The sequence below is a fragment of the Callospermophilus lateralis genome, chromosome 7, assembly GCF_048772815.1.
Source record: "Callospermophilus lateralis isolate mCalLat2 chromosome 7, mCalLat2.hap1, whole genome shotgun sequence".
In the NCBI taxonomy this organism is placed as follows: Eukaryota; Metazoa; Chordata; class Mammalia; order Rodentia; family Sciuridae; genus Callospermophilus; species Callospermophilus lateralis.
Genome location: NC_135311.1, coordinates 130,168,655 through 130,311,735, shown reverse-complemented (window position 1 = coordinate 130,311,735; position 143,081 = coordinate 130,168,655). Strand labels below are relative to the sequence as shown.

The window sequence follows — 143,081 nt, the reverse complement described above, 5'->3', positions numbered from 1 at the left end:
TGAGTGGAGAGTGGAAGTGGGGGAGTCAGTACGTGGACACGTGGAGACAGAGGGCTGCCAGTAGAGGGCATGCAAAGGTCCCAGGGTGGGTCACATGGAGCCTGTGAGAGGAAAGGCAGAGCCCAGTGCAGCTGGAGGGAAGGGGGGCAGAGCTACCATGGACAGGGGCAGGAGGTGGACACTGTCACTGTGGGTCACGTGGGGAGCCAAGGCAGGGTGCCAGCAGAGGAGTTCCAGTCAGCTCTCTGGCTGCTGGGAGGAGGACAGGCCCAGGACAGGAGACGGAAGAGCAAGTAGAAGCTACTAGCATCAGCTAAGCCAGAGGCGAGGTCCAGGGTGGTAGCCACAGAGGTCATGAGAAGTGGCCAGGTTCTGAGAATCTAATCTGTTTACCTAAAAAAAAAAAAAAGCAATATTAATTTTATTCTAAATATAGTATTAAAGTCAATGCTCTGTAGCATCATTTACATTATTTTTCCAGTTAGAAAAGACTCATTCATACAGGATCCGTTACACTCTGCCCCCGAAATGAAACACTTATTTTTTTTTTTAAGGCAAAACTTGGAAAATAGAGAGGAGATTGAAATGGGAAGGAAAACCATCCATAATCCTTTCAGTCAGAAATAACCGTGGGTAATATTTTGGCAAGTATTATTTTATCCTTAGAGATTAAATTTATGTTGCACATTACTTTCTTGCCAATAGGCACACATGCGTATTTTTAACATTTGTAATCCTAGCAAACACAGTTTTATATTCTCTTTCCAAATTTCAGCAGTCTTTGTAATCATTTTAAGATTGAGTAATATTTCAACATGTTGATGTCCTGTAATTATTCAACTATTTCCCTTTTCTGGAACATCTATGTGTTTCCATTTTTTTTAACCACAGAAATCAATGCTAAAATTCTTATTTGTGTAGCTTTTCACATCTTTTGAATTATTTCTTCAGCACCAATGCCCAGGAATAGGATCAGTAGGCCTAATTATATGGAAAATGTTAAGGATTTTGCTTTGCTTTTCAAAGGGCTATAGAGAGAAGCACATGAATTTTGCCACAGCATCTTCCATTTGAGGCTACTGCTATTTTATAATTTTCCTTAAAATTTTGCTCATCAAAAATGGCAGGACTGGGGTCGTGGCTCAGAGGTAGAATGGTTGCCTAGTATGTGTGAGGCACTGGGTTCAATTCTCAGCACCACATAAAAAAATAATTAAAGATATTGTGTTCATTTACAGCTAAAAATGTTTTTTTTTAATGGAAACTAAACTTTTTAAAAAATGTGCATGGCATTGATTACTATTAAATATCACCATGTCTTTCAATACATTTTTTAAGGCTAAAATGAAAAACTAAAGGTACCACTTCTTTATGGTCATGACCAAGGCCAAAGAAGGAAGGGACTATGGGAGTCTGAGAGAGAAATTCCTTTGTTCTTACTATCCATCTTTATGTGAAGCAGTACACTTTCCAAAATATATATGGTGTTGAACTACTGGCATACTGGATTTGAATGAATCACATCTTATTTACATACCTTATTTACATACATGTTCTTTGCACCAACAAGCTAAACGTGTGCATTTGTCAGGCGTGGAACATGATGGTAAATACAACTGGTCTCTGCTCTCAAGGGACTTTCAATCTAGTGAATAAAAAATTGGCACAGAGGGTAAGTAAGTAGTCTTGACAATGTTCCAAAACCAAGCACAAAGTGACAGAAAACATTCTTACTTATCTACAATGAAGTCTCCGGCAGATGTCTGAATGCTCACAAGAGCTTGGTCCAAGCCACTGGCATTCAGTCTGAGGACAAGGACCAGGGCCACTAAGTCACTGTCCTCTACTGCTTTCAAATTTGAATGTTAAAAAAGAGTCTAGAGGAAATGTGGGAGGCAGACGAGGGCAAAGGCCAATCAGGAAGCAGAAACCAGTCCATTCCGCAGAGCCTTTGCCCCCAGGACCACTCCCACTGGAAAGGGCCATTGAGGAGTCATTCCCGCCACTTGCTGAAAATGCTTTTGCACTTGGTCCCAGCTGATTAAATATTTTGCACTGCTCCACTCACTCCCCACCAGGGTGGCCAGCCAAGGTAGCTGGTACCGACCTGTATGAATTCCTCAGCCCCATCCTCCAAGAAGCCCAAGATCGAGTCATAGACACCAGGCCAACAGGGAGCAAGTCAACGTTCATGTTCATGGTCAATCCAAGATGCTGCCCCTTCATTCTCAGGCAGGGGCTGGACGGCCAGTGTGTAAGGTGGGCTGAGCCTGGGGGAGTCAGACCAGCGCCGGCAAATCTCTGCTCGGGTGGTTTCTGCAGGTGGGGATGGGGAAGCCTTGACTCGGCGTAGCCAAAAACACCTCCCAGAGGCTTCTAATTCAAGACTGTGTCTAATAGGCAAAAGTCAACTAGAGAATTTTTAAAGGGGGCCTCCGCATCCAAAAGACTCTGGAATTTTTTTAAAAGATCTTTCCCAGATCTGAATTAAAATCTTGGAGGTAGACCCTGGGAATCACTCTCAGAAACTCCCCAGAGAATCCTAAGGATCAGCCAGGCTAAGAACCTCTGAGCTGGACGAGGTCATGTCCAGGTTCTCTGGATCTCACCAGGTCAGAGCAGGGATGGCTGCCAGAGCTGCCTGGGCCTTATGGTCTTGGAGCTTGGCTGGCGCCCCCCCCCTCCACTACTCCCAATTGCCAGGACCCCTTCTTAGGTTCAGCTTCAGCCGGGGGCTTCCCGGGCACATCCACCCTCCCCTGGGTTACCCCAGCTGTTTATCACCCCCAGGGTTTTATAAAAGACACCCTCCTCAGTGGAGTAGCAAACACATAGGATTCAGAACCTAAAGTCCTGGGTGGGCCATGATATCTCCAAACCTCCATCTTCCTTTCCAGAAAGAACACAATTGCTTCCCACAGGGCTGTTGTGAAGCATCAGCTGAACCGTGTTTGGTGGATGTTTTGACACCTGTAAAAATATGTACAAATGCTAATTTTAATTTTAGTAACTACCTATCTTACATTGTTGTCATTTCTCTCCTCACTTGTCCCACAGACTTTGCCAAGCACCTGCTTCATTCCAGGCATCGAGGGGACAGAAATGAAGACATGCTTGCTGCCCTCTAGCTCCCCACCCAGCTTGGGCGCAAAGGCCCATGGGAAACTGTAATCTTTACCATGAGATTAGCACAACTGTCCATCTTCCTTGCTGATCCATCTCCAGTGCCTCAAACCACACCTGACACCTAATAGGGGTTCAGTAAGGGGGAGGGGGAGGAGAGGATAAATGGGAAGGGTACAACAGAAGCACAGATCAAAGATGGGGGACACAAAGTAACATGGGAGCTCAAAGGACAGGAGAGAACCAGTCAGAAGAAAGAGCCATGACTGAGGACCTGGGCATAGCTGGCCTCTTTGTTCATTGTGAGGCCCTTCAGTGCCAGCCTATGACGAAATCTGCAGTGGCCTTCTGGTGCCTAGGAATGGGCTCTGCATACAGTAGTGCCAACCTCCCCCAAATGGAACTGTTGAAGATCCTACTTTATAAAAACCAAACCAAACCAAACAACCGCAGCTCAGCTCAGCATCATGAACACAAAACTGAAGTCATTCAGGGCAGCCAAGCCCTTCAGCCAGTTCACAGTGACGTGGTTCTCAATGATGCCATCCCCAAAGAACCAGGCATGAGTTCAAAGCTCTTGGCCATGCTCTGGGTCGACCTGGCAAGCACAGATGAGTTCAGCCATCTGCCGCAGTCTTTATCCACGTGTTTCAAAGCAGGTCTCTTACTGCCCTAATAAGGAGAATCTATTCTTTGCAGTAAGGAGCCGCACAGACAGGTACAGGTAGGTAGGTTCCTGTCCTCTAAGTCATTTTCACAAGAACAGAAGCCCGGTGTGCCTGTGAGACGACCACTTCAGTAAGCAGTGAGTCATGGGGCCCTGGCTCCAGGCCCTTTCAGGGACACATTTCTGACCTGAGCTCAGGGACTAGGCCTGGGGCTGAACTGCAACCCTGCAGACGCTGGGGAAGTCCATTTTGGAGGTCCCGCTGTGAGCTCTGCTCTTGGATCTATTTAAGAAGAGCAATGAAGCCTTGTGAGCTGGTGTTCTCCATGTGGCTATTACAGTCTTCACAAGGCGGGGCAGTCTCTCAGGACCCTTTCAATGTCGTAATTCCACTCCCCACCAGAGGCTGAGTCTCCATGGCCTGTAACTGGAGATTTTGCTAAATGCAAGCACTACTGCAAAAACGGGGAACATGAACAGGTTTTTTTTTTTTTTTTCCTCAAAATGCACAAATCTGAGGTTCAGCGATCGCCTTAGAGCCTCTGACACGGCCAGCTACCCCGCCTGCATGGGACTAGGTTCTTGTACCTTTTCCACCTGGGGCCAGGTGGGCAAGCAGGGCTCACAGACGGCCCAGTTCCAGCATCTGTGACATTTGGGAAACAGACCTTCCTTTATTTAATGCTTTTCCTGTGCCCAAATTAATGCTACGTCAGAACAGGGTGGTTGAACAAGTGGGCGTGAGGTTGCTGTACGAGTCAAATGACATTTTCTCGGCTTGCAGGAGATCACAGAATTAGGAAATGCGTATTCAAAATTCTGCTTGTTATACCAGCTTGTCTACCACTCTCCTGCTTCTCTCCTTCTCTACCCATTAACCTGCCTTTACTTTGCTTATTTTTAATCATTACCTGAATTTTTAAATTTATAGATGTATTTGTTTATCAGCTGTTCCCCAGTTCCAACATGAGGTCCACGAGAGCAGGAATCTTGCAGTCTGTACCCCTGGCACCCAGTGCCTGGCTGTAAACTTGCCTTGATTAAATAAAGGAATGTCCCATGGACTCAGGAGATACCCAAGTGCAATGGGATTTGGCCTCTTGAAAATGGCAGCCTGAAGGTACGTTATCTAAGAGGAAGTGGAATCCCCAGTTTCCTGGAAGTACCTTCTCTAAGCCAGGGCTATGGACTTGACCTCAACAGCCTGAGCCACACAGTTATCCAAGCTACCAGTATGAAATGCTCTTTAGGTCGTGTTGGGGTGGTTAAGTGGTTAAGTGCGTGTGCCCAGGGGCCAGACCAGCAGAGCTTCATGCCAGTTTTCCCACCTACTGCCCAGGCTACCCAGGGCAAGGTCTTTCACCTGCTTGTGTCTTAGCTCCCCATGTTTAAAATGAGGGCCATGTATTTACCCCGCAGTGCTGTGAGAATCAAACAGGTGAATGTGCAGGAAGCACTCAGGATTCAGGGGGCCCCTGGTCACTCCATGGTGCCAAGCGCTCAGCCACCGCTCACCAGCCCATCTACCTCACCCTCAGGACTGCATGCGTAGAAACACCTCTGCAGACAGGAGCTGGCCCACAGACAGAAAGGAAGGTCTATGACGTGTCCTTGGGGACTGCTTTAGGAAGCAGTGGGAAGAAGAGGAAGCGGGGCTCGGGTTTGCCCAAGGCCTCACTCCTCTCTGCTGCCGGTGTCTCTGGGCCACAGAGGCCCTGCACTGTCATGAGGTGAAGGTCCCCACAAGACTTCTTAATGGCCACCTGTGGCAACTTGCTTCTATGGAAACTGGGGTTTATTTCTAGCTGAAAGGGATAGGAGACGGGAACTAGCAGGTTCAGGGCAGCTGCTAGGAACTCCACAGCTGGAGGCTCATTTGATCTTCAGGTTTTTCTTCAAGGCAAACATCGCCCCTCCATTTTACAGATGAGGAAATGGAGAGTCAGAGAGGAAAAGTGACTTTGCCAAGGTCACACAGCTGCCAGCAGAGGTCTGGGATGCACACCCAGAGCCTCCAGGGCCAAGCCCTACTCAGTGACTGCAACACAGGACAGGTGGCAAAGCACCAGGGGGGGCTTTGTAGAAGGGGGAGGGGGGCAGCTGCCACTCAGTGAGACAAACTTGGAAACACTTGGCTGCCACCTCTAGGTGAGAGACCCACTAAAGCTCCGAGGCCATTCCAGTTCTGGGCCTGGTGTTCTCCATGTGGTTATTACAGATAATGAGACAATGTAGTGGTGTTAGCGTCTCTTAATCACCATTTTCATGTCTAGGCAGCTTTCTGGTGTAGATATTCACACTAAAAGTAGCTGAAACAGCACATGGCAAGCCAGGAAGACTGTGTCCAAGGTCAGGCCCAGCATCACCCAGGCCCTACAGCAGCCACGGCAGGAGGCGAGGGCCCTGGGCAGCTCTTCACCAGGAGGCAAGCCGGCCTCCACCAGGCTAGAGGCACCTGCTCACAAAGGAGCATATGAAGCTGGAGAAATGTCAACAACCTACTGGCCCTAGGGTCCTGCTCAGAACTGGGGCACAAAAGAGCCCCAAGAGATAACATATGATGGGGACAGAAATTCCCCAAGTCCTCCCTCCTGCCCACTGGACCAGTTTTTATTTCTTAGGTCACATAAACACATAAATTATTTTGCCTAATTCAAGCCCGAACATTGCTGGAAATCCTAGCCTTCCCTACATACATACATTACAAACATTAAATGTCACTTATGCGTCAGGTTCCACCCTGGGCCACAGGGATGGATTCACACCTGCCTGAGGAGCTCCCTGTTTGTACAGGAGACAAAGTACTTTGGCCAGTACATGAAAGAGCCTAGCAGGTTTTAGCAGGAAGCCATGCAGAGGGGATCACTCTGAAGCCAAGTCCTAAATGATGAAACAGGAGTTTGCCAAGCAAAGAGGGCAGAGAGGGCCACTCAGGAGAGGCCTGCCCGGCTGGTGAGTGCGAGTCCAGAGTGGTGGGACTTGTCCTCCCTGGAGAGTGTTAGATGTGATTACCGTGGGACCTGAAGGCACGCTAAGGGGTGTGTGTGGGTGTGTGAGTGTGTGTGTGGACTTGACCCTGGAGACAAAGGAGAGCCAGCAGAGGTTTTTAAATGGGGGTGTGTCATGGTCCAAATCAGGAGCTGGCCTTAAAAAGGCCTTTCTAGAGGTCATGTGAGGGTAAGTGAGGGGACACCACCTGGACAGGGAGACGGGGATGGAGGGTCAAATCTGAAGCTGTTATAGAACGTACAGCATGGCCTTGCTCCGAGGCACTAGGCAATGAACGAGGTTCTTTATAAAGCACAGCCAGAGCTTCTGCTGCCTTAGAACAACCCATCCAGCAGGGACACATGGGGGCTGCGGCTGCAACCCTAAGGGTACAAGTTCTTGTCCCCTGACCATCCGTGTGCAGCCTTGGGCTTCCTCTGACCTGTCGCAGAGTCAGGATGGCCTGTGCAGGACAAGCTCCAGAACAGAAGGAACCTTCTGCAGTGACCAGAGGGCAATGGCTCTCCCTGACCTCTGCCACTATTTCCCCACTACAAAAAGGGACACATCTCTGACCCCAATAATGTTATGTAACACAGGACGCAAATACCCAAACCCTTGCTGTGCACCAGGCACATGGGTTTGTGATTTCTGTGGGTTCCCTTGTGTTTATTCTTCTAGAACCCTATGGTGGGTTCTAGAAGAATAAACACAAGCCCTCAGGATAGAAGGGTCCTTGCAGGAAAGGGAGAAATAGCGTATAACTCCTGAACCCTGAAATCACCCACAGCTGCTCCTTGGCAGAAGGCCATGTACACAGACCCCCTCCTTCCTCACTGTCCTCCACAGTCCCACAGAATCAAGGTTGTTTTGTGTTTTTTTTAAGGTCTTTGGTAAATGCTCTTTGACTATCAAAATGCCTTTTGAATATTTACCATGCTTAAGGAAAAGTTCTTCATTAATTGATGAGGTGGCCTTTCTTTGAGGATTTTCATATCTACCCAACCGGGGAAATGATTCTAACATGTAATGAGGTGGTCTGTGGCTTTTACAGGGTGCTCATTAGTCACACTTCTCAATTCCTAGTCTAAAAAAGACATTAGACTCCTACAGGCACACAATGAATTCCTTCACCCCTAGCATTTACCCCTCCATAATGAGTCCTGGAGAAGGCCCTGCATTTACCGAATGGAACAATATGGGCGGGTGGGGGGGACAGTGTGAGCTTCGGCTAGTCCCACTGGTCAGAAATGAATCGAAGCAGGATTCTCCGGTATTCACTTAGGAAGATCACTCAGCTGGCAGAGGGAGGCAAGACCAGAAGGCTCCTAGACAACAGCCTTTGCAAATTTTCTCATGGACCATTTTAAGAAACGTCCAAGGGCTCACTGTGAGCAGGTGTTTCTCATGGATGGAGGTTTGTGTTGCTAAGTTGAGGAGGACAGTTCTTTGTTCTTTTTATGAAAAAATCAGCAGAAAGTCTCACCATCAGTAGGGCCATATGCCAGAGAGCTTCCCCATGAGCAGGGCCTGAGACAGGAAGGATCTGGGGGTTCAGCCAACACTCCCATATTATCCAGAGGCCAAAATGTGTCAGCAAGGGAAACTGCCTTTGGGCAGAGATGTACTGGGGTGCGGATCAGAGCACCGAGTGTCTGAAGGACTTCCAAATGGTAACCCGCATCCTGGGGAGCCCTGGATATTTAGGAGACACAGTTTCCTCTTGTAGAATCAGAGTCAGGAACCACATAGCAAAATGCCTGTCAGGGTTCTGTGGCTCTGGTCTCTTAAGGAAAGTAGCCTCTACCAAGTTTCACAGTCACAGAAGCTCCACATTTTCTTAGAACACGGTTGGCAACTAGACCCCAGAAACACATTTTCATTAGTACAACTGCCCTGTCAGACAGGGCTTTGTCAGAAAACAATCCAGACATGCTGTGGTGGGGGAGAGACCCCAGCCTCAGGGCCTTTGCTCCAGCCCTGGCTATCCTGGGCACACTCAGCAAATGCAAGCCCCAAGCCTCTGTTTCCTTATCCACAAAGCACAGACATTAACTAACCTGCCTGCCTACTTCCCAAAACCTTTCCGAAGAGCAAAGGAAGAGTAAATGTGGGAGCCTGCAGGAGCCTGCCCCATGCCAAGTGAGGAGACTGATGGTCACAGTGGCTCTCACCAAACTGAGCCTCCACATATGAGCACCTACGGGCTTTTGGGCTCAGTTTCCCAACGAACCACTTCTGACCCCCAGATCTTCTCTTTGGTCAAACTCCTGACAGAGTAGTGTGTAACGCCTAGATGTTGATCTTAATTTCCAATACCCCAGAAACCTGTCTACAACTGGTAAAATCTTTACAAGGACCATAGCATCGTTGCTGAAAAGGGTGCTCTCAGGAAAAAATAAGCAAACAAAAAAGAATCTACCAGACCTGTGCCAAAAAATATTGTGTCCTCAAAACATAGAGTACAATGTGGGTACACTACCTAGAACCCAGGCCCAGCCTCTGAGGCAGATGATAAAGCTAGTCCCTTTATCATCAACCAGAAGGTCAAAGTTAGAAGGGCCTGAACTTTTTTTTTTTTTTTTTTTTTTTTTTTGAGGGTAAATGGAAGCCAAAACCAGCTGTCTCAGAAAGCAAGGGGGGTTGCAGGGCAACCAGGTGGTCATCTGCCCAAATATAGAAAGAAAACCTTTACCTAGATTCTCTTTCCAGAAGGGATTCACATTTTGCACTTGCAAAACTATTTCCTGGCTGAGAGCTGACCTACATCGCTGTCCCTGCCCACACTGGTAATTGTCTACCACGGGGTGCCTGTTCTTTGGCCACCATCCTTTTGCTGGTTTTTCAGCCTGTTAATTGGTTTCCAGTGGTTCTGTTGCACCAACTGTACTGAAACCCTCCCTGTGATCTGTCCACTGCTTTCTTGAGCATGCTCAAGGGAACAGATGCCCCCAAAGGCAGCTCAGTGACCCTAAAGAAGCATTCCACCCATAAAAACCACTTGGAAGAAAGGGTCAATTAACTGTTCTTGAAAACTGTTAGTGACCGCACGGAAATGGAGAGGGAAGGCACACAGGTAATAAGGAAGACAGGTGAGTCAGGCTGACAGAGAGCGCTCTGCCTTCTTTCTTTCTTAAGACCAAGGAATAATCAAAGCTGAAAAGAATCCTGAGGGCGGAGAGGGGAACTGGCTGGAATGTTCCACATAAGGAGGAGCAGGGAGCTCTACCCTCCTGGATGAAAAGCCCAGGATTGCGCTCTAAATGGATAGTCGCAGCTCTGTGTGCTCACAGGTGACCAAGTCCAATCTTTTCACTGAAGGGATGAGCAGATTGGATCAGAGAGGGAGCCGAGACTTTGCCGTTTGGTAGAAGCATCTAGGTGAGCTCTTAGACTTCCTGACTCCCCAGCCAAAGTTATTTCCACTCATTACATGAATGCCATGGAGGCTCCCTCTGGAGCTGCGCACGAGAAGGAATTTTTATCGATTTTAGCCACACCTATATCCTGAGCACCTTGGAAAGTGACTGGCCACAGAAAGAACTCAATAAATACCTTCTGGAAGACTAAAAGCCACATTTAGCTTCCCTTTCCCCTCGAGGGGTCGTGGGCCTGAGGTACATTCCCGTGGTTTCAGGGCTTTGCCTGTAGGTGTTGAGCAGGGGCTCTCTCTACATGCTGACCGCAGCCTGGGTGTCACAGGTGGGAGGGAGGCTGATAAGATGATCTGGGAGGCTGCTTGTCACAGTGAAGATTGTCAACATAAAGGTGGGGGAAAGAAGGACATGGGAATCTGGGACTTGTTCAAAGGTCTTGAAACAAGAAGAATTTGGTGGGGAAAGAAGAAAAGCCAGATCCTGTGGAGCAAATACAGGGCTAACAACGTCAAGATCAAGGCCAGGCCAGCAAAGGAGGTAGGTGCTCTGGCAGGTGCGACTGGACAGGGACAGCACAGTTCAGGACACAGAAGAACAAGCTGAGGGCCCTACCAGAAAGGAGAGAAAAAGGCTTGTCACAGACTTCTGATGAATGATCACAGAGATTTCAGGGCACGCTGGCTTTGATGACACACTGCTGGATCTCACTGATGCGTTTGGTGCCTGGTCTCTGGTTAGATGTGCACCCCAATTATAACCGCGTTCCTGTTGGGATATGTGGTCTGCAGAATGAAGATGTTCCTCACAACTCCTTTTCCAGGATGTGTTGGGCTGGAAAGCATGCTTGTCTGCGCATCTGCATCTCAACGGACTCCCAGACGCTGCATCCAAGCCTGGTTCCAAACAAGCATGCTGGAGGAGAATGAATTTTGGGGCGCAGGCCAGCAACCATGGAGAGGTGAAAGGAGCAGGTGAAAGGGAAGTTGGCTGGGGCCGGCTTTCTGGCCGGGGGCTGCCTGGCAGCAGGCTTTGTTGTTTGGAGAACAGAGAGAACATTCTGCTTGGGGCAAACCAGGCCGAGGAGATGCTACACTATGACTCAGCCCTGGGCATTAAAGGTTTTGTCCAGTGTTGGCCAGTTTGGGACATTGCAGTCCACAAAGTCCCTGAGTCAGATTCTCTAGATTAGAAAAACAAGGGACATAAAACTTCTCTGAACTCTAATTAGCTTTCTGAAAAATGAAATCAAAGGAGTGAGTTGGAAGGTCACAGCCCGCCCTTGCACTCACACCCACGGCTTTAGGCTCTGCAAGCCATCCTGTGTTGAAAGAAGGATGGGCTGTCTGTCCTTCCTGCTGGGACACAGGCCAGGAGTCAAGGGAAGGGCCAGCCTCCGAAGGAAGAGGATGCTGTCGTAGGATCGCCACGGGAAACCAGGCTAAGATTCGCCCCAAGAACAGCCGTATGTTTCACGTCAACGTTTTGGATTTTATTTTGAAGGAATGAGCTAGGCAATGGCTTTAACCTTTCTCTCCACCCCTCCAGCTGACACTGAATAATGCAGTGTGATTTCCCCCTTCGCAATCCTGGGTAATAGTCTACTCGGAGCTCATGTCTTTTAGCCATATTTTGGCTGAAAGGCTTGAGAGCCACGCAGATCCTCATGGAAGTCTAGTAAAATCAAGGCCACAGAGTATCTAGAGAGTGGAAAACAGGGTGCTGGCCCCCCACCCCTTGTTTGGGATCTGGGAAGATATGCACTTGCAGAACAGGAGCTCAGAGTTGCAGGGGTTTCTAAGAGGGAGAGGAGGTAGGGCCGAGACCAGAGGCTCAAATTTTGCTGAGCTGGGGAGAGGTCCAGGAGAGGCTGGCTGGCATCCCACAAGCTCTTTCCCTCCTCCACCCTCATGCACCCTCTGTGGCACCTCCTGCTCCCCACCCCAGCATCCTTCCTACGGGCTTATCTTCTGCTGAGTTTCAGGACTGGAAGGAGGGGGTCCTATGCCCATGACCATGGCCTTCTGTAGGCCAGTAGAGACTGACAACTCTTCTTCAGGCTCCAGTGCCAGAATATGTCCTCCTCCACTTCTGCTGAGGTCCGAAATGCCATGCAACTGAAATTAGAAACTTTTTCACCTTCCGCTTTCCTTACATACCTCAAATGCTGAATCAAGGTTCAGCTCATGGGACTCTGTAGCATCAGAACTGCCACTGGCTGGCTATGTGACATTCAGGAAATCCATTTCCTTCTCTGGATTTGCTTGGGTGTTGAATGAGGACAGTTGATGCAGTCCATTTCAATGGTTCTCCATTAATTTAAAAAAAAAAAAAAAAAGAGCAATGATGGGCTTTTTCTTCTTCCCACTAGATGGCGCTGTGCCCCCAACTGCAGCAGGCAGTGCCGGAGCAGTGCAGGGCTGTGTCCATGGCTGCAGTGTAAGCAGGAAGGCTTCTGCTCACCCAGGGCCAGGCTGGGACGGTGCAGCTGGGCTCTGGAGATCGAATCATGGCAGAACAGGAAATGGTCAGGAGCTCAATTTTATTTTAAAAGAGCAAGATTGGGCAGGCAGACCCTTGATCCTAAACAACAGTATCACCTGTTTCCACATGGCTACTCTGTCACCAGAACAAGAGCCCAGAGGGTTCTGGTCCTGAGTGGGCTGATTCTCCACGTTCAGTTCTACATCCCACAAGGTCAGCCTCACAGAGTCAAAGGCTCTGAAGCAACACCAGAGCCCTCGGCTGCAGGATCTCTGCCACACATCCCCGAGGGGTAGCAAGGCAGGCCCGTCTGTGACCGTCACCTTTCCTCATCTCAATGTCAAAGTTGTTTAATTCAACAAGACGGATATAGCTTCTACAGTCTCAAAGTTTGTTTTTTTTTTTTTTTTTAAGAAAAGGCCAAATAGTTCAACAAATGTTCCAGAAAAAAACAGGTTCTAAAATGTAGTCAGTAAGCCCTTTTTCAAGTATTTGAGATAATATAGTATTGACTTAAAATGCTTATAGTCTTTTGTGGGGGAAAAGATACAGAATAAAATGCATCTACCCAAAGCTGTTAAATGTTGTATATAGGTGGATAAATATTAGAGGGTGAATAACAAAGAGAAATTGTTTAGTTTGTGGCATTTGTGTAACTATGGATGATTTGTTCCTTCTTAGAGTGTTTTCAGTTTTGCTCGGATGTTTGCAAGATATCAATAGCAAGTCTATAATGGCCAGGACATACTGACTTCTCAAAGCCTTCCTGTATTTTCCTAAAAATGTGTTTCTGCTTTAAAAGCCTTTCCTAAATGCTGAAAGTTCCATGAGTTCTTGAGTTATTTTAAAGTTTCCCTTTCTGAACCTCACCACTGATGTTCTTCCAATTGATTTTTAAGTACAATGTTTTAGCTATATCAGAATATTTTTTCTTCTCTCTTTAAGTTGGAGGCAAAACAATATTTAAAAACATTTCATAAAGAATTAATCTATAGCCAGGCATGGTGGCCCACACCTGTAATCCCAGGAGGCTGAGGCAGGTGGATCATGAGTTCAAAGCCAGCCTCAGCAACTTAGTGAGGCACTTAGCAAAACTCAGAGAGACCCTATTTCTAATAAAATTTATATTAAAAAGGGGAAGGATGGGATGTGGCTCAGTGGTTAAGCACCCCTGGGTTCAATCACCAGTACCAAGAAAAAAAAAAAAGAATTAATCTTTAACCTCACCACTATAAAATAGTCACATTCGCCCTGCATGTGCCTATCTGGATGCTGGCTCTGTAGGTATTTTTATAGAGTTGTAATCATAGAGTGCGTGTTATCTTATAGAAGACTTCTTTTTGTTAAAGACCCTCCAACATTTTATCCAATATCTAGTTGACATACTTCAAATGCCAAAAGTGTCAATACCTCATCCAAAGAACCTGCAGAATGACATTTAATTAAAAGTTAAAATGGTACTGGGGAATTACATTACTTAACACAAGCTACTTAGTTTTCAGGAACCAAGTAAGTACCTGTGGATTTTGACTGGTACTAATGAACTCTGAGGCACCCACACGTATGATTCAGCAATCCTCAGCTTCTCTGGACTCCTCTGTGCTCCTCTGGGCAGCTCTGTCTAGCCCTTTCGAAGTTCTGCCTCACAGAGCTTCTCATTTACCTGCGTGTGGTGGGGCTGGGCAGCATCTCCTTAACTTTCTACCCTGGCCCATTGCTGAGCACAGCACCCTGCTCACACTGGGTGGTTTAATGAATGAGAGATTCCCAGGAGTGCATCTTCTGTCAGAGATGGCAGGAACTGGGCTCCTTGGGATGGGGTTGTGGCTCAGTGCTACAGGCCTGCCTAGTACATACAAGGCCCTGGATTTGATCCCCAGCACCACACAAAAAGAAAGAGAAAAAATGTTGAAAAAGAAAGAAAAAGAAAAAGAAAAAAAGAAGAAACCATACTTATTGAAAGAAGGTAAGAAATAAAAAGGCACCATCCCCCAATTCCCAGTGTTAAGGAAGAAGGCAGTGTTTGACCAGAACCAAGAGTTGGCCCTCCATCTCCTACCGGGCAAGAAGAAATGGCACTTACCACCGAAATCACACAGGTTTGTGCACACCATTAATTGCCCTGTCCTTCCACCATCTCAATGATATCCTTCACTGGTCCACGCACATTTAGAGAATCCCCAACAGCTCCTCTTCCCAGGGTGGTGCTGCGTGTTTGCTCACCCACGCGCCAGGCAGCCTCCAGCTGTCAAGCCTGGAGCAGGAGTGATATCAATTCACTCAGGGCAGGAGAGAGACAGGGAGTCACTTTCAGACCAAACGTATTTGGGGCTAGACAAAGAGGTTCAGAAACCACTTTACAGCACAGTAGTTTTGCTTTAACTACCTACTGAACAAGTCAAGATCAGGGCTGATGTTTGATTAAAACAAATACAAAATAAACTACTGTTGCATCCTTGTATTCTGCTCAGAAAAGCCTTGCAGATACCAGTAATGAGACATGGCAGGCCAGTAATTAAAATGTAGGCTTTCCTTTCATGCCAGCACAGGGTAAGAATGGGCAAGACTTGCTAAAATACTTCTGTGTGATGGTAATTACTCGATATTTCTCTACAAGGTTATATTAAAGCATTCCATGCAACTCTAGATGCCAGGACAAAAGAAATACCTTTTAATAAAGCTTGGTGACATCAACATCTATTTATACGCTGCCTTGACTCAGAAAGGATTAGAGGTAGACAACGACGACAAGAAGAGTGGAAATAGCTTCCATTTGTGTATGACTATTACATGCCCAGACACTGCACAGCAGGTGTTTTATTTACATTGTCTATAATTTTACAGAAGTCCCTCCAAGAGAGATTATTAGGGAGGCAACAGGTATAGAAGCTGAAAACTTAGGCCCTAGAGCCAGACTGTTTGGCTTCACTCCTGGCTTTGTTACTGACTAGCCATGAGATGTGGGCAAAAACCCGGCCTCTCTGTGGCTCAGTTTACCATCTGTATAATGGACATATTTGTAATGACTTCAAAAAGTTGGGGAATTGTTAGAGTCTGTAAACAAGTCAGGATGGCGCCTGGCATTTTGCCAGAGAAATGTTAGGGTCTGTAAACAAGTCTGGATGGCGCCTGGCAAAATGCCAGGGGGAGTGGTTTGTGAAGTAACAAAATTGAGCCATTAAGTGTGGAGATTCCTTATTGGTTGACTGATGTATCTAGTTTATGCTAATTAAGATAAGCTGTGTAAAATGTATAAATACCTCTGTTGTCCTACAATAAACGGCTCCCACTCCTGCTGTATCAATCTACACAAGTTGTTTGTCATACACACACACACACACACACACACACACACCGGTTATTTTGCTGCAGCCGGACTGCGGCAGGGAATAAATGGGACCATCCATGTAAAATGTTGAGAATGGTGCCTAGCACATAGGAATGGCTCGGTTAAGGTCATAGGGTGGCAGAGACACTTGGGGATCACCTAGTGGCCCATGTACGCTCCTAAACTTCCAATCCCCTTGAAGCTAGGCAAAGCCATATGACTGGTTGGAGTCAATGAAATATTAACAGAGGTGACATGTCATTTCTGGACACAAAATTTAAGAGCCAGTGTATGACCCTTTTAACACTCCCTTCCTTGCCTCATTTTAACCCTAGATGCCACATGTTGAGAGAGTGGCAACACTAGAGAGAAGACACCTGCACTCCAAAGTCCCCAGATGCAGGAAGGCCCAAATGATGCACATCAGATTTTTTTAAGGGGAAAAAAAAACCAATTTTTGACTAGTGCAGCTGCTATTATATCATTCTTATTACCTTATTTTAACAGTTGGAGGAGCAAGCAGCTAAAGGGAGACCTTCCATTCAACCTGCCCAGTTATCTGTTTACTCTAAACAGAGCATCACCACATTAATCATTGCTTGTCCCTTTTTTTTAAAAACAATCCCTGCACACTCTTTCAGTGCTATGAAAAAGAAAGAAAAAGTTCAGCCTCCATTAATCACTGATAAAAATATCAGAGATACTGACTGTTGGGGACTCTGTGTATTTACATAGAAATGAGACTGTTGCCATCTGGAAGAAGCACATGAGAAAACTTGGAGGGAGAGAAGATTAGAATTCTTCTATCTTCTTAAGGGGTGTAGACCCTGAAAATTGAGTTATCACAGGTAGGCTGGGATGCGAAAGACACCAAGGTGCATAGAAAAACCAGGAAATGGGGTTGAGGATTCACACAAGAGGGCCTACAATGTGACTGTCCCAGGGAGTGAGAAGGTCCATGGATCAGTCAGGGAATTCAGCAAGCAGGGAGTCCCTTGGCTGTGAACAGCCTTTCACCTACCCTGCCTCCTCCGGTCCAATGTGTGATAGTTCAGGGTCTCCTTCCCCTTCTCTAAGATCCTCTGAAGGAATAATGTTCTATGTTAAACCAAAAATCTCTAGACCATCCTCCACCCTAACAAGGCATGGAGTGTGCGTTTCAACAGCAGGCCAGCTCCCTGTTCACCTGAGTTTCCTCTTGGAAAGGCAGTGGACTCCACACCATTTCCAAGGTTCCTGATGGCTCTCAGTGAATGAGGAATGGGAGCACCATGTCCTTACCTGGACCCCGATGTCACAGCCTAAACACATCACAGAGACAAAATGCAGTGCTCATTCTGTGCCCCCTCCTTTTTAATCCATAACATCGTTACAATGCCTGCTGCCGACCACACAGGGACAGTATGCAAATGAGCTCAGGTGCTATAAAATGCTGCAGAAACCTCCCACAACATGTTATATAAGAGCTAAACATTAATATCCAACAGCCGCCACTCAAGGCCCATTTCTAATTTGAAGGTTCTATCACTATCAACATCCCGGAACCTACGAGATTTTGTCTGTGCGTTTGTTAAATAACTTTTACCTAAATTTAAGTAATTTATGTGTTCTGTGAAAAATTAGAAAACATGGGGAAATATAAAGCATAAAATAAAAATCACAGTCCCACGCCCAAGCGACAACTTGGGTACAATAATCAGCTTAGTAATTTTCCTTTCATCTTTTCCTCTGTATATCTTTTTTGCTCTGAGTCAAGAACAAGCTCAACACATGGTTTGATGCCCTACTTTAACATCACATTAAGAACATTTTCCCACATCTTCTACTCCAAAATACAGTTTTTAGTGGCTCTATAAAACGCCTATCTTATGGGGTACTCTGATCTGAACCACATCCTCATTGCTGGACACTGTAAGCATTTCCCAAGTTTTCTTCTTATGGGAAAGGCTGAGCTTAATTTCCTCAGCTTTTTGGTGTTCCTGATTATTTCCTTAGACTATCATGTGCAATGACATGTACCAAAACAAAAACTTAAATTCTGCAAATTCTCAGTTCTGCACAAGAGATAAAAAGAATCAGTCATGGTAGCTGGTATTGCCAATGGCCTAACTCAAGAAGCACAGCGCCTGCAGGGAAGGCCTGGAAATAGAAAAGTAACAGCTTCCAGTATAAAGATATAAAGAAAGAAAAACTCTTAAGGTTGCTCTTAAACCAGGGTTAAAACACTGTTATGTGCCACCACTTAACCAGAAGGCCATTTAATCAAGACCAGACATTAGTTTAAAAAGTGTAATATTGCTATTCAAGAAAAGAAATCTGACCACCCACACCCTCCTGTAATTCAAAAGGCTCTCTAAAAAGCACACATTGCCTACAGACACAGGCTGACAGACACAAAGAGCTTTGAAGTTTAACCTTTCTGTGTCCTCCCTCTGAAAGCAGAGCTCTGGGGACACTCAGCTCTCCCCAAACAGTTGCCAAGGATACCCTGAGTAGCTACGGAATAGAGACTAGATTTGTCCAAGAATCACCATTAGTTAAGCATTTTTTTTTCTTTTTATTTTGACAAGTTAGTACATATTTTTCAAACACAAAATACATAAAGCAATCGAGGCTTCATTCTTTGGATGTGTTCATCTATAAGTAAGTACTTTCCCCCAAGAATCTATTTTTCAAAGAGACCTTCCCATCAATAAGCATCACAATAGCAATACTGACAACCATCATAATTAGAGCAACACACCATTTATTTGCACCAGACACCCGGTGCTGTGAAGATGGTGGAGAGATGCACCAATCATAACACTCTGGATGTGCTACCAGGTTTAAAATCAGCAAAACGGTAACGTTCTCACCTAAAAGTCATTGGTTTATTAACAACAGATGTTTATTAGGAAACTGCCTAGGCTGAGCGTTCTGCAGGGGGGCTTGATAGACACTTTCACTAGTCCTCACAACTGCCCTAAGAAAGAAGCATCGTGGTAGCCCCATTTCACACAGCAGGAAACTGAGGCTCACAGAGGTTAGGAGACAGACCAAGAGTGGGGCTTTGAATGCAGGCTCAAGTGCCTAGCTTGCTTTTCCACCTCCTCAACAAAGTTGGTAGGAGATGACAGTTCTTGGTCCAAAGCCGAGGGCCAAGATAGCAGAAGAAAAACTCCAAGAGGAAACCGAGGCTGATGCTTGGGAAATGGCAAGTGGAAGGCAGAAGCGAGTGGAGAGACGCGTGGCCCTTCAGCCTGTTCCTTTTATATCAAGGGTCACTGCACTGCAATCCTGAATGCGAAAGAGGAGTGTGTGGGCCTGTACTCGGGAGGACGGCTCTTCAGAAACCCTCTCCAACCACTCCTCAGAAAAAGACCCGCTGTTCTGTTGCCAGGGAAGAGGCCAGTTTTACTCCCCCAAGGAATTTCCTAACCCTTCTCTGCACAGAGAAAGCCCCAGAAGCCTTTATGCTGGAACTGCACGTGGGCCAGAGCCTGTAAGAGGTGAAAAACAAGCACTTCTACTAGGAAATGGGAGCAATGGCCTTTCAAAGGTGAGAATCAGAAGTTAAGGAGCCAGCACCGTGACAGGTGGTGAGGACAAGGAGGAGAGAGAGTCACACTCCTACTTATGAAAAGCAACTCCAAAGAAAGTAGCTTTGCGCAGTGGGTCTGGTGGGTGATGCTGAGATGGCACCATTTAAGCCAGCGAGAGCCACCTACGGCTTACAGGGAGGGAGGTTTCTCGCACATTTGCATATTTACTCAGGGCTGAGAATGCTTCTTTTGGGTTTCTGAGCCCTGAAGACCCATCCTGAGAAAACTGGACCGGAAGTCCAGGTCCTAGAACCAGTTCTGCCAGCAAGGAGCAGGAGGGCACCCTCACTCCCGGGCACAGGAAGGAAGGACAAGAGGCCACTGGAGGTCTTTTCCAGTTTAACTCGATGTGATTTGATTCAACTCAGCCACCACTGTGGACACATACACAGTGCCAGGCGCTATCCTGGCTGAGATTTAAAAGTCTAGATCCTGCCCTCAGAAACTCAAAGTTCAGCAGGGGGAAGGGTGTGTAAACAGATGGTCCCAGTAGTTAGTGTGACCAGTGCATGTTTAAGGAGACAAGCAGCCTCGGGGAGGCGTGATCAGTGTAGAACTGTGGGCGTAGAACGGTTCATGAAATAAATGTCCAAGCTGGAGATGGAAGGATCCTGAAGCACTAACTGGTGCAGGATGGGGCACAGGTGTCTTAAGTAGCTCCCAGATGCTTTCCAACCTCCAACACCAAGGCGCTTTGGTTGGTTTGTGGGGCAACATGTGAAGCAGCCTTAGAGCAGAGCCTGTGACCATCCAGCAGGCCAAGTGGGCTTCCTCTAGGGCAGGGCTGTTCCCGTGTCCTTCCCAGAGCCTGGGTTCAGAGGTGAGAGTGGGGCGGAGGCAGAGCAGAAGGTCAAGCAAGAGGGCTCCATCTCAGCCTCCACCCTTCCAGGTGTCACCTGCAGAAGGCTTTATTTTCAGAGGGGTTGTCGCTACACGTTTTTGAAAGCCACATGGTCGGTGCTAAGTGCTTATCCACTCACAGCCATCTCTTAGCTCACAAAACCTTGACTATAAGAAACATCTATGTGTCTGCTCTTGTCTCTGGCAGCAGCTTCTTGGTCTCCTAGTCTACTCCTGATTCATCATCTTCTAAAAGACCATTATATGCTGGATGCTTCGGGGGTCTGCTTGGGTTTGAGCTGCTGCTCAGTCTCCCCTCTGTCTAAGGGGAGTTTCTGGAGCCCTAGGTTTACAGCCCACCTGTTTGGCCAGGAACCCCATCTCTGCAGCTCTATGGGGCTCTATATCCAGCCATCCCACAGCCCTCTGTGACATCACTAATTGATTCCTCAAATTCAATATGGCCAAGACTTCAACTCCTCATTGCCCATCCCCAGCTCAATTCTCCTCTCTCCACCACTGCTACGCACAGGAAATGGTCTCACCATAAACTTGGTTGCTCAAGTCACACCTTTAGAAACTACTCCTGACTCCTCCTCCTTCCTGGCTCCAACACTCCATCAGCCACCAGTTCCCTCTCTCCTGACCTATTTTTATCTTCTACAGCTCTCTTGAGCCACCCACCTCTCCATTCCCACCATTGGGAGACCCTCTTGGATGATCCCAACCTCCCACGCAGACTCCTAAAAACCTCTCCACACAGCTGCTGGGATATTTCAAGAACACAAATCTGATCATAAAAAATCCTCTGCTTAAATCTTTTAATGGCTTCCTATTCCCTTAGGATCCAAAATCCTTCAAGTGGCTTGAAAGCTGTGAGTGACTGGGCACCTCTCCAGCCTCAATCATGAAACCCTTCCCTCCTTGCTGCTCCAAAACGCAGGACTTTTCTTAGTTTCTAGAACAATACATGCTGTCTTCCTCCTGCTCATGTCCCGTGCACCAGGCCTGCTGTGCCTCCCTTGCCCAGGCACCTCTTCTTTGACCTTTATTCTCAGTGTGGACTTACTCCTCAGGAAGTCTGCAGGGTCCATGTGGGACACGCCTGCAGGCCCAGGACTGATCCTCCGTAGCCCTGGCACACTGGATTATTTACAATTTCTTGTTCAGTATCTGTCTTCCAAAGAGTCAAGCTTTCTCCCCCGCCCTACCACCCATGCTCAGCACAGAGCCCAGCACACACAGAGGTGTGCCGAATGCATTTTTTAAGTATTGAGGCTGCTTCTATACACTTGCGCCACTTCCTGGCACCTGCATGCCTCCCCTGCCCTCAGGTCCCAGCTACCTTGTCTGCCTGTTCTTCCTTTCCCTTGTCTCAGTTTTCTTCCCATCACCAGGCCCTGCTCTTCTATCTGCAGGTGGGCAAGGTGACCAAAGCCTAGAGCGCAAGCAACCTCATGTCCTGCTGAGCGATGTCTACTATGTCAGAATACACTACTATTGTAATTTCTGCAAAAATAATAATCAAAACTTAGAGTTCTATGTCTAGAGTCCAGCATTCAGGTTAGAAAAAAAAGCTGGGGAGGGGATATTATTTCAAATATCTGTTTGGTTTCAATGGTCACTGTTACATTTTCAGATAGATAAATATATACACACTATGGGAGATGTACTGGTCAAATAATTCAGCTTAGTCGGGATTTATAGCTATTATCTCAGAAGCTCAGGGCTCAGGAAGGGGGATCACTGGGCAGCACAATCCCCTTACAAGGGTAAGCTGCATATGCATCAGGCACAAAGAAAGACAAACCTTGCTTTCCAAAGTACGAAGGCGTCCCTCTTGCTGCAGTGCAGCCTCTTGCTGGCACAGGCAATGTGACCAACGTGAACGACAGAGTTTGATTTGTTCAGCAAAGCCTATTTCAAAGCAATTAAAAAGATCGTGTCATCTCCTGTCCAAGGCACAAATAAAAGGCCCCGGATGCTTTCTCCTTTTAAAATTGATCCAGGCTGCCAGCTACTTCATTAGCAAGCTGATTAGGTTCTAATTAGCACCCTAATTAAGTGCTTCTAAATCAGAACCTGAGAAGGGTGTGAACTGGGATGGAAGGATAGGGGCAAAATGGCCAGGTCCACTTGCAAGACATTTCCATGGGTTTCTTCACTGCAGGCAGGATCCAGACTTTATTCCTGCAGGTGGGTTTCCATAGGAAAGAAATCCTATCAACATTTTATTTCTGAAGCAAACGATTCAGCCCCTTACTTAGAAAGTCTGGGCAGAAAAGTACAAAGAATTGCTTGCTTAAGAACAACACTGGAGAATATTTGACAGGTAGGAATAAAAAGAGAAAGCAAAATTGATGCTTTGGGCTCTATCTGTCCTCAGATGTACTCTAGAATGACTTTCTTTGACCTTATGAAACCCTGGGACTCCAGGCAACTAAGAAGAATCTTGGAAAGGTTCCTCAAATCTGAGGTTCATGGAAACCCAGCATCATCTCTTCAAACAACGATGAGACCAACACAGGTCCTACCCCACACTCCACTTTAAAAGTGCCTCATTTTTTATATGTTTATTGAGGTGGTGGTTGTTGTTTATCAGCGACATGTTACTTTCAACTGCCAATATGAACAGTTGCAACCGCACAGCTGAGAAGACTGGGATTACAGCCAGTCAGAGACCCACAAAAGTCCAACACAAAGCCTTGGGGATTTTATCCTTCAAAGCCAAAAGGACCACAATTCAGCTGTTCAGATTTTTTGTTTTTTAATCAAGCATAGAGCAAAGGAAACATCTTCATTTCTTTCCTAAACGCTCTTCTTCAAAACAATTTCTCCTTTTCCTATCTTTGTAGCCATTATAAGAAGGCATCAAATAAGAAGTCATGCGGTGTGGGCTCTTATGAAAGCAAGAATTGTCCATGCCCAGAGATGAAAGGATCGCCCTGGCTGGCAACACAGGGCCTTATCTTAGCACTCAAATCTTATAACCTCGCCCCGCCTCCAGAGTTTTCTAAGCTCACAAGGTTGATTGTAAGTAGGTTCACTTCATGTGGCCACAAAGGATTGAACCATAGATGGTATGGAAAGGAATAGCTAGAACTGAAGTGCTGCAAAAGTTTTCTGAATTAAAAGGATGGGGGTAGGAATTTATCATAAAACTTTCACTGCTTTGACAAGAACAGATCAAGACCATTACTTTGGTATATCTTACTCACAACCGCGTAGCATTGACCATACACACCACGAGGGTAAGGACAGAAATTGAAGTTGATTATAGAGCTATGAAAACTTACTCCTAGACAGGCTAGCTCTTCCAGCAGGGTGGGGTTCACACCAAGGGCCTTGGGCGGCAGCAACCTGAACACAGTCTTAGGAAGGGTCTACGGTTCTATCTGCAAAATGGGGACAGCACTCTATCCTTACAGAGCCTTGGTGACCATTAAAGAGAAACATTTGTCAGGTCCTGAGCACTTGGCAATAACTAATGTTTGCTCCCTCCTCTTCCTTCTCTCTTCACGGTTTTCTGTGGAATCTTTTCCTCTCACAGTCCCATTCCCTCTTCTTCTCCTAAAGCACATTTTTAGAACTGTGGAGCCAGAAACTATTTTCCTTGATTTAGGTGCCAAACAACTGAATCCAAAACAGACATTAGTAGAATTTCTTCCTCCCTCCCTCCTTCCCCCTCCTTTTCTCCCTTCCCTTTCTTTTCCCTCCCTCTCTCCCTCCCTCCCTTCCGTTCTTCCTTCCTCCTTTTCTGGTACTAGGGATTGAACCCAGGATTGCTCTACCACTGAGCTATGTCCCCCGTTCTTTTTAACAATTTTGTTTTGAGTCAGGACCTTGATAAATTGCCCAGGTTGGCCTTGAACTTGCAATTCTGCTAAGCCTCCCACGTAGCTAGAATGCTTTTTTAATAAAAAAAAAAATACATAATAATTGTACTTATTTATGCGGTACAGTGTGATATTTGGATACATGTCTACAATGTATGATGACCAAATTAGGGTAATAAGCATATCCACCACTGAAAACACTTATTTCTTTGGAACAAAATCCTCTTCTAGCTATTTTGAAATACATGGTAAATGATTAACTGTCACCACCCTGCTGTGCTTTGGAACGATAGAATTTACTCCTATTTAACTGTAATTCTGTACCTGCTGGAACTTCTTGGATCTTGATTGTCCCCCAAAGGCACATGTGGTAAAGGGTTGGTTCTCCTCCTGTGGTGCTGTTGGGAGGTGGCACCTTTAGGAGGTGGGGCCTAGTGGGAGGAAGTGAGGACACTGGGGTGTGCCCTAGATGGAGCTACCGGGACTGGCCCCGCCTCTCCTTGCCTTCCTGGCCTGCTTGAGGTGATCAGGCTTCTTCTCCCAAGTGTTCCAGTGTGGTACTCTGTGCTGCAGACAAACAGGACCAAGTGACCATGAACTGAACCCTCTGACACAGGGAGCTCAAGTGAGCCTTTTCCCTTGCTGATCACCTCAGTATTTTGTTACAGTAACGTAAGCTGACTAACACAGTCGCACATAACGTCCATGGATTTTAAGGTTTCCTAGAAATCGTATGATGCTTGTGTAAACAACTGAGATTTAGGGACCTTATCGAAAAGTCTAAAAAACTGAAGAGAACAATCATGTGTCCTCATTATTCTGGGATTTGACGCGGCCTCTTGTCTTAGAACCTCATACAGAAGATTCCCATCTCTCCCCCTCCTCTCGCCTCCTCTGCATCTTCAGCCTTGACAATAGCACAGTTACCAGACAGGCGGGTGCCCTTCCTCAAGGGCATAAGTTGCAAACAAAATAACTAACATGATTCAAAAGCTCTGACAGGCTGACTTTTGGAGCAGCCCAAATGGGGATCGCTGAGGGTATTCATGCAAATTTCGAGTCTGCTGGTCCCCCTCACAGACTGCACTGCGTCACTTAACAAGTACAGGGCTCACTGAAGGGGGAGAGCATGGAGGAAGAAAGGCGGCGGGAGAGGAGAGGGACAGAAGGGGAAGTGTGTTTACAGTTATAGGAAGGAGAGGGGAAGGAGTCAGTCAAGCTGAGGAAGGATGTTGAGAAAAGTAGGTGAGCCAGGACTGTGGGATTCCAAGGAAACCCAAAAAACTGGGAATGGAGAAGCGGGTGTTCAGCAGTCCCCGCTCCTACTGATGCCCGATGCTGCTGCCTGTCACTGTGTACCAGGCTCTAGCCTAAGGCCACGACCTGAGTTATCTCCATTGTCACAGCTTATGATACTATTATTATGCTCATGTTACAGATAAGGAAGCTGAGCTCCACAGGTTAATCTGCAAGTCCCCGGAGCTACAAGCAATGGAGTGTGGGACTCTAATCTAGGCTATGTGGCTTCTGGACCATTCTTTCCCAGCTCCTAGTAGCAGGAGGCAGGCTTGTGCACCAAACTCAGGGACACCAGGATATATGTGGAGATGGCACCAAGGCCGGACTCTCTGTGACACGGATCCTGAGACAGATTTGCCAGAGTTTACCAGTGTGCACTAGCCCACTCCTGTGGCAGAGGGAGGGGAAGGAGAAAATGAGCTGAGATGGAGTCATGATGGGAGCCTGGGCTGAGGCTGGAGCCTGGAGCTGCTTAGCCCTGTGGTCACGTCCCACTGAGTCAAGAGGGTCAGCGAAGGAGACTTGGCTGAAAGCGGTCAGCTACCAGCACTCCCCGAGGGAAGAATGTGGGCTTCAGTTCTCTTTCCCCATCTTGCCCAGATTCTTACTGGCCTCCACCCATATCTTCAAGGAAGTATCATTTTGGGGGGGAGGGGGCTGCAAGGAGAAGGAAGATATAAGGCAGCATGTATGTACCTGACTGAAGATGGGGAGGGAAAGAAAAACACAGCAATGTTGTCAGGGACTCAGGTCTTCACTCCCTGCTCAGGTCTTCAGTCAATCCTGAAAGTGATGGCTGGCACCTTCCCACTTGTCACATTACAAAACCAGGGTGTGCAGAGGGAAGTATCGCCCTTTGTTTGCCATGCTAAGGAACCTCATGGAGTAACTAGGATTTGAGTTTGGGCTCTTTTTCTGGAACTCCAGTGTCTGAGACATTCTGTGTCTCCCTAGGGGCAACATTCTCCAGCAATGACTTCAGCATGCTTGGGACAGCCTCAGGTCCATCCTCTTAGACCCCCACTCTCCATGGCAAGCCAGCCAGTAGCACTTCAAGCAGGGAGACAGCTGCACCCACTGCCAGAGCCCAGCTGCCAGAGCTGCAGGGGGCACTTGGCAGCCACCTGTTAGGAGTCCCTCCTGCCCCTTCTAGGCACTTAGGTCACCATCCCCTCCCCAAGGATGTCTGGGTTTTTTGTGGGGGGTGTACCAGGGATTTAACTCAGGGTCACTCAGCCATTGAGCCCCATCCCATCCCTATTCTGTATTTTATTTAGAGACAGGGTCTCACTGAGTCGCTTAGGGCCTTGTCGTTGCTGAGGCTGGCTTTGAACTCACAATACTCCTTTCTCAGCCTCCTGAGCTGCTGGGATTACAGGCATGTGCCATTGCACCCAGCAGGATGTCATTTTTTCAGGCTCCGAGGCTTCTCAGTCACTCAGTGAGGTCAATGGCCAATGGACTTGTAACAGAGCACTCAAGCCAACGCACCTGTGCTCCTAGATAGCTTCCCCCTCCATCATCAGACCTTTTGAGGTTTGACACATTTCTCGTGTTTCCTTCAAAAAGATCTCAATTCTAACTCTATCTTTTCCACTTATTTGACTGTGACCTTGGGTGAGTTACATCTCTCTCTGAGCCCACCTATGAAATGGGCTAACAATTCCAGGCCAGCTGTTGCATGGTGGCATTTCCCTCAGCAGGAAATAAAGACCTGTGGAATCAGGTGGCAGACAGACAGGGCACTCACTGCAGAAGTAAGGATGTTGTTCCTTTCCCAGTTTCTCCAGCTATTCCAGTAAGGCAAGAGGAAGCATCTGTTGGTTTTAATGCCCAGGGCCCGACACCTGGTCAATGTCCCTCATTAACTGCTCACGCCACTCGGGTCAGCGTATCACCAGCTGAAACATGGCAACGTGACTTTACTTGTGTTCATTTTCCTGGGTATTTTCTTCATGTGGTCAATGATACTGGCTCAGAACACCAATGTCTAAATTTGGATGAAGCACCATTCAGAAGATTCGAGAACTCATGCCAAGTGCCTTGCACATACCAACTGTATAGTAGTACTCAAGAGACATGATTTTTTTTTTTTATTAATAGCCTCAGAGTTTAATTGCACAGCTCCTCGCCACAGTACCCAAGGGCTCCAATTTCTGTCTTGTGGGGCTCTGGCACTAACAGAGTCTTTACTACTAAAGGAGGAGAGAATGAAAAGGAAATAGATTTCAAAAGATTTGAATTGTCAGCCCCATTCCACCACTTACTAGTTGTGTAACCTTGGATAAGTCAAGCAGTCTGGTCAAGTTCAAAGTCACTGTGGTAGTAGTTACCTTTATTAGGCATTTATTATATGGCAAGGAGCCATGTAAAAGGTCTGCTTACATCTCACAACCCTGTGGAGGGGGTATTATTATCCTCATTATACAGTTGGGAAATAAAACTCAGGTCACTTAAGGTATCTCAGATCACAGAGTGGGGAATGGCAGCATTAACATTCAAATCCAGATCTTTCTGACTCCATGCCTACTTCCCAGAGTTGATATGAGAATTGAAAATAGAGAGGCGGAGCCTTCCTTCCTCATGACAGGTATGTGATAAATGGCTGTTCCTCGGTAAGTTTAGAACACTCTTGGCAGAGGCATCAAGGGGATATTATTTTTTTAAACTGGACTCAAGAGCTACACAGGGGAGAAAAAGGAACCCCTGCTGCTTTGGGGGAGTGAAGACAAGGAACACCCAGCTCCCAGCACTTACAAGACCAGAACTTGTACTCGCCTGGTGAACTGCCTGCAAGCGAAGACAGCTAATGGATGAGCACAGGCGGGTGAACAAGGGCACATCAGCTGCTGCCAACCACGTTTGCACTTTAAATGCTCAAGGCTGACAAGAGAGCGCCGTGGGGAAGATTACCCACCTCCAATCCAGAACAGAGGCCCCCTTGCAAAGCACAGTTGCATAGTAGTGTTGAGGAGCAGAAAAGGCTGCCTCAGAGCCCCACGTCCCAAGAGCACAAAAAACACAACTGTGAAGGAGAACTGAGAGTGGGGCAGCTCACTCTGCTGAGGAGGGGGTATTATTATCCTCACCATAAGAGCACCCCAGAAGCACAGCAGTTCCCTGATCCAAATGAAAATGAAGGTTCGAACTGCTGATCCCCCGTTTCAGGCACTTGTATTGTGCAATCAATTACAGCATCATTATAGGGTTAAACACTTGAGATTTTGTTTTAATCATTAAAAAATGCTTTAAAAACCTCCATATGCTAGTAATGACTTTCCAATTTTCTTGGAAACTAAACTCAGAGAGGAAGGAAGAACTTGTTTGGCTTGGGGAAGCACCTGGCTGTCATGGACAGGGAGCAAAGTGCTTCCCTCTGCTTTGCTAGGAAGGTAGGAGTATCTTCATGGGAACAGGACAGGAGGAAGAATGACAGGACCCAAGGCTCTGTATTGGAGAAACACGGAAAAGGCAATCCCACATAAGCATTCATGAAATGGCTCCCTTAATTTTCAAGGGCATGAGCTGATAAATGTTGATTGTACTGGCTTGTGTGTGTATTATGCAAATGAACCCAAAGGGGACAGATAATGCTTCAGGGTCACCACCTGTTATATTCTAGTACCTTGCATTTTGAAAGGGGTTAAGCATGGCTGACTTAGTCCTTAAAATACCTGAGTGGGAGTCAATAGTGTTCAACACCATTATTTCAGATCTGACTCACTGTAGGCCACATTAATTTCCTATTTACAGAAGCCACTCTCCAGCACATGATAGATCCCATTCATTCAATTTACCACCTACAGATCTGTCAGATGTTACTGATGTCCAGAGCTCTGCAAATACTAGCCTTCCCACAGACTTGAAAAAGCTGCGCTCTTTCAATTATGACCTTAAGATGGTAGCATTTGATGTTTGTCTCAATCACATGAAATTAATAGACAGGTCATGATTTGTTTATAACACTTAAAAGTGCTGGAGGTATAAAAGAAAGAAGTAGGGGGAGAAGGGAGAGAGAAAAAGAAAACAAAAAGAAACTATCAAAGTAGGTCAGTTCATCAGATGACAATCTCACCCCATGACGTGCCTCACCAGCCAAACTCCCCTCTCAGCCAAGGCCAAAACAAAACAATTCATCACCTTCACTCAAAAACACGCATTTAGGGGCTGGAGTGTGGTGCAGTAGAACAGTGCTCCTATCAGGCATAAGGCCCTGGGTTCCATCTCTGGTACTATAAAAAGCAAAAAGCAAAAACTATGTGTTCATGCCTTGTGGGTGCTCAGGGATTTTCAGAAGCTCAATGACCCAGCCAGCCCTCAAGAAATGACACTAGAAGATAGAAAATGGTCTAGAGCCTGCATTTCCTTCAGATATAAGACCAGAAATGACTATAGACAAAAGGGAAATAAAACATTATATACATTCCTTTCTTTTATTCCCATATCCACACCCTGCTTCCCTGTAATGTAAGAGTGGAGACTCCATGGTTCTCTTGTCCAGCCAGCACTTATTTAAAAATTCAACAAAGCTATATTGTAGCACTTTTGTATTAATGTACCTCTTGGTACTGTTACAGAATGAAGTTTTCTTTTTATTTGACAAGATCACATTTAGAGGATACAAGATAAATTGAAGACAATATTTATACATCTGCCAGGGGCCGTCTGTCACTTTAATAAGACAGCTACAGTATCCTATGATTTCCCCTCCCCCTTTTTCTCTTCCTTTATTGTTCTTGTGAGAGCATTTGTGCAATAAACAAAACCCAGAAAGGTAAAAAAGAATCTGGTCCTTTTTAAACCCATTTTTATCATATAAATGAAAAAAGGGACAGATTAGCAAGCCTGAGAAGTCAGCACCTTTGCCCCCACAGACACACTGCAGCAGCAGATAGGAAGACAAAGCCATAAGGGCCTTTTTCCTCAATGGCAAACAGGACTGATTTAGAGACAAAAAGATGGGAGCCTAGCCTCCTAGACACCTCTGATCATCTTAATTCCATCTTCTCCTTCTGATTTATCTCCACACAAGTGATTCAGCAGATCGATGGGGCCCTCTGGCAAGCAGAGCACCGTAAGAGGGGATTTGATGGTTGCAAAGAACCCAGAGGCACAGTTCAATCCTCCCAGGTCACTGCAGGATGCAGACAAGGCCCCGCAGTAGTGCGCTGAGTTCAAATGACTCTATACATTGCCAGGACATCTTCCTTTCTGTCATGGACACTTGTTGCTTCAGGGCTCAGCCTCTGAGTGCTCTGATTCCAGTAACTATCCTGTCTTAGTTTGGAAATTCACTCCTCCCCTGCTCTTATTCAATGTTGTTTGGTTGGAGCTGACCCAACCCTGAGCTAGGGAAGGAGGGATTGTGAATTTAAAGTAGACCTAAGCCACTGGGCACGCATTTCTTCTGGTAACCAATACTGTTCCTGAGATGTGCACTTTAGCCAAGCCAGGCTGTTCCAGCCACCCAGACTCAATTCCAAGACTGTTACTGCAGTTGCTGGGAAAGCTGATGACTTCTTTTTCCCTAGATCTATTATGAAATATGTGATCCAGGAGCTGCTACAACTATTCTGTCACCATGAGGGGAAAGTCTACCCAAAGGATGCAAAACAGAAAGAGAAAGAAGCTAGTCACATCATGTGAGATGTTAGATCAAGCCATGCCTGAAGTTGGATCTACCCCTGGACTTCCCAGTTAGGCCTATTTAGAATAGGTTTCTTTCTTGCTGGCAACTGAGTCTAATAGATGTTTCTCATACCACTGATTTGCAAATGTCACCACTCATCCTCAAAAACTATCAATGGTTTTCTACTATCAAAATTCAGAGTCAAAATTCTAAAGTCAAAATTCCTTAGCTTTGCACCCATTTCATCCACAAAATGGCATCAATTTATATCCCCACCTTTATTTTGAATTGCTATCTTAAATGAAACTCTTCTGTCAAACTGACACACTCTTTCTCTAAGATGTAACTCAAGTCTCACCGACCCCTGCCCCAGGGACTTCACCCTTCTCTGAATTTTCGTAGCTCTCACTGCATTCAGCTTTTCCTTGAGAGCTGCCATAAAGCATCCTTACTGCATTCATCCTGTAACCATGTTTTCATGGGAGAGGCCTCAAGGTGTTTACCCACTAATGGATGAAACAATGACCAGATATTTATGCAGAGTACTGTATAGTTATAAATAAGGTAAGCGGTGCAAAAAAATTTAAAGGTCAGGGTTTCATAAAAAGGCAGAAGGGACCCTATCTAAAGGATGAGGGGCAGGGAAGATCTCCCTGAAAAAGTGACTATACAGGCATAAAGAAAAAGGCAGTATGACAGGAAGAGGCAATCAGGTACGGAATGGTGGGTTAGAGGTTAGCATACACTGTCAGAGGGCTGGGAGATGGCCCTAAACCTTAATTCTACCAGCAAGGGCACTGGAGGATTTTCAGAAGGGAAGTGACCTGATCAGCTTTGTACTTTAAAAGATCGCTCATTTCCATGTGGAAAATGGATGAGCAGAGTGACTTGGGAGATATCTGTTACAGTGATACAGATGACAGAATCTGGTGGCTTCAACTTTGATGTTATCAGTGGAGATGGAGAATTAGGTGGTTTCAGTTATAATTTGAAGGCAGGAGCTGTTTGACTTAGTGATTCACTGGACGTGGATGGGGAAATTAGAGAGGGGTGACTACAGTGATTCCAGCCACTCCATGATGGGCAGAGCGAGTTTGGAAAAGGAGACTTGTTTCAAATAGGTTAAATTTTAAGAGGTTGCAAAGTAAGTGCATTTATTCCAGACAGACATATGGGTTTAAAGTTGAGAGGGAAAGTCTAGCCTCCAGTAAAAACTTGGGAGTCTCTATGTATAGAGGGTATTTAAAGTCATGAATTGGTTGATTTAATCAAGGACAATATAAAGCAAATGGACAACCTGGGACCTGCTCCCAAGAACTCCAATTCTAAGAGATTTACTTGTTGGGATAGAGGCAACACAGATAAAAGAAATCCCTAGCTTCCCAGACAGACTTGAACTTCTGGAGAAGAGGAAACCTGCATAGTTTATTTCTTCAAAAAAAGGAAAAAAAAAACCAGCACTTTGACCTTACCAGGTGTTAAATAAATATTTGTGAATGACACCCAAAAGTGGGCAGAGCATTGGGCTGGGAATCAGAAGATCTGAATTTTTAAATTTTATGATTCTTGGTAAAGAGGAACACTTTTAATCTATATTAGTGATTTAACAGAATATGACAAGTCTTCATCCCTTCAACTAGTATTAAATAGCTTAAAGGCACAAATGCTGGATAAGACTGGGAAAGGAAAACATAAAGAGGCAGAGGGACAAAGAAAAAGGTGATTCCCAACTTCTTTAGCTTATTGAATTCTCACTACATGCCTGTGAGTAACAACCTACAAAAAGATAGGTTTTATATTTGATAGCTTAAGAAACAGACCTTCAAAGTTTCAGCTTCACAGTCAATATGCTGTGGGACCAAATCTGTTTACCTTTCATATCTGAGTTTTTACAACTACTGCACCGATCCTTCAATCCTCACTCAACAACTCACAACCTGGTAATGAAAATTAACCAACCATGCTGAATGACTCATGATTGAAGGCCAAGATAAGAGCTGCTGACTGTGGATGCTAAAGAAAGACACAATCAGTATAACACAGGTGGTCAGGAAGCTCTGGAGGCCCAGTTGGACCTTAAAATAAGGACAAGAGAGTTTAAGAGTTGAGAATGCATGTTCATAGGGGCAGGGCAGCAAATTCCAAAGCCATGACACCATCAAGAGAAGCAAAATTAAGCCTTAGAAATTCTCCTTCTGCATGCCTCATGCAGGTCCTTTGAAAATGTTCCCAGAGTCAGGTGGCTTTTCTATGATGATGGACATTGAAGCAAGCACAGGTAAAGCATTTGAGTTCTTTCTTATGATAACTAAGGATCTGGGAAAGCATGTAACTTGGGATCTAAATTTGGTGTTCACGGAAAGACATGATGCCAATCATAAGTAAAATACAGCCATCCATAGTTTAATAAAATAAAGGAGTTTTCTGTAGAAATCTTTGTGCTAATTTAACTTTACTGCTATCTTATACTCTCCCCTTATACTCTGAGGTCTTTGAGGAAAGGGAACTTACATAGTCATTTTCTCATGATTCAAAAGCTTGACATAGTGCCCTGTCCATGTTAGTTATTGCATAAATGTGTTTTAAACTATTAGGAAATAAATATCATATATACTAACAAATAGAACAATGATCCTTGTGAATGAAAAGAGGGGGTAATGAGGCTGCCAAGGTGATTTCCCCCTCTTTCCTATTACTAGGTTTTTTATCAATCAAAGGGGGAAGAAGGGAAGCGGTGCCAAATGTTCCATTTTCAACAGCAACAATTTCCAATATCCCAAATTAATTAGTAAATGGAAATACTTTCCAACCTGCCAGAGAACTACACCTAGAGCAGCTACAAATTACCAGCTTACTTCAGTTCTTTTGAAGGGGGTCCTAACGATATACTGCATAGTAAGGGTATTCTCATAGTCCTCTATTTGCACTGAGCCAATTCTATTCTCAACTCTCCCGGTGACTAATTGGATCCTTTTGCAAGAAATCTGGCCAGGGAGAGCGAGATGGGATGTCCTGAGGCCAGGAAACTGCAAAGCTTGACCTCCTTCTTGATAAAAACCAACCACAATTACATAAGGCTTAGAACTTGCATTTATAACATGCTTAAAAGCATGCCAAGGGCTTTTTCTTTCATCATCTCATTTGATTTCCCCACAAATAATCTTGTGAATAAGAAGCACTTAGCACAGAGCCTGTTAAGGGTGCAGTTAATATTCAATGAATGAACAAAGGCCGAGCAGGACTTTCACAGATGAGAAACTCTCATTTCACAGATGAGAAACTCAGGCTCGGAGAAGTAAATCTCAGCGGGCTCCAGGGCTCCCAGAGCGCCGGGCTCGGCTGGTCCATCTGAAGGCGCGCGCGGGCCCGGATGGTTCTGCGGGCCGGCGCCCTGCCTGGCTGCTGAGGCCCCTTCGCGGTTCGCCTCTTCCAGGCTCGCTCTCGATGCACCCTTCTCACCACCCAAGTCCTCCGTGCGCCGTGGGACCCCCCGTGGCGGCCACCTCCCCGGTCATCTCGGCGGTCACACCCGGGGTGGGGAAAGGCCTCTGATTACAGCTGCCCCCGAGCTAGTTTCGGCTGGCGCAGACTCGGGTCCGGCACTTATTCGAGCACCACGCCTGCGCAGGAGTCTTTTCCATTTCTGTCCGGGCGGAAACCCACGCGTTAGATTTCGGTTCCGGGGCCTCTAGGAAGGAACCTGCGCCTTTGTATCTGGGTCTCTGTCCGCGAGGCTGAGCGGGACCGGCCTTTCTGGCTAACCTCGCGAGGATGAGCAACTTCCATAAAGATAGACCTTAGGTTATCATCCCAAACTGCTTGTTAGAAAAAAGAAGTTAACTCTCCAACAAAATGGTAGCACTTGGAAAGGTAGGTTAAGAACCAAATTACATGGATTCAAATCTGCCACTTACTACCTAGATGAGTAGTAATTTGAGCCTTAGTTTCTCATCTGTTAATGGGAACTTTAAATGTGTTCATAGATGTAAATTACCTATACTAGAACAGTGTCTGGCACATAATGTAAATGCAAAGTTCTATTGGCCCAAATATATTATGGAACAAACATGGTAACAATGCTAACCTTGAAATATGATTTAAAAAAAAAAAAAACAACTGTTAACATATGGTTACAAGATTTGCCTCCCCTGTTCTCCTAACTACCAAGAAGTCTTCTCTCCTTTGCCTGAGTATTTCACCCGCTCTCTGTAATGGTTAAGCGTATGTATGTGCGCAGTTGCGCGTCAGATCTGCTAAACATTAAAGACGCTCTTTATATAAGATGGCATTTGTTTTAGTAATAATATGGAAGCAAGAGAGAAAGGGAAGAAAATACATCACCAGATCAGCAAAACCTGAAGTCATGTAGCTGAGGAGTCCTGGGGCAGCTTTTCAAGGTCTGGGACTGGGAAGTCCCCGGCAGACCATCCTCTCCACAGGCGAGACTCCAAATCTTATGCTCAGTGGGGCTCCTTAAATACAAGTTATAACAAAGAAAGCTCCATTCTAACAATGTGTGTGACCTAGTGATCCCCTCAAGGACACCTCATCCTCCCAAGGGACTGGCCAGATCCCTGATGGTCTTGAAATAGTGAATGCCTCTGAGTTCTTGTGAGTGAGCCAAACCACTGAGAATTCAGCATTCTTTAGATGCTCCATCAAGGGTAAGCAGATCACACACAGCAGGCACATGAACAGAAAAGATCTTTAACATATTTTCCTTAGCCCTTTACTTTCCTAATTTGCTAAAAGGCATTTTTCCAAAGCAGACTTGTGTCCCAGGTTGTACCTACATGTAAAAGAAAGCCTATAATTTTGATGTGTTGAGAAACAAAGTGCAGTTGTCACTTATTGGCAAATGAGGGCTCTTACTTTACTTTATACACATTTTTTCAATTAACTAAAAACTTAACTTTCATTTCTGAGTCTGTGATCTTACTCTCCACAATGCCTATAGTAGATTGCAAAAATAAAATAAAACCACCAAAAAAAAAATCATTCCTGTATGAATTCCTCTTTGCAATATGTGTTTTTGTTGCATTTCCTGTTCATAGATGGAGTCTGTTTATTTACCCACTTGAATCTGGGCTGACCTGGTGACATGCTTTGACAAATAGGATACAACAAAACTCCATTATGGATCCTAAGCCTAGAACTCAAAGGCCTTGTAACTTCCACTGTCTTTCTTTCCTGCACCCAGGGCAGCCACTATCCTGATTTGCTCAGGCCTGAGGAGTTTCCCAGGATTTGGAACTTCCACTTCTAAAATTAGGATAGTTTTAGACAGAGCAGCATCCTCCAGGATGAGAGGTTCCTGGAAGGGAGTGGCCTGGTCAACATCCAGCACCAGCAGCATTTGACTCATCAGCCCCAGTCCAACCATCAGATGATGACAGCCTCATGAATTGATTCAAGGGAGACCAGCAGAGCCATCCAGCTGAGCTTAGCCCAAATTCCTGTCCTATAGAATTGGGAGAAAATTATTTTTTAAAGCCATCTAGTTCAGTACTGGTTCATTACATCACAACAGATAACTGATTCAGTGTGGTAACCCCACAACTACAGGGAATTATGCTAAAAAGAAACTAAGGAATAAGCTCCAACTTTACGAGGACAAGGCCTAGCCCTCCTCCACCACTCATCTAATCCTTTATTCATGTGAAGAATATTTATTGAGCACTTATTGTATACCAGGAACTGTATCATGTGCTTATCCAGGAGTGAATAGGTAAATTAAGGACTCTGTCCTCAATAATCTTGTTCAGTTTGGGATACAGATATAAAAGGAATAATTATAATCATAGGATGCTTTGAAAACGAATGGGGCCAAACTGAAGTGGAAGAGTGTAAAAATAGCAAGGGTTAAAAAAGAAGAAATGGCATTTAAATTTGGTGCTGAAGGAGAAGTTATCCAGGTGACAATTGAGCTGACATGTTTTCCAGGCAGAGGGACCAGCACCTGAGAAGGTCCTGGATCGGGGAGGAGCTCCATGAGGAAGGACAGAGAAGCCAGAGTTCAGAAGCCAGAGGGGAAAGAGGCAGGGGATGAGATTACAGATGCAGGCAGAAGCCAATCCTGCAGAACCCTGTGAACACAGTGGGGCTAAAACGCACCTACCTGGCATCCAGGTAGATCACATCTAGCCCACCTGCCTCCTTGGAAAAGCATCATATGGTACGCCATTGCTGTATGTAAAGATGGATGACCTAGGAGATAGAATGCCCAGATCCATCTCAGCACATGAGTTTATTAACCCAGATTCTTCTAAATGGAAATAATTCATATTCAACTCCATATAAAGCAGGGATGATTGAGCACGAAGTGGTTTCGTTCATGGAGGAGCTTTATACAAGCATGTTACGAGGCTGTGGTATAAGGCACTAGGATGCCTGCGCCCCATGTTTTTGGTCACATATTGTAACCCCACCCACCTGGCTAAGAATCATCAATGATTTCACTCCTCTTATTCAGCCCATGGATTCTCCCCAACCCACCTAAGAAATCTCACTTTCTTACTGAACCAACAGATTATTAATAAACTAGCTTTTGTGTTGGACTTTTTTGAGTTCTTCAGTGTTGACCGTTTCATCCTTTCCTGATGCCCTCATTCAACAAACATTTCCTGCGCATCTACATCTGTGTCAGGCGCAGTCCTAGGCGCTGAGGGTGCCCTCACGAACAAGACAAAGTCCCCGCTCTCTAGCAGGAGAGATAGACCCTAGAAAGTAGTTGTGTAAATATAAACATAAAGGGTGATAAATGCAAAAATTTCAACACGAAAATAGAGAGCGATGGGGCGAAAGAAGGGCCTCCAGTTTCAAACAACGGTGTTATGAGCTAATTATCAAGAAGGGAAATGTGGGAGAAGCGGAGGTGCTGTTCTTTCAGCACGGCTCTCATGAGCTCCCTTCCTTCATCAGCTAGAAACACTGGATGTTTACTGTGCTGTAGGCTCTGCAGGGTGAGAGGAGATAAGACAAATAAATCATTGACCTTTTCCCAAGGGGATTACTATATAGCTGGGAACATCAAAAATGCACCATGCTGTAGCACATTTGTTCATTCTGCTTGGGGCCATGTGGGAGCAGAGAAGCTCTTGTCAGCTCTCCTTCACCGTGCCCCATCACCCTGAGATCTCCTTACGGCCACCTCCGGAGGCTCTTTGATTTCTTCAGCTTCTCAAGTAGTCATGTCCTCCCTGCCTCCGGCCTTTGCTCATTCTGTTCCCTCAGCCTGGAATGCTGCCCAGCTCCTCCTTCTCCAGCCTGACTTAGGATGCCATATCCTTAGGGAATCCTGCCATAGGATGTTCAGGCTGTGAACTAGGCAGCCATATACAATAAGTCTGCACAACAGGTGGCCTCCCAAATCTCAGCCGCCAACACCATAAGCATTTGCTGGCCCAGAGGTGACTGACCATTCGATGTTCGTTTTCTTCCTCCCTTCTCAGCATGTTTCCTTTTTTGCCCTGACCACTAGGAAGCGCTCAGAAAATTACAGAAATGGTCAAAAGATGTATAATCTTCCTCAGAGAGTTTTCTGTCCAAAAGGGGACAGACATCAAATCAATAACTTCCCAACTGAGTAGAGAACTAGAATGTTGGTGGGCTCTGTGAATAAGGAATACAGGCATTAACAAATAATATAACTTAGAAAACTTCAACTGCATGGGGGGAAGATGGCGGGCACAATGATCGCCCCCAAGGATGTCCGTGTGCTAATCCTGGAACCCGTGGCCATGCTATCTCACGTGGCAAAAGAGACGTTGCAGATGGGACCAGGTTAAGGACTGTGAGATGGGAGATGGTCCTGGATCACCTGGGTGGGCCTGATAGGGTCCATGTGAGCAAAAAGAGAACCGTCTCAGTGACAGAGTGTGAGAAGGAACTCGATTGACCATGGTGACTTGGAGGATGGAAGAAGCCGGCCATGAAGGTGGACCCTGGGTGGCCTCTAAAACAGGTGAAGTCAAAGAAATGGCTCCTCCCCCTGCCTGCAGCAGGAATAGGGCCCTGCTGACACCTCAGCCTTAGCCTTAGGGGTCGTGTTTGGGGCTCTGCCCTCCAGAACTGTAAGGTAATAAATTGGTGTTGATTTAAGCCACCAAGTTTGTGGTACTTTATAGCAGGAAATGAAGACAGGCCGTCAGCTCGGTACATTTGTGGAAGAAAGGGAAGGTGGGCGAGGAAGGGGGGCAAGTAAGGGAAGCACGTGAACCGCGGGAGGCCGAGCAGGATGGAGGCTGAGCCCAGTGGAGGCCGTGGTCTCTGGAGCTGGCTGCAAGCTGACAGCCTCTGCTGCTGCTTGTGGGGGAAAAGCCTCTTGTCAGTCAAAATCTGGTGAAGGGCATCTGCTGACTCCGCTTTATTATGAGTCACCTTTAGCCTTCATTTTAAAACACTCAAAATCAAACCCTGCAGACCCCAGGGCTCTTGCAAACATATGGAACTGCGACCCCCACAGACGCAGTGGGAACATTCTAAACGTAGATTAATACTTTCCTATGAACCCGGCTCTGGCACCGTAATCCTCCCTGCCACGCAGCAGACCCGGGGACCTGCCACTGGTGCGGTGGGAGCGCCCAGTCATCTCTGCACACGGAGGCCACGTCCCTGTGCTGAGCAGCCCCCGTGGTTGAAAGGCTAGGCCCGGCTTTGCACCTCAGTCTCTGTCCTTGGTTCTTCTGGTCACCTACCTGGGGAGCAAGGCCGGGAAGGAAGAGAGAAAGGCAAAGTTCAAGTGCAGAGTCGGCTGCTGGGGGATCAAAGCCCTGGAATCTGGTTTCTAAAATTTCTCTCCAGGGAAAACAAACACCCCCCTCCCTCCCTCGGCCTCTCTCGCTGCGGCATTGGGAAGAGCTGCTCTCCAAATAAAAATGGAAACGCCTCTTTGCTTCTTGTTTGCCCTCACTGCCAGGAATGTGCCCCACAAACGGATGTTCAAAAGGCCTCACTCCGTCTCATCTGAGTACCGGCTTTCAAATCCCCAACCTGCCACACAAAGTGGACATCCCAGTTGCTCTTGTCACTGTTTTAGTCAGTTTTTTCATCTCTGTGACCAAAATACCTGAAAAGAAAAACATAAAAGAGAAAAGCGTATTTGGTGCTCATGGTTTCAGAGGTCTCCATCCATAGACGACTGACTCCATTGCTTTGGGCCCAAAGTGAGGCAGAACAACATGGCGGAAGGTTGTAGAGGAGGAAAGTGGCTCAGGACATGGCAATCAAGAAGAAGAGGCAGTTCCCTTCCCCAGCAACAAAATCCCCCAAAGACATGCCCCCTTGGGATCTACCTCCTCCAGCTACTCCCTACCTGCTTACAGTTATCACCCAGTTAATCCACATCGGTGGATTAATCCACTGATTAGGTTAAGGCTCTTATAACCCGATCATTTCACCTCTGAACCTTCTTGCACTGTCTCTCACAGGAGATTTTGGGGGACATCTCATGTCTAAACTATAAGGGCCACTATTGGAATGGCTCTGTTTATTGACTTGTTTGTTTGCGGTCCATCCCTCTCCGGTCCCAGCTCCCCACTTCACTAGGGCAGAGTAAGCCCCTGGGAAGACAGACCTCTCCCCTTGAATGCAGCTGTGCCCTCAGGACTTTCCACATGTCTCATTCCTGCCCAATAACCACATTCCCATTTTTCAGCCACCATCATGTGAGCTGAACTGGGCCCCTCCATCCCCACACACATGTTAAAGTCCTAACCTCCAGTACTTCAGAATGTAACTATTCAGAGATAAGGTCTTTAAAGAGGGGATTAAATTAAAATTATGTTATTAGGGTGGGCCCTAGTCCAATATGACAGGTGTCTTCACAAGAAGAGGAAATTTGGACACAGACAAGTAGAGACAGGAAGACAATATGAAGAGGTAAGGAGAAGCCGGTCATTCACAAGCCAAGGAGAGAGGTCAGGACCAGTTCCTTCCCTACAGCCTTAGAAGGAACTGTCAGCAATTATTTCCCCAAATCTTGGGGTCCCCATCCCTAGGAACAGGACAAGTCATGACACAGGCGAGCAACCAGAGTGACAGGCTTTTATTCAATGGCCAGTGAGTGGAGCAACTGGAGTCTCTTCTCTCAAAGTATGTCCTTCCTTCCCAGTAAGCCAAGGGAATGTAGAGGTTTATGGGATGGGGAGCAGCTGGAAGATGAATGGGCTGATTTGTGATTTTGCCAGGAAAGCACTAGCATTGTCTCCAAAAACTCTATTTGCATAACTGACCCTATTTGGCTAGTTCAGGGAGTTCCCATGGAAATCATAAACTCTCCTGGTGGTAGCAGGTGGGAGTTCACTATGGAGGACAGACAAGATGGCGCCCAAACCAGCTTAGACTGCTTGAGTTCTGCTGAGCTCAGCGTGCAAGCCCTTGGTTGACTATTGCTTTTCCCTGGAGTCCAGAAGTCTCACATCTCTGACTAGAGCCGGCTTCCTCAGGGCATGCGCAGACCCAGCAGGTGGGCTTGATGCAGGAAGAAGGGAGACAGGAGCATCTGGGAAGGGGCTGGTAACAGAACCAACCCTGCAGCCCGACAGCCCGATCTTGGACTTCCAGCTTCCACACCTGTGGGAGAATAAAGTTCTGCTGTCTAACCCTCCCTGCCTGTGGTACTTTAGTAGAGCAGTAAGATGATACAGACAGCCACAAGAAGAACCAGGAACTTAAGAAAGTCCTAGATGGAACTTCTATGACCTAAACATCAGTTAGACACGAGCAAGGATGGGGCAGAAAAAAAAGGGGATGTTCCCTTTTCTGCGCATCTTAAAGAGTCATGTCTGGCACCCCCATAACAAGGGACAGCAAGAGAGAAGCATGACAGGTTTATTTGATCGTAGATTTATACAACCCAGGAGTCTTAGAGGGCAGACCCAAAGATGTGATTCTCCACGCTGATCCTCAGGTTCAGTGACGTGTGGGCAGCCGTGTGGAAATGTGATTGGACAAAAAGGGGGCAGACCAAGGGGGCCCAGCCAGCCAGCCTGTCCCGATCACTCCTGGCCTGTCTGTGCAACACCCCTTCCATCCAGGTGTGGGCAGGACTCTCCTAGAAGGGGCCCTACCACCTACCACCAAGCGTGGTGGGCCTGAGGATTCCTCCGTGGCCAGCTCTCAGACAGAGAGCATGGGAGTTAGAGTATCATCTTTAGGTTTTATGGTTTGCTTAGGGGGAAAGGGGTTCTGATTCCTGCGACCCTTCCACCTTGGGGAAGAGGAATTCTGGTCCCTGTGGCTTTCCTCGGGGAGGAGAGGGGAGGAGACAGAAGGGCAGGAGGGCAGAGAGGAACTTTGCTTCTAGGGTCTTCTCTTGGGGTATCACTTTCTGAGCCCCAACCCAAATAGCCGGCACCCTTACTTTGGATAATCTCAAGCCAGTCTCATAAAAAGACTGTCTGTAAAGACACAGGCAGGGTGTGGGTGTGGGGCAACAGGAGGGAGTGCAGTACCCCAGGACTGGCCACTGTGGGGACCTGTTATACCCTGGGCTGCCAGGGAGAGGGAAGGGAGCAGCCAACAGAAAGAGAGAGAGGGTGGGGGGGCCTGAACCGAGGCTGTGGGCTTCTGAGAAAAGCCGTCCTGCCATGAAGCTGCAGAGAGGAAACAAGGACCTAAATACCCCCTCCCCAGTCCCATCCCTCACAAATGGCAGAACCCACGGATGCACCCCCACCATCCAGCCCTCTGCAGTAGAAGCAGAGTGTGGAGCTGTGGAGGGCTGTACAGAAGATTCCAGCACAACACCCCTTCCCCTTTGTCAAGCGTCCTTTTCTTCTGCTAAACCTGCTTTTCTCTTTGCCCCCCGCCTGCCATTTCTAAAGCGTGTTCTCAACACTGAATGCCGCTCCGACCCCTGAATGAGTCTATATATTGAGCTTTTCCTACGCTTTGTTAATAGCATGTTGCAGGAGGGGAGCACAATCCAGTGCCTGCATCACCTGGAGCTGAGAGGTGGTCCTCCCCGAGGGAGTCTCAGGCAAAATCCTCGTGAGATACTTCAAAAAAGCTATTTATCCAGGTCCAGGACAATTTAGGAATAGAAACAAATACAAAAGCCCACGTTTACTGATCACTTACTAAGTTTCTGATGGTTAAGTGGCTTTGTCCTTCCAAGCAATGGTGGAAGCCATATTATTATCCCTACTTTGCAGGTAAGGAAGGAAAAAGGCTCAGCGGAGTTCCTTGTCCGAGGTCACAGAGCCAGCAAGTAGCAGGGCTGGAATGGGAACTCTGGGCATCTCTCTCCAGTGTCTTTTCCTGCCCACTGTCCCGGATGCTTTCCAAAGATATGAATTGACTCCAGAAAAAACTAATAGAATAGACAAGATAAGCAGCTGAGTGTGATAACAAGGCGACACACGCCACTTTCCGTCTGCCCAGACACTCCAGCTCCCAGGAGTGGTCCCAGGAGGTACTCAACACTACCCTGAAGAGGCTTGTGGGGTTGTTCTCTCCATTTTAAAGACAAGGACCATGATGCTTGGAGGAGTTAAACAGTGTGTCCCAGGTAAGTCACAGGCTCGCAATTCAGTCCCTTAACAGCCTAGCTGTGGCGCTCAATGTCTTCAAGAGAACTGCAGCTACAAAAGCAGCATTTAGGAAACAGGCAGTGAAGGGAGACCGCCCACGTGTAGACAACACAAGCAGAGGTACACTCTCTGCTTTGCACTATATCAAGGGGGTGGTGAGGGTGTGGCAAGAACTGCTCATGGAACTTTCCAGAAAGAATCTGATTTCCCAGTATTCAGAAGACTGCAGGAGATTAGCTCTGACTTGGGATTCTCGACCCAAGCACTACTGACGTGGGGTTGGATCAGTCTGTTGTCATGGGGGGGGGGGTCTGTCCTGGGCACTACTGCAGCCCTGCTGTCTACCCACTGGACTCCTGAGTGACCCACCTGCCCCACTGTACAACCCAAACCTCGCCAATTAGCTCATTTTTGGCCGAGGGCCTCTGTTGAAGCTCAGAATGAGGGTGAAGAGCAAGAAGGAGACTCAAGGCAGACATTCTTCATCTTCTTGGAAGAAGGCAGAAACCAAGAGAGGGACAGCCAGCAGGAAGCCCTTGTGGTTTGATGGCAAGGGCCACTGGCACTGGATGGGCAGGACTCGAACCTGGGATGTCACTTACTGCTGTACAGTGGTGATCAGATCTCATCATCTCGCAGAGTTCTGGTTTCCCAGGCTTCAAGAGGACATAAAATAATACACCTTTCTACAGGCTGTTGGTGTCCACAGGTACGTCCACTGACCCCTCGTGTGGCCAGGGTCAGTCACCCCTTTGCCCCAATTCCTCAGACCAGCAAGGCCTAGATCTGCAGCCAGCCTAGTGACTGCTATCCACCCTCCCGCCCACACTGCACTCCGATGAAGTCCTTTCTCGCCCTCTAAACAGCTGGCCAAGATGAGTCACCACCACAGGAGAGCCGCCACATCCTGGAGAATGAGGAGCACTACAGGCGGGGGGGGGCGGGGAAGCTGGTGGAAAGGAGCAGAGATACAGTGGAGTACAGAACATGTGGGGATGGCAAGTTGTCTGGGGACTTGACAGCCAGCAGAGTGCAGCTATCCAAGAGCAGAAGTTGAGAGATCCACTGAAATCAGATTTTGAAAGGCCAGGATCACAGCGTCTATCCAGTGAACTCCTGCTCATCCTTCAAGACTCACCCCAAAGAAGGGGGAAAAAAGAAAAAGAAACAACATCAAACACCCAGAGTCGGGTGATTCCAAGGCCTATGGCCAACAGCAGTGTGGGGCACCAGCTTCTGAAACACCAGGCCCCTGCTGTTTACGTGGAAATTCCTTGCTATGGTCATTATTCCCAAAGGCCATCCTCTCTGTGACATCTATTCTGCTTCCCTCAGGTGATCCACTCACTCTGTCCACCAGGCAGTGTGCCCAGGACAGGAGAGAGGCCACATATGGTTCATTTTATGCGCTGCAGGCCCAACGCAGAGCCTATATGACAGATGTCGCCAGGGGCCTGCTACCGTCCTTCCAGCTTCCCTTCTAATAGAATCCCAACTGAGTACCGGGCTTAATTAACATACTCACATCCCCAGACTCCCTGGGAGCTCAGATGCCATGTGACCCAGTTTGGACCAATGAGAGGCACATTGAATTCTATAGGGTGGGATTGTAATGAGGCCATAGTTTTTCTAAGACAAGGTCAGACCTGGGGGCTCTTTGCCTTTGGCCCTTCTTGCCCCCCACCCTCACCTCATCTTCCCTCCTAGAACCTTGGACTGCACACCCCGAGTCGGAGTGGTCCTCTGGTGACCTAAGGAGGAAGGACTCACACTGGGGTGGGGGGGAGCTGAGCAGACACCTGGACAGATCCTGATTCACAAGGACCTCCTTGTACAGCGGTGACAACCTCAGGCTTCCTTCCCTAGGCTGTTTTTAAAGGTGGAAAACAATCCTCAATTTGATTTATCTACCGCTCAGGCTCCTGCTCTCTGTAAGTAAATGTAACTCTAAATGCTACGCCTGGCAGTGCCAATGTTCAGGGAGTTCTGATGACCCAGTGGAATGGCCAGGTCCCTGCTGGCTCAGCTCAGGCCACTTGGCCTCCAGTGAGCCAATAAAGACACATAAAATGTGCAGAACTAGGAAAACTTATGCTTTTTATTCTTAGGCTAAAAATTCTTGGGTATTTCCTTTATTCTATTTTTGGGGGGATTGAACCCAGGGGCACTTAAGCACTGAGCCACATCCCCAGCTCTTTTTGTGTTTTATTTAGAGACAGGTCTCACTGATTTACTTAGGGCCTCACTAGGCTGCTGAGACTGGCCTTGAATTTGTGATCCTCCTGCCTCAGCCTCCTGAGTCTCTGGGATTACAAGGTATGCGCCACACTCGGGCCCCACTATTCTTAAGAGCAGAAGTATTCCAGGTCTTTCTCTTTCAGGGATATCTACCCTGTTTTTATTAGAAGAGGCTAATTTTTTGGAGACCATTCCTAACTAATTCATATATATTTGGAGGAAATCTGTCAAGCTGGGGGTATAGGCCTTGATTTGGGGATTGGTAGGCCCAATTGTCTGTCTTTTAAGAAATGCTTGCTGAGCAGCTGGTCTGCCATGCTGTAGGCACTATGCTGAGACCTGGGGACACAGGGATGAAAACAGTCCCTTTGGAGGGGGTTGCTGTCTGTGGGAGAGACTGTGCCTCACCCAACACAAGCACCACGGGGTGCCTGGATATAGGGGAGACAAGTAACAGGTGCAGAATGAGGGGTACTGGCCTGCGCTGGTGTGCAGGGAAGCTTTCAAAAGGAGCTGTCATTTAGGCCGACGAGAGCGGAAGACTTGGCTTCAGATCTCCAACTTGTCACTTTCAAGTGGCTGTCCCCTGGGTCCCCAGTGAGCACCCCTCCACCCCAGCCTCCATTTCCACAATGGAAACATAGGATTCCTAACATATCTCTTTTGTAATTGTGAAGCTTCAGTGAAATAACGTCCACAGGAAGCGCTTCTTAGGGGTGACTCTGCGGGCTCTGCTCCAGACCAAGCCCCCGGCTGCTCTGCACCTGCGCACAGGGGAGGTCCAAGGACGTTGATCTCCACCAGTTCAAACCTGCGAGGATCCAGGATCAGGAAATCATGCACTGGGGAGGCGAAGCAGAGCCTGGGGAGGGTGGGAGATAACTAAGTCCCCAGTGCTGAGCCCCAGCAAGGCCTCCGGCTCCTGGCCTTGGTCCCCTCTGAAGGTCCCCGATTTATCTTAAGGCTTCACTGGAGCTAACCTGGGCCAAGGGATGGGGGGACCATGGAGACCCTCCCCTGTGGCATCCTGGAGAGATCTGAGACATGGGCTGGGAGGGGCCACGCAGAACAAGGGGCCAGCTCCTCAAACTCAGGGTCCCCTCCATAGGGCTCCGGCCACCAGGGCTGTAGGGCATACCCACACACAACAGAGGACCTGTCCATCCACTTCCCATCCTGGACCCTCTGTCCTTTCCTGGGTCAAATAGTAATCAGGTTAAATTAATGATCTGGGCCTTTGCCGCACCTTAGAATCATCTGGGACTTAAAACGCCCACATGTCCAGCTGTTGTGCTCCAAACCAGCTAAATCAGAACCTGGGGGTGGGACCTGGGCACCAGCATGTTGAAACTCCCCAGAAATCCCAACCTGCAGCCACTGTGGGGACCCCGAGCGCTGACCAACCTGGGTTCCGACCATCCGTCCAGCCGGGAGGCCAATGCCACTTCCTAGCTGTATGGCCTCAGAGAAGTGACTCCCTAAACCCCAATAAAAACCTCATTGTTAAAAAAAAAAAAAAAAGAGTGACAGCCATGTGTCCCTCCTCAAGGTGTCACCAGGACAGAAAGGATTGATTCCCAGGATTCCCAGGAACCGCGCAGGCTCCGCCTGGGAGCCGGTGGTGGCCTGGCTGGCTCCTACTGGGATCCTGAAGGAGGCAGAGCGGGAGGAGAAAGAAGGGACTCCGTGCCATGTCCTGGGTCTGGCCCTGCTCCCCACTTGGCCCTGCCTTCCTGTCCATCAGCCGCAGAAGCAGAACAAATGCAAGTCTCATGTCCTGAAGAGCCCAGGGGGCAGGAGAGCATTGATTGGCATTTGAGAATTCACTGGTAGGAAAGACAGTGGATGAACCCAGAGAGTCAATGAGCAGGAGCCTTAGCGTTGCTGTGACCGGCACTGCCCAGCATCTTTAGGGAACTGCTAAAACAAATCTTAGATGTTACCTGGTTCTAACTTCTCATTTAAGCCATGAATACTTCAAGGCACAGAGAGGTTAAAGAATTCACCCAAGGTCACACAGGCTTGCATCAAGCCATGTCTCTAATCCAGGTGTTTGGTTTTTTTTAACTTCAGTCTAGAAGTCATTAAAAAGAAAATAATAACACTGTGTAGCCTTCTCTCAGAGGACAAAAATCCATCAGCATTAGTCAGTCATTTTTACTTTGGCAAGGATGCCTTATCTCTTCCTTCTAAGCAGACACAGTGCCTGCAGCCGAAAGAGCAATCGTGATAATTAATAATAATATTTTGCACTTGGAATTTTCCCCTGGCAGCAGCTGCTCTGAGAGCATCTACTCATTCAGCCACAAATATCAGCCAATCAATCAGTCCTCAGGACCCCGGAGAGATCCAGCTGTCAGCTCCTCACCCTATGCTGGGTCCTGGGCAGGACCCACAGCAGAGGACACGGTGCCAGCGCTCAGAGAGCTTGGGGAGGCAAAAATAAACCCCAGAGAGAAGCTGTCACTAAAAAAAGCACCGGGGCTCGGCAACGTCAGTGTCCACAGTGTGGCAATGACAGTCAGGTGCCACGACATGGGCGCTCGCATTGGGTTAACCAGCCTGTCTCCCTCCCTCGGTGGGCATCCCTGAGGGTGACCAGAATTCATCCAAGAATCATGCCAGGTGGCACCGACTGTGCCTTGAACAGCACTCGAGCAAGGCCACGCGGGGGACACTTGCTGTGTTGCTGTGCTTCTCAGCTCTGCGCCTCGCGCCCCTGTGAGCCAGGGTCCCATGTGGACACAGATGGAACGCTCAGAAGGTTCCAGGGAGGGCGTGACAGAGCCTGTGAGGTGTGGCCAGGGTTAGGGAAGAAGGGTTGGAGAGAGCAGAAGGCTGTTCCCACAAAGGGACAAGACCTTAATGGACTGGGGGAGCGGGCAGCTGGACCCAGGGAAGAGGGAACTGCACAGAGGCTGTTGGCCACAGAGAAAAGCAGCTGCTGGGGGACCTGTAGCCGGGCGGGAGGCCAGAGCAGGAGGCCCAGGCAGGGCCTCCTGCCCTTCCATCTCCTCCTGATTCTTCCAACCCAAAGGCAGAGGCCAAGGACAGCTGAGGGATGGAGTTTGCAGTGGTCAGCCTCCAGGGACTCAGAGCAGGTCAGAGAGCGGCAGATAATGAACCCAGCAAGGGGCAATAGAGGTGGGGAGGGGACAAGCAGATTTACCAAAGTTAAACACAACCAACAATTCAATATGGCGGCACTTCCATGCTATCAGCCCCAGGGTGTTGTGGCATGTGTCATTTAGTCTCCCAACCCCCTATGAGGTAAGGCCATCCCACACCCACACCTTCATCTCTTTCTCCCGATGGACCTTCTGCACAACTCAGTCCTTTCTTGGGTGTTTGATTTTTCAGGGGAGCATAGTACATAGTACACATAGCATAGTACACATGGTTCCCTGTTCTAGAATTTTGTCAATGACCTTGAGTCAAAACTTTAAAGTTTTGAAGATGTTGATCCTTGGACATGAGAAGTAGGTATGAAATTAGGAGAAAATTTACATCCACACCTGAGCAGCCAAAGAGGGGATCCTGAAAACCACTCGTCCATCACATCCCTTTACCCAGAACCCCTGAGAGCTTCCACCTCTCTTCTTCTGGGAAATGGGACCTCCATGGTGGGCTTACTTCCCACCTGCTCAGCAACATAAGAAGTTTCTCTCCCTTGGACTCTGGATTTGGGTGACCTGAAAAGGGTCTTGACCACTGCTCTCACCTCATCGGGGGTTGGGAGACTAAATGACACAATGCCACACAGCACCCAGCATGTCGGGCCACAGCGGGCGCTCAGTACACACTGGCTCTTGTTGCCACCCACTGACTTAACACCTTGGATCAGAGGTCATGACCTAGACCTCAGAGTGGACCTTGGCACTTGCCTTGTGATCATCATGATGCAAGACAGGTGAGCTGTTCCTCGCCCCCAGTGCATGAGGGAAGTGAAGCTTGCAGAAGTTACTGGAGTTGTTCTCGGCCACAGAGTTATAGACCCAGAGCCAGGATTCAACCCCAGGGAATTGGCCTCGGAGCCGGGTTTTCTGCCTCGGTGGTTTTCACATTTTAAGCAGCAGGGCCCCTGGAAGCCCGTACAGCGGATTTGGGGTGGGAGCCAAGAATTGGTATTTCTACCGAGTTTCCAGGTGATGCAGATGCTACTGGCTTGGGGACCAGTCCGAGAAACCCTGCTCTGCACTCTGGGTCTGCCTCCTCTGTGAGCCCTTCTCTGACTTCCTCCGTCTCCTACCAGGGTCTGCAGGGTCCTGCTGAACCAGCCCACAGCCACACCCTCACCTCCTTCTCCAGATGGGTCCCCCAGGTCCTCAGAGCTTCTGCAGGTCAGCTCCCCCGGGCATCACCCCACCCCTTGGACACTACTTCCTCCTCCCTCCCTCCCTTCTCCACCTGGACCCCTTGGGACAGCCTTGGAATAGTTTCTTCCAAGCCTGTCTGTGCTCACGCAAACAAATACAGGTAGCTTTTTTTGTTCAGTATTTTTTTTTTCAGCAAAAATGAATTCATACTATGGAATTATCCTGTTCCTGATCCTTTCTTTCTTCCCATTCTGCCCTTATGGAAGGAATATCTTCCCCACTCCTGATGAGGCCCCGGGCCATGCGACTGTGACTGCTGCATCCTCTCATGCCCTCCCCATGGCGTGTTGGAGCTCCCTGGAGTCCAGGATGAGGACCTGGGTGGTACCAGCCCAGCCCCTTCCCCCAGCCCCCTTGGAGTGAGCTGGCTGCTGGGAGCCAAGTTCTGCTGGGCTCCTCAGTCCTGCTGCGTCCAACGCTGCCTACACCCGGGGGCGAGCCGGCCTATTCTGAGAGCAGCATAAGGCAAGCCACTTCCCTGGGAGAAAGCCACCCTGTCCAATGGCAGCTTTATCTTTAGTGCAGGTGATGTTTGGGGGCTCCATCTGTTGTCCTCTTGTTCTGATTTCAGAAAGTGGGCGGGAAAATAAGGTTACTCTTTATTGGTCCTCTTGACTTGCAGCCCTTGCAATATTTCTCACACCTAAAGACCCGGCTCATCTTAAGCCACTGATTCTGTTAGGATGCTCTTGGCTGCAAATAACAGTTGATCCAACTAAAAGTAGCTTGAACTATAGGGGGCTGTTTTCTCACACAGTAGGATTTCTGGAGGCAGATCTGTAAACCAGACTCCTGATCCCATTAGGTTTCTTCTTGTCCTCGAATTGTGGCCTGGCTCTGGGTCACCTTTCCATCATTACACACACTGTAATGGTAGAAGGGCCCAGAGAAGTTAGACCATAGGGTTCCAATGTCTGCTGTGCTATTTCTTACCTCTGAGTCAGAACTCTCTGACCTTCAGTTTCTTCCTCTGTGAAGTGAGGAGAACAAGATCTTCCTTGTAAGAGTGCAGTGGGTATGGAATTAATCCCAGAACCTAGCACAGTCCTTGACATGTAGAAGAACTCAGTACACTGTATTTCATACCCCATTTTCCCTCCTACAACCTTCTCAGTTAAAGAGAGAAACTTAAATCTTCAACTCTGATGCTTAGAATTATCTCAGGGGCTGAAGTTGTAGCTCAGTGGTACAGCACTCGCCCAGCACGCATCAGGCCTGGGTTTCATCTCTAGCACTACAAAAAAGAAAAGAAAAGAAAAGAAATACCTCCGTTTATGTGTTGATTTTGTGTGCCAGTTATTCTGCACAGGTAGGAAGCCACATTCTTTTCTACGGACTTGAACCTGCTCCCAGTCCCAGCGGGGGCTGCTCCTCTGGAACCAGTTAGCCATTCCCCCACCTATTTACCGTTGTGCCCAGGGATCTGCGTGGGGCTAAAATATTTTGTCCCTAGGTCTAGAATGACGCTTCTTCCTGGGGGCCATCTGCCAACACAGACGGCACAGGCTCCCACAGATACCCTGCATTAATTTGCCATTACAAAGCACGTCCGTCAGAGGGAGTGACTTAAACAACAGAAACTTATTATCTCATCACCCAGGAGGGAAAAGCCCAAGATCCAGGCCTCGTGTCCTCTGAAGGGCCAAGGGGAGGCATCGGTGCCAGGCTTCTCCAGCCTCTGGAAGCTCCCGGCTATGGCCATGTGACTTCAGTCTTCACATGGCCTTTTCCCTCTGCAGGTGTCTTTGTGTCCAAATCCCCCCCTTTTCTAAAGACACCAGTCACCCTGGATCAGGGGCCCAGCTTACCCCAGTATGAGCTCATCTCAACTAATCACATCTACAGTGGCCCTGTTTCTAAACCGGGTCACACCGTGAGGTGCTAGGGGTTAGGACTTGGACATGAATTGGACAGTCCAAGCCATGACGTACCCTGTGCTTAGCAATGGTGTCCCCCAAATACATCTCACTCATTTTTTTAATTTGTTCTGTTTAGATATGCATGGCAGCAGAGTATATTTTGACATGTTACACATACATGGAGGACACCTTATTCTAATTAGGACCCCATCTTTGTGGCTGTACATGATGTGGAGCTGCCCTGGTCGTGTATTCATAGATAAGCAAAGGAAAGTTATGTCTGATTTATTCTACTCTCTTTCCTATACCATCCCCCTCCCTTCTCTTCATCCCCGTTGTCTAATCCAATGTGTGGGGAGCCACTCTGAATGATCACGCCTTCCGGTCCTGAAGCACTGACCAATCACATCTCATGGTGACTTAGGAGGTGTCCCGGCTCGGATAGCAAGGCGGGTCTTGAGTTGTAGGTGTCACCAGCAGGGGCCTATTCCTTTGTAATCCTACCCCTCACCTCATTTGAATGGCTTCTTGCCAATAAAAGGGTTCAGCACGCATCATCACAAGACCCAAAGAAAAAGGTATTCTCTGTGATTATTTCATGCCAGTCCAGGTCACCTGGAGTGACTTCAAGTATTTAGTCATGGGACGACACCAATGAACTTCTATTCTTCCCTCCCCATTCCTTATTGTGTTAGCATCCACATACAGAGAGATTTTGATCTTGGTGGATTGGCTTATCTCATTTAGCATGATAGTCTCCAGTTTCATTAATTTACCAGAAAATGCCATAATTTCATTCTTATGGCTGAGTAATATTTTACTGCGTATATATACCACATTTCCTTTATACATTCATCTGTTGATGAGCACCTACGGTTGGTTCCATAGCTTGGCTATTGTGAATTGAGCTGCTTTAAACATTGATGTGGCTGTGTCACTGTAGTATGATGACTTTAAGTCCTTTGGGTATATATACCGAGGAGTGGGATAGCTGGGTCAAATGGTGGTTCCAATCCAAGTTTTCTGAGGAGTCTCCATATTGCTTTCCATAGTGGTTGCACCTATTTGCAGTCCCACCAGCAATGTAAGAGTGAACCTTTCTCCCCACATCCTTGCCAACATTTATTGTTACTTGTATTCTTGATTACTGCCATTCTGATTGGAGTGAGATGGGATCTCAGTGTAGTTTTAATTTGCATTTCTCTAATTGCTAGGGATGTTGAATAATTTTTTATATATTTGCTGACCATTTGTATTTCTTATGTGAAGTGCCTGTTCAGTTTCTTTGCCCATTATTTATTGGGTTATTTGGGAGGGGGGGGTTGTGTTAAGTTTTTTTAGTTCTTTGTATATCCTGGAGATTAATGCTCTATCTGAGGTGCAGGTGGTAAAAATTTTAACCCCTTCTATAGGCTCTCCTTTCACATTCTCGATTGTTTCCTTGACTGGGAAGAAGCTTTTAGGCTTGATACCATCCCATTTATTGATTCTTGATTTTACTTCTTAGGCTTTGGGAGTCTTGTTGAGGAAGTTGATTCCTAAGCCAACATGATGGAGAGTTGGGCCTACATTTTCTTCTAGTAGGCCAGGATCTCCGGTCTAATGCCTAAGTCCTTGATCCACTTTGAGTGGAGTTTTGTGCAGATTGGAGACAGGGGTTCAATTTCATTCTACTACATATGGATTTCCAGTTTTCCCAGCACCATTTGTTGAAGGGGTTATCTTTTCTTAAATGTATGTCTATGATGCTTTTGTCTAGTGTGTTTATATGGGTTTGTCTCTATGTATTCTATTCTGTACCATTGGTCTTCATGTCCGTTTTGGTGCCAATACCATGCTGTTTTTGTTACTCAGTAGTATAATTTAAGGTCTGGTATTGTGATATCTCCTGATTCACTTTTCTTGCTAAGGATTGGTTTGGCTATTCTGGGTCTGTTGTTTTTTCCACATTAATTTCATGATGGCTTTTTCTATTTCTATGAAGAATGTTATTGGAATTTTAATGGTAATTGCATTAAATCTGCATAGTGCTCTCGACAGTATGGCCATTTTGACAATATTAATTCTGCCTATCCATGAACATGGGAGGTCTTTCAATTTTCTAAGGTCTTCTTCATTTTCATTCTTTAGTATTCTGTAGTTTTCACTGCAGAGGTCTTTCACTCCTTTTGTTAGATTGACTCCCAAGTACTTCCTTTTTGAGGCTATTGCAAATGGGGTAGTTTTTCTAACCTCTCTTTCAGCTGATTCATCATTGTTGTATAGGAACACAATTGATTTATGGGTGTTAATTTTATATCCTGCTACTTTCCTGAATTTGTTAATGAGATTTATAAGTTTTCTGGTTGAGTTTTTGGGTCTTCTAAATATAGAATCTTGTTGTTGGCAAATAGGGATAGTTTGAGCTTTTATTATCCTGTTCATATTCCTTTAATTTCTTTCTTTTGCCTAATTGCTCTGGCTAGAGTTTCAAGGACTCTGTTGAATAGAAGTGGTGAAAGAGAGCATCCTTGTCTTGTTCCAGTTTGTAGAGGGAATTCTTTCCATTTTTTTTTTTCCCATTTAGAATGATGTTGGCCTTGGGTTTGACATACATAGCTTTTACAATGTTGAGGTATATTCCTACTATCCCTAGTTTTTCCAGTGTTTTGAACATGAATGAATGTTTTTTTTTTTTTTTTTTTTAGTTTTTAGTTTTTGGTGGACACAACATCTTTATTTTATTTTTATGTGGTGCTGAGGATCGAACCCAGCACCCCGTGCATGCCAGGCAACTGCACTACCGCTTGAGCCACATCCCCAGCCCCTGAATGTTGTATTTTATCCAATGCTTTTTGTGCATCTTATTGAGAGAATCAAGTGATTCTTGTCTTTAAGTCTATCGATGTTATGAATTATGTTTATTGATTTCCATATGTTGAACCAAACTTGCCTCCCTGCAGCCTGCTCATTTTTATCTCTAGCTCTTGCCCACAGCCTCCCTTGACCAGATGCCCTTTCCCTTACTTCTGTGTCAAACTTCTGTCCATCTGTTAAGGCCCTGCTCACACCACCTACTCTACATTGTCTTCTTTCTACCGTCCACTCAGGCACGCCCCCCTTCCTCCTCTTAGACTCCCCTGTGCTCTCTGACATAGTTGGCCTCCCACTCGACTCTGCAGTCCATGACAGATTCAGTGCAGCACCAGCTGCAGGATCCAGGGTCTCCCTGCTCACGTGTGGTCCACAGACCAGCAGCAGCCACATTTGCTCTGATAGAAATTCAGAACCTCAGGCTCCAGCCCAGACCTGCTGACGCAGAGTAATTCAGTTGAACAAGGTGTTATGTATGTACACTTAAGCACAAAAAGCATTGATCAACACAGGGAACTTATTTGAGCCTCAGTTCCCTAACCTGTAAAGTTGGGGTAGTAACAGTACCTGCCTCAGAGAGGTGTTAGAGAAATATTTGAGAAAAAAAAAATATGTTTGGTGCTTAGTCCAGTACCTGGAGCAGAATAAATACTAAATAATGGCAGCTGTAATCATTGCCAATATTAACATACCCGCTTAAAGAGCAAAGATTAGATTAAATAAGGTAATGCACAAAACCTCTTAGAATAACCCTGCTAAGCACTCCAAAGGTAGTAGCTGTCGTTGTTGCTAATCTTAACTTCCTGCCCCCACTTTTCCAGCCCACCCCACCTTGGGCCAGCACCCTGCTAAAGCCCTCACCAATGTTTGTTGAGTGGGAGGCAATGGCCAAGTTAACAGGCCCACATGGAGAGGGACCCCCAGGCCTCATCAGTCTAACGGCACTCAGGGGTCAGTGCCAGGGCCTCCTTCCAGGTCTCTGGCCCAGCACATACAAACTCAGTGACTTCCTCTCTTATTCATCTCCTGCCGCACCTGTCACAGACAGAGAGGGGGAACGGGATGGGGAGAGCAGTCTAGTGCTGGAACCATCATCCAGGCTGGAGTGTGGCTGTGGGACATAATTTTGGACCATGAGACCCTGAGCTCCTAAGGGACAGGAAGCGACAAACGTGTCAGGACTACGTCCTATGTGCCGGGAATCCTCTTGGACCCTCTTACAGCCTCATCTCATTTACTTCCCACAACAATCCCCAAGAAGCCATTGCTTTTAGCTTCATTTTTCTAGAAGGGGAAACTGAGGCAGGTGAGGATTGAAGAGCCGGTGTGGGATCGCGGGGCTGGCTAGTGACAGGGCTGGGATTTCAGCACGGGTCTTTCTGTATTTCTGAGACTGGCAGCGAAAAGAAGGACATGGACGATCCCTAAAACTTATCTCACCACCCAGCTTTGTTCAGAGTGGAGCAAAGACTAGCATCGAGAAGGTCCACGCCAGCAAGGACCCCAGAAGCCTTCCAGAGCAGCGTGGAAAGAGGCCAAGACTGAGCCCGGAGGAGCCTTGGAGAGGACCCACAGGGGCTCCGGCAGCTCTTCTGCTCCTTCCCATTAACAGACAGTCAGAGGCCCTGGGGGTTAGCAAGGCCTTGCAAAAGGGGCGTGAGGAAAGTGTATTAATAGACACCTCGCTGGGTCTGTGGGCGTCTCACCCTCCCTCGGCCACATGAGCTTACCTGGGCATTACAGCCCCTTCCAACGGCCACTCCAAACCTTCTTGGAAATCAGGTGGGGAACACATTTCTCTTATCACCTCCATTCTATAGAGATGACAATTGAGGAGTGAAGGGACTTCTCAGAAGCCTCAGAGCCAAGTAAAGGAAGAGCCAGGATAGAAACCCAGCCTGCCTGATTCCAAACTGCCGTTCCTGCTATCACCCCACTGGAGAAAGTCTCAGAGGCAAATGGAACACAGATGGAGGCCACCCTCTCTGTCCCCTGTGACTACAGCCCAGCTTGTTTTTGTGGGGTGAAAGACAAAGTTCTACTTCCTGAGGACAACAGGCACAGCCCTTATGGCATCTGGCATCGGGAGGTGGACAAAGTCCAATCTGAAAGGCCCTAGGGTCGGGGAGCTGCCGATACCTACTCACCATCACCTGAGGCAGGATATTCCAGAGATCTCCAACTCAGACCCCAGCAGGCCCAGACCCAGGGGCCCCCACTGCCCTTCCTCCCTGCCCAGCTCACCCGCCATGTCCCTCTTCCAAAGACCCTCCTCCCTGAGCGCCTGCCCAAGATGCATTGGCTTGGTGATCTCCCTACCGGTTGCCAGGTTTCCTATTGCTTAATTAAGTTTTGATCTCCAGTGACTCACTAATAAAATTTGGCCTCATCCTAAAGAATGATGTCCACAAAATTATATCCGCAGTGTGCTTTTTATTCATATTGATATACATAGAAATAAACACACACCTGTTAAAAAGATGTCTAATCAAGTGCTAGTTAAAAGCATCTAACATTCCACCAGGGATATGTGTACCAAATTCCAGGAAAATCGGACCTATATATACTTAAGGACCCCCAGAACCACTTTTGCATGTGAGGTTGTCATGAGTCCACTTGACAAGGAGGCATGTGAGCCTCGGAGATCACCTCCCCCCAAGGGCAGAGTTCCAGGCCAGCGCTCTGCAGGGACTCCCATGGGAGGGGCCAGCATGGCCTTTACTCTGCCGAAGCCCTGTTCCCTTGCACATTTGCATTGTCATACACAGGCCAGCAGTGGCCTCTGGGGCACCTGGAAGTGGACAATTCGTCTTATGCTCGTATAATCAAGACACTTCAGGAGAGAAAGCCAGGCCAGGCCTCTAAGTTGTCTTAAAGAAGCACATTCTAATTCCTTCTGAGGCAAAGTTTCTTCATGCCCCCGTGGCCAACAGTGCTGGGTTGGATTTCTGCAGCCAAGACCCCCATCAAGGGTCCTCGATGACACAGAGCAGGAGTCCACCTGGATTCACTTAAAGGAAAAAGTCATTGGAAAGATGTGGGAAAGCTTCCAGACCAGAGGAAAAGCTGAAACAAACAAATCAGATCTCAGAAGGAGCCAGAAACCAAGATTCCACACAGCTGGAACTCATGGGCCATCTCAGCCAGGACCCTGCAGGTGAACCATGCTGCCTCAGTCACTGTCTTCGTGTGACTCCCCTGAGATCTGAGCTCCAGGCACAGGCTCTGATCTGTGTCTTTCTCCTGGCTGGTGATGGGCAGAACACTGTGATTGACAACCTCACCAATCCTGCCCGTGGCGCAAGAGGGTGTCCACAAAGGAGCATCAGGCTGCGTTATCATCACAAGGAGGGATGAGGCTGGGAGACCAAATCCAGGCACCCAAGGCCACCAGCCTCAGCACCCTCAGTGCACATTTCTCACTCTGGCAGCTTTAGGTTCCTATCAGAGCCGCAAGGTGATGGAGGTCCTGTCATGGATATTCTCCAATAACTGGAGAGCCTAAAGAGGGTAGAGTGTCTTGGCCCACCCGTGGTTCTGCCTTCTGACAGTTATCCAGCACCTTGGTGCTGACAGAGGACCCAGGAGATTTCTGAAGGTCCTGCTCACCCTCCTTGAAGCCTCTGCAATGCTCATTTCAGAGATGGGCACGGAATCCCCCGACCCTGCAGGCCCTTCGGCAAATGCCACTTTGGGCCCCCATCCACCAGGTGATGCCGTCTTTCTCCCTGGCTCCTTGAACCTGGGCTGGCCCTAAGCTGTGCTTTGACTAATAAAATGCAGTGGAAAGAGCATCGTGTGACTTCTCCCCTACAACCCAAAGACCTACAGCTTTCATTTGCTCGCTCGGGCCTGACACTTGAGAAATGCTACATGTTACAGACTGCATTGTGTCCCCGAAAAACTTATGTTGAAACCCTAACCTGGTGTGGCAGTATTTGGTGACAGAGCCTCTAAGGAGCAAGGAACTAACATTAAATGAGATCATTATGGTGGGATCCTATTCCACTGGGACCGTCACCTTCATGAGAAGAGGAAGAGACACCAGGAGAATGAGTGCACAGAGAAGCAGCCATGTGGGGACGGAGAGAAGGAGGCCACTTCGCCATCACCTTGATCTTGGGCTTCCAGTCCCCAGAACTGCAAGAAAATTACCTTCAGTTGTTTAAGCCATCCGGACTGTGCTGTGCTGTTGTTTCAGCTCAGGCAGACTGACACATTAATCAATCTTGAATTGATGGACTATCTCTTGATCGATGGATTAATCCCTTTGATTGGCAGATCAGTCCTCTTCCTCCACCTCCTCACTTTGCACCCTTTTCTTGATGGAATCATCCCAGCACTTAAATGTCACCTATTTGTTAACAACTACAAAATTTATCTTGAATCTATCTCCTTCTCTCCAGCAACACCACTATCACCTTAATTCAAGCCAACCTCGTCTCTTGCTTAGTGTATGAGTCAGCAATTGCCACGATCATGCTGCAAGACAAACACCCCCCAATCCCAGTGACTTGCCACAGCAAGCATTTGTTTTTCTTGCAAAGAGGTTTGTAGGTCATCTGGGACATTTCTTTGGGTTACGGGGCAAGTTCTTTTCTCTAGTTTTCATTGTTCTCTGGGATCCTAGCTCTGGTCCCAGAGGCTATTCTTGTCATGACAGGTGGCAAATGCATGAGTGTTATCAGACAAATTATGCAAGTGCTTCTCCGGCCTCTGCTTGGGTCACATCCAAGTCCTATAAGCTAAGCCTAAAAACCATGGGGTGGAAAAATAATTTCCTCCCATGGAGAGGAGCTATGGCAAGGATCGTGAAGAAGGAAGGAAATGAAGGTGACTAGTACAACCTTCCACACTCAGGCTACTGTGAGGGCCTATTCAATGGGCATCTCGACCAAAGCCACTGCAAGAACCATCTTTATTTTTTCAAGGCTGGGAATGGAACCCAGGGCTTTGCTCGAGCTCAACAAAACCTCTACCACTGAGCTGCTTCCCCCCGCCCACAGCCATCATTTAAAAGAAAAATTCCATCTAGTCACTTTTCTGCTTAAAACCTTTTGGTGGCCTCCCACTGCCCAGAGGAAAATGTCCAGATTCTTATTGTTGCCGGAGAGGTCCTCGTGACCCGGCACCCACATGCCTCCTGCGCCATCCACCCCTTACTCTCCTCCAGCCGCGCTGCCCCCCTTTTAGATCCCTGAACGCATCAGGAGGCCCCGCTGTTCTGGGCCTTCACCCTTCTCCTTCCTTCCCCCGGAAGTCCTTCTCCCCCGGCTGCTTCCTCTCTGGACCTGCAGCTCTCTGCTGAGATGTCTTCTGCTGGAAGACCTTGCCTGCCTGCCTGCCACCTGCTGCCTTGGATCCTCCTCTTACACATTCTCCTCACTTCCTGATGGGAGCTGAGCTGTGTCCCCCACCAAGTCACATAGTGATGTCCTAATGCCCAGGAGCTCAGAATGGGACTGTATTTGGAAACAGGGTCTTACGGAAGTAATTAAGTTAAAATGAGGTCACTAGGGTGAGCCCTAATCCAATATGCCTGGTGTCATTAAAACAAGATTAGGTCACACACACACACACACACACACACACACACTATGCAAAGTCACAGGGAGAAGGTGGCCATCTGCAAGCCATGGAGAGAGGACTCAGAAGAAACCAGTCAGTCAGGTGTGGTGGTACTCACCTGTCATCCAGCTACCCGGGAGGCTGAGACAGCAGGATCACAAGTTCAAGGCCAGCCTTAGTAACTTAGTGAGACCCTGTCTCAAAATAAAAGATAAAAATGGCTGGGGATGTGACTCAGTGGTAAAGCACCCCTGGGTTCAGTCCTCAGTACCAGAAACAACAACAACAACAAAACTCAAAACAAGCAAACACAGAAGAAACTAGCCCTGCTGAGCCCTTGACCTGGGGTCTCTGACCTTCAGAATTGTGAGAACAAATTTCTCCTTTTTAAGCCACCCAGCATGTGGCAAACTGGTCCACTTCATTTCCCTCTTGGCCTGGGTCTCGATGCTAAGCCCATGTCCACTGTGTGATCCCGTGTGTGTCCCTGTGCTTCCCACAAGACTGTGAGCTCTGCAAGGTCCACATCTATTTGCCCTCCCATGGTGCCTTGAACATAGTAGGTATTCAAAAATCACTGGAAAAAATGAGCGAGTGAACAAATGAGACTCTTCCAAGGGGTAAAGAAGGGGGAGGCGGGAGAGCGCAGGACCACAGCTCCCCAAACAACCCCCCCTGAGCAGAGCTGCTCAACTGTGAGACTCGCAATTTGATTTACTCCGCGGTGACATCATAGCCATCACCATGGCAACACCCAGCGATGCCTGTCTGCCAGACAAAGTCTCCTCCATCAGGAAAGGGCAAATGGATGCCCAGGATGGAAAGGAGCCATTTGTGAGGTTCGAGTGGCAGCCTGCCCCCGCCCTTGCAGCCAGGGCCCTGGGAGCTGCTGCTGGCACCCACATGTGCCCCTCTGGGTGCAGCCAGGACTGCCCTCCTGCCATGGAGATTTCTTCACCTTTGAGTCGGGCCAGTCAGCCAAGAGCATGAGATTAGCCTCCAGGCCTGTGTGACTGGTTTGCCTGCAGAATCTGCCCCTCACCCCTCAAAAACCCGAGCACTACACAAAGCTGTTGTCTGTCTGTCCATCCTGTCTCCCTTCCTGCTGTCTCACCTTCCCTCTTATTCTTTCTCTTATTCTCCTTCCAGCTCCTCTCTCTCTCTCTCTCTCTCTCTCTCTCTCTCTCTCCCCCCCCCCTCCCTCCCTCTCGGGTTCTGTCTTAGATGTGGACTATTAACTGGGGTCCAGAAGGGATCTGTCTCCATGGGAAAAGGAGCTAAGTCTCCATCTTTGCCTTTTGGGAGGAGCTCCGCGGTGTGACTCTGGAGCAGGGGCTGCTGGTATCATGAACAACACCTCAGATGCATTTCTGGAAGTGAAAAAGTTCTAAGTGACAGCTGGATACAGTTGAGATGCCACTAGTGCCCCTCCAAGGATGTCGGAGTCAGATGTACTGAGGGTCAATCTGAAAGTCCAGCCGCCATCTTCCCTACGTAAATGGATCCCAGACTCCAAACTTCTAGACACCATCTTCACATAAGCTTCTGTTGCTTCCCCTGGGACCTCTTGGATCCCCACAGGAAAAGGGAGCAGAAATTTACAAGATGTCACAACTTTACATGATGCTGACCTTCACACAGGGCTGCCCAGCCGTAAACCAGCACAGCACCTGACAGTCCATACAGCCTTGCGATCACACCAGCCCCGGACTCCCACCCTCCCACTGTCACTGCCAGTGTCAAATCCTTTGCGAGCCTCAGTTTTTTCATCTGTAAAAGGGGAATATTATCACCTACATTCCAGGGCTGGGTGGGGAGTGGATGTATTGCATATAAGGAACCAGGTCCGCAGGAGGCACAGAATAAACGCCAGCTGTTCCAGTAGTTTCTGTAGGAAGGCAGAGCTTGCCTTTCAGTCACCCCACTGACAGATATGTCAACAGGAAGAGCGAGATGTTGAGAGATGCCTCCTGAGCTGATGGTGGCAGAAGAGCTGTGACAATCTGCCTCTAGAAAAATCTCAGCAAGCTGCCTGGCCCAGGGGAACTCCAACCATGACGATGTGCCCAGAGCCTGCAAGATGTTTCCTAATTGTTGCTGCTCATGAGGGACAAGCAACAGCTGAGCTAATTCTTTTTCCCATCAATTCGCAACATCTGCCCCAGCCCTTACTGGCAGTGGAAAAATAAGGACTTTCTGGGCATGCCTTCAGCCTGTCAACCTTTGACAAGTTACTGGGCCCTTCCAGAAATCAGGCTTTTTGACTGATATCTGCACCGGCATCAACAGCTTTGGGGAACAGAGAGCAGCACTGGCCTGTGGACTTTTTGTTCTCTTTCCCCAGCACATCATGGGAATTGGCATGATTAATCCAATAATTAATGTTATTGGATGGATATATAGATGGATGGTGGATGGGTAGAAGGATGGGTAGATGGGTGACTAGATGGATGGATGGATGAATGGATGAATAGCCGGCTGGCTAGATGGATAGATTAGTGGATGGATGGATAGATGGATGGATGGGGAGTGGGTATATGAATTAATGGATGTTGGATGAATGGATGGATGGATAGATATAATGAACTGAAGTGAAAGTTGCCTCCTTCCTGACAGGGAATCCAGAAACCTGTGAAGACTCTGGGCTGGGAGAGCAGTGGAGTCCAAGCTCTGGGAGAATCTGTGAGGATCACAAAGTGATTGGGCCCTTAATGACCTTGAGATTTCAGGCAAGTCATTGCGTGCATGTGTATAGGGTGTATTTCACAGAAGTAAGTAAGGACTGATGGATTGGGGCCAGCCCGGCCCAGCCTTGCTCCTTATAGAAAGTTTGGACTTTGGTTTCCTCTCCACAGCAAGGGCAGAGCTATGGCACCCTCCTTGTAGGGTCTTGTAACATTTTTGAGATATTACCACCTAAGAAGTTTGCGTAGAGACTGACAGGCTCCCATGTTCAATAAAAAGGGTCATGTGATTTATAACATATAAGCACTCAGGATAAATGTCATTGTCAGGGGCAGAGAGACCTCTAAAAGGAGCAGATGCCAAGGAAGCAGGAAATTTGTCTTTATTTTGTTCCACTATTTCCTTCCTTTCCCATGTGCAAGGAACCCTGGAGGTCAAAGGATACCCCCATTCTAGCCTCAATAAAGGAAAGGCAGAGGCCATATAGGGAGCATGGTAGAGACCCCAACTCTGCCCCCAAACTGCTGCATGACCTTGAGCAAGTCACGTTCCTTCTCTGAGCCTCAGTTTCCCCAGCTGTAAAATGTAAATGACAACATTTTCTTTCCTTGCCAGCCATTACTAGGATAACATGGTTTTCTGAGTTTTCAAGAACCTGGCCTGGGTAGATGCTCCCTCCTGTTCTCTCCCTGGCCTAAGGGGCAGCAACGAAATAACAGAACACACAGATGTAGTCAGCGGGGGCGGGGCAGCCAGGGAGGCCTCTCCTAGCCTGTTCTTGCAGCTGAGCAGAGCACCGCAGGCAGAGGGCAGCCCCTGGGAATCAAAGCCACACTGTGTTCCGGGAGCTGGAGGGAGACGGAAATGGAAGGGATGTGACTACAACAAGAGTCCCACACTCCGTGCAGAGGAAAGGAAGCTAGAACGGTCTGTAACCCACGAGGATTGATGAGAGTGGAGTTTTGAATGGGAATTCTGCCAGCCACCTGGGGGCAGAGGACAGATGGGAAATGGCAGAGGCTAGGAGGCCAGTTAGGGGCCGGTTAGAGCCAGGTGAGAGAGGCCAGGGGGACTGAGTGGGCAGCGGCCGTGGGCAAGGCGGGTGGGCAATGGGTGGAAAACATGTTTTAAGATAGTTACCCAGCACGTCTCCCACCACCTCAGTCTCCCCATAGCCACTCCCTCCAAGTCTTCCTCAGCTGCCACATGGTCATTTCAAACCAGACCTAGTTGAACATCTTTTCAACATTTTCCCTAGTTGAAAGCTTTCTGGTGGCTTCCAATGGCCCTTGAGATAAAAGCCAGATTCCTCACGTGGACGGCAGGCTCCGCAGGGTCTGATCCCCAACCTGCCCCATGCTGTTCCTTGCTCCTGCTGCTCTGGCTACACCAACAGTCCATGCATCCCCACCACAGAGTCTCTGCACATGTCCCCTCTACCAGGAAGCAGCCCCTTGTCCTCTTTCTCTGGTTACTACCCATTCATTCAGATGTCACCTTGAGGAGACTGGCTGGTCTCCTGGGTTAGGTCAAACTCTCTCTTGTGACAGGCGAGCACCATGTAGCTCTCTGAATGTTTGTCAAAGCTGTCATTTTTTTGGTGTGTGTGTGGGGGGGAGGGCGGGTACCGGGGATTGAACTCAGCCACACCCTCAGCCCTATTTTGATTTTATTTAGAGTCAGGGTCTCACTGAGTTGCTTAGCGCCTCACTTTTTGCTTTGGCTGGCTTTGAAACCAAGATCCTCCTATCTCAGCCTCCTGAGCTGCTGGGATTACAGCCATGTGCCACTGCACCTGGCACAGCTGGCTCCCTCCTCTGCGAAGTGTAAGCTCTGGGAGGGTAGCCCTGCATGTCTGGCTCTTTTTCCCAGGGCGGGGAGCATGGTGTGCTCGGGAAGCACCACGTGAATGAACGAGTGAAGCCCTGAGCGTGCGCTCCAGCAGGGCCTGGTATGAGGCACAGGGGAGACACTCAGGCAGGGACTCTCAGGAGCAGAGGGACAGCCCCTCAGGAGAAAGATGTCCTTCTGAACCCTTATACCCCATCCCTGTGGATGCCTCTGTGGTGTCCACAGCATCAGAGCCTCTTGGGGACCAGATCCCCTCAGCCATGTTGCCACCAGCCAGGCGTGACCCGTTGCTTCTCTGGGCCAGGCTGGCTGGGCCCAGCCTCGGGAGGGTTACGGCAGATGCCATGGCACCAGCCCAGCTCCTCGCAGGCCCTGGGCGGCTCTCAGGGGTGCCAAACCAAACTTCTCCATTCTCTGGGGACTGGACCCAGGGTTCAAGTTCAGAGCAACAAAAGCCACTGAGGGAGAAAAACCACCTTCGAATTCCTGGGAATACAATCAATTACCTCTGAGAGTCCAGGGGGCCACAGGTCAATTAGTTTGACATGAAAGCCTATCCACAGGTCCACAGAGACTGTCACCATGGGGCCTGAAGCTCCTCACTGGGGAACAGGGAGTCGCACATGAGCACAGGCCATGCAAGGCTCCCAGCCAGGCAGGAGAGAAGGAGCAGGGAGCTATGGAGACACGCAGGGGTCCTGGGGTCGAGCTGGACTTTGACACCTACTCCACTTCTCTGCCTCCAGGGCCCTCACTTACAAAACGGGGGTCAAAATCAAGACTTACTTGTGGGGCCATTACTAGGGACATCTCCTACCCGGCTGACCACCCAAGTGAGCAGCACCAAAAAGATGTGCTGCGGGACCTTCCACGTGGACACTTCAGTGGGATCAGCAGCCTTTGGGGAGTGACCTGCCAGCATCCTGGTGCTTTTAGAAGACCAGCAACCAAAAGTTGCTACTTGGGGTGTTGGAAAATGTGACTCTCCTGGCCTTGGAGAGGGAGGCTATCTGAAAAGAACTAAACCTCTTAGGCTTGGCACAGTGGGGACGGAGGAAGATTTCCATGTTGACTCTGTGGGTAGGGGAGGGGCAGCCTGGCCCTCAGGTGCTGTGTTGAACCCTTGACCCATCTGCTCTGGCCACTGCAGGATACCCCATGAGGCAGGTGTCACCAGCCCCAATTTACAGAGGAAAAGGTGAGGTCCAGAGAGTTCAGGCAACTTGCCCAAGGTGCATCAGGTCACAAGTTCAAACCTTCTCACCAACGCATCTGATAAGGCTCAGTCATAGCCACCAACCTGGGTGCCATAGGAGGGACCACGGCCAGCCAATAAGTCCCAGTCTTTCCCCTAACCTCTTCCCAACTCAGAAATGCTTCTCGACAAGGAGAAGCATGGCAGGGGAAACGGTGCTGCCCAGGCCCTCAGCTCCTCACCGACATGGGGGGCTCCCTCCAATGCCACAGCAAGGGTTAGAACTGTAGTAAACAGGCACTCCAGGGAACATCTGTGGCAACCAGGAGGAAGGAGATGAAGGGACATGCCTTGGCTCCAAACTCTATCTCCTCCTTTTTGATTGTGAAAAAGTAGATAGCCTAGGCCAGAAACTCCCCCCAGCAGCCAGTTTGAGGTCTTGATTTTGGCCTGTGATCCATGCGCCATTGTGACAGCCCACTCTGTTCACACCTTTCCCCCAGACCTGAGCCCCAGTGCTTTGTGAAGGCCTCTGTCAGATTCTTAGACTGAGCCTGACTCCCTGTTGGAGGATGCAAGATGGGCAGGAAGGCAGAAACAATTTGATTTACCACTGAGAGCAGAGGGTCGTGATGAAAGTGTGCAGCCAGTAGCGAGTGTCACTAGCACAATATTCAAGACCGACAGGCCTCAGCTCCCTACAACCAGGTCAGACCTCAGATGCCCACCGAGCACTTCCTTGAAGTATTTCTGAAGTCTGGGCTTTGGGAGGGATTGTTCTACATGCACATTCAAATAGACCCACGCTAGTGGGCAGCACGGGGCCTGTGGTTTGCCTGCACAGGATGGGGTGCGCCTTCTATGGGTGCTCAAACTACCACCGAGGCCAGGGCACTATCATCTAGTGTTGCCCAAATGAAACCTCAAGATGCCCAAATTACTTCTTTCCCTCTTCTGTTCTCCATGCTGGGGGTCATGCAGGGTGGGGAGAATTTGTTCACATAGTGACTACTTATTGAGCATCTATTATGTGCCAGGCAGGGAGGACCTCTCTGAACAAGTGACAATTATGCTGAGGCCTGAGAGTCATCCTTGCAAAAGGCGAGGGGCAGAGCTTGCCGACTGGAGGCCACAGCGTCATGGAGGCCCTGCAGGTCAGACTTGGAGAACTGAGGAGCCGGGTGTGGCTGGAGCCAGCTGAGGGAGGGGTGGGGGTTGAAGCTGGAGAGGAAGGCCGGGCTGTCCTTCAAGAGCACGGTGAGGAGCAGAGAGATTTATTTGGACTGTCGTGTAATCCCTAAAGTGTTTTAAGCAGAGCAGGAGGTGATTTAATTTATGTTGTTAAAATGTCACTTGGGCGGCTGAGCGATGAGCACACGGGGGCGTGGAGCATGAAAGGAAGCAGAGAGAGAGGGGGCCCTTGAAAGAGGGGGCTGGGGCTGGGGGTCCAGTCCATGAGGGGGCGGGGAGGATGTTGAGACTGGTGGATTGAGAGAGAATTCAGGGGGAGAACCAACCATGCTTGCTTTTAGACCAACCACGGATAACTTGACCTTTTATTATTATAAAAATAATCCACCCTCATCATGTCAATGCCTTTCCCAAGAGCCCAGAGCTGGCCCATGTGTCCATGCTCAGGATGGACCCTGTGCTAACTTCTCCCCCTCGGGTGCAGGGCACCCTTCCCCGGCAGAGGCTGGAACACCCTGTGACTCAGCCTGGAGCAGAGCCCCGCCGGATAAACAGGTACATTCGCACATGCCCCACGCAGCAGAAAACAGGCCTTGCAGATCATTTCTAGGCCCATAGAGGCCAAGAGACCTACTCCAGGTCTCACAGCTACCATGAGTTTTAAAACCGCAAATACAGTTTTATTGCCGTTGGATCGAATGTAGTAATTCCAAGCAGCATTACCTAAGAGCTATCCTCAGAGCGTTTCTTTTAATAAATAGCTAAGAATTTATGCATTCAATAAACACATCAAGTTTCTATTATCCGTTGATGGGCATCAGTTGCTGGTATCCCCCCCGTTTCAACGCAAAGCGCCCAGCCAGTCTCTGCAGTTAGGGAGACGAAACGAGAGAAGGTCCCCAATCCTCACAAAGCTTGAAGACGGGCAGATGGGTGTGAAGGGGGACGGGGAGAGGAAGGGGTCAGAATATCTCCAAACCAAAGGATTGCGATGGAGTCAGAGACGCCACATGCTACAGGAAAGCAAAGCAAATTGTGTGTGAACTCATGGAACGTGTATCTGACACTCAGCACATCATAGATACTTCTCAAGGATTTGAAAATAGTTCTCAGACTCCTTAAGTTTTTTCCTCATCGGCAAACTTTGCCTATTCATTTGGACCACTCACCAATGGAAGGTTCTGTGAGGCTAAGGTAAATGTCAACCCTGGCTCATACAAATAAATGGTCCCTGAGTCCAAAATGGTCACATGACTCTGTTCTGTGTATTCGTTTCTGGGTGGCCTTGCATCCTATAAGCTCTGTGAGGAAGGGGACCACACCCTTGGTCTTTGCCTCTTCTCCCTTGGTCTATAATAATGACTTAGCAAATGCCACCAAGGGCCAGTTTGCAAGGTGCTGGGCAGTGAACAAGACAGGCCTGGTGCCTGCCCCTGGGGAGCCTGCAGCTGGTGTTCAGCCAGCTCTCAGCTCACAGGGGATCCTGATGGAGAATACTAATTACCACACACAGCTCTGTGCCTCCTAAATGGTATCTCCAGCTGGGTGTCCTCTGTGTTCTAACTCATGAGCCAGCTACAAACTCGACCTCAATGTGTGCTTCACCATAAACTCGTTAGGTCCCAAACAGATTTCTAGATTCCCACCAATGCCACCACCCAACCTGGCCATCCCCCTGCCTTACCCATCTCCACAATGGCACCTTCACCCTCCAACTGCACAATCCTATACCCTAGGACGCACCCTTGATTCTTCCCCTACCCTGCCACCCAACCACCTGCTGCTCTCACCACCGCCACCGTCACCATTCCGCCATCTTTTATTTCTGTCAGCACGGTGGTTTCCCCACAGACCTCTCAGCCGATGTCCACTCTATTGTGCTCTCCACACAGTGGCCAGGACGAGCTCATGAAACACAAACAAAGGCTCATGTTTCTCCTTCTTATATGCTTTCAGTGACTGTCCATTGCTCCCCCAGTAAAACTCCAACTCTCCTGGTGACCCACACCCCTCCTCAGCACCTCTCACCTGCCCCTCTCCTCTGTGGACCACTCACTTTGGCCAATCTCGCCGCCTTTGTCTTTGGGGGTCTGCAGAGCCCTTTCCCATCCTTGGGCTTATCGCTCCCTCTGCCTCCTTGGCCCTGTTCTTTGAAGAGCTGGGAGCTGGCTCTCCCACCATCCTTTATCTTTCACCTCCATGTCACCTCCTCTGACTCTCCAACCCAGCGTACCCCCCCAGTGGCTCTGTAGCTTATCACCCAGATGACTCCCTGTAGAGCATTTATCAGACCTCTCACAGTCTCCCCGCTGTGGACTGTCGGGGTCATGATGGTGGAACACTGTCTCACCTGTTGACCACTGTGGCCCAGTGTCCAGGACGGAGGAAACACTCTGATGTTTGTTGAATTAAAACAAACAACAAAATATAACCTTCCGGGGCTATTTTGAGGGTGGCAGGAGTCAGAGTGTCCTGTGCTGGGTACACGGTGGGTCCTAGAGCACTCGAGCTGTGCCCAGAGCTGGCTGAAGTCTTCGAGAACTGAAATGCACATCCTTCCTCTGGGGAAGAAAACGGGGGGGTGAGAGGGCAAGAAGCAGAGGGAAGGGCTCCAACCACACTCGAAAGAATTGATTTTCCTTCTTTCCCTTTTGCAATGTGTCTGTTTTTATGGAGCAGGAAGAGCTCAGGACAAGATGGATCAGCCTCCAAGATCAGCCCTTCTCTGCCCCCCGAGAGGCCCTCCCCTGCCCACTCCCCTTGCTCTCGAGAAGCCACCTGTTCCAAGGCACCTTCGTCTGTCCCGGCCCCGCCTCTTCTTGCCAGGAGAGCTGCATGGGGGACCCTGGCCAGGCCGCGTTCCTGTCCCCAGGAGAGTTTTGAAGTCTGGAGCTGCCACTGCCTATTTGTGCTAAAGCACCATGAAGAGCAGCAGATCACAAATAAGAAACGGGGACCCTGTGGCAGAACAGCCATCTCCCCACAGCACTGACCCCTGAAGCAGCCATCTGCCTGCCCCGGGCAGCCTGCCTCCTGGAGAGAAAGCAAGGTGCAGCCAACAGGGTGCTGAGTTGGAGGCAGAGCCCGCTCAGCCCTTGGGTGTGCCAGGAGCCAGGCCTGGCCCTGCCACAAAGCCAGGAAACCTGAAAGCCAGCACGGCCTTCTTTCCTAAGGCCATTGCGGCTGAAGGTGACAACAGCCCCCTCGGCACATGTCAGGTCCTCAGCCACAACCCTGAGGTGCTACAGTGGCCAGCAAGACACCCAGTGGGAGGGCCACCGGAGCCAGAGGTGAAGCACATGAATTTGGGCAGCACACAGACTGAGCTGCCCTGGACGTGAGAGTTTCTCAGTGACACTGTTTTCACCTGCCAGTATGTGGTGACAACAAAATACACACCGGCTTTCAGCCAGCTTGACTGTGTGTGCATTCTCCACAGCAGTGTGTCTCTTGCTGCCTGGACCCACAGCATGCAGAGCCCCTCACCCACATGCCCCAATCTGGCTTCCTACTTTTCCAGCTGTGCCAGATGCCAATATCCCATCTCCCACTGCGACCTTCTCCAGGGGACAGTAGCTTGCCATGACTTTCTGGGGACACTGAGGTGATAGGGTCCCGTGCTCATTTGTTCAGCAGATATTCATGAAGCCCCCTATGAATCCGAATCAGCACACCTGTCGAAACAGATGTGTGTGTGTTAGATGTGATGGAGTGAGGCCTGGTCATTCATTCTCTCATTCACTTATTCAGCCAATGTTCTTTTAGCTGAGCACCTACTGCATGCCAGGCCTTGTGCAGAGCAGAGGATACTGTGCCCCCCTCTGTCAGGTTATGTAACTGAGGGTGGCCAGGCTTCCTGGAGGAGTTGGTACTGCAGCTGTCCTTTGCAGAACAAGTAGAAAATAACTAGATGGAGGAGAGAAGGGAGTCTTCAGGACCGGGGGTCAGTGTGGATAAACTGCAGAGGTCTGAGTCAACTTTTGATGTGGAGTGAAGAGTCCACTGGGGGATGGACAGGAGTGGTGCAAAAGAAGGGACGGGGCAGATGGCCGCAGGCCTTGGATGCTGTTAACAAACAGCCACTGAAGAATTTAGGGTGGGTTAAAAAGGGGGTTAGCAAATGGGGACAACTGTCACCAGTTACCACAGAGATCTGGGCACAGCTCGGGGGATGGATTAGAATTCATGAGACCAGAGACACCGAGGCCAGGCAGGAAGCTGTTAGGAGGCTAAACAGAGGCCAGGGGATGAAAAGGAAGATGGACAAAAGATATCAGGAAGGGGAGATCTACAAGAGGTGGCATCAGTTAGCTGTCACCAGAAAATGCTGCACTCCAAACCGCTCCAAACCCAGTGACTTAAAACAATAGTCGCTTATTCTGGATCTCTGGGTCCACTGGGCACTGGCTGATCTTGGCTGGCTCTGCTGGGCTGGCTGGGCTGAAGCTGCCTATGCATCTGCTGTTGGCTGGTCTCAGCCAGGTCTGCTCTGAATACCTTACCCTCCTCCTGGGACCAGCGGCCAATCAGGCACAACCTTATGGCAACAGGGCCAGAGGCACAGGAGAACAAGCCCAATCCCGCAAGTGCTTTATCAACCCTGAGTTACACCATGCTCACCAGTACATCGTTAGTTAAGTCACATGGCTGGACCCAAGAAGTGCCAAGTCACCTGGCCAGGGGCATGGATGTGTGTGTGTGTGTGTGTGTGTGTGTGTGTGTGTGTGTGTGTGAGAGAGAGAGAGAGAGAGAGAGAGAGAGAGATATGAATCGGGGACTTTGATACAATTCCCTGCTCTAGATGAGGGTTTGAAACAGGAAAGAAAAAAATTTCATGAGGATTTGGGGGCCAAGAATGTGACATTTACCAGTTCACCTGTCCCCAAAGCCTGACTCTGGCCCATAGACCCTGCAGCCACACTGTGTGGGGCTCCTCTCTGGAACCGAGACTGGGACAGGGGTCCTCAGCTCCGATGCCTGTGCAGCCCTGCTCGGGATGTTCTGGGGAAGAGCCCCCCCAGTCCCCGTGTCCCCTCTAGACCTTCCCTGATCTTGCCACCGGCCCTGGCTGGTTGGGTCCCTGGAGACAGGCCTTTGCTTCTCCCCCAACCTGAGAGGCTTGTTTTCCTGTATGGGCAGAAATAGTCCCTCAACCACCACTTCCGATCCTGCAAACAGAGGGTGAGGGGAAAGAGCTGTGTCTAGGGGAGGGAGCAGGCATCACCTCTGTCCCCCAGGACCCCTGCTTACCCTCTGCGCCCACCTCCTCCACTCTTGCTGCCCCTCCAGACCACCTACCTTGATTCCTCCAACTGCAGAATAAATGGGAAGGAGACTTCATTTCCCCAGAGGGCAACTCTGGGAGGAAAGAAAGAGAAATAGCCTTGCTCGCCCAACTGGGTGACCTGGGGGAACTCACTCGGCTTTGTGGATCTGTTTTCACACCTATGAAACAGTAATTCTGGTCCATTGAGTACTTTTTTTTTTTCAGCAAACACTCTGGGTACTCACTAAGTGTCCTGCTATCTTATGTGCTTTACAAACATTAACTCATTTCATGATCATAGTACTCTTTCAAGGCATCAACATTTTAAAGAGGGGAGCCTGGGATCCAGAGAGGGCAAGCCATTTCCCCAAGGACACACAGTCAGGGTTGGAATCCCAGAAATCCAGCACCAGAGTCTACATTTATCCACCAGATTATGGGGTTGCTTGTTTCCTGTCCCCTGCAGATGTCTACAAACCCAGCTATCTTATCTTCTTGGATTCATGCCTGTCCCATGTCATTTCTCTCCTTTGAATGGGTGTTATGGGTTGAATTTTGTCCCCCTATAATGAGATCTTCAGGTCTTAACCCCTGGTACCTGTGAATGTGGACTTACTTGGAAGGAGGGCCTTTACAGTTCTCTGTTAGACAAGGTCATGCCATGAGGATGGGTCCTGATTAACATCTTCATGACAGAAACGTAGCACAGATTTGGAGACAGACACCCAGGGACACAGGAAAGGAGATACACCTGAAAACAGAGGTGGAAATCGGCGCGATGCATCTCCAAGCCAAGGAATGGCAAGGGTCGCTGGTGAACACCAGCAGACAAGAAGGGACCAGGAGGGACTCTTGGGCAGAACCTTAGAAGGAGCTTTGCCTCCCGATGCCTGTGAGAGAGTAAATGCTCCTCATCTGAGCACCCCACTTGTGGTCATCTGTTATGGCAGCCCCAGGAAATGAGCGTGCTGGGGTAAGAAAATCTCAGAGACTCCAAGAAGAGGCAGCTCTGGAAAACAGCTCGGACCCAGCATCCTACCGTCGCCACCCAGTACCCCTCCCCAGTCCTCTCCACGGTCCTATAGCCACTCAAGCAGGCTGACATGCTGTCCCACACAGTCCTGGTCCTAAAATGCAAACTCTGGGATGGTGGAGGAGAGAGGCCCATCAGTGGACGTGGAGCCTGAATGGAGGGCTGGTTGAGGGTCAGAGATCTTGAACTTCTCAGGGTCTGAGGGTTGGGCTTTGGGAGCTTTGGGGTGGGGGAGGGCTTTTTTAAGAGGCTATGTCTAAAATTCCTGGTCCTTTGCCTCCTGGAGCCTCTGAGCCCACAAGCTGCCCAGGCCTCCCTAGGGTGCATGAGGCCATGCGACAGGCTTGCAAGGGCGCTGGACTTGGAGTCCAACCCACAGGTGATCAGAGTCGAAACCCAGCACTGTCCCTTCTTGGCTGTGATTTCAGGTCAGACGCTGCACCTCTCAGTCTCGGTCCCTGTCCTCTGGACCTATCCCTCACACTGGGCGACAGTATGGTTGAATCAGAACTCAGGTCACGCTCGCAGCAAGACCTCCCAGAGTCCAGAGTCATGAGTCGAAGGAGTCATGGTGGAAGGAGGGCTGCCTCCCCCATGTTCTCCCTGTTGCCACCCCCCCCCACCCCCCGGACTCAGCTCACTTTCCCAAGCTCTAACCTGAGCCTGGTTGGTGGCAAGTCACAGGAAGACCTGCCCGGAAGCCAGCTTTGCCCAGCGCCTTGCTCAGTCCCCTGTGTTTCCACTCCTTCTCTGACAGCGGATTTGCTTCTCCCCGGAAGCTGCTCCCACACCCCGCAGGCCCTCCCTCCAGGCTGCTCTCCAGAGTTCTGCCCCGACTTCCCTCCCAGCTGGCCAGCCCTACAGAACTCAGGGCCTCAGCCCCCCACCCCGTGTTTAATGAAGGTCTGAGGTGCAGGTGGGGTGCGGGTACTTGAAACTGGAGGTAGGAATCCTCAGGTTGGCTCCCTAATGGTGGAATCATTTGTTTGTGAGCTTCTAGCTACGATCACATGTCGTCTGTCACCCCGTGGGGGAGTTCTTGAACCCCATGTACCACCTCTGCTCCTTTCCTGCTAGCATCCACACAGTATCCCTAGTGTACCCTCAGAGTCCACCCTCTAGGAAGAGAAGCCAGAAAAGGGGTGGCTCATCCATCCTGGATATAGCCTGGAATATGGTGAAGGAGGCAGGATAGAGAGGTAGAGTCAGACGGACCAGAGTTGTTGAATCTTGGTTCTTCCACTTGCTGTGTGCCCTTGGATAAGTCACTTCACCCCTCTGAGTTCATTTGTAAAATAAGCAGATCACCTACTTCCTGGTGTTTGGTATAGAACAGTGGGAATGGAATATCTGGCACACAAGGGCCTCAATAAAAGGCGAAAGGAATAGAATGGACCCTGTCTAAGGTTGGAATCAGGTACCTGGGAGTTCAAATCCCTGCTGTGCTATCAAGCAAGCCACTCCCCCTCTCTGAACTGCAATTCTCTGTAAACATGGGATGACACCCTCTTCTTTTTTTGTTTTTGTTTTTAATAATGGTTGAGTGAGATGTGTAAGCAGCGGTCATCATTGGCTCCCTCCTGTACCTCCGAGGCATCTGTCTTCTCAATGTTGAACACTCTTAGACTCCAGATTCAGAATCTGAAGGCACCTGTCTGGCCCTGTGCCTCCAGATGCTCTTGTCCTTGACCATGGAAAGGCCCTGGGCAGCTCCCAGGAACTACCCTTAAACACCTAGACATTTCCCTTTCAACTCTGGCATGACTGGGCAGCGAGCTGGGGTTGGGACTTGAAGGTTTGGCAGGCGTGGCCAAGGAGGACCACCTGCCTGGCTGCATCATGACCTCTGGGGGCGGGAATGGATTGACAGCTTGGCTCAACAATGGACCTGCAGGGGAGCAGGAGGAGCTGGTGGGGGAAGGGGAGGAGGACCCTGAGAGCCCTGGGTGGGGATCACCTGGAGGCAGACCTGCGTGCCTGGGCGGGGCTGCCTGAAGGCCCATATCACAGGCGTGGCCCTGGCCATCCTTCCTATTCACTGGGCAGGAGTTAGCAGGGGCTGCTAAGTGACCTTGGCTTCCTCCTGTGCTCTGAGAGGGGGGAGGGGAGGGGGACAGCACCAGTAGTGTGTGCGCAGGGGGTGATTGTCATGGTTACGCTCTGACAAAACAAATGTCTCTGCTTCCTGCAGGCCACCTCAGCAGCCATCGCAATGTGGGCATTGGTCAGGCCAGCTGGCAGGGCAGCGGCCTGGGCTTGGGCACTGGAGCCTGGCCCCTGGTGGCCCCTCCAGCAGCCCTGGGTGCAGGGAGGCCGCGCGGCTGTGCAGAGAGGAGGCACTTGCCCACACACATGTTGCTTCTGGGGCAAGGTAAGGGGAAGAGGGCTGGGCCCTGGGCTGTCCTGAGCTCCTGAGGATGTGTGTGAGCGTGCAAGGTGCGGAGTTAGTGTGCTTCTGTGTCCAAGTGTGTACACGGTGCGCTCACACCACGGGAGGGGCTGGGATGCTCCAGCTACAAGTGGGAGAAGGCGACCACATGTTGCGCTCCCTCTCTCCCTCTCTTCCTCTCTCTCTCTCTCTCTCTCTCTCTCTCAATCTCTCTCTCTCTTCCCCCTCCTCTCTGTCCCTCTTCCTCTGATTGCTCTGTGAGTCTGTCTGCATCTTCTTCTCCGGGTGTCTCTCTGTCTCTCTCTCCTGTCTCTGCCTCCCTACTCCTCCCTCTCTCAGCCTCCCATCCTGCCACCTGTTTCCATCATCTTCCTGTCCCCATCACCTCCGCTCGGTCCTCTGGGGCCCTGGGGGCGCTCAGGAGCTCTGTGGGCTGCCCACCCCAGCTGCCAGGCTCCTGCCAGCTGCCCTCCGGTGCCGGAGTGACCGTCTCCGAGCCTCTGGCTGAGTGCACACTCCTCTCTGAGCCCCGCATCCCAGGCGCCCGCACGCACGGTAAGGAGGCTGGGCACCGACCGGGGTCCGCGGGCGGTGGGAAGTGGCGGGGGGAGGGGGACTTGGCGCCGGGCGCAGTGTGATGTCTGCTAACCTGGAGCCCCCTGCTTGAAGTCCCGTCATAATGTCCCTGCGGCAGCCCCAACAGTTCCATCCCGGTGCTCCTGCCGGCCCGACGCAGGACCAGGAGCGGGAGGGGGCGGCGGCCAGAACCTTCCCTGCCCTCCTCCTCCACTCTGAGGAGCAATGGCCACCTTCCTGCTCCTCCTGCTCTGGGCCTGCCCCCCCCCTCACCCCCCACCACACTCCGGCCTGTCCCCACGCCACACAAACAACCGCCCTCCCTCCTGACTTAGCGGACAGAGCCCCTCCTCACTTTTTCTGCCAGGACAGGAGCCTGTTTCCTGGGTTCACCTGCCTGAACCCAGCCAGGTCATGGGAACAGGGCAGAGGCCAAAGGGCACGGGTGAGCTGCAGTCTTATCCTGGCCCAGAGCTCAAGGGCACAAGGCTACTGCGTTTGGCAGGGTTGGGAGTGAGAGCGGAACACACGTGTGTGTGCGTGCAGATGTGTTCTTGAGAAGTATATGGGGGCATCTGGGAGTGTCCCTAGAGGATATGTGACATATATGGAGCGGGTGGTAGAGGGCTGAGGTGCATGTATAGACACTTTTGCATGTTTGGGAATGCGTGGGATGCCCGTGACCTACCAACAGGCTTGCAGAGTGTGGGTGTACACATGTGTGTGCATGCGTGTGTTATGTGTGCATTCATGAACACCTGTGCAGAAGATTGTGGGCTGAAACTGACCCCAAGGCTGCCGGGTGAGGCCTGACATGTGACTGCAGTGTCACCCAGCCTTGGCTTGCCTCCACGTCCAGGGAGAGTGCTTTGGCCACTTCTAATCCTGCTCAAGTGATGGTCTAGGGCCCAAGGTGGGGGACATTGTGCCCTTGGGGTGGACCTATAGACCCCACTGCTTTTCTGGTGCAAGAAGGGCCAAGTTCCTGGACTGGGGATGGCTTGGGCTCTGAGCCTCCTCCCCCGCCCTAGCTTCAGGAGCTGAGAAGCTCAGGGGGCTGTGGCCTCACAGAATGTGTGACAACAGCCCAAACCTGGTCCATGTAAAGCCTGTAGAAGGTTCTCCTCCAGCCATCAGCCGCCAGGTGGTTGGTAAAGTTGTCAGGGTTGGGGGGTGAGGGGTGAAAGATAGGGAGGCCTACTAGGATGATGACACAGTGCCCTGCCCAGAGAGACTGGGGTGTCCACTTAGTGCTCCCCAACTAGCCTGACCATCCCTTGAGCCCAGGAACGAACCTCTGGCCCTCCCTGGCCCCTCCCCGCTGCTTCTCCCTGAGCACCTTCCCCGGCGGCGGACCTCTTGCTACCATGAACACTGGCTGAGGTTCTGTGCAGGCTGGATGCTCGGGGAGAGGGGACACGCTGGGGCAGAGGATCCCCGGAAGAGGCTCCCAGGGGCTCAGGGCAGGACCCTGGCCTTGGGCTCTTGCTCAACCCCTCCCTCTGACTCCCTCTACCTCAGCCTCCAGTAACCCCAGGCCTCGCTGGGCTGATTTGGTTTCTCCTGGTCTCATCCCTGCTCCAGGCAGACTGGGAAGGGGATGTGGGCATTGTCAACAGACATCCAGGTGGCTGAGAGCAGCCCAGTGGGGTCAGTGGGCTGAGCATGACTCTGGGTCACCAGGGGTGCCCAGAGCCTCTCATCCCATTGTCTCCCTGTAAGTGAAAGTGACTGTTCATGGAAACCCAGTGGGGACTGTGTCCCTACCCAGAGCTCTCGCCCAGCAGCAGGGCCAACACATGAAACCCTCTGGGTTCTTGGATTTCTTAGGGAGAGGAGATTGAGATCAGGGTGTTCAGTGGCGAGCTGAGAAGTCTTACCGGAGGAGGTGGTGTCAACGTGGAGACTTGGAGGAAACAGTGGATGCACGTGGCCATGGGGATGGACAGAAAGAAGCTGGGCCAGGCTGGGTGTGAGCACAGGCAGAGCGGGGAGGGACAAGAGGTCTTGGTCAGCAGGTGTCCAGCAAGTCAGTTGGAATGAAGAGACAGGCTGGGATGAACACCATGTGGTCACTGGATGCCACTTGATGCCAGGCACTGGGCAGGGTGTGTGGTCTGCCCTAGAGGAGCTTGCAGTCTCGCGTGGGGCAGGACAGATGGGTTTCCAAGCTCATGCCAGCCAGTGCCCATGCAAAGGGCTATTAGATTTGAGATCCAAGAGGTGAGTGCCCAGGCTCTGAGATGGTCTGGGGCACAGAGGCGAGGGCCCCACCAGAGGTTCACATTCACCAACCACCTGCCCGTGCACTGGGGCAGGGCGAGGGTAAACCACCTTGGGAGAGAGCAGAGAGTTGGCAGAGGAGGAAGTCTCAAGACGGACCTTGGAGTCCTGTCTCTTGTCTCTGAGGAAGTGATCAGGAATGCACAACTGGACAGGAACAAGAACCTGGTGTGTCCCCTGCCTTGTGCCTCCCCTTCCCACGGTGTTTACTTTAATCCCCACTCTACAGAAAACTAAGGGGCTCCTGGAGGTTGCCAAGAGCTAGGTTTAAGGGCACAGAGAGAACGGCAGAGCCCTTTCACCAGGTGCTGGAAGGCTCGCCCAGAGTCCCCCCAGCAGGAGCTACAGAGAGGAGTGGAAACAAGAAGCACCTTTGTGGCTCCCCTAGAGGACACAGGAGGGCATTGCAGCTGGGCAAAGCTGAGTGACGCTCAGTCCCAGGGGCTCAGAGGACCCATCAGGGAGGAAGCAAGACTTGAAAGGACACAGCAGGGTAGATAGGCCTGGGGCACAGGGCGAAGGTGGAGGACAACCTCGGCCAGGACAGGGAACTGGAGATCTATCCGGGGGAGGGTGGGGTTGAGCTGCCAGAGTGGGCTGGGGGTGGAGTCCGGCTCCGGTGAAGGCTCCGGGAGGTCCTGAAGCAGGGGGGCCGTCAGCACCCCAGGAAGACAAATCAGCACACCTGAGGAAGTTCAGCTCTTGCAACTTCCCTGGGGCCTGGGGGGTCTAGAGGGACCCCAATCCCATCTCCCATCTGAAAACCCCTTGCTAGAGCCTGGGCTATGAATGACAATACCAAGCTCTTCCTCATTTCCTAATGCCACCCTGGTACCACCAGCCAAGAGGCTCCTTACCTGGGACCACTCTGGAGACAGTGACAGGCACAAGACCAGATCAGGCTCTGGAGCACACGGTCCCAGAAAGGCCTAGAATGGGGCCATGGCTAGGAGCAGCTGCAGGGCAGGGGTAGGTCCACCTGTTCACCCGTGTTCGCATCCTTGCTCGGCCCCCGGGCAGGGGTCTGCCTAGTCCATAGCAGGGCCGCACAGATGGGAGGCGGGAGGTTTTTCAAGTAGCCCCCAGGACAGAAGAACGTTAGTGAACTGGCCACTTATACAAGTGGTTCCTGCATAAATATCTGTTTGCTCAAGGCCAGTGCCACTCATCAGGAGTGTCCATTGCCCTCTCTGTGAATCCAAGTCAAAGAACTGCACGGTGGGACTGAAATCTTGTGAAAGTGGAGGGACTTAATGAGGTCACGCAAAGAGGACATTGGAGGGTCCCTTGGATCCCACTCCATGTCTTAGCTGAATGAACACCTGGCTGCCAGTCAATGAAACAAGAGGAAACTGACTACAGTGAGTTCGCGCTGGGCACTTCCAGCTCTAGGCCGTGATGGGGAAGCATGAAATTAAAAATCTGTCTTGCCAACATATAATTTTGTTCAAAAAAATCATCCCCCCCCCACCCTTCACCCAGTCCATACTCCATTTGTTCTTCGTTCATTGAAAGTCTTTGCCCTTGATTATTATTACAGTCTTATTCTGGTCCCATAGAAGATTCCGTCTTCTTGGTTCTAGTTTCATGTTTTAAAATAAATTCCCAATTGAAAGCTTTTCTTCCCCATTTCCTGTGAAACTGGTTCCTGTCCTGATCCTGGGGCTCTCCCTGGAGTGTCCTTTGCCACTCTAGTTATTGGAGGGAGATGGTGGCAGACTTCCAAGCACTGAGGGTTGACTATTTGCAGTTCATAAAGGAGTGAGTGAGGAGTGGTCCTGGAGACCTTCAGGCCCCTTGCCTCTGCGTTGCCTCCCTCACCTCAGGCCATTCGTTCATTTATTCAACATTTAATGAGCACCTGTCAATTCTCAGGTGCTCTCCTGAGGATGAAATTGTTGGCAAAGTATCCACACGTCCCTGCCTCTGGGCAGCTTGTACTCTAGTGGACCCCTGGCCAACCTCCCTTTGTCCACCTCTTGCCCTCCCAGAATTGTGGCTCCTGCGGCCATCACCTTAGCTCAGAGAACCGAGCCTTCACCACTCCGCCAGCCAAGTTTGATTCTGCTGCGGTGACAATACAGCATCATTCCTGCCTGTGCTGCATGTCCCAGCAGGTCACCCACGTCATCATGTAACCCCATCGCTCTAGATCCAGGCCAACAGAGGCTCCTGGTGATGGTGGGCCTCGTCACTGGGACGTTTCCTGTCACGTTTCCACCCATTTCAGTGGCTGAAGTAAGATACCCGTGAGGCCTTCAAGGGGACAGTGGCATGCAGCTCGCTGTGTGCTCAGAGGAGAATCTGGGAGATCTAGCCAACAGCGTGCTGATGATACGCAGGCCTAATCAAGGGAGGGACATCGAAGCCCTTATCAGAATATTAACAGGAAATAGGAGAGAGAAAAAAAGGTCATCTTGGGTTCTGTCCCTGCCATGATCTCAGCCTCCAGCTCGGGCCACCAGGACTCGGTTCCAGGCAGCAAATCAGAATCCCTTGTGGCCGGCAGACTCGCTCTGCCTCTCCCAAGCCCCAGCTTAGCAAAGCAGCAGATTCGTTTTAACAGAGAAAGTTCCGGCCTAGGAGCTTCGATCCCCTTGCTTCACTTCCCCTCTGGGCCTCAACCTCCTGGTCCTTAAAATGGGGGTGGCATTCTTTATCTGGCCCCTGCTCCTGAGCTCTGAGTCATTCATGGATGAAAGTGCCTCGGTCGTAAGCAGCTTTGTGCGAGGCCTGGGTGCTCCTTGTTCTTGCTTTGTGACGCAGTCGTGGACTTGAAAGCATCAATGGTCAGGGGCTCGGCCCCTCCCATGGCTTTTAACCCAGTTATTTTCAGTTCTTTGAACTCTTGACTGTGCAAAGATACCGTGTTTCTAAGACAGTCCTCACAAGCCTTCTGGGAGGCCTGGCTTGACCATCTTGGTCCCCAGCCCACATCCTCCCCTCAGGACAGAGCCGCCCACGCCCCTGTAAGTCAGCCAGGCCCGCTGCATTCATTGTGTGGTGCTGTGTGGCAGGAGCCACAGCTGTGCCCGTGCCATTCAGTGGCGCAAAGTGGAGCTTGGCCTTAAGCCTAACTCTGCTGGGGCTCTAGGGCCTGAGCAGGTGGCCTCTGCGGCAGCCTTCCTCTCAGCCTACTTGTCCCTGCTTGCTTTAGTCTCTGTTGCTGACCACTTTATACCTGGGCCTCTCTGAGAGGCCTTTTCTCCTGCTCATGTGAATAAGGGGTTAGTGCTGCTAGAGCACCACGGCACATGCAGAGGCACCGGAATGACACTGCCAGCCTTCAACGCCCAGGACATCTTTCTTAAATAAAATGAAAATAAAAGTTTTGCTTATATGGTCCCGAGGAGTCAGTGTGGTACCCACAGGAGCTGCTCAGCCCCTGGCTCCATGACAAAATCTGTCCAAAATATCAGGAGCCTCTCACTCCTGCCGTGCGACGGCGGAGGGCATTCGCATCCTGAAGGCAGCTGCTCGGGGTCTCCCCTTTCTGATTAGCCCTTGGCTGGCTCTGCGCCAGCAGGGGGGCACTGCAACCCTTGTCTGAGGTTTTCCTACAGGACCGTGCGCCGTGACACCTGTTTTGAGGGCCTTTGTGTGCCCACCATGTTTCAGTCACCTCTTTGTTGAGACCATTTCCCAGTGGGGGTTGGCCTCATGGGCTCATTCTGAGGGAGAGCACCCATGTGATGGCCACCTCTGCTGGACGCTCCTACCACCGCACCCCTCTTGCAAGATACAATGGAAGGACAGGAACCAGTGTCAAGGGAAACGCCTCTAGCTCATAGATGTACTGACGGAGTCTTGGCACCTGCACTGGCTGGAGGGAGCAGGCAGCAGATGACATGGTCACGGCCCAGGTTCTGGGGCCAGACTGTTTGTATCCAGATCCTGCCTTTACCAGGAGCTGGCTCTGTGGACGTGAGATTTTCCTAACCTCTCTGAGTCTTGGTTTTCTCCCGTATAAATTGGGGATAATTGGTCCTAAATGATCAGAGCAGTAATTAAATGAGATAATGTTCCTAGCTCTTCAGCACAGTGCCCCTCTGAGGGTAGACAAGGTAGTCAACATGCAGCCCAGTTACCATGGATGAGATGGGGAACAGCCCCTGGCTGCGTTCTCAGGGTCTCTCTCCTACACACCCTTGGACCCTGGGCTGTTGGCTTGGGAGGGTGCAGTGGGTTCATCCTCCAAGTTTACCACCTCTGGTCATTAGGAAAAGATGCCAAGGCCCCACGCACAGCTAGGGAGTCACCCTCTCCCAGTCACTCATTCTGCAAATAAACCTTGAGGGAACAACAGAGCCTGGAGTCTAACAGGCTCAGACTCAGATATCTGAGTCCACTTGTAAGGTATCACACTAAGCCTCAGTTCCCCATCTGCAAAATGGGGGTATTAGTCATATATACTTCATAGGGCCATCCTGAGGGCTGCCTGAACTAATTCATGAAGATTTAGGACAACAACTGGCATATAATAATTGCTTAATATATGTTAGCTGGTTTGAAGGTGGAATTGTTTTGTAGCTGCCCTTAGGGCTTACACTCTCAGGGGTATTAGACAAAGACAAACACTAACCCAGCAACTCACCCATCTCTATGCCCCACTCGCTGTGCTGTGTGCCAGGCCTGAGAGGCAGGGGCACTGCAATATGTGTGACAGCAGGGTCCCAACCTGGAGTCCACATAGATTGGGTGGCAGAGCTGGCAGGCCTGGGGACCTTAATTCCTGTTCAGAGCCCTTTACCACCCACATGGCCTCTCTGTGCCACATGAAGGGACAGCATGTGTAGGGAACAGTCTCACAGCTTGGCACAAACAGATCCGAGGCCTAGAGGGAAGCTAAGGCAATGACCATATTCTTCTGCCAGCACCTGGGCTGGGCCCTGGGGTGCCTGGGTGAAGATGTGAGGCACTCTGGGGAAATGCCAAAAGCCCAGTGTCCAGATACTGTCTAAGAGAGTGGGAGAGGAAGACAGGAGGGCATCCCAAAGAGATGGGACAACAACGCAGCAGCCAGTGGTCACTGAGGACCAGACACAGGGCCCAGCATCCCATGAGCAGCATGTCACCTGCAAGCTCCACAGTCACCTGTCAAAGAAGCCAACTTTTTACCTGCCCATTACCCAGAGGGTGAAACTGAGCTTCAGGGGTATTCCCAGCACTGGAAAAGGAAGAGAAATGCAGGTTCCAGGAGCAGAAATTAGCTCTCCAATCTGCCATTGCCCAACATGGGGGCCTTAGGGGAGGACACAGGGCAAGGGTCACTCTTCAGTTCCCTAGGCACCCCAGCGTGCGAGGTCAGCTCTAGCCACTATTCCAGAATGGCCTCCGCTCCATCACCCCATGAGCTCCCACACAGGCAGGCAGGGACGGGCCAGAGACAGGGACCAGGCTGGAAGCCACAAGGGGACTCCATCAGAGCCTTTCAAGAGGCTGCAGGGTGCTGGCAGCTCAGCAGGTGAGGTCGCCTTTAACAGCCCCTGGAAAGGGGAGTAAACGGAAGCCACAGTGAATGGGTCCCGTTTCCCATCAACCTGTGGGATCATTGCTGAGAGCCCTTCAGTGAGCAGAGGCTCTGGAGCGGAGTGTCAGGGCGCCCACAGGGGACAGCCATCCTTCCCGCTGCCTGCCTGCACCCTTCATGTGCCCTCCCCAGTCTGTAAACCAGAAGCCCTGCCCAAGGCCCTCGTGTGTGGGCCTATTCCTTCCTCCTTAGCAGGTCCCCATGAAGCTCTTAGCTAGAAACCTCCAAAACCAGGGGCAGCTGGGGCCTCGACCTCCTTGGGGCGGACTGGACGTCTGCACTGGCCAGACTCCAAGTCTCCCAAGCAGCGTGGGGACACTCAACACTGAGCAGCCTGACCATTCATTCCTCCAGCCCCACCCCCACTGCAGCCACCTGGGGGAAGGAATCCCACAGGTCGGGGCTGAAATGATGGGATCTCCCCACTTTTAGATTCTTTAAATGAACCTAGAGCTAAAGCTGTCCCACCCCTAATACATTCCATGCCATTCATTTGTCTGCTCATTTATTAACTCAACAAACAGGGCACATGGCGTCCATTCGTTGTGGAGTGTAATGAGTCTGGGGAGGTGGAGCTGTAGAGGTGGGCAGGTGGGAAGCAGAACACAGGCCTGAGGGCAGGGGCCGCGTCCATCTTCCTCCCTGCTTAGCCCAGGCCCTGCATGGTGTCTGGCACGGCGCCGTCGGACCATCCAGACACATCTGCTCACTGCTTGCTCTCGGACACCTGGGTAATGAGGAATGTGACTGGGCTAGTGGGGGGACCATCTATGCCATGCAGGACCCTGAGAAGGTTTCACAGTGGTGGTGGTTGATGGGATTTCCCCCAGGGGAGAGCAGAGTTGGGGGGGGAGGGGGGAGCCCTCCCTCTGTACAAAGCCAGCAGCCTCAGAGGAGGTGGTTTAGAGGAAGAGCAGGAGGTCTTGATGGGCTGAAACGCGGGGTGGGATAAGCGGGTGGCTTGAGGTGTCCAATCATGCATTTGTTACCCACATTGGCGGGATGCGGGCCTGGGGTGGGGAGGTTTAGGAGACCAGAATGTGAGGACCCCAGGATTCTAGAAGTTTAGAACAATCAAACCAGATCCAGAGAAGCACAACTCTGCTCTACTTCATTGGGAGTGTTGGTGTGAGTGTCTGGGTGGGGCCGGGGCTCCCAGTGGGGCTGTGAAATCATGGACTTCCTAGAGAGGTTGGAGACGGGGGCAAGGACAGGACCCCAGCCTGAGGTAAGTGGGTGCTCCACCTGCCCACACCACAGAATTGCATGGTGGGCTCGCAGTCTCTGTCTCACCCACGCCTGGCTGAGCCCACTCGGCCAGGGCACCCCAAATTTTTGGAGCATGATCTGAAGAGATCTGGCCAGGACGAGCGGGGAGAGCCTTCCAAAATGACTTCCAGGTGGAAGGAGCAGAGTCTCCATGTTGCACCTGGGACACAGTAGAATGGAGGTGCAGGGGGCGGCAGATTTCAGCTCTAAGATCAGAGCCAGAGTCCAAAGAGTCACTGAGGTCCACTCTTGGGCTCTGCAGATCTGGAGAAGCTGATTTACTCAAGGCCACTCAATGTGTAAAGAGCACAGTGCAGCAGAAAAGTAGGTCAATTACTCTGGAAGTGGCTATAGTGGACCCTAACCCCAAGCAGAACTCCAGGGAATGGGACCTCGCCACCACCCCAAGCAAGTTTCCAGTCCCTGAAAAGCAAATGCCCCCTGGACCCAACGCCCTTCTCTTTGGCCCCAAGAACCCTGACCCAGGCATCCCCACCCCTGTCACGATGGCTGCGGACAGGCAGGCCCAGGAGCCCTCCCCCTGCTCCTCCCACACGTCTAGCCTCCCTGTGCTCAGCACGGGCTGGGGAGCAGCCTGGGAAGGGAAGGATCGGACTTTGGAGGTAGGACAGGTTCCCATCTGGCATGGCCACCGGACGGCTATGTAACACTGGGTCTGACTTCCTGTAAAATGGGTAGGTGTGAGCACCGGCAATGGGAAGAACCACCACAAGGGCCTGGCAGGTGCCCCTTTAGAGCTCCTCCTCTGGACAGAAGCCTACAGGGAGCTGGGACTTAGGCCTAGAGAGGCGTGACCAGTGCTCTCAGAACCACAGCCCAGCTGGGGGGTACAAGTCACTGTAGACAGTGGTCACAGCCCTTCGAGATGTGGAACATGGCAAACGAGAGCCCACAGCGTGGAAGCCTCAGGAGGGGACATCTAGTGCATAAGGGCACTAGGAGGGCTCCGTGGAGGAGGCAGCTGTAGAAGTGGCCCTGGCGCAACGAGCAGGACTTTGAAAGGCAGAGAAGAGGCAATGCTCACCCCAGGAAAGGCCCCACAGTGGGAGAGAACCTGGCCTATTCAGGGCGGGCCAAGATGGCCAGGGTGTTTGGAGGGAGCTGAACATGCAGGTCGTGGCAGGAAGAGGCACTGGACAGAGAAGGAGACTCGATGGGAGGAACTGGAAGGCCATGCTGGGAGTTTGGCTCGACCTGTTGGACAAAAGCAGTGGAAGCCATTAAGTTCAGGGAGTTGGGGGTGGAGGAGTGTGTGTGTGCGCGTGCGCGTGCATGCCTGTGAGTAGTGTGTGTGCCTAGTGACAGAGGACCAGAAGAGAACAGATAGCCTGGAGGCTGAAGGACCAGTTAGGAGATGACAGGGACGTTCTACAGAAAACAGTGGAGAAACGAGGAGGGAGTGAGGGGAACTTTCAAGAGCAGAAGCTTCAAGGGCGAGGAAAAAGCTTCTTGCCGGGGGCAGCGTGGCCCATGGTCAAGCACATGGACCCTGTGGTCCTTCGTGCTTGGGTTCAGCCCCCTGCCCCATCACTTACTGGCTTTGTGACTGGGGGCAAGTTCCCTTATCTCTGTGAGCCTTGGTGTTTTTATCTATAAAACAGGTAGAACAAGAGGGCCTGCCTCGGACCCATGTTTCAAAATTGTATATACTAAGGTGCTTGGGGTGGGGGCTCCTTCTATTCAGCACACATTTATGGAGCACCTACTAAATGCCTGGCCCTATTCTGTAGGTAGCAGACATAGTAGTGATCAAAGCAAAATAGAAGCCCTGCCCTCACGCAATTATAATCAAGAAGGCTGGGGAGACCCATTCAACAAGATGCACACCCAAAATATGCATAACGTGGGCGGCGATCGGTGGTGAGGGGAAAGGAGCGGATAGGAAATGCTGGGAGACTGCAGTTCAAGGGTGAGTGAGCAGTTGTGAGGAAGGGCAGCCACTGATAGGGCGTGAAGTCCAGGGCATTACAGGGGAAATGAAGTCAAGGGAACTGACGTGCGGGGACCAGGGGCAAATGCCCAGGGAGCAGATGTGCTGTTCCTGCAGCCAAAGGCACTGGGGCTCCCAGAAGGTGTGTCAGGGGGACACAGGACTAAGGATCTTAGCAGGGTCAAGAAGGGCACTCGCCCAACCCCAAGGGGTGACAGGAATGGGCGGCACTTCCTGGAGAAGGGAAGCAGGGACCCGGGCCAGGATGGAGAGAGTCTCAGACAGGCACAGAGTCAGGAGGTCCACTGGCTATGGACAGAGCAGTGGTTGCAGGGGACATGGAGATTTGGCAAGACAATCAATGCCAGGGGCCAGCACGGGGGCCCAGAGGGGCAGAGCATCCCCATGGACTTTACCCTCAGCAGTTCCTCTGACGAGGCCCTGGGCCTGATGGCCAGAGGACTTCTCTCCCTTCACTGGACCAACCAACGGGAACCTCAGAAACCACCACTTCTTGGTGTCATCATCACCAATTCTTAGTGCCAGCGCGATTCAGGGCCCTTGGGATTTGCCAGCGAGAAAATCAGGCCCCAGTCCCTGCCCTGGCGGAGGGCAGGCAGATGAGAAGCAGCAAATATTGATATATCATGCGCTGGCAAGAGGTGTGATGGGAAAAAATGAAGGACAGGAAGGGGTAAGGGAGCAGGCCACGTGGACATCTGGGAAGAGCGTTCCCAGCAGTGGGAACAGCCCGTGCAAATGACCTAAGGCAGAGAAGCATTAGAGAGGCAGCGTCAAGGGGAGGGCAGCAGGAAAGCAGCTCAGTAGGACCCCCGGGGACATGGAGAGCATCAGGGGGACCGAGCCATGGGGTCACATGACTGGATCCTTGCCTCCGGAGGATGGCTCTGTCTGCCCTATTTGAAACAGACTGTAGGGGAACGTTGGGGTGGCAGCTGTGGAGGTGACATGAAGAGGTCAGATTCTGAACCTGCAGCTTTATTTGCTCTCTGTCTCTCACGCCGGTTTCTGTTCTCACACCTGCCGTATTCCCCACGGGGCCCCCAGCACCAAATGTCCTTTAGTGTCCTTGGGAGCAGTGCACATTCATTCATTCATTCATTTCACTTTATGAATATGTATAATATTCCCTTTATGAATATTCATAAATATAAATAACGTGTCAGCCAGAAGGACGCCTGTCATTTGGGAGTCACCGTTTCTAGGCCATCAGAAACCCTTGGTATTTAACAGGGACCCCGGGAACTCCTGCAGGCTGCACAGCCCTCAGGCCCAGATCAGCCCCCGGTTCACCAGAGAAGCACAGGCCAGCACCCCAGGTCATCCTGCTCTTTCTATGGGCCTCAGAGAATATGGAACAGAAGCCAACCAGAGAGCCAAGATGCCCTTCTTAATAATCCTCCCTCCTGCTCTCCAGTCCTCCCGAGGTCACTCTAAGGCCTGGATCTTAAGCCCCCCTTTCTCAGCTTCCTCAGCCCCCTCACCCAGCCCCCTTTCATCCCCTTTGGTCTCCCTCACCTCTCCAGCTGTTTGCCATCCTAAAAGTCAGGGATCTGGGCACACAGGTTGCGTGGCAGACCGCAGGAGGAGCTGGGGAAGGTAACTACATGATGGCGCTGCTCCTGACACCAGGCACCTGTCACCAGACATGGCCCTAGGCCCAGGCTGAGTCTCTCAGTGGCCTGCAGATGTGTGGCTGGCTCCAGGGCAGCCCCTGGAGTATCCTGTGGTCTTGGAGACCCTGGTGGGGAAGGAGCCGGAGGGGAGGACACTTCACATTATTGCTCTGGTCTCCCTCTCCCACAGGGGCAGCCCTGGGTTCTTCCAGGAGAGAATCCTCCAGAAGCACCTGTGTAACCTTCACACACCCCAAACTCACATCCAGAACCGACCACATCTCTCGAGGCCTCACTGTCCCCGTCTACGGGAGAATAACCATAGATGGGAAGGTTTCATGGGGCTGGGATGAGACAGTGTATGTACCTGGCACATTTTCATTATTTAATTAACTCCACCTGCAGCGACTATTTCTTCTCCTACTCTCAAATTTCCTCTTTTGCTAGATTATAAACTCCCTGTGGTTGGGGCTCTGTCTTATCTTTGTACCTCCAGTGGCTAATTCTGGGCCTGTAGCACTTATCAATGCTGGAAGAACTGACGGCAAATATACATGAATGAGGCCCCCCAGGATTTAAAGCTTACTCCTGCCAAGAGCTTGGGACATTTTTAAAGCATGGGCAAGAAGAGAAATCTGACCTTTGTTATTAGACATCTCTCATCCAAGCCCCACTCCCAGTGTGGGAGGACTGGGTTAGACAAGATGCCCCAGGCAAGAACCCCTGAAGGACTGAAGCTTAAGTCCAAGTTCATTGCCCATCTAGGAGCTGACTCCGTGAGGGTGCATTCCCCAATTGGCATTCTGGTCAGCAGTGAACCAAGGCAAGGAGGAGGAGAGAGGGAGGGCGGGTATCAAGGGCTGTGGCTCAGTCAGGAAATGAACTCCGCCATCTTGTTCTGCAGTCGAGGTGCTCTGGTCTCCAGGACAGGAAACTCCTGAGAAGAGACACCGGGGATCCAGCGGCTCCCTCCTGGCTCTCGATCTTCCTCCAGATATCAGCCAGCCTGTCAGCAGATAAGCAGAGCTGAGAGCTGTCTGGGCTGGAGCCACAGGGAGAACACAATTAAAAAGATACTGCTGGGCTGGTGGGGGTTGGGGGGGGCACCTCAGGATTTGTGCAGGACACAAAGAGGACCTAGAGAAAGGGTAAACAGGGCTCATTGAACAGCCTTGCAAATAGATGGGAGCAGGCCACCAGCCCACGGGAACTCGCACACCAGAGAGAGAACCTGACCTGGAACTTGCATTCCAGGAGGCCCTTTGTGCGACTTTGATACATACCCTCACCCCTCAAAGGCTTGTGGTTCCTGGGGCGGCCTCTGGAGTCCAAGAGACCATTGGTACCCTGGCCTGAGAAGCGCTCTGAAGGCCTTCGCATTGGACATATGAAAGCCACCCGCTCCTTCACTCATTCAGTCAGCCCTGAGGATCCAGGGAGAAGCAAAACCAGACGGGATCCGTGCCCACAGGTGTACCACGTGCGCTGTGAAGGCGGGGACAAACGACAACCAAATAACCTCACGGAAAAAAAAAAAAACGGAACCTAAGAAATTGGTAGAAATATACAGCAGGAGAGAAAACTGGCCCTGGGAGAGGGATGCCCAAGGATGCTGGGCACAGGGGTCTCGCCTCCCTGCCGAGGGGACCCCGATCACACTGGAGAACGAGGAGGTTACTAGAGAAAAGTCAGGTGTGGGGAGCCCTCCAGGAAGTAGCAAGCACAGAGCTGGAGAGAGCAGGAATGGAAGCTATCAAGGCCGACCCAGCCCTGGAAACAAGGTTGTGCCGGCCAAGGAGGCAGGCAGGGGTGAGCACGCCAGGCCTGGGCCACCAGGAGGGTCTCCATCTGTTTGAAGAGTTGTGGGTACCATCGGTGGGCAAAGAGGGTGGTGGTCATGCATCCACTATGTGTATTGGAATGTTCCCTCTGGACACTGGGTGGGGAGTGGACTCCAGAGGCAGGGAGCCGATTCAAGAGGCCAGTAGGAGCTGCGGTCTAGGCAGAAATGGTAGTAGCCTGGGACCAGGGTGCTGGTGACGAGAAGGAAAGGTATTGACCAAGGAAGGGCATCTCCAGAGAGAAATCACAGGCCCTGGTGATGGGTTTGGGGGGTGATAAGGAACAGGTGCCCCAGAGGCCTCCCAGGATTTTGGCCTGTGCACCTGGAGGGTCAGAGGCTGCCTTCATTTGGGCGTCTTTGGGAGCGCTCCTCCTGCCCCCACCCCAGCCTAGCTGTCACCTGTTGTGGGCAGCTCCAGTGCAGTCGAGGAGCAGGGACTTGGTGGCATTTTGCAGAGGAAAATCTGAGGCTCAGGGTCATGGGATTCACAAAGGATAAGGTGGGGCTCCCATCGCAGCACAGATCATGGGGTGCTCCAGGTTGGACAGAGGCTATTTAGGCTGACTCTGAAAGAATCCTAGCGGGCCTCAGTTCTCTACCTGTGAAACGCAAGGGAGGAGAATGGCCGCTCCTCCCAGGGGCCATGTAGTTACCCCGGGGCTCACTCCTGGGAGTCCTTGGGGGAAAGGAGAGGTGCTCTGAGCACCCGGGAGTCTGAGACAGGAACACGGGGTTGGGGAGGGGGGGGCCTCTCCAATCTCCTGCCTCTCCTGTCTCCTGCAGGCCCTGGAGGCTGAGTAGCTGGCGGGATGCCTGGCCTGCTGAACCGCCTAACCGGGGCAGCCCTGCCCCTCACCGCATCTGATGTCACCTCCTTCGTCAGTGGTTACGCCCTGGGCCTGACCGCCTCCCTCACCTATGGCAACCTGGAAGTTCAGCCCTTCCAGGGTAAGAACTCCCATTGGGGTGTCCCCAGGGCCACACCCCCCTCCAGACTGAGTCCCTGTCCTGACATTTACTAGATGATTGACATCGGGTGCATCAGGCGACCTCCCTGAGTCCCAGTTTCCTTGTCAATAAAACAGCCTTTCCAGTTCTGCTCTGCAGGCCACACAGATAATCAAAAGAGGGTCCAGATTTGAGCTGAGGAGGTTTAGGCTCAGCCCCCGACAATTGTCCCAGTGCTCTTTGTGTCCCTCACGACACGCTCACTGCACCTGCTCCAGGGAACCTCCCCCAGGAAGAGTCAAGATTCAGCCCAAGCCGGGAGCCTAGTTCTAGGCATGGCTCTGGGTCCTAGGACCTTGGGGAAGCCACGGTCCCCCTCCAACTCAGCATGCTCCCCTCTGCCTGTCCAGGAGCCAGGGGTCGTGGGGAGGGGAATCATCAGCATGGCCAGTTAGGGTGTGGACAGACGCTGGCGTGTCATCGTTCCTTGGAAATCACATGCCTCTCCCTCTGCGGAGGAAGGGCCTGGTGAGTTAGCTAACTGTGGCCAGGATTCCCTCCTTAGTCATGGTGACGGAGCCTCCCAACCACAAACCGAACTCCAGCCCTCACCGAGGTTCTGGAATTATTTCACTGCTGCCCTGGGGACCGAAAGGAATTAGCAGGGAAACTTTCTTCTCAAAAATCCAGGCAAAGCAGATGGCCCTGCTCCTCTATTTGGGGGAATCCAGAAAAGGAGACCTAAAACAAGTCCCCCGCCTTGGGGACCTGGGAGACTAAACAACTGTGAGGCAGCCCCCTGGCTTTCCACGTGCAGTAGGAACAAGGGCCCCCATTTTATGGATGAGGAACCTGAGGCCAGGAGGGACAGCCAGTGAGAGTTTGCACAGGGTTCACCGCGGACACAGCCCTGACTTTCCAGCACTGGAAGGTGGAGGAAGTGAACCCTCCTTAAATGCAACAGGTCTCCTAAACCTGCACCTGCACCTTAACAAGACTCCCAGGTCATTCTCAAAGTTTGAGAAGCACTAAGATGTAAAAATGCAGGACACACAGTTTAGTAAGTAGCGGCTATTTTTTTTGCCACGGCAGTCCTGCGGGTTGGCTTCATCATCCGCATCTTGCAGGCGGGGCCACGAGGCTAAATATCTTTTCTGGGGTCGCTGGCCAGGAAATGGGCAAGGCCTGGATTCAAACCTCCAGGGCCCCAGCCCCAGTGCAGCATGGCAAACTGGTGGCCGAAGACCAAATTCACCACCCAAATGTGTTCCATTAGACTGACTCGACAGGTCACCTACAAATCCAGGTCCACGCTCTTTGAAAATCAGAACTTCTGGCCACACCAGGCTTGCCCGCCTGCACAGTGAGGGTAGTCCAGAGCCAGGCGCAGCTGCCCCTGCCCACACAGGCCGGGCCCCTACTCTCACCCACCAGGCCCCACCCATGGGGCAGGCCGAAGGCTCCCTTTCCAGAGCTGGGGTGTGCAGGGGTGCCGGGTACCCTGCAATGCTGGCCCCACTCCGGCAGGCCTCTTCGTGTACCCTCTGGATGAGTACACCACAGTGATCGGCTTCGAGGCAGTCATTGCTGACCGCATCGTAACGGTACAGATCAAGGACAAAGCCAAGCTGGAGAGTGGTCACTTGGACACCTCCCGCATCAGATCCTCCACTGTCACAGGTAAGGAGACCCGAAGGGCTGTGGCAGGGCCTGGGCCTGGCTGGAGGGTGCCTGGGTCAGAGCCTCGGGCAGATGGCACAGGGCAGGGAGGGCAGGAATCCCCAGATGGCGTCCTGTGTGACCTTGAGCCAATAATTCAGTTCTCTGAACTTCCCACTTCATTGTCCATAAAACAGGTTACTGTTCCTGTTCTCTCCTCCAAAGCAGGGTGGGAATCAAAGGAGGGCAGGGGAAGAAAAGGGGTTTTGAGGCATCTCTGGAGGACGGAAGAGCAAATCATTCCATCTCAGAGGCTTAGAGTGACTCATACCGAGCTCTGACTCTACCCTATTGCTCATGAGGGGTGTGAGCTTAGAAAAGAAATTGTAACTTCATGTATAATTGGAATAAATAATTAAAGCCACCCAGTGCTTCACCAAATCATTTACACCCCAGTAAGTACTCAAAGCTTGGCCATTGATTCTTGCTATTGAGGAAACTGAGCCTCAGATAAAGACAGTGACTGGCTCAAAGTCACACAGCAAGTTAGTGACAGAGCCAGGGCTTGAACCCAGACCAGTCATCATAGGATGGAAGAGATTCTGACCATGGACTCCATGACTGAGGTCAAGACTGAGGGCATCATGATGTTCAAGAATCTTTTAATGAGCACTCATTATGTGCCACGCTCAATGTGCCCTTGAGTTGAGTTCTCATGACCTGGAAGTTGAGACGTGCCCAGGAGTTACCATGATTTGAGACATCCAAAGTGGCTGTACCAAGAAAGGTCTTGGTAACGTTAGAGGAGAGAAAGAGAGGTCAAGGGTGACCAGGGTGGTTCTCATGGAGAGGTTGGTGGATGGGTGAGACTGGCTAAGAAGAGATGAGGGACCAGACCCTTCAGATAAAGGAAATGGTGAGCAACAGCGTGGATCCCAAAGATGGGGCACTTCTGTTTGGTTCTGGGTTGGGGAATAGGATGGGTGGGATGGCAGTGTGACCTTCAGCAAGGTGAAGCGGGAAGTACAGCCCTGGGTCAGTTATTGGCCGAGTAACTTAAACAAATCGCACTTCCACACTGGGCCTCAGTCTTGCCATCAGCAAAATGGGGCTGCTCAAACCTACCACGCAGCGAGCTTAGATTGGATCAGAGCCAGTACACGCACAGCCCCTGACGCCAGCCTGGCACTTAGGGAACATTCTTCCAGAGGGGGTTTCCATCACCCCTCATTCCTGCACACCGGGAAAGGTGGCCTTGGATGAGGATTTGGAGCGGATCCTGTTCGTGGTCAACCTGGGGACCATCGCCCCCTTGGAGAACATCACCATCTTCATCAGCACCTCCTCCGAGCTTCCGACACTGCCCAGCGGGGCTGTGAGGGTCCTTCTGCCTGCCGTCTGCACCCCGACCGTGCCTCAGTTCTGTTCCAAGAGCACCAGCCCCTCCAACCAGCAGGCCCAGGGGTAAGAAGGCCACGCCCAGATCACACCAGTGGGGCGGGGGCAGCAGAGTCCATCAGGTGGACGCAGCAGGGCGCAGGGCGGGGGGACACAGCAGAAGGTGAGACTCTGCCTGTGAATAATTTGCTCCTCACTCTCAGGGCACTTAAGAGTCTCCCTGAAATGTCCCTGGGTTGGTCCCAGCAGAATTGGGATCAGAACTTCCAGGGTTTATTTTTAAACTTGCTTAAGAGGTGTTTTCTGAGCAGCTACTGTGTGCTAGACACTGGGCCGGGTGTTAGGGATAGAGAGGGACCTACACCAACATGATTTCTGCCATTTAGAAACTTGGAGGAAGAGTTCAGCTCATTATGTAAATAATTATTTACACCCTTGAAGACATAATGAATTACGTAATGAGTGCAATGAGGGAGAAGTTCATTGGGCTAAAGGTAGAAAAGAGGGGCCCGACCTGGGTGTTTAAAGACCAAGCCAGGCTTTGCTGAGAGCTGACCATGAGGAGCACAGAGAAGGGTATTCCTTGGCTGGAGAATAGCAGGGGCAGCAAGGACACGGCCCTAGAGAGGAGCTGAAGCCCAGGTGGCTTTTGATGAAACTGCAAGGCCTGAGATGCCCTTGGCCCCGGCAAAGACTTTGCCCTTCCCCCCAAAGCGAGGAACCATTAAAAGGGTTTCCAGTAGGCAAGAGGAGAAAGGCAAGCCCAGGACCCAGACAGTTCTCTGTACTCCCCTGGAGGAGTAGGAGGGGGAAGGAGGGGGTCATGGCCTTGGGCGTCTACAGCAGAGGTCATTTTCTAGGAAAATAAGCACCTCAGGGGAACAAGGAGGACTGGGTGGGGTGGGTGCTAGTTTAATTAGAAGAGAGAAGGATTAAGCAATTCCTGAGGCTGAACTTGAATAAAGGGAGCAAGCCATGGAAATATTCTCAGGGAAGAACATTTGGGACAGAGAGAGCACTAAGTACAAAGGCCCTGAGGTAGCAGCGGAAAGGCCAGTATGGCTACTGCAGAGTGGGAGAGGAAGGGAGAGAAGTCAGCGGGCATAATGGCCAGGTTGAGGATGCCCGGCACACAGAGAATCTGTGGCACAAGCCAGTCTCAAGCAAGGGAATGCCAGCCTACGTGTCATCTGCAATTGGCTATAAGCCTGTGCATGTAAATGGCAGGGACTCCCTGGGGTCAGCTGAGAGGGAGAACAGGGTCTGGGGTGGAGGAAGCCCTTCAGCCCCCTCGGCCAGCAGGGCTGCCTGGGACTCACCGTCTTCTCACGCTGGCCCTGCCTTGCCCTGTGCCCACCCCTGCCACCACCTGCACTTGTTACCTCCCTAGCAAAGACCGGCCTTGCTTTGGCACCCGGACCATGGACTCCTGGAACAGGCTGTGCCTGGCCACTCTCCTGGACACCGAGGCATCCAACCCCATGGAATACGACTTCAATTTCCAGCTAGAGATCCGGGGGCCATGTCTGCTCGCAGGTGAGAGACTTGCTCCGCTGGGATGGGGCCCAAAGGAGCCCCAGAAGGGAGAGGACAAGAGGAACGGGAGGGCAGGAGCCAGCTGGCCCAGACAGGTGACCAGCTGCAGCTCAGAGACAAACCCTTCATAGGACAGCTCTCAGGGCCACCACCTGTCACCCCAAGGCGTCTCCAGGGCAAATGTCCATCAGGGAACAGCATCCTGGATCCTCTCCTGGAGGCCACATACAATGGCCTAGTCACCAGGGCGGAGGTTCCAGGGTCCATCCTGGGTGTGGAACATTCAAAAGCTTCCCAGGTGGTTCTAATGTGCAACCAGGGCCGGAACCTCGGATCTGATGACTCTCTGCCCCTGTGCACGTGGGGTTTCGGAGGACGCTGGGACAAGGTTTCTTGTCATTCTGCTGCAAGATGCAAAAAGCACCCACCCAGTGAGCGTTGAGCTCTTCCTATCAGCTCAGCAGCATGCTGGGTGCTTGGTGCACCGGAAGGGGAAGCAGCTTCTCTGACCGCTACTGGACCCTGTGGCCAGTGTGGGAAAGGCCTTTAGACATCACCTATCTAAGCCCATATTTTACAGATGGGGAAAGTGAGATGGCCCGGCCATGGCCACATGGCAAACCAGGAGCCATCTCTGGCCTGGGTCTCTGTGTCCCCCACTGAGCTTCCATGTATTCTGGGGCTCCTGAGCCTGTTCCCACCCTCTCTGCCTTCCTGTGCCATTCAGGGGTGGAGAGTCCCACACATGAGATCCGCGCGGATGCCGCCCCCTCTGCCCGCTCAGCCAAGAGCATCATCATCACGCTGGCCAACAAGCACACCTTCGACCGCCCCGTGGAGATCCTCATCCACCCCAGCGGTAGGCTGCCCACCCCCCGCCCCCGGGCAGAGCGCTGACCCTGTGGAACCTAGCCAAGGGAAGGTTGGGGGTAGGACCAGCCACTTGGCTCCAGGGACTCTTGGCTCTAGATGGCAGAATTAAGCTGTTCCAGAGGCCTGGGGTCGCGTCTGTCCACTGGGACCTTTGCCACCAGGTCAGCTGATCAGAGGATCTCTGGAACTCTAAGCTTAGTGAGACCCTGATCCCAGCCTCAATCCATCTTGCAAATGGGTCAACTGAGGCCTAGACAAGGGTGGTGAGTCGTTTGTGGCCACCAGGCTGTCCTGCCTTTCAGCTCAGGCGTTCTCCCCAGCCCCACGCGGCTTCAGGCGGCCAAGGAGCTGGAGTCCTGCTCCAAGAAGGATCTGCTCCGGGAAGATCTGGTCCCCTAAACCAAGGCTCTGGCCTTCCCCGCACCCCATACAAGTTCTGAGAGTTGATCCCATCTCTGCAGAGCCCTACATGCCACATGTCCTCATGGAGAAAGGGGACATGACCCTGGGAGAGTTTGACCAGCACTTGAAGGGAAGAACAGATTTCATTAAAGGGACAAAGAAGGACAGCAGTGCGGAGCGGAAGGTGAGCCCCGGCGGCAGGGCTGAGGGGAGGGGTGTTGGCAACAGTCTCCACTGGACCCGTGAGGGACGAACCCCGAGTCTAAGTGAGGGAGGTGAAAGCCCCACATCCCCGGACACACGGTCAGCTGGTGCGGCAAAGCCTGAACAGGAAGCATTTCCTAGTGGGGGCTGGTGGGCCATGGAAGGATGGTGGAAATGGACTTCAGATCAGCCGCCACCCCGTCCATCCTCCTGCTCCTGCCAGGTGGACATCAAGATGCCTAAGCCAGGCAAAACCCACAGTGTGGCAGAAACAGTCTCGGCCTCCAGGCCTCCCCAGCCCTCCAGCTGGGTACCTCCCAGCTCCCTCTCTACCACCCGGGCCTCCCTGTTCCCATCTGCTGTTCCCGTCTTGCTCTTCCTCCCACTTGCTATTACATGAAAGGTAAAGACACAGCTGAGAAACCCGGGGACAGACCCTTCCTTCCCCTCTGCCATCCCCCAACTCATGAAGCTAAAGGTGAAGGGGGCGCTGGCAGGGGGAGGGGGAGAAGCTGGGGGCGTGGGCCCAGCTCTCCCTAATGTGCCCTGCACACGAGCCGCATCCCGAATGCTAAGGTTAAAACCCAGGGCGCTCCCTTCTACTGAACCCTTTCTAGATGAGAAAACTGAGCCTTTGCACCCAAAGGTAACCGGGGAGTTGGAGCTGGGGTCAGAATCTCAGGAGGTAGATTTAGTGACAACGAGGCTAAGGAATTAGATTGAGAGGGAGAAGGGGAGTTGCACGGAAGATGGAAGGAGAACCTCATTGTTATACAGAATACATATATGGTGTTGTAATGAGAAAAAGAAAAAAAAATTGTGTCACATTAGATTGGATAGAGAGAAAGGATGGGAGAGGAGGGGAGGAGTAGGGGGATACGAAGGGCAGCAGAATAGAATAGACAATATGATTGATGTATGTACATTCCATGTATGTATTACATGTCAAAATACATTCTGCTGTCATGTGTGACTAAAAAAAAAATAAAATTTAAATTTAAAAAAAAAGAATTAGATTGAATCATGGGGGACCGTGTAGCTGGACTTAACAACTCCTCTGCCACCTCCCTGTTGGCCTAGCCGGCCCAGGGGGACAGTGAGGAGGGAAGTGACAGCAAAGTGTGGATAGCTTACTGCTCCTGTCGTCCCCATTATTGGAGATGCTGCTGGAAGCACATGCCAGGTGGAGGACAGAGGGACAGCACAGGGACAACGTAGGTGGCTCTATGCCCATCATCTCCTCCCTGTATTTAGAGCCGCCCCAGGAAGCACCTGCCTCCCTCGATGGAGAAGGTGAAGCCCGGCTCTCAGAGCGGGCTGTGGCCATGCCAGGGTTGCCACAGAGCTCTGAGAACTGCAGTGTGTGGGCAAGGGGGCGGGCAATGGGCCCCCCAGGACTGGGGCCCGCTGTCCTGCCTGCCAAATCTTAAATCAATTAGCGCTGGGACTGCCGCAGCAGAGGGGAATTAATTTGCCACCTTGGGTTGGTTATGCAAATGCCCTGAATTCTCCTGGGCTCCAGGGATGACAGGGACCGACCTTGCTAAGAAGTGATGAGTTTATTGTAATTGGATAATGGCAGCTTGAAGAGACTTCAGAGAATCCTGAGCCAAAGCACCCACTCGTCCCTCTGAAAGGCAGAAATCAAGTTCCTGGAGGTGGCTTTGGCAAAGGGGCTCCAAATGGGATGGAGAACAAGATCCCTAGGCATGAAAGAAGTTAGATGGGGGTTCCTGGAGGGCAGATATTACTCAGGAAGTGTGGGAGGGATAAGTTGTCAAAACCATAATTTAGAAAGAAGAGAGCAAATAATACCAAGAGATGCTACGGACAGGAGACAGAGACGCAGAGGTAGAGACTAGCAGTAAAGATGCACATGAAGGTCAGTGGCAGGGACAGAAAAGACCCATGCAGATGCGTTCTCTCATTTATTCATTCAACAAACATTCCATGCCAAACAGATGTCAGGCTCTGTCCTGGGCATTCAGGACAACACTGAAAATGACACATGACACTCTCCTTGTCCTCATGGAACTGATTCTAGAATAGGGAGCTAGATCTGAAGTAACCAGGGAGCAAGATGAGTCTGGGGGAGGGCTGGGACCACGGGAGAAATACAGCAGGATGGAATGATGATGAGCGATTGGTCCTGGGTGTTCTAAAGCAAGGTGTTTAGCAAATGCCTGTCTAAGAAGGTGAATGGTGAATGGCCGCCGTGAGTGGTGTGGACAGAGAGCACCATACTCGCAAAGAACTGGAAGCAGAGTAGATGGGGAGCAGTTTGGAAACCAGAAAGATGGCTAATGTGGCTGGGATGTACGGAGCAGAGCAGGTAGGGAGGAGGTGGACAGTGGGCAGGGGTCAGGCCAGCTAGGGCTTCAGACACCATGGTACCGAGTATGAGGGAAGAAGAGATGACCCTGTCCTGTCCCTGGTGATGGTGATGGAGACAGACGGCACAGGACGAGTTCAGGATGTGTTTTTTGCTGGACCACCCATGATCCTTTGTGAAGAATGAGATGGGGGCTGAGGAAAAGAGAGACAACTTCTAGGTCTCTGATTTGAACAATGGGGTGGGTGATGATAGAAACTGAGAAACAGATATGGAGAGACCTGTGCAGAGACAGAGAGAGAGAGAGAGAGAGAGAGAGAGAGAGAGAGAGAGCACAACAAGTAAGGGTGGGTAGAGAAAATAAGATTCTCTATGGAGTGAGGTGAATGGAGAGTCGGGAAGAGGGTCTACAGCAACATGAGCAAGATGTGACTTCAGGGACAGCTGTGATGACACATTAAAAAAAAATAAAGAGAGATGCCAGGCATGGTGGCACATGCCTGTAATCTCAGCAACTCAGGAGGATGAGGCAGGAGGATGGCAAGTTCAAAGACAGCTTGGGCAATCCAGTGAGACCCTTCTTTATAATAAAAAATAAACTGGGCACATGGGCACACACCTGTAATCCCAGTGTCTCGGGAGGCTGACACAGAAGGATCACAAGTGCAAGGTCAGCCTCAGCAACTTAGCAAGGCCCTAAGCAACTTAGCAAGACCCTGTCTGAGAAAATAAAGTCTCGGGAATGTAGCTCAGTGGGAAAGTATCCCTGGATTCAAACCCCCAGTACTGCAAATAAGAAGAAGGAGGAGGAGGAAGAGGAGGAGGAGGAGGAGGAGGAGGAGGAGGAGGAGGAGCAGATGATGTTCTTCCTTTTATGTTTACGGATCCATGTCCAAAACAGACACTATATTAAGTCCTGAAGACCTGAGAGAGACTAAGGTGCGACCTGCCTTCCAGTAGTATAAAAGCTCAAGGCGAGACAGAGATAAGAGCAAAACCCTTCATTCCTTGTGCAAACTGCCTAGATCTCCAGGACAAATGACAGCATCATAGCAAGGGCAATAGTGACGATCACTCTCTGGCAGGCAGCAGGCTCACAGGTGTGGCATTTAATCCATACCAGCCGTGCAGTATGTCCTCTCGTCCTCATTTCATAGATGAAGAAACTAAGCAAGGAAGTCCACCTGGAGGTGGGGAAAAGTTTTCCAAATGAATGAAATCTGAAGGATAAGTAGGAATTTATCAGCAGGAGAGAATCAGTAAACCAGGAAAACCAAGTTCACAGCCAAGATGAGCCAGAGAGAGGTTCACGAACTGCGTGTAAAACAAAAGAGAAGATCATGCATGCCATGGAGGGGGGCCATCCAGGAGCTACCTCAGTTTATCCTGGCCATCACCCAGAGAAGTGGACGTATTGGCCCCATTTTGCAAATGAGGAGACACCCAAAGGAAGGATTGTCCCAAGATTCCATGTCTAGATTGTGACAGAGCTGGGATTCAAACCCACGACTTGCTGCCTGCAATGACCAAGCTTATGGTTGTAACCAGTGAATGTCTAACGAACAGAGGAGCCGGGGGCAGTCAGCCTGCGAGTCTTTGGTGCAGAGTAGAAGTGGGATCTAGCAGGTGATGGGGGACCAGCAAGGGTCCCTAGGGGTGTCTTGGGACCCCTTGATTGCCCAAGTCAGAGTTGCCCTTTCTCTTCCAGACAGAAATCATCCGGAAACGCCTCCACAAAGACATCCTCCACCACTCGGTCATCATGCTCAACTTCTGCCCTGACCTCCAGTCTATGCAGACCAACCTGAGAAAGACCAACGGGGAGTTCATCTTTCTCATCGACAGGAGCGGCAGCATGAGCAGGACCAACATCTACCGCGTCAAGGTACCTGCTGGGAGGGCCCCGCCCGCCGCCGGCCTGCGCTCTGCTCTACTCCCCTGACCTGGCTCCCTCAGCACTTTCTGTTCTCAGAAGCAACTTATTTTGAAAAGTCATTTTAGACAGAGACAACCAAACTCAATTTGCTCCCAAAATAAAACCCTGAAGTGATATAAGCAGAGGCAGAATTGTTGGTGTACAAGGGATGAAGTCATCAATAGCTGCCCTTGATATTCTGCACACTTTTGTGGTATGCCTGCTCTGTCTCGATCCCCTCACCAAGTCCTGAGAGAGAAGGGGCACAGGGAACAGAGGCCAGAGGCTGACACTGGCTGAGGGCCTGCCCTATGCCAGCGGCAGTGCTTGCCACTTAAGTGAAGCTTGGTGTTTAATCCAGATCCTAATCCTATGAGGTGGGTCCATTTTCCAAATGGAAACACCAATCTTGAGAATCTCAGTCACCCACCCAAGGTCACATGGCTAGTGTGGCCTACTGCCTGACTGTTCCCACCACCTTACATCAGAGACTCACGGGAAACAGCCCTGGTCATGGAGGAGGAATCAGGGAAAAATAATAATAATTGGTTCTTTTTTTTTTTTTTCCCAAATGCCTAATGTGTGCAAAGCCCTTTGCTTGGTCATCAGGAAAATCATCTGAATGCAAACACACAGTCAAGTGAGGGACACAGGCCTGCTAAACAGTCAGATTGCTTGAGAGCTGGGTCTCCCTGCGGAGGAGAGCTCCCCCCAGGGGAGTATGAGAAAGAGTGGTGGGACCCACTCATTGCCCATCCAGAAGCTTCCTCCCCGCAAGAGATTATTCATCTTGATTCTGCTATTATCCAAAGCCCCCTTGTATTTTGACTTCCGCAGGTGTGTGTAGCCCCCTCTGGAGTCACAAACTCCTCAAGGAAAGGGCCAGATCTTTCTTGCCTCTCTCCCCTTGTGGGGCCTAGCTCTGTGTATGCCTAAAATGCTCCCAGTCTGCTTGTGGAGCTGAGTAAGCTATAGTTCAGGAGAATCAAAGATGAGGAACCAAAAGAGAGTGTCACCTGAAATTTCACCCCTCCTGCCCTAGTTCGTCCTTGGAGCAAGCTCTTGTTTCCAGGGCAACAGGCCACGCCAGGAAAGGAGGAGCTCGGCGGAATCGGGGAGGCCAGCTAGCTCCTCAGGCTTGCTGTGCCTGGGCTCTGTCCTGAGGTTTGACAGAGGAATCATAGATGAGACCCAGGGTCCTATCTGTGGCATCTTGACCCTAGGATGCCCGTAGGACTGGTTGGTACCTTCTCACCCCACCCACCTCCAAAGGCAATCATGAGAACCGGGAGCTGTCCGAGGTGCTGGAAGACCGAAGCCACACTCCAGGACCTCACGGCTCTCCATGTTCCATGCCACAGCCATGTGGATGGATAAGACATCCTCAGTTACCTTAGGGCATCACAGGAGAGTAAACCGAAAGCATCCCCTAGGGAGTGATTCATCCCTTTTCCCTCTGTTTACCAGGTAAGGAAACTGAGGACCCAAGAAGCTAAGTGGTTTTCTCAGCATCGCAGGATTCGTGAGGAAGACTGAGACATCTGTATCTTGCCTCAGTGCTCATCTTCTTATGCTGCTGATGGGGAATTATACATGCAAACCCATCTTTAAAAAGGAAAAAAAAAGCTTTCTTCTCTGATTATGTCATTTCTGCTGTGTGGCCTTGTAGAAAGAGCAATGCCTGGGGGCCAGGATCCATGCTGCCACTGAGTTGCTGTGTGGCTCTGGACAAATGGATTCTCAGCTGTAGCTTTCATTTGTCCTTTCCATAACCTGAGAAGGAAGGATTAATTCAGGGAGGGCCCCTGTGTGTCACATGTCCCTCTGCTCCCCTCTCCCAGGAAGACATCAATAATTGATCGTGTCATTTTCTTTTTCTGCTAAGCCTAGACTCAGTCTCTATATCCCCCTCACCCCCGTGTTCCAGGAAGTTACTTTCATTAAATGGAATCAGTTTATAAGTGGAAATCTACTTCCTGAACTAAAGCCCTCTCCAGCCTTTGCTCTCTGACAATAAATTTCCCTGGCTCTCCTTTCAGTTCCTTTCCCTCTTGGAGTCTCCCTTGCTGTTTTCCAGCTCAGCTCACTGAGTCCAAGGTCACCCTTTTGCAAATGGCTTTGCATTGGTGCAATCATGTTCTGCTAAACATGACCCTGTCAGAGAAAGGCTCAGAAAGGGCCACACTCCCTTTCCCCCACTGAGGTTGCCTGAGTCATTCAGTGTGGCCCATTGAGCCAATGTTTCAGGGTGAACTAGGCTTAGGGAGGAGGGAGAGAGTAGAAATCCGAACAGCCAATGCCAAAGGAGAAAGTTCAGCCAATTTAATTTCCTGCAGCTGGTCTCATTCTTCAGCTGCCACTTGCTGCCAAAAACATAGATTTGAAAATTCTAATAGGTGTGAGCAGAGACAATCTGTATGAATCAGCAGAGTCTCCTGCTAGCAGGAATAGACATTAGTGGCTAATGAAAAGAGCAGATCTTGAGTTCTTTTGCTGAGACACAAAATGCATTGGCACAAGCAATGAAGAGGCTGAGGGGACGCCAGTGTTTGCAGAGGGGGATGGGAGAGGGTTCTGGGTCTGCAGAGCCTGGAAGGAGGTGAACATTGACAGAATCCACTGGCAGCTGTCTCTTTTCTGGATTCTGGAGTAAGATGGCTTGTTGCTCTGAGATCCATGGGGTGCCATCCTTAAAGCATGTAAGGGAGAAAGGGAGACCTTCATTCCTGCACTCTGTGCCATGGCAGAACTCACACAAACAGGTCTTCAGAGGTATGTTTTGAAGATCATGGTCATATTCTTGGCTTTGGTGATCCAGTGCAGTTTCTTAACCATTCTGAACCTCGGTTTCCTTATCCGTAAAATGTAGGTATGAATCCTAATATATAACTCATTGGGTTGCTTGTGATGACCATTAGCTGGATCTTTACTTTGCACCACACTAAGTCTCACACCCAAGGTAAAGTTAATAATGGTAATGGTGATATTCACAACCAGATCAGTTGAATTTTGAAGCGTATCACCTCAGCCACTATGCTATAATATACGTTAGAGTGATTAAATTGATTATAACTTGAAGTGCTAATCGAAGTGACTGGTACACAGGAATTGCTTGATGTTTATCATTGCACTTATCATCATCTTCACCTCCACGGCCACCTTTGTCATTAATTTTTCAATATAACTTTACAAGGCCTCCTGGTGCTAGATAGCTCCAGAGATATAGACTCTGCCCTGTGCACAGCCTTTGGAGACAAGGTGACTCATGTTTTGTTTTGTTTTGTTTGTTTGTTTGTTTGTTTATTTTGTACTTGTAGATGAACAGCATGCATTTATTTTGTTTGTTTATGTGTGTTGCTAAGGATCAAACCCAGTGCTGCACACGTGCTAGGCAAGCGCTCTGCCGCTGAGGTACAGCCCCAGCCCCAGCCCCAAGGTGACTCATGTTTGAATCTGGCTGTGCTGTTTACTTACTGGATGTTCACCAACAAGTCACTTGACTTGTCTGGGCCTCAATCTTCTATTCTATAAATTGGGGACAATAATGTGCCCAGCTCCAAGGGCAACTGTGAAGATTAGTGAGGTAATGTACCTAAGTACCTCTTTTGCATTTAACAAATAGGAGCTAAAAAGACTGTCCCTAGGAACTTGTCCCTGGTTCATGATAAGTTAAGTCTGATGCAGAGGCCTTGGATGAGGGCCAGAAGCCATTCCATCCACAGTGTGACCTGGACCAGCCACTTTCTTCCCCTGATGTCTATTTTGCTTTGGCAGAAGGAGTGGGTACTCCCTGTTCTCTCTGCCTCTCCGGGTCACTGAGAGGTGAAATGGAGATGGCCAGCTATTATAGAGTGGCTTTGAGAAGTCAGACCTGCTGCATGGATGAGAAGTTTTATGATGGTGGCTCTAGTCCAGCCTCTGGTCAGAATCAGCAAGTTTTGGGACATGAGCGAGAAGGAGGTGATAGGTGCAAAGGGTGACAGGCTCCGTTGGAGGCAGCTCCGGTGATGGGAATGGCAGTACTGGTGTGTGGTGGCAGAGTGGCCGTAGCCCCTGCCTGAATCCTGAATGCCCCTTTCTCTCCTACCAGGAGGCCATGCTGGTGGCCCTGAAGAGCCTCTTGCCAACCTGCCTCTTCAATGTCATTGGGTTTGGATCCACATTTAAGACCCTCTTCCCTTCCAGCCAGACCTACAATGAGGTAAAGAGGGGGAAGCTGGAGCCAGGAGGACAGTGGGTGGTAGAGAACAGAGGGAAGGAGGGAAAGGGAAGGAGGAGGTAACCCTGCGGCCAGACTCCACCTGCCCACTCACAGACAGCCCAGGCAGGGGCAGAAAACGAAGGAGAAACAATCTTTGCTTAGGCGGTTCCTGACGTCTCAGCCTTCTGACATCTTTCCTCCTCAGAATAAAATAACGCACTGGGCAAAGTACGTGAGTGCACAGAGGTAGAGTCCAGGGAAGGCAGAGAGAGAACATGTCTGTGGCCTGCCACTCCCTGAGGCCTGTCTCATGGGATGATGGGCTGGACAGGAGGAGCCAAAGGGCTGGACAGTGAAGGTGGAGAGTGAACAGTGGCCATGGGGGCTGCAGATGGCCCAAGCTGCCATCTGAAACAGGAGCCCGGCCCGCAGCACATCCAAAATTGCAGCATCTACCCAGAGCTAAGGAAAGGGAGGAGGTGAAGAAGGAAGGAGATGAAGAAGAATGGAAGCATGGAAGGGAGGGAGGGGGGAAAGAAGAAAAGACATATTGGCTACTCTTCTACTAAGAGTAACTTTGAGTTTTGAAAATACGAGGCTAATTTGCATTGATTGTCCCATAATTTTTAAATATCATCAAAAATCAGTCGCTTTCCATCTCCTACGATTCATCTCTCAGATAAAAGAACAGGAGAAAACACCATTAAGAGCCTCATCTCTATCCCCCCAGACCTCGTTCTAGGCATTCACAATCAAGATAGGATTAGGTCCTCCATACAGTTCCATAAGCGACTCTTCCTCTTCTATCATGAACGTATTTTTTTGTGCCAGAAAGTATTAATCTAGCGTAACTTTAAGGCTGCCTGTCATCGCACAGATGCCCTGAGACTTATTTCACAGAACCCTGTTGTCAGCCGTTCATGTTGTTTCCATTTTTTCCGGCTCCCTTGACTCTGTATGGTAGGGTTTGCATGCATGCTCCATGGTTCCCTTGGGAGGAATTTCTAGTGTTGCTTCTTCAAAGCCTCCACACCCACCCTAAGGCTTTGGATACAGGCTGTTGCTAAGAAGCCCCCTCCCAAGCTCGAAGGTTGGGAGAGCATCTTCCTGAGCCGGGGACAGGAGGACTATGTGTCCCGGGGGAATCCACTCTTACTGCAGATATCCACCTTGTGTCCCTAATCCTGGCCAATTGGGTCCCACAGTGTTGGTCCAGAAGGGAGGAAATCTGAAGCCCAGTTGGGGAAACAATCTTCTTTTCAAAGTGTCATAGGGAGTTGGTGCCAGAATCAGGTTCAGTACCCAAGTCTGATGATTCCCAGCCTAGTGTCCCCTCCCCCACAGGGCCTGCTTTCCTCATCAGAAAAGGGAACGTCCTTCATGCTGAGGAATTAGAGGTATAGCATGTCACCTTTCTCAAAGGGGGCTTATGTTTTTAAAGTGGAGCCCAGAAAGGACAACACGAGAGAATACACTACAAACGGTGGTGTTTCAGACATTGGTGGAGGGCGGCTGACAGAAAATAAGTGGCCCCCTCTTCTTCCCGAGGCTGAAACAAAGACCTCATCCTGGAGGTGGCTCAGTCTCCATGCCACACAGTGACCCTGGGGACTGTCTGTCCCTGCCATGGTCCTTCCCTGCAGGAGAGTCTGGCCTTGGCCTGTGATAACATCCAGAGGATGCGGGCTGACATGGGCGGCACCAACATCCTTTCCCCTCTCAAGTGGATCCTCCGGCAGCCGGTGCACCAAGGGCACCCACGACTCCTCTTCCTGATCACGGACGGAGCCGTCAGCAACACGGGGAAGGTGCTGGAGCTGGTGCGAAACCACGCCTTCTCCACCAGGTCAGCCAGGCTGCCAGGGGTGGGGGCCAGACTCAGGAGAAAATGTGCAAAATGCTAGAGGAAGAAGATAGGCCCATGGTCCCACAGGGCTTGACTTCAGGCTTTCAAATTGGCCTTTTCCTCTCAGAAGTTCAGGAGGGTCCAGTTACCCACAACCCTCTGTACGTGAGCCCCAGGGAGCAGCCTAGAAGCAGGTGGCCTTGACTCTGTGCTGACCGCGCAGCATTGATGAGCTGTGTGTGTGTGTGTGTGTGTGTGTGTGTGTGTGTGTGAGAGAGAGAGAGAGAGAGAGAGAGAGAGCGCACTGTGGATGGTCCTTCCTCCTTCTCCCTTGCCTCTGCCCCAAGACAGGACCAGCTCCGAGTTGGCTCTGTCTCTTTCCCCATTAGAGGCAAGGATCCAGAGGGCCTGGCAAGTAGCAGCCTCTCTGTCCCTGTCCCCCAGGTGCTATAGCTTTGGAATTGGACCCAATGTCTGCCACCGTCTGGTGAAAGGCCTGGCATCTGTGTCCAAGGGCAGCTCTGAGTTCCTGATAGAGGGGGAGCGGCTGCAACCAAAGGTAGGTAGAGGGGCCTCCCAGCCTCCTCCGGGGCTGGAATCTCAGAGACCCAGAGAACTCAGTGGGATTTCACCCTAAATCTGAGTTTTGCACCAGGCCACAACACACCCCAGTGGGAGCCACGGAGGCAACTCTTGCAGCAGCCCCAGGACACTAGGTCCCCTGGTCTCCAGCCACTGGATCACACGCTCCATCCGCTGGCCAGACAGGATTGAGGCTCCTGAAGGAGCCGCCACCTTTATAGATTTGGAGCTGAGCTTGGAGTCTTTTCTGGCCACACCTCTGATCCTGACCACAGTGGTTCAGAAGACTCTAAAGGACTCAGAGACTAAGAAGGCTGCCATCTTCTCTTCCTTCTGGCACACTTGTCACAAATAACCCAACCCTTAGGAAATCCAGGAAAAGGGACAGAATGGATTAAAGAGTTTTATTCTGGGGTTACATCTCTGAAAGATAGGAGAGGGGGAAGCAAGAGTGAATTCATCCATTAGTCAGTGAATTAATCCACTGATTAAATTATAACTCTTATAATCTAATCATTTCACCTCTGAACATGCCTACGCTGTCTCACACATGGACTTTCAGGGGAGCTTTCAAATCCAAACCCTAACACTGAGGCAGATCCACCATCTGTGAAAGGAAATGGGGGCGGGGGGAGCAGATTGGGCAGGAGCTTCCAATTGTGATGTTCTGGAAAAGTCTTAGGCAACTCATTGGAGCTCTGGAACAAAGACTGCCCAGGCACTAGAATCTCTGCAATCATTGGTCTAGGGCTTCCAAGGAGAGGTGTGTTCTTGGCTCAAAAGCTAAAGCACTGGATCTGGAAGCTATCACCAAACTACCTACATCCCTTTCAGCAAAAAATGTCATGGTCTTTCTGGAAGGAAGATTTGAGGATGTACCTACAGCCACCACAACTCCTAAATCATGTTCTCTGGGAAAGGGAATCAGTCTAGGAGACACTAACCCACAGTTGTCATCCATTGAACACCTGGCACATGGCAGACACTTCAAATCTGGTGTCTCTTAGAGCCCTCCAGCTACCACCTCCCACTTCAATGCAAGGGGAAACTGAGGCCCTGAGAGGTAAATTAACTTTCCCAAGATCCCTATCCAGTTCAGCCTTCCATGTTCCCTTGAGCTAGCCATAGCCAGACTTTGAGCCTCAGACTTTCTCCTTTTTATAAAACGTTCACCTTAAAGAAGATGAGAGCAAATATCCATCCCAGTCCCGACAGTCCAGGAGTCTAAGAGGCTCAGAGGTGTGTCTACTGCTGAACAAGCCACCCTAGGCCTGCTGTCACTTCCTCCTTGCTGACACCCCCTCAAGCTCATATCCACACAGTCTTTATGTCCCTTGTCTGCACAACCCCTGCCCACTCATCCATCCCACCTGTGTTCCAACAGATGGTCAAATCCTTGAAGAAGGCCATGGCCCCAGTCCTGAGCGACGTGACTGTGGAGTGGGTCTTCCCTGAGACCACGGAGGTCCTGATCTCACCTGTCAGCACCAGTTCCCTCTTCCCTGGAGAACGGTTGGTGGGGTATGGCATTGTGTGTGATGCCTCCTTGTACATCTCCAATCCCAGATCTGTAAGTATTCTAGAAATTTCCAGGGAGCCAGTGAGAGTCCAGAACCCATGCCCACAGACCACTCTAGCGGCTAAGACTATTCATCTCTTCTAGGAACTAACTGGAACAGGGTTTTAAGTTGTAGGTATAGTTGCGAGGCCATGGGCATTTGGTCATGATGACACTGATTAGTTGGGCGCCACCATGTCCAAGTGTGGTTCTCAGGAGCCCCTTCAGAAGAACAACTTGAGGAACTTGTTTAAAATGCAAAGCTCAAGCCCAACCCAAGACTATTGAATAAGAATAACTGAGGGTCTGGTCAAGGAATCTGCATTTTACATCACCTCCCCTAAATGATACAGTGGACACTTCCATTCAAGAACAACTACACTCAAGTTTCTTTGAACGTTTAGCAGTTCGTATCTCCTTAGATGAGCTTGTGTTTTATTTATTTATGGATAATTCCCTTGTATTTGGTGGCAGAAGTGGGATAAAAGCAAAGAACTTCTCAAAGGGAAGTGAAAATTTGTGCTAAAATGTGGGAGATTGGCTGATAAGCTCTTTTCTCACTTACCTACCTTCTTTAATGGGTCTCTTCATTACCCTTTAAAGAACTTCTCATCTTGATTGAAGGAGTTACAAACCCAATGCCTAGGGTGATTGGGCAGGTATAAATTGGATTTGTTGTAAAAATAAAAGGGGCAAATGACATAATGGACAGCAGTCATCACTGAACTCACAGTTGGAGAGGCAATAAGGAATAGTGAGAACTATGATAAACCAGGTAGCCCTGTCTAATCTGAGCAGCTCCTACTCAGCTCTAACAAACCGCTGCCGTGCAGGACCTGTATGTGGGCCTGTATTAAATGTGTTTCCAAGAGAAATTGGAACTTTATGTGAAATCTCCAAATGTTTGCATGTTATAGAATTTCTTAAGAGCCATTGTCAGGGCAAATGTTAATGTGTTGCCAGGAGCGAACTGTTCAACTGCAGGGAAAAAATGCTAGACAAGATGCTATCCAAGCCTCTGTGCAACCTAGGCCCGCCTTGGAGGTCTGAAAGACAGCAGAGCATCATCAGACCCTCCCACCTTATGGAACCCTATAAAGTCATCAAATTCATTCGTCCTTTGTACCCATGACATTGGCAGATGTTGGATAAAGAGTACCCTCACCTGTCGGTGTCAACATGACCTGCCACAAACTTCATGGAAAGCAACCTAGAAATAACTAATGAAATTAAAAATAGATAAACCTCTCAACCCATGAATCCCACTCCTGGAACTCTAACTCAGAGAAATGAAAGAGATTTAATGGATTTGTGACCACCTATTTTTACGGTGGCAAAAATAAACATTCACAAAGTGAATGATTAACAATAAAGATGGTGGAATGTGGTACCATCGAATATTAAAGAGAATGTTTGATATACAGGATTTCCAAAATGTTTTAAGTGCAAAGGTCAAGATACTGATAAATATAAGTGATATGGTCCAGTTTTCATGAAACACCAAAATGACCCTCAAAGTCAATGTATTTTACAACACACACAAACACACACACACACACACACACACACACACACATTTATACCATGAAGAATGAAATTAAGAACATTTGTTCATTTCGGTTACCTATTAGGAGATAGGAATGACATTTAGAATTACATTTTTTAAATTTTTAATGAACAAAGTCAATAATTTAAAACATCAGCAACATAAATGATATGAAAAGATAGTCCCATTCTCCAGCTCTTGAACAGAAGTTTGCCTCAATTCCTTAAGCAAACAAGTTTTCCTATTCCAGTGGCTCCTCAGAGGTGAAACCCCACCCTCACTCCCACCCATACCCCTTGCCACCCAGTGGAAGTTCTTCCTGACATCTAGCCTCGCTTGGCCCTTTTTCCTCTTCTCCCTCCAGGACAAGAAGCGAAGGTACAGCATGCTGCACTCCCAGGAATCCAGCAGCTCTGTCTTCTACCAGTCTCAGGAGGAGGGACTTGGCCCAGACAGCGGAGACAGTGCCAAGAGTGTAGGGAAAACCAGAGAGACCAGGCCCTTCAGTGGTGACTCCACCTCTAGTCGCGGTATGCTCCCTTTTTCATAATGATGGCCACCTCAGTGTTTCGGTCAGCTTTTTAGCCACTGATCCCCAAAGACTTGACAGGAATAATTTTAGAAGGAAAAGTTTATTTGGGGCCTCACAGTTTCAGAAGTCTTAGTCCATAGATGGCTGACTCTTCTGCTCTGGGTCCAAGGGGAAGCAGAACATCAGGGTGGAAGGGTGTGGCAGAGGACAGCAGCTCAGGACCTGACCATTGGGAAGCAGAAAGAATGTTTCTCACCAGGGGAAAATACATACCCCAAAGGCATGCCCCCAGTGACCCACCTCCTCAGCACACCTGACCTGCCTACAGTTATCCGCTCAGTTAATCTCTCAGGAGATGAATGCACTGATTAAGGCTCTCATAACCTAACGATTTCACCTCTAAACTTTCTTGAATTGACTCACACACAAGCTTTTTTGGGACAAGCTTTTTGGGGACATAAGCTTTTTAGGGACACCTCATATAACACTTATAACTTACTAGCTGCAAAGCACTTTATAAAAACCATCTCAATGAAAAATTAGCAGCCTGCAGAGGGAGGTACCATTATACCAATTTTACTGATGCAGACACTGAGATTTGGAGAATTAAAGCAATGTGGCTAAGTTCTCAGAGCTTGAAGGAGGTAGCCAGAGCATAGATTGAGTCTAGACCTATCTCTTAAGTCCCTTTTCAGCTTTTGTTTCCATTCAAAGGTCATTTATCAATTACTCAATAAAGTTAGGCAGTAAGCACAAGATGAAGGCACAGGAGACACACACATGGTACCGTCCTCCAGGACCTACCTCTCCATCTGAGAGAGAGATACCGTTGGCCTTTGCTCTGATGGAAGCAGAGCAACAGAGGCCACAACTCTGGGCAGCCAAGGAGAGAAGAGAACATTCCCTCAAGTATAAAAAAGACTGCACGTGGGGACTGGGTTCTTAGAAGTGAGTAAAGAGAGAAGGTTCCAGAAACTTCCTGGATAAAGGTGTGGAGGTGTGATACTTAAAAAGTGATACAGGTTGGCTTCTCATACAGTTTGGAGCGCACTGGACCTTCAAAAAGGGACAGAAGCGAGAGTCATTGGGAGGACAGATGAAGGCTAGATGAGGCAAGGCTTTGGATGCCAGGGAGGCACCTGCAGATACAGCAATAGAGAACTTAGGAACTTGGAATGTTTCCTAGTAGGAAAGGGGTATCCAAGCCCCTCTTTCCCCTCTGTCCTCCACCCTAACAGCTCCCTTTCACTGCCCCTGCCTAGGTATGGACCCCTCCCGGAGACGGAGGGCATACAGCACCAACCAGATCTCCAACCACAAGACCTGCCCAAGGACCACCACGGCCAGCGACCCCACAATGTCAGCCAGGAGACATCCACTGCGAAAAGCCAAGCTGCAGGATCTCACCAATCAGACCAGTCCCGACGCCCAGAAGTGGCCGGCTGATTTGCAGGTACTCCAGCAGGGCAGGTTGGTGAGGAACTAGGGGGGACCATGAGTGGGGAGAGCTGAGCCACAAGGAGAGGGCCTGTCTATCACATAGATAGATGATGATGGATGGATGGATGGATGGATGGATGGATGGATGGATAGAATACAGAGTCCAGATCTATCTGAATTTACAGCACTAAGTTTCCATTTAAAAGATAATCACCAATTACCTACAAGGACTAGGTAGCCACCAGCTTAGGGAGTGAGCCATTTCCTCCTATTTTTCAACTGTCCTACCCCTAATGACACCGTCTAATAATGATGCTCACTTACCAATGAGATCACCTGCTCTCTGCACACAGCACTTCCCAGTTGGCAAGGCACATTTATCTGCATCTACTCTGTCATTAGATTTTACAGCACATCTGGGAGAGGAGGCAGTTTGGGGTCCAATCACTCCCACTCAGTGCACACACAGTATTTGAGGCCAGAGAGGTAAAGCAGCCTACCCAGAGTGACGCAACCTGTCAGGGAACTGTAACCCAGGACCTCTGTCTTGAAAGCTCCACTTTCCCCCCTGCTTCTCTTCCAATCTCAGCAGCTAGACATTCACCCAGGTCAGAGGGGATTTCAAGTCAGAGCTGGGTGGAAAGGCCACCTGGTGTTTCCTGAAATCAGGTCTCTCACCTCAGCACCATGGCCGTGATAATTCTTTGCTGGGGAAGAGGGACAGTCCCAGGCATGATAGAAGGTTCAGTAGCACCCTTGGCCTCTGCCCACTGGAAACCAACAACATCCCCAGTCATGACAACCAGAAATGTCCTCAGACATTGCCACATGTCCCCTGGAGAACTTAGGAACTTGGAACGTTTTGGAGGGCTACATCAGTTGAGAACCACTGTGTTAAACCAAAGCGTGGTTTAACCCATTTCCTTGAGAATGGACTTCATGTCAACGTGCATGAGCTTGTGGTGCCATAGAATCAGGCATGAACTCTCCCCAGTGTCCCTTCCCCATCCCAGAAGCCACCTCAACCCTTCTTGCCTCCATAGATACATAGGCCACATACTGCCACCTTGTCCCTGGGAGCTCTCCTCAGTGCTTAGCCAGGGACCACCCCATGCAACCGGAAGGCACTGGCCTGGGAGTCAGGCAGACACTTCCTCACCTGCATCGCTTAGCCTCTCTGAGCCCCAACTACCTCATCAGTGAGAGGGAGAGAGTAGCTATGTGGGCGATAGAGTCACCACCAACAACAGATATTTTGGGGGAGCCAACTCCAAGTGGAGGACTCTTCTAGCCACTGGCTGGTGGAGGATACAGTGCTGACCAGCCCCCAGCATGCAGTGGGCATCTGATGGCAGCTTTACTTGGCGAGAGCTGGGGCAGGTTGGCTTCCCTTGACTTCTCTTCAGCTTGCTCCCAAGCTCTTGTGGCCCACCTTGGCTCATCTCTTCCCCTTCCCACCGCTACCCCCCTGACTTCTTTCCCAGTCTGATTCTCCCCAACTGACTTGCACACATGTGCATTCTCTCTCTCTCTCTCTCTCTCTCTCTCTCTCTCTCTCTCTCTCTCTCACACACACACACACACACACACACACACACACACACACTCCCTGCAGACTCTGGCCTGTGAAGAACTGGATCTTAGATTCATCTGTTGCCGTGGAAACTATAGTAACTTGGGTTTCCCTCTAACCCAGTGTGGATGACGGTGAGGGCAGGGGTCTGACCCAGCATGGATCATGGTGAAGGCAAAGGAAGGAGAAGGAATCCCAAATCTCTGAAGGGGATGGGGTTAAGGATCCCTTGAGATCCAACAGTCATGGCCAGGTACCAGCTTTCATGGAGGCCATTCTAAAAGTGACCAATCTCCTCCTCCCATAGTCTTGTGCTATACCTCGAACCTCTGGTCCAGATGCAGGAATGTCACCCCTATTTAATGGGGAGGCACGTTCCCCCTCCCGATATATATTTAATAGGAAAAAGCCCCATGGTTACTGGTTGACCTAAAAAAAATTCTGTTACACATAGTAAATGCCTTTGTTTTCCTCATCTGTTCCACTACCAGGGGATGTATGAGGTCCCAGAAATTTGAAATTTATTTTAAATTCATTTCATATTCTTCAGTTACAAAAATAATACACACTCATCACTTGGAATAAAAATTCTTAAATAGTTCATTCAGGAATAAAGTACAAATAAATGTCCCCATCCCCTAGTCTAGACCCACTTGATTTGGGGTGTCTCACACATGCACAACACACACACATATTTTTAACAATTACACATACAAACTCCTCTCCAACTTACTTTTTAAACATCTTTTTCATTCACTTTTTATATACAGTAAAATTACTCTTTCTGGTGAACAGTTCTGTGAGATTTAGCAAAAGTCTTTTATGGTCACCACAATTCACCACAATTAAAATACAGAACTGTCACAACTTAATATTTAAAAGTAAGTTTTATCTTGGACATCTTTCCACATTGGTATGAAGAAATCTCTTTTTGCTCAGTGTTGTGAGGTTCCCATGTACAGATGTAACATAACCCTATTCACCCTCCCCTGCCGATAGATTGGTAGCTTCCAGATTTTTACTTTTACAAATTATGCTGCAACAAATATACAGTGCTTGCACATAGATACTTATGCCTTTGTGGATTTCTAGAGGACTGAATTCCTAAAAGTGGAATCGCTGGTTCTCAGGGATTTGTTCATTTTAATTGTTGCTAAATAATTGCTTAATTGTTCTCCCACCGTGTGTACCAATTTGCACTCAAACCTACAGCCCAGGAGAGACTCTGGGTCTCTCCTGTATTTGTCAATCTGCTAGATTGTTTTAATTTCCATTGCTCTACTTTTTCAGGAGGCTAAGCTTCTTTATGGGTTTATTGGATCGTTTTGCTATAAACTGCTTATGAACACCCTTAACCCATGATTCTATTAAGCTTGTCTTTTTTCCTCCAGTGATTTATAAGAGCATTTTCTTAAAAATGATCTTTGTCATGCATCTTGTAAATGTTATTTCCCAGTTTACCACTTTTCTTTTGATGTGTGTACCAGCACAAGAATAGATAGATTAAATCATCAAAATGGAACAGAAAGCTCATAAATAAGTCCAAATGGGCATCTGTGTTGGGAGAGAGGTGGGGAACTGATAAACTGTAGGGACTCAATGGATAAACTATTCAGTAAACAGTGTTGAGGTTTGTACCATTTGGAAAATCAAGAAAAATCTGGTTTCTGTCTCTAAAGTAAAACAAATTTCATGTGATTCAAAGATTTAAACATACAAACAAAAATAAAAATTCTAGAATATTTTGCGTGGGAAAGACCTTTTAAGCATGACATATGGGAAGACATAAGGAAAAGGGTTGACAAATTTTAACCACACACATAAAAAATGTTAAACTTTATGCCCCGCCCCCCCCCCCCCGAAAAAAAAAAATAGGTTTAGAATCATTCATGGTATGTGATTTTTCATGGTTGTTTTGGTTTGGGGTTATGTTTTGTTTGTTTTAGTTTTTGGCTTAGAATTTATCCATCATTTGGTTGATATTTCTCATGAGTAATAGTTATGAGTTACTGGGTCCTGGATAAGGCAGTGCCTCAGGGGATCTGCAGTGCCCAGGGAAAGAACCATCATTGGGGCAGGAGGGTCCTGCCACCACTGGTTCGGGTTCCTCCTCCTCCTCCTCCTCCTCCTCTTCCTCTTCCTTTTCTTGTGCCCATAGTCCTTCCCGAACAATGGCCAGGAACTCAGCCGGGGCCCCAAACTTCATGGCCCAGGCGCCCGCAGGCCCTCTCTGCTGCCCCAAGGCTGCCAGCCCTTCCTGCTCTTGGGCCAGGAGCCCCAGGCCTGGGGACTCATGGATCCTGGGTCTAGCCTGAAGCCTGTTCGGGACAGTCGCAGCCCAGGGGACTTGGGTAAGTGTAGGAAGGTCCAGAACCTGGCTAGGGACAAGGAGGAATCCTTGGCTGTGATTCCCCAGAGGGCCAATGCCTATCTGTCCCCTGAGGGTTTGTTGTGGCCCACACTGCCCTGAGGACTTCACCAATCCCACCTTCTCCCTTCAACCTTACCTTTGTGCAGCCTGATCCATCCTCTGCCCAAGTGCCCCTATCGGGCCCCCTCAGGTCCTGGCTTCCTGGGAAGTGGATCTGTCCCTTTCTGGGAGACAAGCTCATACCACCTAGTTGTCCTAGAAAAGAAGTTGTCTGCACCCTGGGAAGGGAGACTGGGTTCTACTTGCATAGGGATGACTGCACCATGGGGAAGGATATATCCTCTGGGAAGTGACCATCTTGTCCCTGGGCCCACAGAACCATCCCACCACCCCTCCGCCTTTGAGACAGAGATATCCTCGGACTGGGAACCCACGGCCGAGTCTGAGGAGCTGGGCAGCTCCAGCAGGCCCACCACCCCAGGCCTGATGCTGGGCAAGGCTCTGGTCAAAGGCCTGCAAGAAAGCCAACGCTTGCAGTGGGAAGTGATCTTCGAGCTGGGGCCCCCCGGCCCGGAGCGGGGCAGCGCGCGCGATGCCGACCTGTGGAGCGAGACCTTCCACCACTTGGCAGCCCGCGCCATCATCCGCGACTTCGAGCAGCTGGCTGAGCGCGAGCGCGAGATCGAGCAAGGTGAGCCCACGCCCTTGCATCCTAGCCCCGCCCAGTGCTCCGCCCACTCCAAGGCCCCGCCTCCTGAAGCCCCGCCCAGCGCCTGCCCACTTCCCTCCACGATCCACCCTCAGCGGGCCTCCAGGCCCCACCCCTTCCTTATCTCTCCGCCCTCCCCACGGCTCCACCCACCCTCCTCCCGCCTCAGGCCCTGCCCCTCCGCATTCTGCTCCTAGCCTGGTTTCAGCCCTGCTCTTAGCTGGAGCCCCCTCAGTCTCCCCACCGCCTCCCTCTGCCTGTGCTCCATCTCCACCTCCCACCGCTGCCTCCAGGTGCCTCCCCTCACCACCACTCGTAGCCCGGGGCCCCACCCGCTTCTGGATCAGCCAGCGTCCCCCTACCTCTAGGTCTCCCTGCCACCATCCCTGGGCTCCTGGGTTGATCCATCCTCTTCAGCCTCCTTCCCATCTCCTAGGCCCCCAATACCTATCACGGCAGTGCTTCTCCCCTGCAGTGTCCCCTGTAGAGCTCCGGAGACAGAAAAACGTGATAAACTTTGGAATAGCCTGCGCTCTCCTCTGGGACAGTCCTTTCCCACAGGGCCCTAGACCTGTTGGTCCACACACTTACTGAGAATCATGAGGCCATAGACTCAGCTACTCAGCAAAGGGAGCAAAAGAGATCCCGCCCTTCCCCACCCAGGAGGGCTTGACACAGGCTAGCAGAGAGGTGGACATTAATCAGTTACACAAGAAGTGATTTTTTTTTGTCAACAATAGAGTTTTTACAAATAAAAAGTTGTGCAACTTCCAAACTATCCCTCCAACAAAGACATTTTTCCAACTAAACATCTTTAAAAGTATCCTAACAATGTTCAAATGCATTCACAACCTAATCTACTGATTAAAACACTCCAACAAAGAACCTACAACAGAATTTCCAGGTGCCTACAATAGTTTGTAGATTTGTTTAGTTTACAGTTGCATATATTGCCTTGTTTTAAGAAATGTCATTAATACAAATGTATGATTTATAATATCCCCATTATGGCAAGAAAGAAAAATACATTCATAAAATAAAATGTCTTTCAGGTACTTATTATGCCAAGTATTTAAATGATTATTCTTACTATGACATAAAATAATACTCATTTAGTAATAAAAGATAAGAACAAATACATACTTGAGTGCATTTTTCCTAAGTGTTATTAAGAAGAAACCCAGGGATGAAGCCACTGTACAATAGGAATGGACTGAGGGGAGTTCATTAAGTCCAGAATTTGGGGCATTTTTTCTTCCAAGTGGTGACTTTAGGATCTTAATGGAGCACATTTGGAGAACAAAAGGAGATATAGAGTTGTATGATTTCTTTGACTGAGGTTATGTTTTATTTACATAATGATGTTGTTTATTTTTTATTTATATTTGAATAATGCCTGTTAGTTTTTGCTTCTGTGGGCACTTCTTACAGTTTACCCAGCACATTTCCACCTTTTATCCCTTTGACTCTTCACACAGCCAGAATCTCAGATTCCATTACTAATCTGCTGGGTGACCCAGCATTCTCACCCTCCCTCTCTGATTTTCAATCTTCTTGGCAGTTTAGTGGGTCAGGTAGGTGGCTCCCACCCACCCCTATGAAGTCCTGTGGCAAGGTTTCCATTAGACATCTGCAAAATTAAAATATAAAAACAGACAATATCGTTTATTTAAGAATTAACACTGAACTTATTTAAGGGAATTAGCTATGTTCTTAGATAATGGGTTTACTTTTTACATGAAAACATCCTTTATTTTGTGAAATGAAATGATGGTCGTTTTCTTAACATCTTTCATGAGCAAGTGGGCAACCCCTTGATTTTAAAGGCCTATTTCATCCCAAAGATGGGGACCACAGTGGAGGAACCCTCTTTTTAGCTTGCAGAGCTTCTCTGTGCTGCAGGACTTCCCAAGACCAAGCAGTGACTCTGGTTCCTCCTCTGCAGGGTCCCATCGCCGCTACCAAGTGAACGCTGTGCACACCAGCAGGGCCTGCAATGTCATCAGCAAATACACAGCCTTCGTGCCCGTGGACGTGAGCAAGAGCCGGTACCTGCCCCTGGGAGTGGAGTATCCCAATTCCGGTAAGGTGGCTGGCGGCCAGGCACTGCTGAGGCCACCCAGCCCCAGGGACTGGAGGAGGGGTTGAGACACAAAGGAGCCTGGACCTGCAGGGAGATGCAGGGCGGGGCCTAGAAGCAGGAAGCACCCAGCACCCATGGTCCACTCTCCACAGGGCAGGGGACACATCAGTCTCCATCCTACTCACTTTTCCCACCAAATGAAAATTACTTTACTCTGGTCCCCCTCAAAAAGGGAGGGGGACAATGCTATGTTGTTCTTGTAGAAAATTCCCAAGTATAGAAAGATAAAATAACTTTCTCTTGATGGGTATCTACAAGAAGAGAAATCAAAAGACAGATAATGTTACAATGATGGGAACATTTTGTTATGTACTGTATTTTATAAAAGCTGGGTATGTAAAAATCTATCCACGAAGGGGAATCTAGGTGCTCATTTTAATAGTCGTAGCATATTCTACAGCAGCAGAATGTGATTTGATGTTCCGTTATCATCCAAATAGCCAATTAGGGGGTGGGGTTGTGGCTCAGTGGTAGAGCACTTGCCTAGCACATGTGAGGCACTGGGTTTGATCCTCAGCACCACATTAAATAAATAAAGGTATTACATCCATCTAAAATTTAAAAATATTTTTAAATAATAGCTAATCAGAAAGCATCCCAAAGTGCTTTGTATATATTCTAAATCATTTAACTCTCAAAAAATAATTCCGCAGAGTAATTGTGTTACTAGCATTTTATAGATGGGACACAGAGGCAGGAGGTAGTTAAGGAACTTGCCTGAGGTCACACAGAGTGACAAGCAAAGCCAGGCTTTGAATCCAGTGCCCTGGCTCCAGAGTCTCTTCTCACTGCCTTTTAAGATTTGTCACATTTTGAGCCTATTTGGACCTGTGGTTGACTTCTCATTTGGTGACTGGAAATTCTACTGCAAAGAACATCTTGGTGCACCTGTCTGACAAGTAGGCCTTCCGTGGCAAGGGTGTGCCCATCTAAAATCCTTGTGCATGTTACCACACTGCCCCTCGCCCCCCAGGTTCCTTCCCACCCCTCCTCTCCAGCACTGAGTACTGCTTACCTTTCTAAACTCTGCCCACCTAGTAGAGGAGAAAAGACTCTCTCTGGGGCATTCCTTTAATTTATTTATGAGATACTTTTCGTGTTTCTGAACTCTGTGCTGCTTCTTTACTGGATTCCATTTTCCTGTTCTTTGCAGTTCCTTTTTTTTTAAACACAGAACTGCCAAAAAAAAAAAAAGTGTTTGAAACAAAATGGGCCCTTTCTCCCTCCTCCTGTCCCCTTTTCTCATCTTTGGTACCTAAATGATCAGTCACCCAACCCTCCATCACTGCTGACTGCTGCCATCTCAGGCGTGGGCCAGCAGCCGTGGATGGCAGGCTGTGGCCGCTGCATGTCCCCTCATGTTGCTAGGACGCCTCTCTCCCTCCCGCCCATCTCCCACTGGGCTGCTAACATGTGAGGTGCACCCCGAAGGTCAAGGACCTGGCCCGCATCTTAACCCAAGTCCCAGAGCTCCCTAGGCCTGGACCAGCACCTCCCCACAGGTGTGTGTGTGTGTTCTGAAAAATTCAAACTCTAGTTTCTCATCCTGCGAATATCCATTTGACCCCAAAATGGGAAGTCCCAGGTCAGGAAGTATACTTAGTGACCAAGAACATTGTCTGCGGCAGAACCTCTGAGAGCCCTTAGTATGCTCATGGACTGCCGTGGGAGGAGGAGAATGGTGTGGTCTGGAGAAAACCAGCCTTTAACTTCCTGGAAACCTTGCTGTTTCACCCACATCATCTCAGCAGTGGTATCCACCTGGCCACGCAGAGATGGTTATTCCCATTCTCCAGGTAGGGAATCTAAGGGTCAGAGTGGACCACATCCCATCTGGCTAGGAAGGGCTGAGGTTCCAACCCAGGTCTTTTTTTCACTCCAGAGCTTAGGGTTTGGCCTTGTACTCTGCTCTCCTGCTTTGGGATCATTGTTGAGTGGAAGCCAGAGTTGTCTCTGCAGCCTTTGGAAGGAGACAGGACAGGCACGTGTACACCACTGACCCTTCTCCTTGTGCTCCGTGAAGGTGCCCCGTTGCGGATGATCAGCCTTTCCCGACAGTGGAGAGGCGCTTCGACTGGCTTCGGACAGTCCCAGATCACACTCAAAGAAGACTCGGCCGCCGGAGACTGCAAATTTCAGACCCTAAGTAAGAGCCACGTGGGGTATGTTCAGAAGCCCAGGCCCCTGAAGTTCCTGCACCCCCACGTCTGAGGCCCCAGAGGCTTCTCCCAGCCTGTGCTCTGGACTCCTTGGGCAGGGCCAGCACCAGGCCAGCCTCCCAGGGCTGTCTGAGGCCTAAGATGGGCAGAGGGCCTCCACATGGCTCAAGCACGGCGCCACTGACATGGCTCTGTCTTTGGGGAGGCAGCTGCAGGGTGCCCAGGAGCAACAGGGTCTCCCTGCACGTCTCCCCTTCCCACGGGCACTAACCCCAGGGGCTGGTCCACCCTCCAGGCTCCGAGGCCAACCCCAGGCTCTAGACGCCAGGAAACCTAATAGACAGACAGACAGGCCGCCTGAGCCAGCCCTAACCCTCTCCTTGGCACCCTCGCATGCACAGTGAGGAGGCCCTGCCTTCCGCCATGCATGAGGAGGACATCAGAGGTCCTCTGTGGCCACCAGCTCAGTCGTCCAGACCGTGAGAAAACTATCCACACTGTATGAGGTGGCGGAAACCCAAAGCTGCTCTTCCAAATTAAAGCATTCTGCCCAGGGCTTGGCCCCTGTGGCTTCCAAACCCCAGGGGCACCTGCTCCACCCTAGAGCCAGGCTGAACCTCCAGGGAATGTCCCATCTACCCCTTCCTTCTCCACAGTTCAGCTCTTGGTGGCCAGAGGCTTTGACCAAAATCACAAATCCCTTTCTTTCCCCTGTCCCTCTATTTACCCCCTTCAAACTCTGAACTCTTATCTACCCCACCTCCCCTCTCTCCCTAAGGAAGGTGATGGCTAACATTGAGAGTTTTCTATGCACTGGACACTGTTACTATCCAGGTCTCCTCATAACCATATTGAGAGGGATCTTTGGGGTTTGTTTGTTTCCCAATTAAGATATGAGGAAACTGAGGTTCAGAGAGGTTAAGTGACTCACTTGAGATCACACAGCTGATATGTGAAGGAACCAAGATTTGAACCCAGTGTTTGGCCCAGAGGCCATGAGGTTGAGCATCATCCTATTTGCCTCCTGGTCCCCTCAGTGAGTCAGCCATTAGTCTCTAGTTCACTCTTGTGCTGGTTTCTCAGGGTCACCCACAAAACTCTACCTGGGTCCTTATAGTGTGAACAGTCTCATTTGGGGAGACAGAAGCTTCGCTGCACATATTTGTCCATGTAGCTTTTCTGTCACCGGGACACTCCCTTAGAGTGGATGGTCCAGCTCATTAACCCTTGCAATGGCAATTATAAGACTAATCACCTTAATTGTGTGTTTTTGAAAATAGTCTGTGCAGTTGTTACCCCCACTCTACAGGTGAGGAACTGGGACTCAAGAGCCCCTCAGGAAGTCCGTGCCATGTTCTGGCACCTCCTCAGGGAGGCACAGCCCTGGGAGGAGATGCCCACCTCTGCCCCCAGCCGCTAAGTCCCCGTCCCTGTTGGGTGGGCAGCTGAGCACTTAGCCAGGCACTAGCATGAGCTGCGTGTCATCTCCTCCAATCCTCACGATGACACTGTGACTTGGGTTAGCTCCAATTGGCAACCAAACTTATAAAGAAAGTGCCTGGGCCAAGGGCCCATGGTTAGTCCATGGGGGAGTCAGGATTTGCACCCAGGCTCACTGGCTTCCTGCATTGTAGCCAAGGAGGAAAACCCCTCTGCGTCCCTTGGCGAGATCCTGTGTCCCAGCCGGGATAAGCATGCTGCTTCAGAAGGTGAGTGAGCAGCCGGGACTGGCTCTCCTAATTAAGGCGGTGACCGTGGTGGGTCCTGGGATCAGAAGGGGACCGCAGCACCAACACAGTGCTGGGGGACTTTATTGATTCTTCAAAGAGCCTTGTAAGAGCAGAAGAAGATTATCCCCAGTTTAAAGATGGGGAAACTGAGGCTTGAAGAGGTGAAGCCCAAGGTCGTACAGCAAGTTGGTGACAGAGCTAGACCTGGAGTCAGGCCTCCCAGTTCCAGCTGAGGGGCCACTGTACCACCCCACTCTGCCAGGTATGCTCCAGCAGTGTGCAGGGGCAGAGTGTCAACCCACTGACCCATTTGGTACGTTGATGTGAAGCTTTCACAGCTCCCAGAATAGGCCAGGGTCCACCCCTCAAGGACGTTTGGAGGTCAGTTTCTTATATATTCCAGGCTTCTCTTCACCAGCTGGCTCAGAAGCACCTGCCTAGTGGTTAGCTCAGATCTCTCGAGGCACAGGGATAGAGGCAAGTCCCTTCCCCTCCCTGGGCCTCTATTTCCCCAGCTGAGCAGTGAGCAGTTGGACAGGTCACCTACAGGGCCTCAGTCGGTCGTTCTGTGGCTCCCCAGGTCCCCTGCACACCCTGTCCACCACTGCTCTTTCCTCCTTGAAGGCCTCAGAAACTGTCTTTGGGTCCAGGTAAGTGGAATTTCTAACGGGGAAATGGTGGGGGCTCTACTGCACCCTCTTTTCCTGGGGTTGTCCCTGGCTGCAAAGAACAAAGGCAGGTCCAGCCCGACACTGAGATAGACGGGTCGCTGCCTTCCAGGGCTCATGCTGCCTCAACACCCCCGACTCAGCCACTGTGACCGCGTCTCTCACATTCCCATGATCTCTCCGAGTACCCGTGTCCCTGGGAGGGCTGGCCTGGGATTCTCCTGGTCAGTGGGCTGGTCATGGATACAGCATCAAAAGAGGGTCACAGGCCGGGCGTGTGGCACATGCCTGTAATCCCAGTGGCTCAGGAGGCTGAGGCAGGAGGATCATGGGTTCAAAGCCAGCCTCAGCAACAGTGAGGCACTAAGCAACTCAGACCTTGTCTCGAAATAAAATACAAAATAGGGGGATGTGGCTCAGTGGTTGAGTGCCCCCGAGTTCAATCCCCGGTACCCCCAAAAAACAAAAAGAGGGTCATAGGAGAACTCGAACCTGTTCTTGTCGTGCTGCCGTTAACTCGCTGAGGCCTCCATTTCCCCAGCTGTCCAGTGAGGGAGGCTGGAGGGAGGCCATCTGTTGGATCCTTCTGCCTCTGGCTTTCACAGGCTTCTGGGGGCCCTGGGGGCTGGGATGGCCGGGGACACTTGCCTTTACCCACACAGGCTGACTCTCAACAATTCCAGGCTGCTGAGCCGAGCAGCCAAGGGCTTCCTGAGAAAGCCACTGGTCAAGACTCCAGAGGCCACCCTGGGGAGCCAGAGTTTTGACTACTTGCCCCTGGTGAGTACCCCTCACCCTGCCTCAGAGCCCCTCCAGCCCCGCCTGTGAGTCTCCACCATCCTTCCCCTACCCAGAGGGAAGGAGACCTTGTCTCGGAGTTCAGATCCCGAGTTCTGGAGCCTACTAGAGGGCCCCACCCAAGTAGCCAGCAGGACAGAGGGAGTGAGCATGAGTCCCCCCATCCAGGTGGTGGTGGGGTCTGGGGTGTCGCTAGAGGCCAGTGCTGGCATCATGAAAACTTCTTCTATGCAATCTGCTATCTTCACCCTAAAAATTCACAGGAATTTTGCATTCTCCTTACCATCTATGTGTGTCTGTTTTTCAGTACATAAAAATAAGTCTTGAAATGACTCACAAGTGAGTAAAATTAACACCCCAGGGACACGCACCACGTTTAGCACATGGCTCTGCAGATGCCCCACATGCTGCAGTGGGTGAGGAGCCCAGGTCTGGGGTGGGTTATCTGGGCCTCTAGGACTTGGGGGAATCACAGGGTGTTCAAAGGAGGAGCACAGTTGACACCTTGCTGCCCTTGTCTCTGTACCCCCAAGGGCACAGTGTCATTTTGAATCCCTCAAAATGCATTTATGCACTCAGCAGTGAGCCAGGCTACTGTGAGGCCCTGGAGAGACAACCGTGAACTAGATAAATGCAACTAGATAAACTAGTTTCCTGGGACTGCAGGGCTGAGAGTCCCGTGGGACCCAGAGGAGAAGCCAGGCATTTTGGTGGTGGGAAATACAGGGGGTAACAACCGAGGCCTGAGATGGGGGCAGTGGCAAGATCAAGCCTGACTTCCCAGAAAAGGTCATGGCTAAGCCAAGACCAAAGAATGAGGAGCTGCAGCCTATGGCCTGGAGAGGAGAGAGCGAGCTTGGCAGCTAGGGAAGGGAGAGGAGCGGGGGAGGAAAGCCCAGGGCCAACAGGGGCAGGTCGCACAGGGCTTTGTGAATCATCTCCTGAAACTTACTTTAATAGAAAATTGAAAACATGGAACTGAGCATTCAAAAAATGTGCTCTCTATGCCTTTTGAAGATTCCCCTGGGTGCAGGACAGATGGATTGAGGAGGGAAGGGGAAAGAGGAGAGAGGGGCACATCAGGAAGCAGAGGGTGCACGACAGAGCCATTCAGAAGGTAGAATCCTCTTGGGATTTTGGAAACTGATCGGTGTGCAGGGTTGGAGAGGGAGGAGGAGGCCAGAGTCCCCTGGATGTCCTGGACAGTCAAAGAGGCCAAGCTGGACCCACCCACCCAGATCAAGAGGCAGGTTTAGCAGGAAGACATTGAATTGGCCTTAGAAAGAGATCAGTCTGCGGCCCCTGTGGGAACGCTCAGTTGGCCTGAGTTTCCCAAATATCCCCCGGGGCCACAGGGTGAGGAGGGAGGACAGGAGCAGGCGAGCTAGGAGGAGCGGGACTTTTGCATGGCCGGGGGCTCCATGGGCTGACAAGTTTGAGGCCCACTGAGGGCTTCCCCACACAGGTGTCTCTGCAGCTGGCCTGCGGGGCCTTCCTGCTCAACCAGGCCTTCTGCGAGGCTATCAACATCCCCATGGAGAAGCTCAAGTGGACCTCGCCCTTCAACTGCCACCGAATGTCCCTCACTGCCCGCCAGCCCGAATCTAAGACTCTGAATCCCCAGCTGTGCAACAGCCCCTCGCCTCGACACCTGTCCTGCGACAGTGTCTCCCTGGAACCTCTGGCAGACAGCAGGCTGAGCTTGGAGTCCAAGGTGCTGATAGAGCACGCGGGGAAGCTGTGGGCCACTGTGGTGGGGCTGGCCTGGCTGGAGCACAGCTCGGCCTCCTACTTCATTGAGTGGGAGCTGGTGGCGGCCAAGGCCAATTCCTGGCTGGAGCAGCAGGAAGTACCTGAGGGCCGCACGCGGGGCACACTCAAGGCCGCAGCCCGCCAGCTGTTCGTACTCCTGCGGCACTGGGATGAGAACCTGGAGTTCAATATGCTTTGCTATAACCCAAATTATGTGTAGTGGGGGGAGGAACGGGGTGCAGGGGGGCGGGGGCCATTTCCGCCCAGTGGGGAACTTTTTGAAACTGTAGCCAATATACTATTTGCTAGAAAGAGCCCTGGACTGGCAGTCAGGAGGCCTGAGTTCAATCCCCAACTTTGCCACCACCTACCTTTGTAAGTACAGGCCAGTCCCTGCCCGCTGCCTGGGCCGCAGTTTCCTCATCTATAAAATAAGAGGGTGAGAGGAGGCATCTCGATTAGATCTTTAAAAATGGTTCAATGCTACTTGCTGCCCAGACATTCAGGCAGTGCTGGGGGGTAGCAAGAGGTAACAATGAAACCTGAGTTTTTTCTGGAGGAAGGCCGTGTGGGCACAGAGCAGAAACAGCAGCGCCCCCCCTCAAATAAAAGGGGAGATGAGAGAAGCCAGCAACATATAACCAGACCTACCATCTGCATCTAGGCACGGAGAGGCCTCCTCTGTCTGTGCTGTGGGATAGGCTCTTGTCTCCATGGTGACAGTCTAGGACCCCACTTCCAAGCCAACTGGAGAAACAGCTCTCCCAAGACTTTGCAAAAGAGTTGCTGGAGGGCCTTTTCTTGGGGTGAAGCTCCCTCTGTACATTTCAATACTGGTTTGCTGATCATTTGTGACTTCCTGTCTAAGAAGAGGTGTTGGGCGGCACCAAGGGAGGTTGTCTGTGAGCCAAAATATTAGACTGAGGCTTCAATCTGTGCAGAAATAGTTCAAGAAGGACAGATGTGCTGACAGGGATCAGTGAAGAAGCTAAGGCAGCACCTGAAATAATCTACATACTGGCAGGAGTTGGAGGAAGTGAAGTCCATCCCCCGTGCCGAGCAGCTAGAGAGGCGTCTCCAAGTGCACTACAACCCGGGATAGTGGGTCCCTCTCTAACCACTGTGGAGGAGGGGGGCCTACTTTGCAAACCGGTTCTTAGTTGTAGTGCATTTGGACATGGCAGTTTGGGCTAGGAGGCATGATTTATTGGAGAAAATAATAGGACCTTGAAGGCTCCCCCACCCCAGGCCCACCATGGGATAGCCATGGATTGGTGTTGCCCAGCCTCAAAGTCCCTCATGACTGGTGTCAATCACAGCCACTCCCACAGACTCCCCAGAAGGTGGGTCTCAACCTCACCAAGGAGCCCCCATTAGCATGACCCCAGGCTGAATTCACCCATCCTACAACCCACATATTTCCAAGCATTAGTCTCTCATCAAATTCCTCACCCAGGGTGGCTCCCAGGGGCCTGGTGTGAAGTCCTACAGACATCCCTCTGCGGAGAGACCTTAAAGTCACCCATGGGGAGCCTTGTGGCTCTGGCACAAGTCCCAGCCTCATGACGAGTCAAGGGGTGGCCAGTGTGTAACCGAGGTTGGTGGGGGGAATCTCAGCAGAGTGCCCCTGGTGTGAAGGGGGAACAGGCAGGCCCACAGGACATGGTGCCCCCCTACAGCCAGCCCCACTCTGTGTGCCCCGCCCTGCCATGCTGCAGCATCCCCCAATAGGAACCCTCTCCGCCCTTGATAAAGGCTCTAGGTTGTCTTGCTCGAGGCCCTGAGGAGTGAGGCAAGCTGGGTCATCTCTCTGCAATCCCCCTCCCCTGCTTCCTTAGCTGCCCTAGCTTCTGGGCAAGGTGAGAGGGGGTGGCATCCACTTGGAGGCTTAGCATGAATGTGAAAATGGTCTGTCTGCAAGTGGGAACACCCGGACTCAGGTCTCAGCTTTGATTCTAGTTTGGGCAGTGGTTTCCCTGGAGCTGGGGGATCGTCCTCCTCCTCTGACATTCCAGATTTTCTGACTCCAAGATGCTTCCACCTAGTGAACATGGATTGGCTATACTCTCTACGTGGCCTTGAAGTAGTGGTATGTGCATCCTGGGCCTCTTTCCTCCTCTAACATGACCAGGTTGGAAACCCCTGCATGAGACGGAGTTGGGTCTGCAGGCCTTGGTGTGGACAATGACCAGGGCTGGGAGCAGGCCAGCCACTGTCCAGTATGGAATAATACCATGAGATGCTTGGAAGGAATAACCCAGAAACCCAGCAAGGCAGTGGGCACACCACCCTCCTCCCCAGTGAGCCCCTTAGACCCTGCCCCTGCAGCGACCACCAGAGCGCTTCGGCAACACAGCAAAGTGTTGACCTCTGCAACCCTAGCCCCCCCCCCCCCACCGCTGCCCAGCACCACATGCGCAGAGGAGCAAATCCCCTTGGTTTAGAGCAACCCAAGGGCTGCAGGGGACATCTGGACAGGAGTTTCTGAAAGGTCTACAGTGTTGTTGAGGTTTCTCGCAGCCTCAGGAAACTGCTGCAGCGCTGTCAAGCAGAGGATCAAGAGACCAGCTTTAAGGAAAAGACGAGAACGTTAGGGGATGTGCGTCTGCAGGGAGACTCAGGAGGCTGCAAAGGTCCCCTAGCTGAAAACACTGTCCCTGTCATCTGGGTTATTGGATTAATCTGGTTTGGTTCATTAAACTAGCCCCTGCTTCTTAGGTCACGACAAGGGATGGAATGCCCAATGTCTGCGTCCAGCTCAGCCCCCGCCCACGCTGCCTTCAGTGGGACTGAGCCAAGAACTGGGGCCCTTAAGGGTTAGTCCCACTCCCACGATCAGGGTGCTGTGTGACTTGTGGCAAATTGCTTGCTTCCTCTGAGGCCATGTGTCACCTGTAATGACCCCACGGCAAAGGGATGAGTGAGGTGTGAATAAGAGAGGCCATTCTGTGGGAAAGTGTGTTGGGGAAACACTTCTTTAGGTTGGATGTGAAGTTCATGTGCACCATTTCCAATGAGGTGACCCAGCATGCAGGTCTCCCAGAGTACTCAGCTGGTCTAGATCCCCCCGGGGTCCTTTGGCATTGACATTCAAAAGCCTTTGTGGAGTGCTGGCTGTTTGCCAGGCATAGAGGGTACTGTGGGCATTCCAGGTGCTGTCACCATCCCTTTAGCGCTGCACAAGAAGCATTTGAAGAGACTCCTCCATGGAGCATGGTCCCCCTCCCTGGTTTCAGGCGGGTTTACTAGATGGACCATGCTCCCAGCCCCGAGGTCCCCCCATGTGTGAGCACAGCCTTAGACGAGCACTGCCCAAGCACCTGGCGCTGACAGCCAGCCCACCGAGTCTCAGACACTCCCTGATGGCCATGGCATTGGGCGACCAAGTAGAACTCCCGCCGCAGGCCCTCTTGTCCAGGTCTGGCATGTCCCCGAAGCAGAGCCCTGAACCTGAGGCCCCTCAGCTGAGGAGACCAATTCCAGGTCCCGGGAACTCTGGCCCCAGGCCTAGGAAGGCTGATGCCGCTGTACAGAGGCCGCTCGGTTTCCAGCCTTCGCCTGTTTCCCAGCCAGTGCCCCCTGTGAGAGCAAAATGGACGGTGTCCACTGTCCCGCTTGTCCCGCTTTGGAACTTACTCTGGCTGATGAATGGAGAAGCTGGAGCCACTACAAGCTCGTGGGGGTTTCCACCTGCTCTTCAGTTGTATGAAAAAGGGTTCCCCCCCTGACTCCCCCCCCTCCTAAGGCAGTAAAGGTTTCTGGAAGTTTCCTCTAACTCCTGCTTGCACCCTGCTGATCCCTACCCTTATCTGGGAGCCAAGCTTCCTCCTGTTTTCCCGTCTCTCCTTCGTCAGGGTCTCCCAAGGAAAAGGAGTAAAGAAAGGGGCCTCCCCCATCTGGGTGCCTCCCCCTCCTGGTGATTGGCTGCCCGTCACCCACCTGGTTAGAACTGCATGACACCTCAGCATTCACCATTTAGGGTTCCCACTGCTGCCTCTCTCGACTGGCACATTGTGACATCTCCAGGTGACCCCAGACCCAAAGACATTCCATATCCTTAGTACCCTGGGGAGGGAAAGGGAAGGGATTGGCACCCGGGAACAGGACATGTGTTTGTGGCTGTGACTCTTGGAAGAGGGCTTTTTCCCCACAGCAGGGACTAGAGAAGTCAACCAAAAAAAAAAAGGCTGTGAACAGCACCCTCCGCCACGCCAGAGTAAAAATAACCAGGGCAGGGTTATGGCACTCTGCAGCTGGGGTAGTCTGAGCTGCAGAGATCAGTCCCCCCTGCCCTGTCTGGGACTCAGCAGCAGCACCCAGCCAGGCTTCCAGCCTCCTGCTACAGAGCACCCTGACTGTGTGTCCGGCCCTGCCCCAACCCATTGCCTGTCGCTCAACAGCACCTCCTTCCTGGGGTACCTGACGGTGGGACTTCCCGCTCAGGTCTCCTTGGCTCGGGGCCAGCTGTCTTGAGCTTACAGCTGCTTCCAAGACAAAGCGCCTCGCCTCAATGCGCTGACCGTGGCGACACGTCATATGGTTTCACTCTTTGCCCAGGTCCGTGGCATGGCTGGTGCTTGTCCCTGGCAGAGCCTCAAGTGCCTCTAATATGCTGCCCACCCCTTCGCCTGCTCACCTGCAATGACCCCACAGTGCCTGTAACACGTCGTCGTCCTTACCTGCATCACCTTCTCGCCCAGTAGCCAATTACATTATAGATGTTGCAAAGGTCCTGAGATTGGCCCTGGGCATCGGTCCTGGGCCCTGGGCATCCACCACACTTAGAAAATCCTGCCCTGAGGTTATGCGTGCGTCTGTTCTCAAAGCAATGCCTTCTTGTACCTGGTGGCTACTGTTCTCCTATAGGCCTTGAGCACATAAAAACCATCCTTATGGCAAAATTATACTTGTGTCTTCTCTTTTGTTCTCAAAGCCCATAATCCTTGGCTTCCAAACTAACAGTTCAGGGGTCTGCTTGCCTCGCTTAGTGAATCATTTCTCGCTCGTTTGGGTTCCTCCTACGGTGACCAATGGTCCCAGTTTGCCCAGGACTGAGGGGGGGCGGTGCCAGGAAAGTTTTAAGGCTGGAACAATCCTGGACAAACCAGGACAAGTTAGTCATGGTGGTTTGCCCAGAAGCAGAGCTTGAGACAAGGATTTAGTGCAAACAGTCTACTAATCTGGTTTGTGCGGTGGGCGGGGACCCTCCTCCAAACAGGAGCTCTAAGAGTCCAGGTAGAAGCACACCTCAAAGCTCACAGAGGAGTGGGGCATGTGCGCACCAACCCCACTCAGTCACTGGCCATGAGCCACTCAGAAGCATCGATCGATTCCTTGGTGCTTCTGACGCACAAGGTGAGCAGGTCCCTGCAGCCTGAGTGAGCTGCCAGGTGAATGAATCCAATAGATCAGAAACGTTTCTGTGATGTGCTAAGAGCCCCTAACAGGGCTGAGGAAAAATGCCAATGGGCTGAGATTTAAAGGGTCAGTAGAACCCTGTTCCCCGCCATGGGCTGGTGGAGATCAGCAGGGCAGCGGGCTCATCCTAAGATAGACGAGCCTTTTCACTGTCCCCACTGGTGCTCCAGGCTACAGGGAGACTTGAAGGGCCCCTGGCACCTACCTGACTTGTGAGCCAGACACCGCCTCTGACTCTGGGAGAAAATGTGCTTCTTTGTTCTCATCCCCCATTGTGCCTCCTGATAAGCCAGGTGTGTGTGTGTGTGTGTGTGTGTGTGTCTGGAATAGCAGTAAGGGGCTCCTCACCCCTCACCCTGGGAAATACATGCCAAGGAAAGCAGGAGTTAAGGCCTCCTGGGTTCACTCCAGGAATTCTGAGGGGGAGAATGAAGAGAGCCCCGAGGCTGGGTTTCTGGGTCTCCTAGGTCCTCTCTCCTGTGGCAGCTGTTTGCCCCCAGGCACTGTTGGCCCTCCTAGGAAACCTGAGCTCCCCTGGGCTCAGTTCATCTTTATTCTGGTCTGATCAGGGGAGAAAATACCGAGTTGATCCCCAGCCCCGCTCTGCCAGCTCTCTCGTTCTGCCTTGAGACACAGTTGCTCTCATTCCCTCGGAATACCACCTGGAATTTCCCAGTCATGAATCCCTCCCGGAAGCATCCAGACACCCACACCCAAAGTTCATCTGCCCCAGATCCAGGGCCTCAGAGGAAGAAGGGGCACACCTCCTCCATGATACACTGAAACACGGGGGGGCATCTAGGGTGACACCTGCTGGGAAGGGTCCTTCCCTAGCCTGGGGGAGGTGATACCTAGGACCGTGACCTAATCCCCAATCAGATGGCTGCAGGACTAGTTCAGACATCCTAAGCTGAACAATTCTCAGGGTTCCAGATCCTCCAGATGGCAGATAGGGCCCTCCCAGGCACTGACCCAATCTCTGCCTACCCTGCATTGGGGGCTTCAGACTCTGGGGCTTCCCCAGGGCAGGAAAGCAGGAGCTATTTGCTTGGATTAGGCTGGCACTCAAGGGCACAGTGCGGCTCTGCCTCTCCAGCAGAGGGCGCTGTGGGTGTGTTCTGCCTTCCCCACCCAGGGTCCCTCACAGCAGAAGTGGGGAACCAGGAGCGCAAGAAGGAGAAGCTTTGGAAGCTATTCCTGTCCCCAGCCAACAGTCTTTTTTCTTTGCTAAAAACGGGTGCTTCATGATGGCCAAGAAGCCCACTGAAAGGCTGTCACATATTCGGCGTGTGTCCAGACAACCAGGCTGGCTCACCTGTCTAGAAAAGTGAAGGTGACCATTTGGTCCTTCACTCTTGGCTCCTCCCTGCTCCTCCTCCTCTCTGCCATTTGGCACACACCCCAAAACCTCATGTAAAACCCACTTCTTTCAGGAAGTCTTCCCAGACCTCCATGACGTGGCAACTTCTTGTGGCATATTTTACTAATGCATGCATATGTGGTCTGTCTCCCCATCACACGGGGCGGGTGCTCTTAATTGCACTTGCAGGTCTTTTTCCAACGCAGGTCCCACCCCCACCAGACTGGAGGTTCTCCAAAGTCAGAGATCTTACCTCCTCTCTCAGACAGGGGTTTTCCCAAATAGGGCTCTGCCTCCTCCATCTGTACCCTTGGGGGCAGCCCTTCTGGAGCACTGTGCATGATTGGTTTGGGGACAGCCCCTTTTCCCACCTTCCCACAAGGGTATCTGATATGACCCCAGATACTGTGGACTTTGCATACCAGGTGAGAGAGAGGTGAGGTTTGGACAGGAAGAGAAAGGGTGCAGGGGAGACCTGTAAGAGAATGAAGCCCTCCAGCTCCCCTCCCCGCACCACCCTTTGCTTGGCAGGTCTCCCTCCATTTGCACTGTCATCTTGTCACCCTGTCCTCGTCACTGCTCTCTTGTACTGTTTAACCCCTGCCCTGTCCTCCCTGCCTCCAAGTGGGCCTCTGCACCTCCAGGGGAATCCTCTAAAATACCTCCAGGGACTCCTCACTGCCTGCCTGCCTCCCAAACTTGGCTTGACATGTAAGATTTTTTTCACCATTTTGCCCAAACTAGATTTTCAGGTTCCTTCTTTCTCTTCCTCCGCGTCACGCCAATATCCATTCCTTCGAGAGCTCTGAGCCGAGTTACTTCTAAACCCCAGGCCTTGTTCTAGACTCTGGAATGCAGCAAAGAACAAATCAAAGTCTCTGCCAGTATTCATCTGCTAGGGTTCCCATAACAAAGGACCAGGGGCTTATAAACGGTAGGCATTTATTGTCTCACAGTTCCAGAGGCCCGAAGTTCAAGATCAAGATGTTGCCAGGGGCTGGGGATGTGGCTCAAGCAGTAACGCGCTCCCTGGCATGCGCGCGTGGGGCGCTGGGTTCGATCCTCGGCACCACATAAAATAAAGATGTTGTGTCCACTGAAAACTGAAAAATAAATATTTAAAAATTCCTCTCTCCCTCTCTCTCTCTCTCTCTCTCTCTCTCTCTCTCTCAAAAAAAAAAAAAAAAAAAAAAAAAAAGATGTTGCCAGGTTCCTTCTGAGGGCTGTGAGAGAGGCATCTGTGCCAGGCCTCTCTCCCAGCCTCTGGCAGATCCTTGGCTTGTGGTAGCAGGTCTCTGGTCTTCATGTGGCCTCTTCCCCATGTTCATGCCAGTCTCCAAGTCTCCCCTTTTATATAAAGACATCAGTCCTATTTAGTTAGGGCTACCCCAATAGCCTTATTTTGGCTTATTACCTCTTTAAACAACCCATCTCCAAATAAGGTCACATTCAGAGGTCCTGGAGGCTAGAATCGCAACATATTTGCTCGCGCGCGGGGGGGGGGGGATTGGCCCCACTACACTGCCCTCGTGGGGCTGATGTTCTAGTAGAGAGAGAAACATGAACTCAGGGCCAACACCAGGCCAAGACGACAGGCAGAAAAACTGAAGCAGTGTTAGGGAGAGGGAGTGAGGGTGGACAGGGTGCTGTTAATCCAGGGCTAGGAGAGAGCGCCTCCTGACAAGGTGACACAGGAGCAGAGACTAGATTCTCAGTGTCCCCCAGACAAGCAGTTCAAGTCTCTGCAGCATTCTTTCCCTATGGGGGGCATTCCCCAAGGGCAAACTCCCTGCGACCTTCCAAGTACAGTTACAGCCCACCTCTTTCAGGAAGCCTCCCCTGACCTGCCCCTCCAGAGCAGATTGGTCCTGTCCAGACTCTGCTCCCGTGGCCCCTTTGTACTCTCCATAATGGCTACCGGGAGGCCATTTAGTGCTATTTCAGGGCTGTGTGGCTGTGCATCTCCTCCATCAGATTATGAGGCCAGAGAGCAGAGACGGAGCCTCCCTCATCTCTAGGCCATATGGAGTGCCTGGAACACCTTCAATGCTCAGGAAATGTATGCCCCAGTGCCCGGTTAGAGGCTGCCCCAGCCATTCTATCTTTAGTAAAAATAACCAGAAGTTACCATTGGAGGAGTCCTAAATGTCAGACCGGATTCTAAGGCCTTTGCATTGATTCCTCTCATTTCCTCCTCACAACTCTTGAAGTATCATTTGGGTGGGACAGATGGGGAACCTGAAGTTCAAAGACATCAAGCAATCTGCCCAAGGTCACCAGCTAGAAACTGGTGGGGGAGGACTCAAACCCAGGTCCCTTTGCTTCAAGGCATTCTCCATTCATTCACTCTGTCTGTGACTCACTCCACACCTACTGTGTGCTGGGTACTCCCAGGAGACGCTAATGGGGCCAAGGAGGGAAGGGAAGGGGAGCTTTAAGGACTGAGCTTTTCATTTTTTGCCTGAGTTAAAGAAAGAACTTCTCTTCCCTGCTCAGCTGCTGGGCCTGCAGGCTAGCTCTCCCCTTGCCCAAGTCCCCCCTCCCCACCCCATCCCAAGAAGACAAATATAGCCCAACTCTTCCTGTCCCTCCCCAGGAAGGCAGCTGGAGACTAGGATGCTTAGGACACATGAGGAGAATCGGTGACAAATCTTCCTGCCTTTCGCTGCGCACTGGGGCCCAGTACTGCTCCCACTGCTGCCCCAAGCAGAGGGAGCAGCAGATGGGCCCTGGCCTAGAGGACCCACGAACCAGCTGCGGGCAGTCCCTAGATGTCAGAGCTGGAAAGGGTGCTTAGAAACCTCAAAATGCCCACCCCACCTCCACCTTACAGCTGGAGACGCTGAGGCCCAGGGAGGATGGGGCCTGGACCAAGGTCACTCAGGTTCCCCCAAAAAATGCCTTCATGGGGTCTAAAGGTGAGCCACCATGAAATGTGAGTGCAGGCAGGTAAAGGTGAGGGCCAGACAGGACATTTCAGAAGGGTCATCACACAAGCTAGCCACTTGGGCTGGGGGAATGGGAAGGAGTGAGCTGGAGAGAGGCCGGCACAGAGAAAAGCACACACATGCCCACCCCCAGATCCCCCAAACTGCAATAAGATGAAGAGACGCCATTCATGCCTCCCTGCCATCATTCAGTGAAGGCCCAAATTATTTCAGGTGCTCCAATTGTTTACCCGTAGGCAAGATCCTTCCCCTCCATGGGCCTCATTTGTTACAAGATGGCGGAGAACTGTTCGACTCCCAAGGGTTCCCTCCAACTCTCAGACTGTGAGCTCAGCATTGTGGTCCTAAATCCAGAACATTCAAAGACAAATGGGTGGCAAGGATTTCCCCCAACTCCCTCTGAGGCTGTGTCACCTCTCCCAGAGTCAGGAATCTTCTCTTGGGCCAAAGGCACCAGTTTCCAGGAGCTAGGATCTAGCATGGGGGCATCTGGTCCTAGGACGGAGCAATGAGCTCTGCGAACCCAGGAACATACAGAACCAACAGCCCTCCCCAGGCCATAACCCCAACCAGGCAGATCCCTGGATTCAGTTCCAATAAGCTCTGTGGCTACCAGGAAAATGTCCCTCCAGGCAAAGGGACCCAGCAAAATTACAACCACCATCAGAGGAAAATGCAGGAACTGCCAGACCAGTCACCAGCCAGCATCTGCCCCTGCCCCCAGGCTGGGCATCTCCTTTCACCTCTCAATATCCTGGTTTCCCACCCAGAAAACCACCACACCTACCTCACCAGGGTTGTCTGTGCTTGGCCCAGCTGACGCTTGGTGGTCCCAGGAGACCCTTGCCCAGAGGCCTTCAGATCAGTCATTACTAAGTGAGGGACGGGCACAGTTCTCTGGGTTTCATTATGCTGTAATTCCCAGCCTAGAGAGGGGACTTTCGGGGTAACACTGACAAGGCCTTAGAGTTGGCAGACACTGTACCCACAGTACAGTAATAAAATTAAATGATTAATTTTAATTTAATTAGCCCTGCCTTCTAACCAAGACTGCTGCCTGAAAGGGGACTGTGCAGATGCAGGGAGGCAGCGTGGTCCCCAGCATGGAGGGGGGATGATGGTCTCTGCTAGGCAGTGGCACAAGCCAACCTGGCAAGGCCCCTCTCCCTTCCTCCTGCATCTCTGCGGCCTCCATATCCTGTGGTTGCCTGGCTGTATTTGCTGGTTCTCCCAGTGTTTTTCCAACCCCCTTCCCCCTCCATCCACTAGTCCCCACCTCAGCAAAGCAGTATCTCTCCTTAACCCAAAGCCTGCCAATGAAACCTCTCCCTCCAGCTTCAGCTGTGGCTGCTGAGGCTGGGAGAACCAGGTGAGCGGAGGCTGCCACCTACGCGCCAGACCCGAGTGCAGGGGATCCAGACCTCCCTGCAAGATCCCACTCAAGTTGGGGCTGTCCTCAGTAGTAGAGCGTAGAGCGCTTGCCTTGCACGCCTGAGGCCAAGGGTTCCATTCCAGCTCTGCAGAGAGAGACAGACAGACAAGAAAGACGGAAAAACATCAGACATACACCCAGGTTCCCTGAACAGCCCCTTGGGGGCTGGCAAACTGCCCCCTACCAAACACACACACCTGCTCTAGCTGCTCTGCTCCGCCACCCCGCCCCGCACTCCTCGGGTCCCCAGTGCGCTCCCAGCACCCTCCGCGCCCCGACGGCGCACTCCCCGGACCTCTGCCCGCCGCGGTCCCCGCAACCCGCGCCCTCGGTCCTCAGTTTCCCTGCTCTGAGCAGCTCTGGCTCCGCCACCACGAAGGCATCACCGTGGGAACCGGGAGGTGGCACATTAAGATCAATTAGCCCACGCACAGCTGGCAGCGATACCTTGATAAATAATAGTCTGAACGGCATGTAAATAAATATTAGAGCGCATTAGGCCGGCACCAGGCGCGGCGCGGCCAGGGCCGGTGGAGACGCCCCCGCCGCAGGAGACTGGCGCTCTCAGGCGGTGGCTGCGGGGATCCCGGTGCCCTGGGGCCTGCGACCAGCTGCCAGGAGGAGTGGAGGGGAAGCCCAGAGAAAGAGCCCAAGAGAGACAGAGGAAGGCACAGAGACGGGAAGGAGGGGCGGGGTGGGAATAAAAGGAGAGAAAGAAGCAAGGACTCAAAGCGCCCACATCCTCCTGCCTCTCTGAATGCCCTTTCCCAGTCTCCCTCGCTGGCTCCTCCTGTCCCCCTACCCCCGGTCCCCACACTGGAAATAGGACTCCTTGGGCCTCTTGGCTTCTACCCTCACTCACCGGATGAGCACATCGACGCTTTAAAGGCCATGGTGTGTAGAGACCCCCAGACATCCCTCCATCCAGACCCAGAACAACACCCCCCCCACCCCCCACCCCCCCCCCCCGGGCTGGCGGAGGCCCTACCCGCCCACATTGAGCCACGTCCTCCCGCCCTGAAATCAGCCCCGCCCGCGGTCTGCCCAGCTCCACCGAAGGCAGCTTTTATCTTTCCAGCCCTTGAGGCCAAAAACTGGGAGTCATTCTAGAGACCTCCCTCACACCTCTGTCTTGCCCATCAGAGAATGCTGCCATCTCTACCTTAAACACGTTTCCAGAATCCCTCCATTCCTCGCTGCTCCCTGGTTCCCAGTCAGCCAAGCCCCCTCATCTCTCCCTAGGTTATTGCAACCCTCCTCCTCCTTGGACTCCCACCTGGACCCTGAAGTTTCTCTGTGGACAGGATGGAGCTGTAAAAATAGGAATGGGATCAGGCCACGCCCCTGCTCAGATGTTTCATCCAGAAGTCACAGTTCTTAGAAAAGTCCTCCAGGCAACCTACCCTCCATCTTCCCAACAGCCCCTTCCTCAAGCCCCTGACCTGGTCCTCCCAGCTGCACCTCCACCAGGGGCTTGCTCCCCTCCAGTGATGAGGCAGCTGTCCCAAGGCAGCTCCCTCCACCTCCAGCAGACAGCATGTACACTTCTGCAAATGACCTCACTGCACAAGGCCACCCTGAGACCTCCTCACTTCCTCACTCCACATCTTCCCTGATCCTCTTCCCTGGGCCAAACCTGCACCCACCTTTGGGCTCTGGCACTAGATGTTCCGTCTTTCTGGAACATTCCCCAGGGTAGCTTTATCACCTCCTTCAATTCTTTGTCAAAACATTCCATTCTCCAAGAGGTTTACCATGGCCAGCCTGTGAAAATTGTTAATTTCTCTTCCATCTCAAAAAAAAAAAAAAAACACTTTTTTGTCACCACCCTGGTTCTATAGAATGTAGCGCCTTCTAAAGCACTACACGACTTGCTGGGTTTGTCCACCCTCCCTCCCAACAGAGTGGAAGCTCCCTGAGGGCATGGGCTTTCCCCCACCCCCACCCCTCTGGGCCTAGAATAGTTCCAGGAACACAAAAGATACCCAATAAATATGTGAAGGAAGGAAAGAGGGAGGACTGGAGGTTGGAGGGAAGGAGAGAGGTAAAGGAGAAGAGGAAGAGAGTCCTAGGGGAAGGGGACAGCAGGGGCAAAGGCAGGGTGGCGTGGGCAAGCAAACAGTGTGGGAGGGCTTGGGAGGATGGGGACTGGTCAGAGATTGGGGTGGGCCTGGGGCTGGCACATATGATCCGCTCCTTTGCCAGCCTGGTGTCCAGGCTGAAGGGAGTTAGACTGGGGATCTGGGATGCAGGAGACCCACCCAGCAACACCCCCAACCCCAGGGCCGGAGCCCCAGCTGGGAGTTGGACCCCGGTGCTGCGGGCGGCGCTGCACGGGTAGGCCCTGGTAACAGCCACAGTAATTACTGGTTGTGTGCGATTAGGGGATAATTATGCTTAATAAGTCCAAAAGTAATTACCATGCAGACTGCTTGCTGCTTTGGAAAACAGAGGCCCCCAGTGAGCAGGAGCCAGGGAACTGAGAAGGGGGAGAGTGGGCCTCGTGGACACTGGGGTTCTCGCCTGCTTCTCTAGCAGGTGCCGCACCCGCCCAGCTGCACCTCCACCAGGGGCTTGCTCCCCTCCAGTGAGGAGGCACTCACTGTCCCAAGGCAGCTCCCTCCACCTCCAGAAGACAGCATGTGCACTTCTGCAAATGATGACACTGCACAAGGCCACCCTGAGACCGCGTCACTTCCTCACTCCACATCTTAGCATGACATAGAACTGAGGCATCGTCACAAAAGAAGCAGCATGTGTCATCATGGGATCTTCCTGGATTATCTTACTGACCCACGACAAGGAAGCAGGGTTCCATTTGTCCCACTGCATGATGAGGAAACAGAGGCTCTGGGGCCAAGCTCACAGTGGTATTGGGGACCAGAGTCAAAACTTCCATGGCAGTCAATCTGTAGCTGAAGTCCATGTCCCCAACCCCCAGGGCCTGCAAGGCCACTCCAATTCTGCTCCCAGACACTGACCCGTATATCCTTGGGTTTTTTCTTCTTTACAAAGAAGTCAATGGCTGGAGTCACTGCAAGTGTCCAGGATCCCTTGTGTTATGACAAAAAGAACACCCTGTTCCTGCTGTCAACTCCCCCTGAGGTCTTCAGGAAAGTGGCTGAACTTCTTTGGGCCTCTGTTTTACTACCTGCCCAAAGGCTTCCTCAGACCAACTACAAGCTATAGTAGCACCAAGCCCACACTGATCCGGGACTTCCACATCAGAGCCAGGAAAGACTCTGTGACCTTCTGCAACCTTGAGCCTGTTTCCTTTCTTCTTCATTCATCTAGTCTTAAAAGGCAGCAGAAGATGCCTTACAAAGGATATTGACCAACACTCTGATCTGGTTAAACAGCCCTGCCCTTCCCCAAACTCAAACATCTGCCTTCTACCTCATTCTTAGAACTCACAAAGAGCAGTGGAAGTTTTCAGGACTCCAAGAATATCATGTTACATTTCAGTTGTATGATTAGAGTAAGTGACGATGATATACAGGATGACAATTTGTGCCAGCTTTTTTATTTGATCTCTACCCATAAAGACATGGATAATGCTGTCCATATTGAATTGTGTGTTATGTACATTAGGCAGTCAAGACCCAGGAAGCTGAAACAACTGTCCAAGGCCACATAGCTAGCAAAAGACAGAGCCCAAGATTTGAACCCAGATTTGGTTGCAAAACCCATACTTGTAGCCACTGCTGTGTTCCTCAGAGCCCTTGTTCCTACCTGCTCTGAAATCCAGGACATTAGAGGACAAGATAGAATGC

The 143,081-nt window shown here is 50.6% G+C and overlaps 1 protein-coding gene across 1 annotated transcript; it reads left to right on the top strand.

Moving 5' to 3' along the window:
• The first annotated feature begins 92,084 nt into the window (after positions 1 to 92,084).
• Vwa5b1 (von Willebrand factor A domain containing 5B1) lies at positions 92,085 to 128,370 on the top strand. Its single transcript, XM_076863278.2, has 21 exons — positions 92,085 to 92,223; positions 93,751 to 93,903; positions 95,076 to 95,346; positions 96,671 to 96,816; positions 97,544 to 97,675; positions 98,151 to 98,275; positions 102,336 to 102,512; positions 106,633 to 106,743; positions 108,387 to 108,589; positions 109,034 to 109,148; positions 110,556 to 110,741; positions 112,640 to 112,805; positions 114,070 to 114,260; positions 117,979 to 118,171; positions 118,568 to 118,882; positions 120,846 to 120,983; positions 123,067 to 123,171; positions 124,837 to 124,911; positions 125,513 to 125,582; positions 126,263 to 126,380; positions 127,864 to 128,370. The coding sequence occupies exons 1-21, from the start codon at positions 92,085 to 92,087 to the stop codon at positions 128,368 to 128,370; spliced, it is 3,636 nt and encodes a 1,211-aa protein (XP_076719393.2).
• Positions 128,371 to 143,081: the final 14,711 nt, after the last annotated feature.

Excerpts from the sequence above, each read along its gene's own strand:
- Vwa5b1 (XM_076863278.2), top strand. The coding sequence starts at position 92,085 with ATGCCTGGCCTGCTGAACCGCCTAACCGGGGCAGCCCTGCCCCTCACC. Across the intron at positions 93,904-95,075 it reads CAGATCCTCCACTGTCACAG|GGAACATTCTTCCAGAGGGG; the intron begins GTAAGGAGACCC and ends CCTGGCACTTAG. Across the intron at positions 114,261-117,978 it reads AGTGGCCGGCTGATTTGCAG|TCCTTCCCGAACAATGGCCA; the intron begins GTACTCCAGCAG and ends TTGTGCCCATAG.